This window comes from Lipophrys pholis (genome assembly GCF_963383615.2).
Source record: "Lipophrys pholis genome assembly, chromosome: 22".
Taxonomy (NCBI): domain Eukaryota; kingdom Metazoa; phylum Chordata; class Actinopteri; order Blenniiformes; family Blenniidae; genus Lipophrys; species Lipophrys pholis.
The window spans coordinates 462,599-590,000 of record NC_137644.1 but is presented as its reverse complement, the minus strand read 5'-3'; the positions used below and the strand labels follow the sequence as shown (position 1 = coordinate 590,000).

General features: G+C 46.3%; 4 protein-coding genes across 5 annotated transcripts in view; 1 reads left to right on the top strand and 3 right to left on the bottom strand.

Moving 5' to 3' along the window:
* The window catches only part of creb3l2 (cAMP responsive element binding protein 3-like 2), a 37,654-nt gene extending 36,951 nt beyond the window's left edge, over positions 1-703 (bottom strand). The window contains exon 1 of the mRNA XM_080492583.1: positions 245-703. Coding sequence (XP_080348709.1) covers positions 245-343 — 99 coding nt within the window. The 5' untranslated portion in view covers positions 344-703. The remainder of the gene's footprint in view (positions 1-244) is intronic.
* Positions 704-6,429: 5,726 nt separating this feature from the next.
* ssbp1 (single-stranded DNA binding protein 1) lies at positions 6,430-18,980 on the bottom strand. 2 transcript variants are annotated; one of them, XM_080492545.1, is made up of 7 exons: positions 18,935-18,980; positions 17,480-17,581; positions 16,141-16,198; positions 12,419-12,559; positions 7,923-8,010; positions 7,761-7,849; positions 6,430-7,077 (listed from the first exon to the last, which is right to left on the bottom strand). In XM_080492545.1, the coding sequence occupies exons 2-7, from the start codon at positions 17,501-17,503 to the stop codon at positions 7,034-7,036; spliced, it is 444 nt and encodes a 147-aa protein (XP_080348671.1). In that variant the 5' UTR covers positions 17,504-17,581; positions 18,935-18,980; the 3' UTR covers positions 6,430-7,033. The 2 variants fall into 2 exon arrangements, with proteins under 2 accessions (XP_080348671.1, XP_080348672.1); XM_080492546.1 differs by having other exon boundaries at positions 18,753-18,945.
* A 413-nt stretch (positions 18,981-19,393) lies between these two features.
* lamb1b (laminin, beta 1b) lies at positions 19,394-75,084 on the top strand. Its single transcript, XM_080492428.1, has 33 exons — positions 19,394-19,565; positions 20,730-20,905; positions 26,304-26,439; positions 29,312-29,385; positions 29,947-30,135; positions 30,446-30,509; positions 31,723-31,925; positions 32,863-32,983; positions 33,150-33,338; positions 34,049-34,225; positions 36,241-36,353; positions 36,570-36,649; positions 37,655-37,790; positions 37,866-38,024; positions 41,245-41,378; positions 41,451-41,571; positions 42,220-42,406; positions 42,505-42,648; positions 42,738-42,969; positions 43,222-43,385; positions 43,557-43,781; positions 43,906-44,123; positions 45,215-45,311; positions 55,326-55,695; positions 55,776-55,960; positions 56,189-56,430; positions 56,510-56,710; positions 56,785-56,929; positions 61,288-61,495; positions 62,194-62,335; positions 63,202-63,378; positions 63,482-63,641; positions 74,072-75,084. Exons 1-33 carry the CDS (start codon positions 19,529-19,531, stop codon positions 74,206-74,208), a joined length of 5,343 nt encoding a protein of 1,780 aa, XP_080348554.1. The 5' UTR covers positions 19,394-19,528; the 3' UTR covers positions 74,209-75,084.
* A 2,005-nt stretch (positions 75,085-77,089) lies between these two features.
* On the bottom strand, positions 77,090-90,969 carry eri1 (exoribonuclease 1). The gene is made up of 8 exons (XM_080491620.1): positions 90,777-90,969; positions 90,587-90,680; positions 88,203-88,384; positions 87,883-88,099; positions 87,556-87,639; positions 78,487-78,596; positions 78,289-78,403; positions 77,090-78,150 (listed from the first exon to the last, which is right to left on the bottom strand). Exons 2-8 carry the CDS (start codon positions 90,659-90,661, stop codon positions 77,908-77,910), a joined length of 1,026 nt encoding a protein of 341 aa, XP_080347746.1. The 5' UTR covers positions 90,662-90,680; positions 90,777-90,969; the 3' UTR covers positions 77,090-77,907.
* Positions 90,970-127,402: the final 36,433 nt, after the last annotated feature.

Here is a 127,402-nt window from a genome sequence, read left to right as displayed (position 1 = left end):
AAAAATAAAACCTCATGCAAATCTGCACTTTAGTGCAAATATTTAAACTTCTGCATCTTGGACCCCAAGGCTCCAGCAGTGAGTGGAGAGCAGGGCACACACACACACACACACACACACACACACACACACACACACACACACACACACACACACACACACACACACACACACACACACACACACACACACACACACACACACACACACACACACAGGAGCAGTGGTGTGATGGAGGACTCACATTGGTGTAGAGAGAACAGTCCATCTCTGCAGACTCACTCAGCTCACTCAGGTTTCTGTCCCAGTGCAGGAAAGACTCGGTGCTGTCCAGGATCTCCATGTCTGCTGCACACACACTCACTCTCACTCTCTCTCACTCTCTCTCACACTCTCTCACACTCTCTCACACACACACACTCTCTGTCCACACAGCAGGTCTTCTGGTCCACTCAGGCTGGAAAAGCTCGACGTTTGACTCCAACTCCTCAGGAAACGAAAAAAACTAAAGAAAAAAGTTTTAAAGTGGAATAAAAACAGACGTGGTTCAGTCGGAGAGCGAGGACTGAGAGTCGATCTGGGAACTAATGAGGTTATTGATCATCTCTCCTGGTTCAGGGTCCACACACACACACACACACACACAAACACACACACACAAATACAGTCGAACACTCCTGCAGACTGTTTCCCTTCTTCTTTCCCCTCACAGACCAGACACACAGGAATTCATGGGAGGAGCCAGAGCCAGAACACACACACACACACACACACACACACACACACACACACACACACACACACACACACACACACACACACACACACACACACACACACTATATATACATATATATAAATAAAATAATATAACGTATATAACACGTTTTTTACTTTCCCTAAATAATTTAACAGCTTTACAGCTACGAAGGAGCACATCCGGCCTATTTTATTCATAATAAAAGTGCATCATAAAAAAGTTATTATTTTTTAATAAGTATTAAAAAGTTTTTGTACTTTGAATCACGTTTAACAATAAGAAGGTTTATTTTCAGTTGTGGTTGTCATCCTAATAAAATATCTTATACCACATAATGTGAGTTCATCATTGTGTGTGTAGGCGTATGTTGTTTAGGAATGATTATACATTAATGTTGTTAATCTTTGTTTGAAACCCTAACCCTAAAGCTTTATTTGAAGAGTTTGAAAAGTATCACAAATATAATCTTTCTAGTGAAATATGGTACTAATCAGTCAAAGTTATGCGCTCCGAAGTGATTTAAAATCATAACTGCAGAACAAAGAAAAAAACCCAAAAAACTTCAATTTGAGTATGAAATTATACGCTTTTATGTTGAAGTTCTGCCCTTTCTGTTCCGGTTCTGACATCTTGACACAAACTCTTGGCCCCGCCTACACTCAACCTCCTGACCAGTCAGATTGCTCCTCTGTTTAAAGCCCTTTGATTGACACGTGATCAAACCAGACAGACAAGACTTGAGAAATCCGCCAATCACATCAGGCCAAGAATACTTTGGGTTTAGCCCCGCCCCCCGTTGCCAGGGTAATCAGGAAAGTCTCGCTTGTCTTAAAGAGCAATGACCAAACAATAAGAACAACTTAAAGACAAACCTGATTGAAATACATAATTCACAGTTTTGTTAAAGTATTCTTTAGGGTTTATTTCATTCTTTTCAGGCATGTCTGTTACAATTCATTCATTGTTTTCTACTTTTCAATCATTAAAACTATATGAAGTGAGAATAAAGTGCATGTAATATAATCCAAATATCATTTAAACATACATTTTCTAGACACTCGTAGTTATGACCTTAACCAAACTAACATTTCAAACATTTTTCACATTTGACCTGTGATAATTAGTCTCTAGCTAAAAGAAATGTGAAAAAGAAAATGATAACTTTATTGATCATTTTACACATCTACACCTCCCGCTGCCTCAGCAGAGCTACGAACATTATCAAGGACAGCTCCACCCTGGCTCGGACCTGTTTGACCTGCTGCCCTCAGGAAGGCGCTACAGGGTCATGAGATCTAGAACAAACAGATTCAAAAACAGTTTTTCCCCAGAGCCAGAACCACTGGGAACTCTCGTATGCACTGACTTTACAGATGACCTCATAATGTGCAATATAATTTTTATAGTTTTTATTTATTTCCTGTAAATACACTGTGTACCGTTCACAGGACTGGACCGTGCACCTTACCCCCTACACCCCCACCCTCCTTCTTGCACTATATTCTGCCCTTTTTAACTGCTGCACTGTCACTGGAGTTGTTTTTAATCTCACTGTACCTGTACAGACAATAAAAGGCATTCATTCATTCATTATACAGAATAAATTTTTCATTGAAATAAACGTATAATTATGAATCATGATAATGATAAAGAAAATGTCTGAAGTTAAGATGATTCAATTTAAACTCACGTGGCTGCATAAAGAAAAGGTTCGGTTGAGTTGAGCAGCTGGTCCATCTTCATTCTCCACATCTTCAACTCTTCCTTCTTAAGCTCCAGCATCACCCCGTCCCAGAGAAACCTGCCGTCACACGACTCAGTGACATAGACCCCTCGCCCTGACATCGGTGGTCATGAAGTCCTTGGGAGACTGGTGTTGAACCTCCTGAAGGACATCACAGGCCCTCTGCTGGACCAAACAGGTGGGTGGAGGATGCAGTCAACATGGGACTGAACTACAGGGACGTCTCACAAACTGAGAACATCATGGACATGTTGACTATTTGTTGTCAGTCATTTCAGAAAGTCAAACCCAGAGATGATGGAGGCTCAGGACACAGAGTGAAATAGTTCAAGCCTTTATTTCTTGAGATGATGATGATGATGTCCTACAGAGTGAAAACCCAAAATTCAGTTTCTCAGAAAATGAGAATCTTGTGTAAAAGTTGAGTTTTGTAAAGTCCTGGTGTCTCACCCTCATCAGCTGATGAAGTCCAAACCCCTGCAAAGGTTCCCTGAGCCTTTAAATGTCTCAGTCTGGGTCAGGAGGGGACACAATCATGGGGAAGACTGCTGACTGGACAGATGTCCAGAGGACAGTCATTGACACCGTCCACTGAAGGTCCTTGCTGAAGAAGCTGCTTGTTCACAGAGAGCTGGATCCATCATGTCCAGAGAAGGTGGAGTGGGAGGAAAAGGTGCAGCAGCAAAAGGGAGGAGCGCAGCCTGGAGAGGACTGTCCAGCAAAATACTGGACAAGGATGGACTGAGGCTGGAGTCAGTGCAGCCTGGAGAGGACTGTCCAGCAAAATACTGGACAAGGACGGACTGAGGCTGGAGTCAGCGCATCAAGAGCCTCTAGGGACAGACCAGTCCTAGACATGGGATCCTAATGTGTCTTCCTGGGGTCAAGACACTCCTGAACAAGAGACCAGGTCAGAAGAGTCTCACCTGGACTGTGGAGGACAAGAACTGGACTGTTGCTCAGTGGTCCAACGTCCTTTTGTCACAGGAAAGAACATTTTGATCTCATTTGGAACTCCAGGTCCCAGAGGGTGGAGGAAGAGTGAACTCCAGGTCCCAGAGGGTGGAGGAAGAGAGTGTGGAGGAAGAGTGAACTCCAGGTCCCAGAGGGTGGAGGAAGAGTGGACTCCAGGTCCCAGAGGGTGGAGGGAGAGTGAACTCCAGGTCCCAGTGGGTGGAGGAAGAGTGGACTCCAGGTCCCAGAGGGTGGAGGAAGAGTGGACTCCAGGTCCCAGAGAGTGGAGGAAGAGCGAACTCCAGGTTCCAGAGGGTGGAGGAAGAGTGAACTCCAGGTCCCAGAGAGTGTAGGAAGAGTGAACTCCAGGTCCCAGAGGGTGGAGGAAGAGTGGACTCCAGGTCCCAGAGGGTGGAGGAAGAGTGAACTCCAGGTCCCAGAGGGTGGAGGAAGAGTGGACTCCAGGTCCCAGAGGGTGGAGGAAGAGTGAACTCCAGGTCCCAGAGGGTGGAGGAAGAGTGGACTCCAGGTCCCAGAGGGTGGAGGAAGAGTGGAGAGGCTCAGAATCCACCTTGCTTGAGGTCCAGAGTGAAGTGTCCTCAGTCTGTGATGATTTGTGCTGCCATGTCCTCTGCTGCTGTCCCTCCACTGGGTCTTCTGAAGTCCACAGTCCAGGCAGCGTCCAGCAGGAACCTTTAGAGCTCTTCATGCTTCCTCCTGCTGACGAGCTTTATGGAGATGCTGAGTTCATGTTCCAGCAGGACTTGTTACCTGCCCACACTGCCAGAGGTACCAGAGGTACCAAAGGTACCAGAAGCTGCTTCAGTGACCCTGGTGGTACTGTGCTGGACTGGCCAGCAGAACCCCAGAGACAATCTCTGGCTATTGTCCAGAGGACGGTGAGAGACACCAGATGACCTGAAGGCTGCTATCAAAGCTACCTGGGCTTCAGTCCACCTGAGCAGTACCACAGGTTGATGGCCTCCAGGCCACGCCCCTAAGACACAGTACTTCATGGTAAAGGAGCAACCAGGTATAGAGGGAAGAGAGATGAACAGACTTTATCAAACCCTACAGTTTGGTTCAAATATCCTTTTTTCTTATCTTATGTAATATTCTCATTTTGGGTTTTCTCTCTCTGTAAGTCATCATCATCAACATTTCAAGAATTAAAGGCTGAAATATTTCACTGTCCTGAGCCTCCATCATCTCTGGGTTTGACTTTCTGAAATGACTGACAACAAATAGTCAACATTTTCACGATATTCTAATATTTTGAGATGTACCTGTAAACCCTGCAGGTGAGGCTGAGCAGCATCAGAACCAGCACCCGGTCAATGAGCATTAGCACCCCCCAGGGGTGTGTCCTCCCCCCACTGCTCTTCTCCCTCGACACCAACGACTGAACCTCAGGCAGTGAGCAGACGACACCACCGTCATCGGTCTCATGCAGCACAGTGACGAGTCAGCCTACAGACGAGATGTGGACCAGCTGGCTCTCTGGTGCAGTCAGAACCATCTGGAGCTGAACCCGATACAGACAGTGGAGATGACGATGGCCTTCAGGAGAACCCCCCCCCCCGTCCCCCCCATTCTGAATAGCAGAGTGTCCTGTGGAGTCCTTCAGGTTCCTGGGATCCACAATCTCTCTGGACCTGAAGTGGACCTCCCACATAGACACCATCATAAGGAAGGCCCAGCAGAGGAGGTCCTTCCTGCGTCAGCTCAAGAAGTTCAAGCTGCCCCAGGAGCTGCTGATCCTGTTCTACACCTCCATCATTCAGTCTGTTCTGTGCTCCTCCATCACTGTCTGCTTTGGATCTGCAACCACACTGGACAGACTCAGACGACAGAGGACAATCAGGACTGAGGAAAAGGTCATCAGTGTCTTCCTTCCCCCCATCCAGGACTTGTACCGGTCCAGGGTCAGGAAACAGGCAGGGGGCATCACTGCAGACCCCTCCCACCCCGGACACCTCTTCAAACCCCTCCCCTCCTCCAGGTGCTCCAGATCACTGAACAACCCGCCACAAGAAGAGTTTCTTCCCCCAGGCTGTCACTCTGATGAACACTACTCAGATCTAGTACACTACTACTAAATAACCTAGAACAACTGTTACTGTCCATGTACCTACATGTATATTATTTCATTTAAATGATCTACACACGCTCTATAATGTAAGTACTACCTCATGATACTTCATCCTTTTGCACTTTCACCACTGCACTGTCATCTTATTTAGTCTTGTACATATTAGTCTTTCGTTATTGTTTATATTATTTGTTTGTCATTATCTAATGTTTACATTTGTACAAAGAGCACAGTCTATCAAAGTTCAATTCTTTGTGAGTTAAACTTATCTGGCCAATAAAGCTGATTCTGATTAAAGCGTTAAAGACAGAGTGAAAGGTCCTTTTAGAGATCTTTGTCAAATACATGTAAAAAAACATGGAAGAATTACTTTGAATTAAAGTTGAAAAAAACCCAAAACTTTTCACGGTATTCTCGGAGCCACTGGAGAACAATGAACCGTCAGAATGTGACAGTCAGTTCAGGAAGGAAGTGAAAAGAAGATGTGTTGTAATAACAACTGATGAGACTAAACATGTAGAGCAGAGGACTGCCACGGCACTGAGACCGAGAACAGCAGAACGTTCTCAGGAGAACATGCCAGCTAAAGTCTGCAGAAACCACCGCTGAATGGATCTCAGACTGTTCAGTCAGGAGCCACAATCCATCTTTCTGGACTGAACCCAGTCAAAGGTGTCTTTGTCTTAGTGCAAAGAACTGTACGGGGACTACATTTTCAAAAAGTTCACTTTACAGTATATTTGATTAAATGTTGAAGTAGCAGGCAGGAACATAATGGAAAAGTTTCTTCATTTGCAGAAAAGTCATTGAAACCTTTGGGCTTTTTTCTTGTGTAAAACAGTAAAAAAAACCTTTTAAAGAAGAACTTTACAAATAATCCACATGGTTTTTCAGAACTTTATTTAGAAAATAAGATGTAGATTGTTTTAACCAATAAAGAAATACGTAAAATGGGCCTGGAAATGTTGGAAATAGTAATTTGACCATTTCTAGTTGCAGATTAAACTGAAGAAAGACATTTGATTTGCTCGAACGCAGCAGAGTGTCTCAAAGGGGGAACCTTTGTGAAGTGACACGATCAGATCAAACTGTGACGATTCGGTTCATGGTTCTCAAAACGAGCTGCTCTTGGAGCTCCAAACTTCAGCGTGGAATTCTACAAGATTAACAGGAAGGGTTTGAAACTGAAGTTTTTTAACCCTTTAACTCACTCTGGGAAAACCTGAACTCACAGAACACAGAGGAAGAAGTTCATATTGATAACGGCTGCGTCCGCACCGTGAGAACAGCGAGAACCGTGAGAACAGCGAGAACCGTGAGGGAATTCTTCCCGCTCCTCCTGTAGCCTCCTCATCCAACACCAGGAGGCGCTGCAGCAGAACCAGAACACATCGTCACAGATCTTCTTACTCGGTGTCCTCCACTTCTCATCTTTGTATGAATATAAGAGTCATGTTGGTGTTTTCTTTTGGGGGGAGGGGCTTCAGGTTCTGTCTCGCACGTTGTCACTCAGAAAGACGATGTTGTCTGTGGACAAAGCGAACGGAGGACGAAGGTAAAAAACAAAACAGAGTCGCTAGTGAAAATGTTGTTCCAGATCCTGACATTCCAACACACTGAGACACATCAGCTCGAGCTTCAGCTCCTCCACATGTTTCATATTAAAACACTGTGTGATGGCAGATGCCCTGTTTCTACGGCAACGGTCTCAAGTGAAAACACAAAACCTTTGTTGCACTTTAGGTTTCAGTTTCCTCAGTCACTGGAAACACAACTTTTTGAAAACGCTCCGACCGGTCCTGCACATGCTCAGTGTGTTTTTAAATCCAAACGGCTTCTAATGGCCAGCGGAGTGGTGACATTTGATCTTACTCTATTTCTTAGATGTACAGTTTAGTGCAGTTTTCTTACTGTTGATTTTCACGGTTTTACTGTATTTCTTTGCGGTCTATATTTTAAGTTACTGTGCTGCTTTAAAGCATTCTGGTCACCTGTTGAAAGGTTAATGTCAATAAAGTTTGATTGACTGATCGATTCTAGTATATTGTTCTCTGCAGCATGTGAATGATTTTATTATAAAAACCAACAGCACTCACTAGTGGCCCAATATGAAAACTACATTGTTTCTGCTGTTGCCGTGGAAACAGAGTTTTTAGAGGGTCATTGTGCAAAAGGGAAACTTTTCCTTGAAGTGTCCCATTCAAACTGACCTGCGATGATGGTGGTGGCCTGACGTCTCACTTGGTTCTTGTCTAAATATTCTCCATAGTCCAGTTTCCCCTCCACCAGAACTCGAGACCTGAAGCACACAGACGGATGATTGTCACTGATCCACTCGCCTGCTGCTCTTCCTCACAGCAGAGTCTTCATACCCTTTCTTGACGTACTGGTAGGCCACGTCTCTCAGCCCGGGCTTGAAGACGGACACGCGGTGCCACGTCGTCTTCTGGCTGATGTCTCCTGAAAACAAGCAGCCATGTTTCACTCACTGGGAAGAAATTCTCCTTGAAACGAAGGACGTCCTGATGTCCCCCAGGAAATATAAAGAGAATCCATGGGGAGTCATTAGAAACAGATTGAAGTGTTCCAGGTGTGGTTGACACTCAGCTGGAGAACGTGTGGATCATCACCAGGAACAACCCAGGGAAACGTTCCTCCACACAACCGCTGAGTAGCGAGCACCGCTGGGCAGGAACGCCTTACTGGAATCAATTTACTTTTCCAAGTGAAGTAAGGGATTACTTTTGTAAAAACAGTAATTAAATTACCGTTACTTTCCAGCAAGCAGGCCATGTTTCTGTGTTAACCATGAGTTTGTCTCGCGACAATGAGCGGCGACTTGTAAACAACAGAACGTGTAAACATCAGACCAGAGGCCTGTAATACGAAGCTGGATTTTCTCTTATCCAGGTAACTTCAGGATTAACTCTGGTTTTCTCTTATCTAGATAACTTCAGGATTAACTCTGGTTTTCTCTTATCTAGATAACTTCAGGATTAACTCTGGATTTCTCTTATCTAGATAACTTCAGGATTAACTCTGGTTTTCTCTTATCTAGATAACTTCAGGATTAACTCTGGTTTTCTCTTATCTAGATAACTTCAGGATTAACTCAGGGTTTCTGTACTACGACTCTCGCTCACTCCTCACCAGGATAAATCACCATGGTAACCGACGCTGAAAGTCTAACCTGCTCTGGAGCAGGATATGTTCTAGATAAGCGGTCAGAGCTCCGCCTCCTGACCAATCAGATCTCTTGGAAAACGCCCCGCCCATTCTTAAATGATGGTGATTGGTGGGTTCAGCTCTGAGCTGCAGCAGAGAGGAGATGATAAATTAATCCAGAACAATCTTTCTGACATAATAAAATAAATCCTGGTCTCTGAGGCTCTGAAGGAGGTTCTGGTTCTTGTTCTTGACTTGTTCCAGGTCTGTTTATCTCCACGAGGGTTGATCTGGAATAATGAGGTTCATGATCACACCTGACAGAACTGCAGAACCATGAATTTATGGAAGCAGAACTCCTCCTGTCGTCATGGTGATGAATTAATATTCCAGCAGGAAACACAAGAGAACCTCAGCCTCAGAACCAGTGATGGAGAACCTAAAGTAAAAGAAGAGCAGTGAGGAAGTTCTGCCTGGAACCGTTCTGCTGGAATAAAGTGGAACTGAGTGATCACAGTGCTGTTCCTTTATATCACTGATCAATTAATCTGCTCTAATCTCACCAAGTCAGGAAGGTTCTGGTTCTGGCTGCAGCAGCAGTGTTGCTTTGAGCTGCTGGATGGGTTTGAATTCTTCATAATCTCAGAGATTAACTGCTCCTTCAGTAATCTGGAAACTGCTCTGGAGGGTTTCTCTGTGTGTGATTGGTCAGACGCTGCAAGCTCCGCCCCTTCCACGTGAACGCTCACACCTGGTCTGGGTTGAACTAGTGAGTTGATAACCTGCTTGGTGGTAATGGTGATCAGGATCAGTCAACCAGGAAACAGAGAACCTGGATATGTTGATCAGGTTCCTAGTACAGGCCTCAGATATGTTGATCAGGTTCCTAGTACAGGCCTCTGATATGTTGATCAGGTTCCTAGTACAGGCCTCTGATATGTTGATCAGGTTCCTAGTACAGGCCTCTGATATGTTGATCAGGTTCCTAGTACAGGCCACATGTAAACAACAGTCAGCGTAAACAACAGAGGCCTGTACTACTAACCTTGACCAACATACCAGGATCTCTCTGATTCCTGGATTGACTGATCCAGACATGCGTGATCCTGATCACCGTTACTACCAAGCAGGTTCACTCGTGAACAAGACCCCAAGATACTTGAACTCCTCCACCTGGGACAAGGGCTCTCCACCGACCTGAAGGGGGCAAGCCACCATTTTCCGGTCGAGAACCATGGCTTCGGATTTAGGGGTGCTGATCCACATCCCAGTTGCTTCACATTCTGTGAACTGCGCCAGTGCACGCTGAAGGTCCAGGTTTGATGAAGCCACCAGGACCACATCGTCTGCAAAAAGCAGAGACGAGATCCTGTGGTCCCCAAACTGGACCCCCTCCGGTCCCTGGCTGTGCCTAGAAATTCTGTCCATAAAAGTTATGAACAGAACCGGTGACAAAGGACAGCCCTGCCGGAGGCTTACGGGCACTGGGAACAGGTCCGACTTACTGCCGGCAATGTGAACTTGTTCGGGAAGTAGAGTCTCTATTGTGTCTTCTTCAGGAAGCAGAGTCTCTGTTGAAGCAGAGTCCAGGGACCAGACAGTCCTTAGCAAAGGGTCCTGGACTCCATACTCCAGTAGAACCCCCCACAGGACGTCCCGAGGGACACGGTCGAATGCCTTCTCCAGGTCCACAAAACACATGTGGACTGGTTGGGCGAACTCCCATGAACCCTCAAGCCCCCGGTGGAGGGTATAGAGCTGGTCCAGTGTTCCACGCCCTGGACGAAAACCGCATTGTTCCTCTTGGATCCGAGGTTCGACTAACGGCCGGATCCTCCTCTCCAGTACCCTGGAATAAACTTTCCCAGGGAGGCTGAGGAGTGTGATCCCCCTGTAGTTGGAACACACCCTCCGATCCCCCTTCTTAAAAAGAGGGACCACCACCCTGGTCTGCCACTCCAGAGGTACTGTCCCCGACCGCCACGCAATGTTGCAGAGACGTGTCAGCCAGGACAGTCCCTGCACATCCAGAGACTTAACCCTAACCCTGAGAACCCAGCCTCTGCTTCCTCAGCGGAAGACGTGATGGTGGGATTGAAGAGATCCTCGAAGTATTCCTTCCACCGCCCGTCGACATCTCCAGTTGAGGTCAACAGCTCCCCCCGCCACTGTAAACAGTGTTGGTGGAAAAACTGTCCCCCCTCCTGAGGCGCCGGACGGTTTGCCAGAATTTCCTCGGGGCCGACCGATAGTCCTCCTCCATGGCCTCCCCGAACTCCTCCCAGACCAGAGTTTCTGCCTCCACCACGGCCCGGGCTGCGGCCCGCTTGGCCTGCCGGTACCTGTCAGCTGCCTCAGGAGTCCTATGAGCTAACAGCGCCCGATAGGACTCCTTCTTCAGCTTGACGGCATCCCTTACTTCCAGTAAAAAAAAAAAAGAGGTTTTAAAAAAAGGGACAGCTTCATCTGATTGAGTTTGATAAGATAAAATGTGTAGAACCAATAGAATGAGGCAGGAAGGTCTAAAGCTTCACAGCGTATTCAGGCTGTGCAGCATGTTTGTGAATAGTAACTGAAAGTATCTCAAGTAAAGTAATCAAATACTTTTTAAATTAAGTAATCAGTAAAGTAACCAGATTACTTTCTTGGGGAAGTAATCAGTCAGAAATGACTATTTCCAAGTAACTTGACGTCCTCCTCAGCTCAAAGTAAGACCTGAGCTGAAGAAGACCGTGCTCTCCTGTTAAAACACACTCAATCAATCAATCAATCAATCAATCAATCAATCAATCAATCAATCAATCAATCAATCAATCAATCAATCAATCACAAAACAGCTCAGAACAAGCAGACGACGGGGGGTTAGAGGACGACTGGAAGGTTACTCCCTAAAGAATCATCACACAGGTCCTGACAAACTAAAGTCCAGTTCAAAGAGAATCGACTGAAATATTCTAAACCTGCGACTTGTTTCATCCTGAAATCATCTCAGATCTTCTGTCATGTTCTGATCATCTGAACTCTCGGGAGCTTTTTGTTCCACAATTTACTGATTTAACTTTTTAATGCACCAAATATTTGGAACAAACTTCCTGTAAACTGCAGGACGACTCCATTTCATACCAGAACGGAGACCTTCCTGTGAAGACAGAATGATTTCATGTTGCTCAGCACTTTGAGCTGTGCAGCTCCTCTTCTCATCGTTTTCCTCTGAATTGACTTGATTTGGGATTTTATTGTGCTCGCGTTGATGCTCAGCACACGGAATGCTGCTGTTGCCTCGTCTGGATGAATCGGATGAAATATGCTTTGATGTAAGTAACATCCAGCTTTGATGTTGTTAAAGCCGCTGCTGGGAAACTTCCAGGGTTTTCTATCATCGCCCTGCAACGACTGTGAAGCTGCTCCGTCCAGGAGCGCTTCCTTCCATGTCCACAGAGACACTCCTTCTGGATTCAGGGTCTTCCTGTGTGTGTGTGTGTGTGTGTGTGTGTGTGTGTGTGTGTGTGTGTGTGTGTGTGTGTGTGTGTGTGTGTGTGTGTGTGTGTGTGTGTGTGTGTGGTGCGGTGGGTGCGTGCGACCTCGGGGAGCAAACACGCCGTTTTTTCAACCTGTGACCTCCAGCAAGTGGAAACTATGAGGAGCGTGAGGCGAAGATGAGTGTGACGACCTGCAGAAGCAGAGACCCTCCCTCCCAACTCACCTGTTGAGCTCGGCTCTCCCTCTCCAGAGCGCCACATCTCATTGGTCGCCAGCGAGAAGATGGTGACGGGGTTTCGACCCTCCACTTGTCTCATGACTGGGTCCTGACCCACTCGACCCAACAGCTGCACACGGTTAATGGCTGGAAAACACACACACACACACACACACACACACACACACACACACACACACACACACACACACACACACACACACACACACACACACACACACACACACACACACACACACACACACACACACACACACACACACACACACACACACACACACACACACACACACACACACACACACACACACACACACACACACACACACACACACACACACACACACACACAATCAATCAATCAATCAATCAATCAATGGACCCCCGAAAGGCTGCTGGACCTGACGGTGTAACTGGAAGCGTGCTGAGAGACCGTGCTGACCAACTGGCTGGGATTTTCACCAGCATCTTTAACCAGTCCCTCTGCCAGTGCTCCACCCTGCTTACAGTCCTCCACCACTATCCCTCTGCCAGTGCTCCACCCTGCTAAAAGTCCTCCACCACATCCCTCTGCCAGTGCACCACCCTGCTTACAGTCCTCCACCACCATCACTCTGCCAGTGCTCCACCCTGCTTAAAGTCCTCCAACACTATCCCTCTGCCAGTGCTCCACCCTGCTTAAAGTCCTCCAACACTATCCCTCTGCCAGTGCTCCACCCAGCTTAAAGTCCTCCACCACCACCCTCCACCAAAAAGAAGAGTACCAGCAGCCTCAGTGACTACCAGCCAGTAGCCTCCACCCCCATCATCATGAAGTGCTTTGAGAGTCCCATCATGCCTGCCACCCACACTGGACCCCCACCAGTTTACTTACAGAGCCAACCGGTCCACAGAGGACACCATCGCCACCGCTCTGCACACCACCCTGACCCACCTGGAACAGCGGGGGAGCTACGACAGGCTGCTCTTCCTGGACTTCAGCTGGGCTTTCAACACCATCACCCCGAGCAGACTGGTCAGCAAGGTGGGGGTCCTGGGTCTCCCCCACCACATCTGTACTGGGTTATGGACTTCCTGATGGACCGCTCCCAGAGGGTGAGAGGAGGACACCACCTGTCCTCAGCACTGAGCACCAGCACCGGTTCTCCACAGGGCTGTGTGCTCAGCCCCCTACTCTACACCCTCTACACCTACCACTGCACCCCCTCCCACCCGAGCAACACCATCATTAAGCTTGTGGATGATACCACGGTGGTGGGGCTCATCTCAGGAGGAGATGAGGCTGCTTACAGGGTGGAGGTGGAGAGTCTGTCAGGCTGGTGCACCACCAACAACCTCATCCTAAACACCTCCAACTTCAGAAGGTGTAAACCGGACATTCAGCCGATCACCAGAAATGGGGAAGGGGTGGAGATGGTGTCAGACTTTCTGTTCCTGGGCATCTACATCAGCTAGGACCTAACCTGGACTGTTAACTCCACAATCCTCTACATCCTCTACGCCCTAACTCCTAGTCCTCAAGAGACTCTACTTCCTGAAGAAGACACAACAGAGACTCTACTTTCTGAAGAAGACACAACAGAGACTCTACTTTCTGAAGAAGACACAACAGAGACTCTACTTTCTGAAGAAGACACAACAGAGACTCTATTTCCTGAAGAAGACACAACAGAGACTCTACTTCCTGAAGAAGGAACAACAGAGACTCTACTTTCTGAAGAAGACACAACAGAGACTCTACTTTCTGAAGAAGGAACAACAGAGACTCTACTTTCTGAAGAAGGCACAACAGAGACTCTACTTTCTGAAGAAGGAACAACAGAGACTCTACTTCCTGAAGAAGGAACAACAGAGACTCTACTTTCTGAAGAAGGCACAACAGAGACTCTACTTCCTGAAGAAGACACAACAGAGACTCTACTTCCCGAACAAGAGACAACAGAGACTCTGCTTCAACAGAGACTCTACTTCCTGAGGAAGACACACCAGAGACTCTACTTCCTGAGGACCCTCAGGAAGAACAACCTAAACCCGGAGCTCTTGTTGAGCTTCTCCCGCTGCTCGGTGGAGTCGGTGCTGAGCTACGTCGTCTGGCTGTGGTTCTCCAGCTGCACCACAGCAGACAGGAAGAGGCTCCAGAGGGTCGTCACCACCACCCAGAGCTGATTGGCTGTCCTCTTCCATCCCAACCCCCGCTGCCTCAGGAGAGCCCCCAACGTCCTCAGGGACTCCTCACACCCCGGTCATCACCTCTTCGAACTTCTGCCACCAGGGAGGCGTTTCAGGGCAATAAAGACAAAAACAAGCAGACTAAAAAACAGTTTCTACCCCAGAGCTGTTGTTGCCCTGAAGGGCTGCTTTATCCCCCCTGTCCTGTAAATCCCCCCTGGGGACCGTACAGTTTTTAAAAGTTTTTATTTCTGCACTATTCTATTTATTTTTTGCAGTTTTACAGATTTTTATTGTTTTTATGGCGTTTGCACTAATTATCTTTGCACTTTCTGTAGTTTGCACTGTTTCTGAGAGCTGCTGTTTTAATTTTGTTGTGCCTCCGAGGTACAATGACTATAAAGGAATTCTGATTCTGATCACAGATAAAACAGCTGATTGGTTATGAAGGCAGGAATCACCGTCGTCACTGTGGACTGCAGCTGGACAACATCACTGACGATCTGAACCATCTAGAGTTTTTTCTGTTTTTTAACGACGGACAGTTCTCGTTCTCTCGCTCTGAGGTCACATTTGTCTGCAGTTCTATTCAGGAGTGCTCCAGAAGAGAAAAACTTTGTTGATTCTATACGTTCCACTTCTACCATGTGAAACAATCTGAACTGTCAACTCAATTCAAATTTTTTTAATTTGTTAATCGGACAATTTCTTTGAATAAACTGCTTTTTTCTGACATATTCAATGTTCAGTGCATGGGGACATTCCACCGCCTTTCATTCATTCAGCTGCAGTGTTTGCTGCACATGTTGATGGTGTGAAAATAATAAATATCCAACATATTGAGAAGCTTCATGGTGAGTAGTGAAGCTCCTGGTATCTGAGCTCATCTAACTGAAACTTGTCAGAAATGGTCAGAAAACAGTCAGATATTACTTAAGTATTTTAAACATTGGGCCTGAAAATATTGTGTGTACTTCTGAAGTTTCTAATCTCAATCTTCAACAACTGTGCTGGATTTTAAAAGAGCTCTTTGCTCCCTGCACTGTGTCTTCAGGTTCAACAGAAATAGAACCCATGTGTGATGAATTTGCTTTGGTCAAATTAATGTAATCATGTTCATCAAGTATTTTCCAAACATGTTCTGAATTCATTTTCCTCATTTTGCACTCTACTAGTGCACAGCGCCATCTCCTGTCCTGCAGTGGGAGAAAAGAAAAAAGGAGCCCTCACATTAGAAGAACACGAACCAGAGAAATGTTAAGAACTGCATTCTGCAGGATGGGACGGAGAAGCAGTCATGTTCTACTTCCTATTTATTCTTATTCTCCAACTTCAGTTATCATTTTGCTATTCAACTGGAGCTGCTGACGGGCTTCAGCGGGTGGAGGTTACTCTGGAAACAGATGGTGGTGTGATGAGGGATCTGCTCACACTCCCCAAAGCCAAAAAGAAAAATACTGATTCAAGTGGCACATCTGGATAAAAAAATCAAAATGGAGAGAGAAATGTGGATGTTGGGAGTAGAAAGAGTTGCTCACATCTCTCCAGGATGAGGCTGCTGTCTGTACTCCTGCATCTCACCAGCTGCCGGAACATCTGGGGACAAATTCTACATCACTCACATTTACTCTTAAACGTCTCTGTTGAAATTCCAGTGTATTTAAAGACTCAATAACTTTACATATATGAACATTATTTTGTTAAATGCCAAAGCAACTTAATATTCTACATTTTCTAGACCTGAGGTGAGCTGCGGATCTCCAACAGCTCCCAAAACCAAGCATCTATTCAGGATTAGTAAATCCCATTATATAAGAAATGATTCCATTAAGCTTTAAAGCTTCGGTCTGGGAGAAACATTATGAATATTAAGCTCTGATCCTGAGCAAAGTCACACATATTTCACTATTTCTATCCTTAAAGTTCACTGAATGAGGTAAAAGTCTGATTGTATTCCTGTGAGAGTCATGAGAGGTACTGAGCCTCACAGTGCTGCGTTATGACGCAGCACTGTCAATCGATGGTCCAAATTAGACTTTTGAAAAGCATATGTGGGAAAACCTGCAGTAGTATCTGGCGTACAAAGTTGCTCAAACATGTTTCACATGTTCATCAGAATGATTGAATCTTGTTATACAGCTTGATTTGGTCAGAAATGTTTGAAAGGAGCAGGAAGAAAAGCAGAAGTGACCACATATGCTGACTTACACAACAATGGCTGAATAAAAGCCTCAAACGTAGTTTAATATGAGCACTTCTCTCTCAAATGAAAAAAATTACAAGATCTGTTTTATCCTTTGGGAAATTACAGAAGAGTTTTAGGCCCATTGAAGAAAAAAAAATATTCTGAGGCTAAAAAAAACAAAACAACCTTCATTCACTTCAGAAAAAGTCGCGATTTTTTTCACGGTGGAAAAAAAAGGTTTTTTTACATAGTGCGTCCCTCCTCATGCCAGCGTGTGACTGCTGCTACAAAAGATGCTTCAGGACAGAGTGTCGCTCATAAACAGTCATCAGTATCAGGACTATAGAGACAGAGCAGCCTTGTCCTGTCGCAGACGTTCCTGGAGTACCAAGGACAAAGACATGGATCCCAGGGTGCTTCTTTAAATGTTCTTATTAATCAAGCAAATCCAGTGTAAAATCACCCCCATAAGCAGTAAGCAACACTTTTTTTAGCCTCCGAATTTATTTTCCTTCAAATGGCCCGAATACTCTTCTGGAGGGAAAGAGACATTTTCTACAAATGTGTGAAAGATTTAATCAAGTCTGTTTTCTTTCTCAGATCTTTATACAGCGACTTCCTACAATAAACCTGACACACTGACTTTAATCTAATAAATACATGACATATTTTCTTTGTGGTTTCCTGCTCACCTGTGCGGAGGCGTTTCTCAACATCTCCTCTGTGCAGCACAAAGACAATCTGAATCCAGCCGAGGAAAGCTTCACACTGAAACACCAAACACTCAGTGGAGTCTGAAGGAAAGGAAACAAACATCGTTCACGCCTGAACAACCAGCATAAAAAGCTTCATCAATGGAGCCCCAATACCACCGGTCGCTATGGCAACAGACCCAAAACCCAGTTCTTTCACAGTAAAATAAAAAATAAAAAAGGGAGTTTAACTTCATTAACATTGATGTTGGCTATTAAATAAAAATATTATTAATTCAGTAGCTACTTCAAGTAGTTAATTAAACCCTGAACAAGATGTAGTTAGTTACTATCCTACTGAGTAGATTCACTCAATGTTGACACACTCTTATCAGTGGAGTCATTTCAAATGTCACCATGTGTACATCAACATTCAATACAATAATACATTTCTCCACACACACACACCTTTATTTACACCCCCCCCCCCAAAAAAAAAGATTAGTTATGTCAGTGCAAAGGGGATTTTCCTGCACACTATTGCTTTACCATCATTATGAAGAAAACTACCATTTTGCAAAACAACCTAATGTTGTGAATGAAACGCTCTGATGGAGGCTCAGCGTCAGTTCAGGAAGGAATCTCCCCCACACGGAACTAATACAGTGCAAAAGAAATTCAAAAATCTCATCTGGGCCAGAAGACTCTCATGACATGGGTTCCTCTCAACTTGTTTCTGGGAGCTTCCGGTGGGAGGAGTTTTTATAGAAGAAACTCAGGGTTTCTTCTATAAAACCTGCCAGCGAGCAAGTTCTGTTCAGAGTCTGTTACTGTGGTGACTTACTCAGAGCTTCATTCAGTCATCATTCTGGACTCAGAGTTTCTCTCATTTCAGAGTTAACGTACCCTGGGTTTTCACATAACCTGCTTTCTGGATTATCCCCGTTGTACACACGGATCAATAAATTGATCCCAATATCCCCAATAACCGTTTAAATAAAGACAGCATTAATATCGAATACAGAAATGACAATATTTCTAAATCATTCGCATTTCTCGTGTAAGAAAGAACGAACAGATGAGATTTTAAAATAAACTCAGAACATTTAAATAGTTTATCGCACAGCAGCTTTTCCATTAAATCGGCGAATGTAATAAACTGTTCGTGTTTAAAGTAAATTATCTGTGTGGTGATTTTTGTGTTGCCAGAGATAAAAAAAAAAACACCATTATAAAAGCTTCTTTAGTGAAGAATATTAGTGAGCAAACTCACATTTATCAGAATGTCGCTGGTTTCACGAAGAACTGAAATAAAACCTTAAACGTTCCGATAAAATCTCCTCGACCTTCAGCTGAACGTCTTTAAACCGACAACGAGCCGCAGCTCGTTCACAGAAAGCAGAGTTAGAAAACAGTTCTGAAGGCGAAAAGACGAGAAATGTTATAAAAACTTACCTCAGGTGCACACTGTAACCTCACGCTGCTTCCGGTCCGGCAGCAACACCACTCCGATGTTTTGCAAGACAAAGGTTCCGCTATGAAATAAAATGAAATAAAATAAAATGAAATAAAATGAAATAAAATGAAATAAAATGAAATAAAATAAAATAAAATGAAATAAAATGAAATAAAATGAAATATAATGAAATAAAATGATATTGAATCAAAAACAACTAAAAAAAAGCTCAATCAAATAAAATATCAAGGATTCGTATTCACATAATTGCAGTTGAACATAAATATACAGGTTACTTTGTGTTAAAGGGATTTTTGTCCCTTCCCGCCGTCTCTTCTCCGTGCTCATGTGGAATTGTTAGTTTTTCTCACTAAAAGTACTTTGAAATGAATACAGCGTAAATCCTGCCAGCAGAGGGAGCGCTTGTTTTGCTCAACTCGGGTAGCCGGGCTGCTGCTGACAGCGGGGTGGAGTTGGTGGGATGCGGACTTTCCGCCAAACAACTCCCTGCTGTCCTGACTTTAACTTCACCCTTCACTCACTTTGCTTCAGACATCAGCACCCATCAGGAGCAGCCGGAGCTCCAGTAGGAGATGATGATGATGTTACTCTTCCTCCTGGCCTCTCTGGGTGAGTTCACACTTTATTCTCAACATGTTGCTGGATTTTTCCTAAAAGACATTAAATCTCCTGCGTTCGTCTCACGCTTCTTCCTCTAATGAGAGCCATATGCAAACTGTTATTCTGTTTCTGCACCGACACACTCAAAGTTCCATGTGAATAAAGATTTGACAGTAAAAACCAGTTCATGTGATTCTCATCAGAAAAACACTAAAGCCTCCAGAGGAAACGGAGTTACTGTAAATTAAACTCAATCACAAAGAAAAGTACTGTTGTTCCAGTAAAAAGACAAATGTTCTCTCAGAGTACTCGGTGTACTTTAAACTGCCTTTAATAACATTATCAAGAGCAATTATCTTATTGAATACTTCCCTGAAAGAAAAGGCACAATTTTATTTTAGTATGAGTGAATTCTAATCATTTCAATACTCTAAGTACTGGTAGAATGTAAACTATTACAGCTGTATAGTCATTGAATATATTGAATTTACATTATTATATTTCTCTTGCATATTAATCATGAAAATCTAACTTTTAGTCGTTTTTAATTGTGGCTTTTAATAATGATTGTTTAGTGATGTTTTTGTGGCCTTCAAATAGTAAAGTACAGGTATCAGAAAAATACTACTTGAATCAGTCTAAATTGTTTATTGAACGATTTTAAAAATGTGTTGAGATGAAAACAGAGTAAAAATACACACAAACAATAAAAGTATAGTCAAACACTGCAGGAGAGCAATACTATTACAATACAGGAGCTATAAGAACTTCTTCCTGCAGTAATCTGATCTTATCTGAGTACTTTTCACACACACACACACACACATACACACACACACACACACACACACACACACACACACACACACACACACACACACACACACACACACACACACACACCCTTCTGACGAACCATTTCCTTCATATTTCATATCAGTGATGTATTCAGCTGCACGTCAAGACAAAATTTACAAAACCTAAAGTAACGTAACTTAAACTGGGCAAGAGTAAAGAGTCATTAAATACAAACTGAAATAGTTTGCTTCTATTAAATACAATGCAGTCATCAATAGTTTTTATCGTAGAGCAGAAGGTTTGTAACGTTTCTTTTGTGAGCTGTGAGCAGTTCTTCATCTCCTCCTCTTTCTCCTCTTCTTCCTCCTCCTCCAGCCGGGTGGTGTCCCGCAGGGTCGCAGCAGCAGCCGGAGTTTCCAGATGTTTGCACAGAGGGCAGCTGTTACCCGGCCACCGGCGACCTCCTGATTGGTCGAGCTCACAAGCTGTCAGCGTCGTCCACCTGCGGCCTGAAGCGTCCGCAGCGCTTCTGCATCGTGGGACATCTGGAGGTACGGAAACGTGGGAATGGCAGCAGCACACTGAGCCGGCAGAGTTTTCCAAAACAGCAGAGAATTTCAAACCTGAAGCGACGATGCTGTGACGTTACGCTGATTATACTTTACAGCTTCCAGCTGTACGCTCAGTGGAGTCCTGCCAAAATACCAATAATTGTGCAACAAAGAAAAGTAACACATCCAAGTCCTTGTTTTATTCATATCCCCTGCTTAGTGAGCAGAAGATGTCCTCAACGTGTTTTTACTAAATGTCTTCAAAATCCACAGAAAGATTTTTACTTTGTTTCAGAAACAAACTGTCGACTGTAATAACTCTAAACTCACTCTCACACCAGGTCCATCAGCAGCAGTGGGAGGGGTTAGTGGGAGGAGTGGGAGGGGCAGGATGGGTTAGTGGGAGGAGTTAGTGGGAGGGGTAGGAGGGGTTAGTGGGAGGGGTAGGAGGGGTAGGAGGGGTTAGTGGGAGGAGTGGGAGGGGCATGATGGGTTAGTGGGAGGAGTTAGTGGGAGGGGTAGGAGAGGTTAGTGGGAGGAATGGGAGGGGCATGATGGGTTAGTGGGAGGAGTTAGTGGGAGGGGTGGGAGGGGTTAGTGGGAGGAATGGGAGGGGTTAGTGGGAGGTCTGGGAGGGGTTAGTGTGAGGGGTATGAGGGGTTAGTGGGAGGAGTAGGAGGGGTTAGTGGGAGGAGTGGGAGGGGTTAGTGGGAGGTGGAGGAGGGGTTAGTGTGAGGGGTATGAGGGGTTAGTGGGAGGAGTAGGAGGGGTTAGTGGGAGGGGTAGGAGGGGTTAGTGGGAGGGGTAGAAGGGGTTAGTGGGAGGAGTAGGAGGGGTTAGTGGGAGGAGTGGGAGGGGTTAGTGGGAGGAGTAGGAGGTGTTAGTGGGAGGGGTAGAAGGGGTTAGTGGGAGGAGTAGGAGGGGTTAGTGGGAGGGGTGAGTGGGAGGGGTAGGAGGGGTTAGTGGGAGGAGTAGGAGGGGTTAGTGGGAGGGGTAGGAGGGGTTAGTGGGAGGAGTAGGAGGGGTTAGTGGGAGGAGTATGAGGGGTTAGTGGGAGGGGTAGAAGGGGTTAGTGGGAGGAGTAGGAGGGGTTAGTGGGAGGAGTAGGAGGGGTTAGTGGGAGGAGTGGGAGGGGTTAGTGGGTAGTAGATTGTAGTAGTTAGGGGTAGTAGATTGTTATTATAGTGACTGTCAAAATAAAACCACCAAGTTGGAGGGGTAGGAGGGGTTAGTGGGAGGAGTAGGGGGGCTAGTGGGAGGAGTGGGAGGAGTAGGAGGGGCTAGTGGGAGGGGTAGGAGGGGTTAGTGGGAGGAGTAGGAGAGGTTAGTGGGAGGAGTAGGAGGGGTTAGTGGGAGGAGTAGGAGGGGTTAGTGGGAGGGGTAGGAGGGGTTAGTGGGAGGAGTAGGAGGGGTTAGTGGGAGGAGTAGGAGGGGTTAGTGGGAGGGGTAGGAGGGGTTAGTGGGAGGGGTAGGAGGGGTTAGTGGGAGGAGTAGGAGGGGTTAGTGGGAGGAGTAGGAGGGGTTAGTGGGAGGAGTAGGAGGGGTTAGTGGGAGGGGTAGGAGGGGTTAGTGGGAGGGGTAGGAGGGGTTAGTGGGAGGAGTAGGAGGGGTTAGTGGGAGGAGTAGGAGGGGTTAGTGGGTACGTTTCAAATGAAAAAGCTTCATTTTAGTATTTATGATATGGAAAAGTTTCAAGTTTACACGGTAAAGTTTTGAAAAATGTAGTTTCCATGTTGAACCACTAGTTGGTGCTATTGGTTGTTTTAGTACTGAAACCCCCCCCCCCCCCCCCACACACACACACACACAGCAGAGACCAATAAGCTCTAAACATGAACACTGGGGGGACATTCTAGTGGACAAACCACCAAGTTGGATTGTTATTAAGGTGACTGTCAAAATAAAACCACCAAGTTGGATTGTTATTATGGTGACTGTCAAAATAAAACCACCAAGTTGGATTGTTATTATGGTGACTGTCAAAATAAAAGTACCAAGTCCAGAAGAATATGGACTGTGACGGTGACGGAACCAGAGTGTTTTCAAAATGTTGTGTTTTCAGTGGCTACGGCAGCTACAGTGTAAACAGGCACATTGTAAACAGACACAGTGTAAACAGACACAGTGTAAACAGGCACATTGTAAACAGACACAGTGTAAACAGACAGGTGTGTAAGCAGACACAGTGTAAACAGACACAGTGTAAACAGACAGCTGTGTAAACAGACACAGTGTAAACAGACAGGTGTGTAAGCAGACACAGTGTAAACAGACACAGTGTAAACAGACAGCTGTGTAAACAGACAGGTGTGTAAGCAGACACAGTGTAAGCAGACACAGTGTAAACAGACAGCTGTGTGAACAGACACAGTGTAAACAGACACAGTGTAAACAGACAGCTGTGTAAACAGACACAGTGTAAACAGACAGGTGTGTAAACAGACACAGTGTAAACAGACACAGTGTAAACAGACACAGTGTAAACAGACAGGTGTGTAAACAGACAGGTGTGTAAACAGACACAGTGTAAGCAGACAGGTGTGTAAGCAGACACAGTGTAAGCAGACACAGTGTAAACAGACACAGTGTAAACAGACAGCTGTGTAAACAGACACAGTGTAAACAGACAGGTGTGTAAGCAGACACAGTGTAAGCAGACACAGTGTAAACAGACACAGTGTAAACAGACAGGTGTGTAAGCAGACACAGTGTAAACAGACACAGTGTAAACAGACACAGTATAAACAGACACAGTGTAAGCAGACACAGTGTAAACAGACAGCTGTGTAAACAGACACAGTGTAAACAGACAGGTGTGTAAGCAGACACAGTGTAAACAGACACAGTGTAAACAGACACAGTGTAAACAGACAGGTGTGTAAACAGACACAGTGTAAGCAGACACATTGTAAACAGACACAGTGTAAACAGACAGGTGTGTAAACAGACACAGTGTAAGCAGACACAGTGTAAACAGACACAGTGTAAACAGACAGCTGTGTAAACAGACACAGTGTAAACAGACAGGTGTGTAAGCAGACACAGTGTAAGCAGACACAGTGTAAACAGACACAGTGTAAGCAGACACAGTGTAAACAGACAGGTGTGTAAACAGACACAGTGTAAGCAGACACAGTGTAAACAGACACAGTGTAAACAGACACATTGTAAACAGACACAGTGTAAACAGACAGGTGTGTAAACAGACAGCTGTGTAAACAGACAGTGTAAACAGACAGGTGTGTAAGCAGACACAGTGTAAACAGACACAGTGTAAGCAGACACAGTGTAAACAGACACAGTGTAAACAGACAGGTGTGTAAACAGACACAGTGTAAGCAGACACAGTGTAAACAGACACAGTGTAAACAGACACATTGTAAACAGACACAGTGTAAACAGACACACACAATGTAATTAAAGTTTTGCGTTTTCACGTGTGAACGAGGCCGAGGAAGAAGGATGGAACCATTTGAGTGGAAGTGGAGCTGCTCCACCAGCTGAGCCGCCACATGGTGGAGTGTTCGTCTGAGCAACAAAAAGACGTTTTAGACGTCATCTCAGACTTTGAGGGACGTTTACCGACACTTTCCTGATGTTTGAGAAACAAACCTGCTTCAGGACTGTGAGACATGTCAGACACACTGAATGAGAGCAGCAGGATCTAGCCATCCAGTGCGAGCTCCTCGGCGCTGCAGAGGACTGAAATCGGTCCTTTCTGCACAGAATTCATGAAAGTAATAAAACGTGGCAGCGGAGGCTTGAAGAAGAAGTTTTTATGAGCGTCATGAATTCGTGTAAGACATGAAGGACAAATGAGCGTTCATTAAATCTGAGATCAAATCTGAGATGGAGCAGAAAGTATTCGGTTGTGTGTGTGTGTGTGTGTGTGTGTGTGTGTGTGTGTGTGTGTGTGTGTGTGTGTGTGTGTGTGTGTGTCTCCAGTGTCTGCTCGCTGTCTTGTCAGATGGGAGTTCAGACTCTCTCCTCCACAATCGGAGCTCTGTGCTTCACAGTCGGCCAGTGTGTGTGGCGAGGGGGCGGAGCCAGGACTCTCCCTTATCAAGCAGAATGAATGGAGGTTCTGATGGAGGCGCTGTGGGTCACACTGTCTCACTGTGGTCCTTCCTGAGGACGAGCAGAGGCCTGAAGTATGAAGTGGAGCTACGAGACAGGAAGTCTCAGTGGAGACACTTTCCCTGACTCCACTCACGTTTCAGCACAGACACCCGGTGAGACGGAGGACCTCAGCTCATTTGTCCACACCGTGCCACGTGGTGAAAGAGTGTGAGCTAGAGTTGGACTTGTGTTCACCCAAAGCAGCAGGTGTGCAGAGCCTGGAGGCAGCATGACTGAACCGGAGGTCCAGGTCCACGGCGTCAACTCCTGCTTGAGCCAAAGGACGTGGACTCCCGCCAGCCACGGCAGCTTTGTAATGAGACGAAGGACGTTCAGGAGACAGTTGGACTGGAGGAAGTGGTCACTGACAGCAGAGGCTGGATGACGGTGGTGAAACAAAACTCCCCATATAAAGGCTGGATCTGGTTTCTGGACGCACACGTCGTGTTTCACAACTACAGTTCAACACATTTTTATCAGTTTGAGATTCTGATGAAATCCCTCGTTTTATTCCTCGTTCACACGTGTTTTTCAGTGAAAACACAAGCTCTCCGGACGTGTTGGGGTTCCGTTTACACAACGGCGCTCGGAGCCCCTGAAAACGTACCTTTCTGAAAAAAAGCTCTCAAGGCGGAACTTTTTGAAAACTGCAACTCAGTCTCCGTGGAAACGAGGGGAAGTGCAACTTTTTGAAAACGCTCAGGCTCCCTCTCTGCATAGACGGTGGAAACGCTGTTCCTGGTCCTGGTCCTGGTCCTGGTCCTGGTCCTTGTCCTCGTCCTGGTCACCACGGACCCAGTGAATAGTAGTTCTGCACATGCTCAGTAGAGCCAATCAGAACAAAGTTTCCTCCAGGGTGTCATGACTCCCAGTACATATTCTCCTGGACTTGCTACTTTTATTTTGACAGTCACCATAATAACAATCCCACTTGGTGGTTTTATTTTGACAGTCACAAAAATAACAATCCCACTTGGTGGTTTTATTTTGACAGTCACAAGAATAACGATCCAAGCTGGTCTGTCCACTTGAGTGTCTGTGTTCGCTCAGTGTTAATGTTTAGAACGTTTTACTTTTTAAATTTTCTCACGATTTTAATCATTTCAACCTTGAAATTTAGTTTGAAAAACCTTCAAGTCCCGCTCACAGGACTTCCTGCTGTTTGTAGGGCATATCAGGAACCTGCATTTCCGTATCAACCAAAGTGGAATTTAAATTTGGAGAAAAGCATGAGGGTGAGGGTTGAAGAGTGAGATGTGTGATGTTTTGTGTCCATCAGGAGGAGAAGAAGTGCTTCGTGTGCTCCTCCCAGACGATGTACGACGAGGAGAACAACCCCTTCAGCCACACCATCGAGAACGTGGTCACCACCTTCGCCCCAAACCGCCTCAAGACCTGGTGGCAGTCGGAGAACGGTGAGAACAACACGCCAGAGCTCGTTCTCGTGGGAAACTCAGAGTAATGACCCGGCAGGAGATCACAGAGGCTCGCTCTGCAGCCAATCACAGCAGGCCTGAGGGGGCGGGGCCAACAGGTGGGAAACAGATGTGAGGCGGGACAGAAGGAGGAGTGTAATTAGACAGTTTGGTCCTGAGAGGTTTTCCAGCTGTGGCAGGTGAAGCTGATCTTTATTAGAACACACACTCACACACTCATCTCAAAGCCATGCTTTCTCACTTTGGAAGGGAACTAGAGGAAATGCAGGCGTGCACAGGGAGAACATGCAGAAATAATAGAGCCAATAATGGAATAATTTGCCAATAGTGTGATAAATGAAGGAATGATTGATTATAATTGAAGCGTTACCATCTAGTCATCTAAACTAAATGAAAACCTTTTTGATTTTAACAAGAAATGCAGCCATATGTATGTATTATCACAGTATTTACTGCAGTTATTACTTTTTAAAAGATTCCTTCACATAACAGATGATCGTCAAAATGTTCTTATGATAATGGATCAAACATCCTTTATTAGAAACTTTTTACAATATTGGTTTATTCTCATTTAAAATGGCGTCAATAATAAATTACTGCTTTCATATGTATTAAAATGGTTAAAATAATTCCATTATTGGTTTTATTACATTTAAAATGGTTACAAATATTACATTGTTGGGTTTATTGTATTTTAAATGGCCAAAATGAGTCTATTATCGGCAGCATTACATTCTTGGCTGTTACAGCCACTAGGGGCCAGTAATTATTTTTAACCGTCGTTTCACAGTCCAGATAGAAATCATGGGACAGTTTCTAGTTCAAATAAAACAAATCAATTGCCTCCTTGTTTCTAGTACCAGAGTTTTAACCACGACACTAACGATCCACCCAGAGGTCACATGTTAACTGGCAAATTCTTTCATATTTGGGGGATAAATAAAATATGAAGTCAGAAGCATTAAAGTACTAAATCCTTTCCATGTATGAGAGGAACGGAAGATTTGTTGGCGTTCTGTGGCTCATTTATGACACACTGTGGAAAAAACCCTTTCTGCTTGTTTTGACTGAATATACATGTGTGGCTCTCTGGTTGTACTCTGCAGGACGTTAACCTTTTTTTTTAATCACTGGAAATGTCAGAGGCAGTGTGAACAAAGCCTCAGACGAAATCTTTCTACTGAGGCCCCGTTTCCATGACAACGTTTCACGTGACAACACCTCATCTGTTAAAACAAAGGAGGGTGTTTCCACTGCAGCAGTGGACACTGAGACAACGATGTAGTTAGTCTGCCGGGCCACTGGAGGGCGCTGGGGCTTGATTTTGTAATGAAACTACACAGACGTGTGCAGAGAACAAAACACTATAAAGGTGAAGAAAATAGAGAGAACCTGATCTGGAGGATAAAACTAGAATACGACTGCCAGTCAAACCACTGGGGGGTCGGCCATGTTGGTTTACCATGAATGAGCAGGAGGGAGGGGGAGATGTGCAGTAACAGGCTCTGTAGCCTCCATCAGTCTCTGCAGGAGGGAACAGAGACCGTGAAAGAATCTTTCCACCTTGAGAGCCGGATTAAAAACTTCATGGATACAGTGGATCAGAACACTGGTGCTGTGGAAACAGAACCCCCAAAGTGAAGAACGTTTTGCAGATACAGTCGTATTGGTTGTCGTGGAAACGGGGCGTGAGAGACTTTCATGCATACAACCTATAATGCAGATTTCTAACCACTAGGTTTGCTTTGCATCTGGAATACATGTCCACACACTGTAATCTCTAATAAATAACTAGATTTGCACAGATAAACTAGTTTATCATGTGGACCAGAGAATTCTTTCTCCAAGCTCAGATGCAAAAGAACCTAATGTTGATGTTTGAAATGATCCAATCAGCAGGAAGCAGGAAGTGACAAGGTGATGAGAGTTTATTCCCAGGAGAACAGTTACTTTAACTTTTCCAGTCTTTATCTTCCTGAAAAGGAAGAAAACCTCTTTGTTTAGTTCAACCTGGTGCTGCCCAGATAACTAATAGTCTGTAGGAACCTAACCTGGTTCACATGCAGCCCCTGCAGCCGGGTGTCCAGTTAAAACACAGAACCTGTGACTGAACTCTTCCAAACCAAGTGGAAGCAAGGAAATCTGAGCGTGTGTGAACTGGAGAGGAATCCTCTCCATGGCGTCACAAACCCTCATGAGCAGCTCGGCCCTCCTCCACCCACACATTCATGCACCGCTGCTCCCGCCGAGCGCTGGGAATCTGTCCGAGGCGTGAGTCGGTGTGTGAGCGGCGGCCCGCGGTGCCGATGGCTCTGGACCTGCAGGAAGCTGCAGACACAGCGGCTTCAGCAGGGATTTCCTGATTCCCACAGCAGCCTCACACTGGCGTCCTGCTGTCGTCCTCACCTTTAATCCCAGCTTCAAATTAGTAACTTGTCCTGAAGGTCCAACAATGGAAGACTTGGCCCCGTTCACACAACCTTTCAAGTGAAAATACCTTGTTTTTGTAGTTTTGTGTTTACCAGACGTGGCACCAAGTCACACATAAAGTCAAGTCCCGTCTTATTTTCATGTCTTGTTTTAACATATTTATTACGTTCACCAACTAAAGGTGGGGCGAAGGTTATTGTTTTGGCTTTGTGTATTTTTTTATCTAATGGTATGTAGGTATGTATGTATGTATGTATGTATGTATGTATGTATGTATGTATGTATGTATGTATGTATGTATGTATGTATGTATGTATGTATGTATGTATGTATGTATGTATGTATGTATGTATGTATGTATGTATGTATGTATGTATGTATGTATGTGTTAATCTCCTGCCTGGGCGTGTTTCTCCTGCAGGTGTGGAGAATGTGACCATCCAGCTGGACCTGGAGGCCGAGTTTCATTTCACACATCTCATCATGACCTTCAAGGTGCTTTTTTCACTCCTCTCTCTCTCACACACACACACACACACACACACACACACACACACACACACACACACACACACACACACACACACACACACACACGCAGCATGCCTCCTACAGGTCATACAAGCAGCAGCCAGCAGTTCCAGGCAGCGTGGGCCAGCTGTGCTGGAGCAGAATTGTTCTGCTCTCCTGAGAGTGGTGGGAAACTGAGGATGAAGGGGGGGGGGTGAAGATGAGTGTGTAAGCTTGCCTCTCATCGCCGTCATGCGCTGGGCTTTGATGGCGTCCAGCTGCGGCCGTGCCTCTCATCAGCTCTGTGTGGAAGTCCAAACAGACATTTAGTCAGCGTGCTTCCTGTCCCAGCCTGTTTTCAGCTTCCAGCAGGAAAACACCAGCAGTTCCCCGGAACGCCGGGACTCCAGATCACCTCTGCATGAGTTCAGCAATGCAGAGAGAATTGACCAGAAACATCCTTCAGTGCTTCCGTCAGATGAGATCCTGATGAGGTGCTCAGAGCTTTAATGTCAGAACTAACGTCTCCTCCCTGTTTGTCGGCAGACGTTTCGCCCGGGGGCCATGATGATCGAGCGCTCCATGGACTTCGGGAAAACGTGGCAGGTTTATCGTTACTTTGGGTACAACTGCAACACGTCCTTCCCGGGCGTTTCCGCCAGGCCCATGGCCAAAGTGGACGACATCATCTGCGACTCGCACTACTCTGACATCGAACCGTCCACCGAGGGAGAGGTGAGCTTGCCCACCGACCTGCACCCTTCATGTCTTCCATCAATCCTTCTATTAAACATACATTTCATCTATCCAGAGGATTTAACAACTTTTCTACTGATCAGTCATCCATGCTCGAGTCGCTTCACGTCACCATGACGACACATTGAAGAAACCTTTCTATGATATTTTCCCTGATTTTAGTTCTTGTCATTTTAAAAGACGATACAACGATTCTTTGAATTGAATTCTATACATTTCTATATTTCTATATTCTAAATCTTAAAAACATCTTGATTCAGACGCCTTTGAAGCATTTGTCTTTTTTCAGGTCATATTTCGAGTGTTGGACCCGGCCTTTGAGATTGAGGATCCCTACAGCCTGCGCATTCAGAGTAAGACTTAAAAATAAAGGTTTTTCACTGTTTTTCTAGTTATAGATCAGAAACTGTGTCTTTATGTGTTGGAGTTAAAAGTTAGTTTAAAAGAAAAAAGATTATTTTAGGTGAAATACTTGACTTTTAGGGTTCAAACTAAAAAAAAAATCTATATCTTTTATAATTAAATACATTTTGAAACCAGATTTAGTTTTTTTGGAATCTCAATGATCTGAATTGATTTATTATATGAATCTATATTGGCTAAATGTGCACGTCAACGTTCCTTTTATATGAATTGTTTATTAAACAATATCTTCTCCCAGATTAGACCAACACTGAATAGAAAATGTGTTGGAAATGAATCCTCACAGATCATCAAACACATCTTCTGGGATCACTTTCTCCTGGTTTGTGAGTTTAACGATAAAAAGTGAAGTAACTTTCAGCAGAGAAAAGAAAATAGTGGAAATATTTCCCATGTGGAAGCGACTGTGACCCTGAACATTCGCCTCCGTCCACACGGAGACGAGTCTCACATCACACACACACGCAAGAATGTGGCTCCAACCCACTTTGTTATGTGAAACGTCTGAATGAGTTTATTGTGAAGCTCCAGAAGTGTGTTAATGTGTCCCACTCAGTCAGAGACCATCACGGTCTCATCATGAGGCCTCGGGGAGGAAACTGTCTTTGACATTCTTTCTACCTGATCATTGACAAACAGCTCCCTGCACTTCCAGCAAAGCTCATCTGAACTACTTTAACTTACCGATAGTATAGACCGTAGGGGCCCGTCTCCAAATGTTGTGTTTTCAGTGGCTCCGAGCATCTAAATGCCAGTAAACGGGCCCTGTTCGTACAGCCGGGAACTTCCAAAGTCACCAGTTGTGAGTTGGGAAATTCCCAGTTTTGAGGTTAGATGGTTGACATTACAACAACCAACCAGTCAGGCAACACAAACATCTGATAAATAACAACTAACAATGTCACGTTGTGATCATTAAAACCCAATGAGCCTTAAAAAGTCAATAATATGGACAGTTGTAGACACATGGACAGACGGGAGTTTGTCAATGAGTCAATTCTGCTTCTTGGATCAATTACAAATATCCAGCTTCCACAGTGGGAACTTCTGAGTTCAAAGCAATCCAAAGAAGTTTCCCACTTCCCAGTTCCTTGTGAGTCCCCTGCAGTGTGAATGGACGTGTTTGATGGTTCCTCCCTGCAGACATGCTGAAGATCACCAACCTCAGGGTGAAGTTCCTGAAGCTCCACACGCTGGGCGACAACCTGCTGGACTCCCGCGACGAGGTGACGGAGAAGTACTACTACGCCCTCTTTGACATGGTCGTCCGTGGCAACTGCTTCTGCTACGGACACGCCTCCGAGTGCGCGCCGATCGATGGAGCGCCGAGAGGAGCCGAGGGCATGGTAGGACGGGGGGGCTGTGAGGAGACGGGGGGGCTGGGTCTACTGAAGGTCTGCACGTAGGACAACAGTAACAGAAAGGACATTTGTTTGTGAATATGGACGATCGAGCGTCTCCACCAGGTCGTGTGCTGCTGTTATTGGGCTGTGAGACATTTCTGCAGCTGGCCCTCCTCCACTTTTCTTTGCATCTGAAAAATTCTGATTTTTACACTTTTTTCCTCCAAGACTTTCCTTCTAACTCCACATTCTCCATCCAATCACTGCATATACACGTTAATGTTCAGAACATATTGATCTCTGAGCATGTGTGTGGTTTCATGACAGAAACAAACAACAGCACCAACTAGTGGATCTACATGAGAACTACATGGTTTTCAGCCTTCCTGCCATTTCCATGGCAACGAATCTCGTTTTCAAAACGTTGCTGTGGAAATGAAAACGCAAGAACGATGCGTTTTCACTTGAAATGTTGAGGACATCAGGCACCAAACCATCCACTCGGACCAATTTTAAATACTACTAGTTACACAAATACTCATTGTATCAGTTTGAACCTGTTTCATTGATGTTTTCATTCCAACTGTAAACCAACAACATTCACTGCCCCCTACTGGATGTATTGATCAACAACCACAACAACGTAAAAGACGCATGACAACGTCGAACACAATGTCACAACTTGTGTGTGAAGGAAGCATATTTAGGCCGTCACATGATATTTTCTTGTCTCGTATCAAAAGTGAGCTCTGGAGAAGCTCACTCCAGAGCTGTCAGGACTTCTACCAGGATCTGCCTTGGAGACCTGTTTGTCCGGTGCTTGTTTGTCCATGAAGCTCTTCAGCCTGCCAGGGCTGCTACATGAATCAAACTTAATCCCTACATTGCTGAATTGACACGTAAAACCACTTTGTCTGCTGACCACTGCCTGTGTGTGAAGGTCCACGGCCGCTGTGTGTGCAACCACAACACCGAGGGGCTGAACTGCGAGCGCTGTCAGGACTTCTACCAGGATCTGCCTTGGAGACCTGCAGAGGGGCGAAACACCCACGCCTGCAAGAGTGAGACATAAATCAGCTTGTTTGTCCGGTGCTGTGGTCTGTTAATGCTGAAGGACAAGGACTTCAATAAATATGCTGGACACAAGTTTAAAGACAGGAATTACAGAAGAGGTTTGCTGCTCTTTGAATGAAATGTATTATCATGTCTGACTCTGTTGTTCTTCAGAGTGCGAGTGCAACCACCACTCCTCGTCGTGCCACTTCGACCTCGCCGTGTACATGACGACGGGCAACGTGAGCGGTGGCGTGTGTGACGGCTGCCAGCACAACACGGAGGGCCGGCAGTGCGAGCAGTGTGCACCCTTCTTCTACCAGCACCCCAACAGAGACCTGCGGGACCCCAATGTCTGTGAACGTAGGTCACCCCGCCGCGACCTCTGACCCCAGCACAGGCACCATCTGGAGCTGCAGAGGCTTCGTAGTCCTGAAGCACAAAGTATGATTGTAATTACCCGCTAAGTGTTGGTTACTAATGGAAACCACACACTGTGGCTCTGCACTCTGCACCTTATCATCTCGTCTTTTAGCACAAAGGAGAGGAAGTTTTCAACACAGCAGGACGCCAGTGAGGAAGAATAAATAGAAACTGAGCTCAGTTATGGTGGCAGAGTTCATTCATTGCTTATTGAAGACAGTTTAAGGAAGACGTCAGTCCTCCCTCCTCCGACTTGTTCTTCAGTATCAATGTGTCCAAAAGTAAAGAAGAGCTTCTGTTTCAGGACGAACTCTTCTTCTCTCTCTGGCACCACAACAAAAAACAGACTGTGGCGATTGTACAAGAACAGAAGCTGAATAGGTCTCTGCTTCATCGTGTTGATGCCAAACAGTTTGTGAGTTAGTCAGACTTTTATGGGTTGATAGAATCTCTCCTGACCTTTTCTGTTCTTGGTAGAGAATCTGTGAACAAAACTTCTGTCCTGAACAATCAGGGAGATTTGGTTTCATTTTACCGCCAGCTCAGTCCAGCAGACATAAGAACTTCTAACCTGCAGTGTGATTCTGTGAACCCCCCGGCTCGGTCCTCCCTGTGACACTGGGAGTGTGTGACTTCCTGTTTCCCTGCAGCGTGCAGCTGTGACCCGGCCGGGTCTCTGCAGGGCGGACTGTGTGACCCCCGGACTGACGTGGTGGCCGGGCTGATCGCAGGTCAGTGTCGCTGTAAAGCCAACGTGGAGGGCGAGCGCTGCGACCACTGCAGACAGGGACACTTCGGACTGGGAGAAGGACCGGACGGCTGCCTGCGTGAGTCTGGGAAGGCCCTGATAGCCCTGATAGCTCTGATAGCTCTGATAGCTCTGATAGCCCTGATAGCCCTGATAGCTCTGATAGCGCTGATAGCCCTGACAGCCCTGATAGCTCTGATAGCTCTGATAGCGCTGATAGCCCTGATAGCCCTGATAGCCCTGATAGCTCTGATAGCCCTGATAGCCCTGATAGCCCTGATAGCTCTGATAGCCCTGATAGCTCTGATAGCCCTGATAGCTCTGATAGCCCTGATAGCCCTGATAGCTCTGATAGCTCTGATAGCCCTGATAGCCCTGATAGCCCTGATAGCCCTGATAGCTCTGATAGCCCTGATAGCCCTGATAGCCCTGATAGCTCTGATAGCCCTGATAGCTCTGATAGCCCTGATAGCCCTGATAGCTCTGATAGCCCTGATAGCCCTGATAGCCCTGATAGCTCTGATAGCCCTGATAGCTCTGATAGCCCTGATAGCCCTGATAGCTCTGATAGCTCTGATAGCCCTGATAGCCCTGATAGCCCTGATAGCTCTGATAGCCCTGATAGCCCTGATAGCTCTGATAGCCCTGATAGCCCTGATAGCCCTGATAGCTCTGATAGCCCTGATAGCCCTGATAGCTCTGATAGCTCTGATAGCCCTGATAGCCCTGATAGCTCTGATAGCTCTGATAGCTCTGATAGCCCTGATAGCTCTGATAGCTCTGATAGCCCTGATAGCTCTGATAGCCCTGATAGCCCTGATAGCCCTGATAGCCCTGATAGCCCTGATAGCTCTGATAGCTCTGATAGCCCTGATAGCTCTGATAGCTCTGATAGCCCTGATAGCTCTGATAGCCCTGATAGCTCTGATAGCTCTGATAGCCCTGATAGCTCTGATAGCCCCGATAGCCCTGATAGCTCTGATAGCTTCACCTTCATCATCTGCCTGCAACGCCTGTGTGTCATTTCATGTTACCTTACAGCATCTTACACCTCACTGAAGACTCTGGAACACACTCCAACATAAACAATCAGCCATGACATGACATTAGCATTAGCATTAACATTAGCATTAACATTACCATCAACATCAGTATTAACATTAGCACTAGCATTAGCATTGACATTAGCATTAATGTTAGCATTAACATTAGCATTTACATTAGTATTAACATTAACATTAGCATTAACATTAGCGTTAACATATCATCAGTGGTACTTTGAGGTAACTTCTGGTTTAACCTGGATGAGAACGTTTCAGTTCCAGGGAGAGAATCAAACAGCTAATTGGACGTTCTCCACACTGAAGCTGCAGAACCTGATGAGTTTAAGAAGAAAGACGCCAAAAGTTTCAACGTTTCTCCTTCCACCCAAAAACAAAACCAAAAATTGATTGTGTTTCACATAAAGTTAAGATAGGGCCATTATCTGCTGTCTCATTTACTACATAATTCAGATTCTGACTCAAACTAAAGATACAAGCTGAAAGATGATCACTGCTAATCATTAAGCTGCTGTAAATAAAGTCAGAATAAAACAAGAGCAATCAGATATTTCTTACGTCTGCCAACGGTTGACCTGGACTTTCTGGATCACCTCTAAAGTTTAATGGAATCTTCCAGGGCCTGATATCTATCCTGTGAAAGGTTAGACAGAATCCATACAGTCATTTTGCCATAATCCTGCTAACAGACATACAGATAAATATAAGCAGATGGTTTTATTAGGTGATTGGTGGACATTAAAATGTGTTCATGCTCTGGGTTCTGCTCTGTGTTCTGCTCTGGGTTCTGCTCTGGGCTCTCCTCTGGGTTCTGCTCTGGGTTCTGCTCTGGGCTCTCCTCTGGGTTCTGCTCTGGGTTCTGCTCTGGGCTCTGCTCTGGGCTCTCCTCTGGGTTCTGCTCTGTGTTCTGCTCTGGGTTCTGCTCTGGGCTCTCCTCTGGGTTCTGCTCTGGGTTCTGCTCTGGGTTCTGCTCTGGGCTCTGCTCTGGGCCCCACTTCACACCCTGCTGGATTGTTGCTGTGTGTTTTGGCAGCTTGTACCTGCAACCCGCTGGGGACGCTACCTGGAGGACGGACCTGCGACTCCCACACAGGAAGCTGCTTCTGCAAGCGGCTCGTCCACGGAGACCACTGTGATCAGTGTCTGGTACTCATCTGACACACACACACACACACACACACACACACACACACACACACACACACACACACACACACACAGCTCTGAGTAAACGCCCTCCTCTTCATTCTGTGTGTGTGTGTGTGTGTGTGTGTGTGTGTGTGTGTGTGTGTGTGTGTGTGTGTGTGTGTGTGTGTGTGTGTGTGTGTGTGTGTGTGTGTGTGTGTGTGTGTGGTGGTGCAGCCGGAGCACTGGGGTCTGTCCAACGACATGGACGGCTGCAGGTCATGTGACTGCGATCAGGGCGGGGCCATCGACAACAAGTAGGTCCAATTAAAACAACACAAACAGGTGTATTGTGTAACCATGGCAACAGGTTTGAGATCATGCAATGTTCAAAAAAATCACAAAGGGACTTCATGACAGAAAATGTCTCTGGATTTCTTTATTAAAGGAGTTGCTGTTTCTATCATAACAAAACTTAATCGGAACTGAAATTTGACTCTTTATTAAAACAATAATGAGGACGTTAACTGACGGATTTGAACCCTTGACTTCCCTGAAAAAGTGAGTCAAATGTGTTTTTGAGGTGCATATTTAATTCTGCCTGTAATTTTGCATTTCTCAGCATCAAATTAATGAAGTTTTGTAAAATCGTGAAATTACAAAATTTTAACCTAAAATTGACCGATTTGATCTTTTCTGACTTTCTTTCTACGCATAAATCAACAGTGGATAAATATTGTGATTTATTTATTTATTTATTACTAAACTTCATGAAGCTTGTGGCAAAGAAAAGAGAAATGATAGCTAAATGCCTTTTTTCATTACCGTTTTAGCAGATAGTGTCAGATAATGTAGTAATACTGGAAGTCTGTGGTTCTAATTCACAGTGACACATTTTGTAAAGAGTTTCTGAGGCTTAACCAGCTGGAAAGGTGTTTTTACATTAACTAGTTACAGTTTGTCTAAAAATGCTCATTAATTAAGGGCAGCGGTTAAAATCAATGTTGACATACAACGCCTTTCACATTTCTTAAATTGTACTCCGACAGAAATATTCTAAAGTGAAAGTAAAAAGTACTTATCTGTAAAACAAATAATCTTAATTGCATTATGAATTGAAAGCGTCTAACTCAGTTTACTTGTATAAAATAGAAAAAGGTTTAAAAGCTAATTTCTGAAGTTTATAAAAAAAAAGACGATTGTAAAGAACTGCAGAGAGAAATTTCCTTAAATTAAATAAAATAAGAGGCTTGAACAATTTGTATTAAAATGAGCCAAAGAAGAAGGTGAGCATTAAAGTAGGAGGTTCCTCCTGTGCACAGCTGCGACCCTCGCTCAGGACAGTGCCAGTGCAGAGAGCACATGTTCGGACGCCGCTGCGACCAGGTGGAGTCCGGCTTCTACGTCATGGCTCTGGATCACTACACCTACGAGGCCGAGGACGCCAAACTGGCACCCGTAAGAGTTCTTATTGAACGATCCAGTTTGGTTCCTTCATGCTGCAGCGCTGAGGCCATGCTCTCCTTCCTCCAGGGTGTGACGGTGGTCCAGAGGCCCTACCCTCCGGACCGCAGCCCCACCTGGACGGGGATGGGCTTCGTCAGCGTGCCGGAGGGAGCCTACCTGGAGTTCAATGTCAACAACGTCCCAGAGTCCATGGACTACGACATCCTGATACGCTACGAGCCGCAGGTAACACAGCAGGCCTCTCATTTGGGAGGGAACCTGAACGGCGAGGCCTCGGAAGGAGGCGTGGCCTCGGAAGGAGGCATGGCCTCGGAGGGAGGCGAGGCATTGGAGGGAGGCGTGGCCTCGGAGGGAGGCGTGGCCTGGAGGAAAGAACCCTGTGGTTTCTTTCTTCTGCTTCTCCTTACCTGTCAATCAACCCACATTTGCCCCTAAACACACTCAAAACTCACAGATTTGGCAGCCTCATCAAGACTGGAGAAAAATGTAAGAAAATGAAAAAATTCACCCCCAGAGTGTCATAATGAGCTCTCTAGCGCCACCTAGACACACTAACGAGCACCACAGCACGTGAGAATGTGATAGAAAGACCTGATTTGTTCTGCTCATCAAGGGTCAAACAGAAATGACTGTGGTGTTTTATAAATAAAGTTCAACCGAATTCAATCAGGACCTAAAAATAAAATGCTGATACCCCTGACCTAAATCCAACAGGAAGTCCACAATTTGCCTTTCAAAGTAAGATTTTCCCCAAATTGACCCTCACGCAAACACGACCTCCTCTGAAGGCGAAGATCCTATCAGCTTCAAAACCCCTTTAACTGACGGAGGAGGCGCTCCGGCTCAAAGGGTCTCGACACACTTTTCATTTCATTCAGATTTAATTGGATTTTATTTGCCATCAAAGCGCCAAACGCTAAATCCCCCCGCCTACCTCCTCTCATTCAAATACATTGAAAAAAGTAGGAATGTCAGGAATCCAGGGATTTTCTTCATCGTTTATTATAGAGTCATATGGGAGGAAAATTGTGCGTCTGTGTCAAACAGCGCCTCCTAGTGTCCAGAGTTTACGTCTGACTGCTTCCAAACCCACACCGACTGAAAGGCGACAAATTCTCCTCTCAAGAAATGATAATTTTATCTAAATATTTGTCAGAAAACTGTAGATTCTGAGGAGTTGTTTCCAAAATATGTGGATAAAATCTGTCCTCTCCCACTGTGATGACATCACTACCTGCTGCTGGTCAGACACTGTGACATCATTCACACCAGGATTACATCATACCATGTTGATCTAACTGACCACTTCACCAGAGGGTGAACCTGATCAACATATCAGAGGCCTGTACTAGGAACCTGATCAACATATCAGAGGCCTGTACTAGGAACCTGATCAACATATCAGAGGCCTGTACTAGGAACCTGATCAACATATCAGAGGCCTGTACTAGGAACCTGATCAACATATCCAGGTTCTCTGTTTCCTGGTTGACTGATCCTGATCACCATTACCACCAAGCAGGTTATCAACTCACTAGTTCAACCCAGACCAGGTGTGAGCGTTCATGTGAAAGGGGCGGAGCTTGCAGCGTCTGACCAATCACACACAGAGAAACCCTCCAGAGCAGTTTCCAGATTACTGAAGGAGCAGTTAATCTCTGAGATTATGAAGAATTCAAACCCATCCAGCAGCTCAAAGCAACACTGCTGCTGCAGCCAGAACCAGAACCTTCCTGACTTGGTGAGATTAGAGCAGATTAATGGATCAGTGATATAAAGGAACAGCACTGTGATCACTCAGTTCCACTTTATTCCAGCAGAACGGTTCCAGGCAGAACTTCCTCACTGCTCTTCTTTTACTTTAGGTTCTCCATCACTGGTTCTGAGGCGGAGGTTCTCTTGTGTTTCCTGTTGGAATATTAATTCATCACCATGACGACAGGAGGAGTTCTGGTTCCATAAATTCATGGTTCTGCAGTTCTGTCAGGTGTGATCATGAACCTCATTATTCCAGATCAACCCTCGTGGAGATAAACAGACCTGGAACAAGTCAAGAACAAGAACCAGAACCTCCTTCAGAGCCTCAGAGACCAGGATTTATTTTATTATGTCAGAAAGATTGTTCTGGATTAATTTATCATCTCCTCTCTGCTGCAGCACAGAGCTGAACCCACCAATCACCATCATTTAAGAATGGGCGGGGCGTTTTCCAAGAGATCTGATTGGTCAGGAGGCGGAGCTCTGACTGCTTATCTAGAACATATCCTGCTCCAGAGCAGGTTAGACTTTCAGCGTCGGTTACCATGGTGATTTATCCTGGTGAGGAGTGAGCGAGAGTCGTAGTACAGAAACCCTGAGTTAATCCTGAAGTTATCTAGATAAGAGAAAATCAGAGTTAATCCTGAAGTTATCTAGATAAGAGAAAACCAGAGTTAATCCTGAAGTTATCTAGATAAGAGAAAATCCAGCTTCGAAGTACAGGCCTCTGCATCCCCTGACTTTCCAAATCAAAGCCCTAAACTCCTTCAAACTAAAAGTCCCTGTTTAATAAAATTACAATGTGGACTTCAGACTTCAGACTTCAGGCCTCACAAGGACCTCACACTTATTAATATTATCATCATCATCATCATCATCATCATCATCATCATCATCATCATCATCATCATCATCATCATCATCATCATTATTATTATTATCCATCCATCCATCTACTATCTCGCTAATCCAGTTCAGGGTTGTGGGGTCCTGTAGCCGATCCCAGCCTACTGTGGACCAGGGGGTCCACCCTGGACAGGACGCCTGTACTTTTATTACTTTTTCAGTAACATTTTCAGGCCTTTTTCCACCTCTTCCAATAACCATTAAGTTACAATTGACCAGTACTCACATTATTAGTAATCTATCTGGCTATTTGTAGCTTCATGAGCATTTTCAGTCATATGTAATTTTACTCATACTCAACTTTGATATACACCGTTTAATTTTTTTATTAATTTAAATACATTTTTTTGACGGTAGTGTTATCTTTATTAACTGTATTAGTCTATTTGTGAGAAGTCTGTTTTAAACTAAAATATTCTGTACTGATCGCCTGCATTTGACAATGTAATTAAATGTAGGTGAAAATTAAGTAATCCAACAGTATTTTTACTTGTAATTAAGTACAATTTAAGAAACGTGTCAGCAGTTTTAGCAGAGTACAGAATTGCAGGACTCTTGGTTATGTTGTTATGGGCGCTACAGAAACAAACTTCAATTGAAGGTGATTTAGGTGCCTGATATTTACCTGCGTGTGTGTGTGTGTGTGTGTGTGTGTGTGTGTGTGTGTGTGTGTGTGTGTGTGTGTGTGTGTGTGTGTGTGTGTGTGTGTGTGTGTGTGTGTGTGTGTGTGTGTGTGTGTGTGTGTGTGTGTGTGTGTGTGTGTGTGTGTGTGTGTCTGCAGCTCCCTGAGCAGTGGGAGCAGGTGAACATCCGAGTGCAGCGTCCCGTATTCAACCCTCCCAACTACAACAGCCACTGCAGCAACTCCATCCAGAGCGGGGATGAGCAGTCCATCTCTCTTCCACCTGGATCCAGGTAACGCACCACTGTCTGTACACACACACACACACACACACACACTCTCTCTGACCATGTGTTGTGTTGCAGGCATGTGCTGCTGGTCAGGCCGGTGTGTTTTGAAAAAGCTCTGAACTACACGATCCGACTCACTCTGCCTCTGTACTCGTCAGCCAGCGACGTCCAGAGCCCGTACACACTCATCGACTCTGTATGTCACACACACACACACACACACACACACACACACACACACACACACACACACACACACACACACACACACACACACACACACACACACACACACACACACACACACACACACACACACACACACTCTCCCTCTACTCTCAGTGTGTGGGCCTCACTGTGCCTGCAGTACCTCCTTCAATAGCTCAGTTGGTAGAGCGGAGGACTGCAGAGGCATTCAATCAGGCATCCTTAGGTCTCCGGTTCGAAGGAAAGCTTTTATGACATCATTGACTTTAGGTGCATTGAAGCGGGACATGTCTAAAACACTGACAACCAGAGGCCTTTATAACTTAGATATCTAAAGATATTTCAACAGTACGTCTCCCTTCAATAGCTCAGTTGGTAGAGTGGAGTACTGTAGAGGCAAACACACAGGCATCCTTAGGTCGCTGGTTCAAATCTGGTTCGAAGCAGAACTTTTAAAGGATAAAACTGATTCTCTCTGAACAGCTTCGTCTCGTAGTGAGACTTTATTTCCTGAAAGCTTTGCTTGTATGTTTATCAGATTGAGCTCCACTGTGAAGTATGTCTGACCTTTGAGCAAGTCAGACGGTGGTAAGTCAGATGGTTTCCATCCCCGTCTGACCCTGAGCCTTGGTTGTAGCTGGTGCTGATGCCCCGGGTCAGGGAGCTGGACATGTTTCATGGGACGGATGGTGACGGAGCGTGGGACACGTTCCAGCGCTACAGGTGTCTGGAGACCAGCCAGAGTGTGGTCAAAAGCCCCATGACGGACATCTGCAACGATTACATCTTCAGTGTCTCCGCTCTGCTGCACAAAGGAGCCATGGGTACGCAACGCACTGTGTGTGTGTGAATAGTGCCTGCATCAAAACAGGCAGCCAGTGTGGTGAGATTTCTAAACAACATCATTATACCTCTTTCCCAGCGTGCGAGTGCGACCCTCAGGGCTCGCTCAGTGCCGTGTGTGAGCCCAGCGGAGGCCAGTGCCGATGTCGGCCCAATGTTGGAGGCAGAAACTGTGACCACTGCGCTCCGGCGACCTTCCTGTTCGGCCCCGCCGGCTGCAGACGTGAGCATCGCCAAACGCTGACTGAAGCACCTCCGTTCCCGCTGACTTCTTCATGTTTTTCTTCTCTGTCGACCTGCGTTTACCTCCAGCCTGCAACTGCGACCCTCAAGGCTCCTTCTCCGTCTTCTGCCACGAGGCCGGCGGCCAGTGTGACTGCGTGACGGGCGCGACAGGCCGCCAGTGTTCCCACTGCCTGCCAGGCTTCTGGGGCTTCCCTCACTGCAGACCCTGCCACTGCAACGACCACAGCGAGTACTGCCACCTGCAGACTGGAGAGTGTCAGGGCTGCAGGGACTTCACCACTGGACACCACTGTGAGAGGTGAGACATCGTCACACCGTGTGAGTGTGTGTGTGTGTGTGTGTGTGTGTGTGTGTGTGTGTGTGTGTGTGTGTGTGTGTGTGTGTGTGTGTGTGTGTGTGTGTCAGTGAGACGTCTCCTGTTTATTATTTTGGCCAAAATATATTTCAAAGAGTTCTGCCTCCCTGACACTGGTGTGGTCGTTGATATTCTAATAGTGCTCCTGCCTGCAGCTCTTCTGAGAAAACAAGGACCATTTCTTGTCCCTCTCAGGTGTCTGGACGGGTACCACGGAGACCCTGAGCTGGGCTCCGGCGGCCACTGCCGGCCGTGCATGTGTCCAGACGGGCCGCGCAGCGGCCGCCAGTTTGCTGACAGCTGTTACACGGTGGATCACACCAACCAGCTGACCTGTGTGTGCAGCCAAGGCTACAAAGGTACGAAAACACCAAACATATAGACACCATATAGACACCATATAGACACCATATAGACACCATATAGACACCATATAGACACATGTGACACGTGGAGAACTTCAGTCGCCCTGTCCTCAACACAAGGTGAAAGCATCCCCTGAACTGTTTCCTGTTTCATCACCCCTCAAGGTGTGAGATGTGACGAGTGTGCATCCGGGTACTTCGGGAACCCCCTGGTGCCCGGCGGGCGCTGCTCGGCCTGCCAGTGCAACAACAACATCGACATGCAGGACCCGGGGTCCTGCGACGCTCGCACGGGCGTCTGCCTCAAGTGCCTGTACCACACGCAGGGCCACGGCTGCCAGCACTGCAAACTAGGTTACTACGGCAACGCTGCCACACAGAGCTGCAGGAGTGAGTACCCCACGCTCTGGTCCTCAAACAGAAACAATGAATGAATGGATAAAAGTGGGTCGTACGATAAAAATCCTGCTCATTGTGCATCATCATTGTAAGGATGTGTGATGTTTGTGTGCAGAGTGCATGTGTTACTCTGTGGGCACCGTCCACCAGGCGTGTTCCGCCCCCGATGACTGTCAGTGTGACCAGCGTGGCGGTCAGTGTCCCTGCCAGCCCAACGTGGTCGGTCAGAACTGCGACCGCTGCGCCGCAGACACCTGGAACATCGCCAGCGGGACGGGCTGCCAGCGCTGCGACTGCGACCCGGTCCACTCCGCCGGATCGTCCTGCAACGAGGTGGGTCAGACAGGGACACTGACTGGGACAGGACGTGGTCCACCTCAGTCCAGTTTCAATCTGGAACCACAAACAATGTAGGGACTGCTCCAGGAGACCAGGAGACCAGGAGGAATCAGGCCTTTACCATGTGGCTCTTCAGCTTCTCTGTTGTGTCTCCATGATGCAAGACAATCATATTTAAATCATAATTTCCTCATAGAATTTTCATTTTACTTCCATGTGCTTTTCAGCATTTCTGCTGTTTCCCTGTTGGGAAATGTTGTTTTCAAATCGTTAAACCTTTCTGAAAGGAAAACACAAAAATGATGTGTTTTCACCTGAATCGTTGTCGTGGAATCGACTTAGTTCATTTGAATAAATCAGCAGCTGTGATCCCCATGAATCCTTGTGGTGGACGTATGGAAGGGACATTCCAGACCAAAAATTGGGAGAAATAATGAGTGACTGAGTGACTGAGTGACTGAGTGACGTCTGGAGCTGAATCCAACAACAACATCGACACAGATCCAGTCGAGCAACAGAAGTTGGTTCTCATGATGCGTTCAGGTTTTTTTCTCTTGTTTCTCATCAGACAAAGTTGAAGAGAAACTCTTGGACGGGCAGAACATCTGTCTGAATTAGCCTCGTGAGCAGCTGCTGCCTGAGCCTGTCCACCAAACTCTCGTCTCTCTGTCGGCTGCTGTTTGCAAAGTGTTCTGACACAAAGTGCAGCCCAGACGAGAAACCTTGACCAACACGGGCAGTGAAGTGGTGAGACTGGGACTGTGGTCATCCTGTCTCATCACAGGTTTTGAACTCCAGCTGTTTGGGACTGGATTATCTCTCTGGTTTCTCTCCAACACACCAACTGGCATGTGAATGTGAAGCACTCAGAAATTGCACACACACATCCAAACATTCTGGTCTCTGTGTTTACTGGCTGCTTTCCATGTAAGGAAGGAAGTCTAAGAATACTCCGTGGAATAACAGAGGAGACTTTTCTACAAACACTACAAAGGTTCATTGTGTCTGCATGAGAAACAAAAAGCTTTGAAACACCCACACAGGTTTCCTCCAGCTGCATTTACAATAATATTCTGTGTTTGCAGATCACAGGACAGTGCCTTTGCAAAGCTGGTTTTGGAGGCAGGACATGCCGGGAGTGCAGAGAGCTTTACTGGGGGGATCCAGAGGTCAAATGTCACGGTAGGATCTCACCACCACCACTCAAACAGAACGGAACGAATCACTGAGATTTAAACATCCACTCACAGACTCTAGAGGCAAACATGTGGTCAAAACGGGCCCGCCAGAGTCCAATCTGTCCCAGGGGACGACGGCACTAACAGTAAAATCAGTAGAACCAGACAGAGGCAGGATCTGCTGAGCTCTGCTGCCCCCACGTCGCCATGAAACTCTGCTGGGAACCTCCAACTTAAAAGGTTTTTAAAAAGTTGAGCCTTCCGAGGTTATGAGCACCGTTGTTATGGCAACGGGGACTAACTCCACACTTACATACTTAACTGGGAAATGGGAAAAGTCTCATGTTGTAGTGGGAAAAATGCATGTTCACTTGGTCAGAGTGGGAACTTCCCACCGGGTAAAGTGGGCGGTTTTGGAAAGCCTTCTGAAACAAAAGTATGACTGCACTTTTAGTAGAAGATAAGAAAGGTACAAAGATTATATATATATATAATCTATAGTGTGTATATATATATGTACACTACCGTTCAAAAGTTTGGGGTCACTTAGAAATGTCATTATTTTTGAAAGAAAAGCAGTTTTTTTTTCAATGAAGAAACTTTAAACTAATCAGAAATACACTCTATACATTGTTACTGTAGTAAATAACTATTCTAGCAGCAAATGTCTGGTTGTTGGTTCAATATCTACAGAGGTGTATAGAGGCCTGTCCCTCCAGTGTTCTAATGCTCCAATGTGTTGCTCGTTGTGTCAGAAGGCTGATGGACGATTAGAAAACCCTTGAGCAATCATGTCAGCACAGCTGAAAACAGTTTAGCTGCTGAGAGAAGCTATAGAACTGAGCTTCCTCTGAGCAGCTGGAGGATCTGGAGCATCACATGTGTGGGTGGATTCAGGCTCCAAATGGCCAGAAAAAGAACTTTCATGTGAAACTCGACAGTCTGTTCTGGTTCTTAGAACTGAAGGCTATTCCATCACCAAGAAAGTGAAGATTTCCTCCAACGGTGTGTCCTAGTCCCTCCAGAGAACAGCAGTAACAGGCTCTAACCAGAGCAGGAAGAGAAGTGGGAGCAGGAAGAGAAGTACATTAGAGTCTCTAGTTTGAGAAATAGACGCCTCACAGGTCCTCAACTAGCAGCTTCATTAAATAGAACCGGCTAAACGCCAGAGTCTACCTCTCCAGTGAAGAGGCCACTCCGGGATGCCGGCCTTCAGGGCAGAGTGGCAAAGAAAGAGCCAAATCTGAGACTGGATAATAAAAGAAAAGATTAATCTGGACAAAGAACAGAGACATTGGACAGAGGAGGACTGGACAGAAGTGTTATGGACGGACGAATGGGAGTTTGAGGTGTTTGGATCACACAGAAGAACATTAGTGAGACGCAGAACAACTGAAAAGATGCTGGAAGAGTGTCTGACTCCACCTGTCAAGCAAGGTGGGGTAAGGTGATGGTGTGGGGTTGCTGTGGTGCTGGTAAGGTGGGGTAAGGTGATGGTGTGGGGTTGCTGTGGTGCTGGTAAGGTGGTGTAAGGTGATGGTGTGGGGTTGCTGTGGTGCTGGTAAGGTGGGGTAAGGTGATGGTTTGGGGTTGCTGTGGTGCTGGTAAGGTGGGGTAAGGTGATGGTGTAGGGTTGCTGTGGTGCTGGTAAGGTGGGGTAAGGTGATGGTGTGGGGTTGCTGTGGTGCTGGTAAGGTGGGGTAAGGTGATGGTGTGGGGTTGCTGTGGTGCTGGTAAGGTGGGGTAAGGTGATGGTGTGGGGTTGCTGTGGTGCTGGTAAGGTGGTGTAAGGTGATGGTGTGGGGTTGCTGTGGTGCTGGTAAGGTGGGGTAAGGTGATGGTGTGGGGTTGCTGTGATGCTGATAAGGTGGGGTAAGGTGATGGTGTGGGGTTGCTGTGGTGCTGGTAAGGTGGGGTAAGGTGATGGTGTGGGGTTGCTGTGGTGCTGGTAAGGTGGTGTAAGGTGATGGTGTGGGGTTGCTGTGGTGCTGGTAAGGTGGGGTAAGGTGATGGTGTGGGGTTGCTGTGGTGCTGGTAAGGTGGGAGGTTTGTTCAGGGGAAAAGGATTTTGAATAAGGAAGGCTATCCCTCCATGTTCCAGCGCCATGCCGTCCCCTGAGGACAGCGCTTGGTTGGAGCCAGTTTCATCCTCCAGCAGGACAATGAGCCAGAGCACCTCCAGAGGGTGGAGGAGTATTTAGAGGAGAAGCAGGCAGCTGGTATTCTATCTGGAATGGAGTGGCCAGCACCGTCACCACATCTAAACCCCATTGAGCTGCTGTGGGAGCAGCTTGACCGTATGGGACGCAGGAAGTGTCCGTCCAGCCAGTCCAACTTGTGGGAGGAGCTTCTAGAAGTGTCGGGTGACATTCCTCCAGATTACCTCAACAAATTGACAGCTGGAATGCCAAAGTACTGCAATGCTGGGATTACTGCAGATGGAGGATTCTTTGACCAAAGCAAAGTTTGAAGGAAAAAATTATTATTTCAAATAAATATGATTATTTCTAACCTTGTCAACGTCTGGACTATAGTTTCTATTTATTTTACAACTGGTGTGGTAAATAAAAGTGTGACTTTTCATGGAAAACACAAAATTGTCTGGGTGACCCCAAACCTTTGAACGGTAGTGTAAATATATATATATATATATCATGTTCTTCCCAGCACTCATAAGCATTTTTGTTATTGTGCTGTGAACACTGCGAACACAAGGAATATAACCGTTACGAAGGACTACCCACAAAATATTTGGCACGCTGGAAAAAGACGCCCCCTGGTGTCCATTGTTGGAAATGTCCGCAATTTGACAAGTTTCATAGAAGAAGGTGTTTTTTGTTTTTTTTAAACTTCATTTACAGTTTTTCTGTTTAATATACATACATATCATGCCAACCAGTGCCACACAAACGGATCCAATTATGCATATAAACACGTACCGTCAAACTTAGAACACCCCCCCCCCTAAAAACAAAAAAATAAATAAATAAAATGGATAAAATAAACCAAAAAGCTGCAGTAAATGCAGTCATGTAAAGTCAGACATCAGCAAATGACAACTTCTCCACAAATTCAATAAAAGATGACCATGTTTTGTGATATTTACTTAGAGACCCTTGTATACTGTATCTTAAGTACTCCATCTGTTGGTAGAACATTACTTGTTGGGGGAGGGGGGTTGGGGTTCCCACGTGTTCATCCACTCATTAGATCCAGATGTTTTCTCCAGAAATCTCAGGCATCTCATTTTGGTCATGGACCGACAGCTGGAGGACCCAGGAATCCTGACTTATTCCCTCAGGGTGCTTTAAGCTGTTAAAGCAGCTGGACTTGGCTTCCTATCTGCACAGAAGATGTAGTACAGCTCCAGTTCATGGGAACTCCAGACCACCTCAGTGAGAAATGTGTGGGAGACATCTCCACGTCCATATGGAGACGAGCACTGATAATAAAGCCTCATACAGATGAAGAATTCAGTTAAACCTGCAGATGAAGCTGTTTTCAGCAGTTTAATGTCAGCGGTGATTTCAATGGTTTTCCTTGTTTTGGTTAAAAGCTGATAATCCCAACGTACATACAGACGTGACAACAGACAGGTGTGACGTTTCACTGTGAGAGAACCAGGATCTGCAGCTCCTGCTCCACAAATGAATGCCACAGTGCGGACAGTGGGACACTGAGGGGCCTGAATTCCTTCGTTCTGACTCATACGAGACGCCTCTGTGGTTTTTAGGGAGGTACCGTCCTGCAGAGGGACTGACGTGACCTCCAAGGTCACATTCATGTCTCTGTTTACTGGAGTTAATGGGCTTGAATGAAAGTGGGACGACATCAAAACTTTAAAAAAAATTTTTTAATAATTTTATTTATGTAATATGAATCACAGACATCATTGTATCCAAAAGTGTGCAATTTTTTCTTTACATTTTGAACAATTTGGACCAAAGACTTGAACCCTCCCCTCACCCCAACCCCCCCGAGCCTCTTGAATGATTAAAGTGCAAGTATTATGACAAAATAGAGATAATAGAAATATATATATGTACAGAAATATATATATATATATATGTACAGAAATATATATATATATATATATATATATATATATATATATATATATATATATATATATATATATATATATAAGGGGGAAAGAAAAATAATGAAATAAATAATATGTACATACATCTGCATAGTACATACCCTCATATAAAGACACGTCTACACACATACCTATATGTACTCGTACAGCTTCACATCCAAACATATGAACCATGTATATACTCGGACACATCCGTATACCTGCTTGAATAGCTGTCATTGGCAGTGCAGAGTAGATATCGATGGCTGTGAATACTTTGTGGGGGGGGGTCATCTGCTGCTGGTGGACTGACATAGAGGGATGTAGAGCTCATATATGCCCCCACACTGGGTGCTTACTGAAAGAGCTCCTGAGCAGTGGTCTACAGTGGGAGTCCAACCTGTTAGGTGAACCTCTAAGTGAGAACGGGATCTTTTCCAGTTTAAGAAGAGAGAGAATGTCATGAAGCCAAACTTTGATTAAAGGTTGTTGGGGAGATTTCCAGAACCAGAGGGTTCTTCTACGGGCAGTAAGGGAGGTAAAGGCTATGACATTACTTTGAATGTTTGTAGTACGAAGGTCGTCTGGAGGTTTGCTGAAGACGGCGATATGTGGAGTTGGAATTATATTTATGTCCAAAACATTTGAAATAGTTTTGAAGCATTGTTGCCAAACTTTGGACAGTTTGGGACATGACCAAAACATATGAGTAAGATTGCACGGGGTTTGTGAGCACCTATTGCAATTCTGATCAACTGTGTCTGGATAGAGCTTCGAGAGTCTCTCCTGGCTTTAGTGTCCTCTGTGCAGGACCTGACATTGTATGAGACAGTCTGACACCGCTGGATGACCAGTTAACGGCCATTAAGGCGCCCTCCCAGAGGTCCTCAGAGAAATTTAGTTGGAGTCCTGACTCCCAGTGTACCTTGGTTTTTTTAACAATAGAGTCATTCATAGGAGAGAGTACTTTATAGAAGGAGGTGTGGCCTTTTGTTAAGGTTTTAGCCTTAAGAACCACGTCTATTCCGCTGGGTGTTGGAGTCTGTGGGAAGGGCAGAGTGTGCGTTTCTGCAAAGTTCCACAGGTGAAAGTACCTGAAGAAGTCTGATTTATGAAGGTTAAAAGTAGAGATTAATTGATCAAACTTGCAAACACACCATCCATGTACAGGTCTCCCAAAGTACTGAGCCCCTTTTTGTTTCAGGTAGTGAACCGTGGGTCTTTACTGGAGTAAATAAAGGATTATTGTAAATAGGAGACGCTAGAGGGACAGTGAGCCGTCCAAAATGATGTCTTACTTGTGCCCAAATTTTAGGAGTTCCAACAACAACTGGATTAGAAGTAAAATTTGAGGGGGTGAGGGGCAAGGTACTGCAAGGTGAAGCCAGCCGTGATGAGGAGCATGAGGCTCACTTTGGCACCACTTGAGGTGAGGAGTAGTAACCCATGCTGTAATCTTGGTCGTGGTGGCTGCCCAATAGCAACCAATAAGGTTTGGTAACCCCAGCCCCCCCCACTGATCTGTCCCTGCAGAGCAGTGTCCAGCTTGTCCTGGGACGTTTGTTAGCCCAGATGAATAATGAGATAATATTACTTATAGTTGTGAAAAATAACTTTCATTTTAATAATTTGTATCCTACCTGCTAAAGATAAATGTAGATAATTCCATTTTTGTAAATCTGATTTAACTGCCGTTGTTAATGAGGTCAGACTCTGCTCACGCATAGTTTGCATAGATTATGTTATTGTTATGCCAAGATATTTCAATCCTGTGTTGGCTGGTTTAAAAGGGATGGATGAGGGTGGTATGTCTTTGGCTGATTGGTTTATTGGGAAATATTCACTTTAACAATGTTAAGTTTATATCCAGCTATACTGCCGAAAGAGTGTAATAGTGCCAGGAGGATTTTTAACATAAAGAAGCAGGTCATCTGCATATAATGAAACCCGATGCCCCATCTTTCTATCCCCTCAATCCCGCCTCCCTTTTTAGAGCAGCTGACAATGGCTCAATGGCCAGTGCAAACAGCAGTGGAGATAACGGGCACCACTGTCCGGTGCCCCGAAAAAGTGAGCGCTGATTATTTGTGCACACTGAAGCACAGGGAGAGGAGTAGAGTACTTTGATCCATGAGATAAGGTTGCTATTAAACCCAAACTGTCGCAGGGTAAAAGAAAAGAAATGCCCACTCCACCCTGTCCAACACCTTCTCGGCATGAGAGACAAAATGTTCTCTGGGACATTTGAGGGAGACGGTGAGAGGAGGACATTGAGGAGTGTTCTTATGTTGGCGTATGAGTGTCTTCCTCTTATAAATCCTGTCTGGTCATCTGAGATGGTCAGGGACACGACGGACTCAAATCGACGAGCTAGTAGTTTTCCAAGTATTTTAACATCTACTGGGAGGAGTGATACTGGGCGGTAGGATGCACAGTTTAGTGGGTCTTCACTCTTCTGGTGAATGAAGGTGATGGAAGCTTGCATTAGTGTGGCGGCAGGGTGCCCTGAAGAAATGAATGCTTGAACATGTCAAGTAGGAGTGGAGCTCACTGGTCTGAGAATCCTGGTGAAGAATTCCACCGGGTATCCGGGGCCTGGGGATTTGTTCATTGACCATATTGCTTCCTGGATTTCAGACAGAGTGAGGACAGTGTCCAGTTTAAATGGTTTTCGGGTGAGACCTCGGGCAGGTCTGGTTTTTCAAACAAATAATTTAATTGACTTTCGTCTGTATGAGATTCTGAGGTGTGCAGCTGGGAGAAGAATGATTTAAATCCACTATTTATTTTGTCTGGGTCAAAGGTTATGGAGGCTGATTCTTCTACTATCTGGATCATTTGGTCCGATGCTGTTCTTGCTTTCAGCTGGTTTGCTAATAGGCGTCCAGCTTTGTCACCGTGTTCATATACGAGTCCTCCAGAGCGAAGGAGGAGCTGTTCAGCTTCAGAGGTAAGGAGGACATCGAGTTCGGTCTGGAGTCTTATTCTTTCTTTGTACAAGTCTGGTGTGCCGGCAGTTGAGAGGTTATCCAAGTCTCCGATGGATTCCTCTAATTCTTTCTGACGAGACCTCAGCAATTGAGGTGAAAGAAATAATTCTACCCCTTAGATAGGCTTTGAGAGTGTCCCATAATATAGACGGGGAGGTTTCATTATTCATATTAGTTTCACAGAAGGATGTAATGGAGTCAGAGACGTACTTACTTAAGACTTACTAGCATCTGCTAGTAAAAGAGGGTTCAGACTCCAATGTCCCTTTGGTTTCGTACTAAACTGGAAGTCTAATAGTACCGTGGAGTGGTCCGACACTGTGATGGGCAAATACTGGGTGGAGACAATTGCAGAAGAAAGTTTTTTATCTATCAGGAAATGGTCTATGCTCGAGAAGGAACGGTGTGCATGAGAAACAAGGGAGTATTGTTTAGTGGAGGGGTGTAGAGGTGGCCAGGGGTCAACAAGTCCATATTGTGCTATAAATGTGGACAAGGCCTGGGACATTTTCGTCGATGTGGCAGATCGTGTGACAGACCTGTCCAGGTCTGTTTAATTTTCTGTGATCAGAGTTACATCGGTGAGTCTCTTGAAGAAACATGACGTCTGCATTTAGGTGTTTGATATGTGTCATCATTTTTGTACGATTGATTATAGTGTTGAGCCCACCAGTGTTTAGTGAAATGATCCTCACAGCCCGTCCACCACCAGCGGCACCCCTGTTGGTTAAAGCCATGATCCAGCATGCAGTAGGAGGTTGGTAGGTCAGTACCAAGGAGCAAGCAGCCAGATGTGATGTGAACCTCTGCACAGAGACAGCGCAACAGGAGTGTGGCAGTAGAGCATGCCACCGTCGGGTTCCCCCACAGAGGCGCAGAGTCAAGAGTTCCCATAATCATAGTTCTTTTAATTAAAGTCGCACCAAAACGTTCCCAAACCAATTCTGCACAAGGCTTTTCAGTCTCTGTGCTCCCGCCTGTCACACCCTTGTGTCTGGTGGCTCCTCCTTTATGCCACAATGAGATAAACACAAACATAATACAAATTCAAAATAAGCAGCAATCCCATTAATCAGAACTATATCCAACTCTTCATACTTCCCTTTCTGGGTCATCTTTCCTCTTCTTCTCTGTCTCGGCTTTGAGCTTCTTTATACTATTTGAAACCCCCAGAGTCATGAGTGTGAAACTTGAACATGTTCATGACTGAAATACAGTGGATGAGCTACTTAGAAATGAAAATTAAATGGTAAATTATAGAAAGAATTCACTCTCCATTATAAAAAGAGTGTCTAACTATACTCTTGTGCAATGTATGTATAGATATGAGAGAGGTATTGAATACTTGAAGCAATTCAATTGTCACAACAGAGTGAAACAATGAGTACAACTGAAATACAGTGCATTAGACACTTGGGTTGAAAATGAAATGGTTACTTGTGGTGATAATTCCTTCTCCATCAGCTTATGAACTTGTCTGTTGCTTGATTATCAAACTATCCATCAGAAGAGTGAAGCGGTGAGGCTCCAGCCCTCTGCTCCAGGCCTCTGCTCTGCTCCAGGCCTCTGCTCTGCTCCAGGCCTCTGCTCTGCTCCAGGCCACTGCTCCAGGCCTCTGCTCTGCTCCAGGCCTCTGCTCTGCTCCAGGCCTCTGCTCCAGGCCTCTGCTCTGCTCCAGGCCTCTGCTCCAGTCCAACACCACTTTTAGCTTATTTGAAGGCAAACAGAGGAACCAGGTATATTGTCCAAGTAAAGTAAGATATATGACTGGTGCTAAGGCATAAAAGGTTCCTGTTTGAAACAAGCTTATCGATGTGTAATGTTAATGCCGCCTCCTCTGTAAGGTTACCTAGCACCAAGGCTAATTAGGCCTCTGGGTTTGTTGATATTCATTCTTCATTCATATTTCTGCGGCTGCGTCCCTCCAGGTCAATAGCCTTCGCTGTTAGCTTGGTGTTGCTGGTCTGAAGTGCTACACACCTCTCTTCCAGTGTCTTGCAGCTCGACATGGGATTCCAAAGAGTCCACACGTTGACCATGTTCTGTCATCGTTGACTGTATTTTGTCAAGTCTCACTTCTAAGGCTGCGAATGAGGCTTTACCGTCGGCTACGAGGCTCAGTGGGCCTCAAGCATGGCGGCTATGCTAGTTAGCGCTGTGTCACTATTAGTCACAGAGGCGTCCGTTTCTGTCTTTATTGTCGACTTTGTCTACTTTGACATGTGTTTGGGCTGGCTGAGGTTCAAATCTTAGTTACTGCACTCGTAGCAGATTGGGGTTTGGGGAAAAAGTGGATTTTTAAAGTTATAGCTGCAGGAGACTGAGATGGTGCTCCCTATCCCATGTTCAAAAAAACTTTAAAACTATTGTACTCTATGAAGATCTCACCTAACTTACATAGATATTTATATTGGAGGATTTCTGGATATATTAAATATATAGTTTTTCTTCTTCTTTTGGGTTCAACAGCAGTTTGCATCCATAAAGTTGCACTACCATCATCTGCTGGTTTTACCAATCTACATTGTTTCCCACTGCTCTCGTTGTCCCTGAGGACTGTTTCTTCTTCTTCTTCTTCTTCTTCTTCTTCTTCTTCTTCTTCTTCTTCTTCTTCTTCTTCTTCTTCTTCTTCTTCTTCTTCTTCTTCCTCACTTGGGTTCAACAGCAGTTGGCATTTGTGAAGTTGCCCTGCTGCCATCTGCTGGTTCCAATTAGTCCATACCATCCCCCCCCCCCCCCCCCCCCACACACAAAAAAAAACAGGAAGAAAGAAAGAAAGAAAGAAAGAAAGAAAGAAAGACACTAAATGTACAAAATCAGCACTTGAAACTATTTTTGAGCTTCATTTGAACATTTTTTGCAAAACACTTGCCTTCAGCACATTGTCAGTTTCAGGTGTAGATGGTTTGATGGTTCTGTTTCTCGCCTGCTCCTACGTCTCGTCCAGCTTGTGACTGCGACCTTCAGGGAATCTCCAGCCCGCAGTGTCACCGCACCACAGGTCAGTGTGCCTGTCTGGACGGATTTTCAGGCCCCAAGTGTGACAAGTGTGCCAGGGGCTACTTTGGAGAGTTCCCCCGCTGTGAGCGCTGCCACGAGTGCTTCGCCGTGTGGGACGTCGTGGTCGGCGAGCTCACCAACCAAACCCACCGCCTGCAGGCTCACGTCGCTGAGCTCCAGACCAGCGGGGTGACGGCGCCATACAAGGAGTTAGTCAGCAGCCTGGAGAAAAACGCCCAGGCTGTTCGGGATATAATCGAGAAGGACCCTGCAGCCGTGAAGCTGGAGAAGGTTGAGGAGCTGATGCAGCAGATCACGTACGTAATCCAACAAAACAAAGACTTGCTTGGGTTGACACTCAACGCCTCGTCACTCTGTGTCCTGTGTTTGTCCTCAGTGGTGTGATGTCGTACCTCAACGGGAAGCTGAACACGACCGAGCAGACGCTGAACCAGATCAACAGTGACGCTAACACGACCGAGGTCAGCCTGGACTCGCTGACCGACGAGGCCGCGTGGCTGGAGCATAGAGTCCAGGACATGGTTCAGCAGGTCCACGACATCAAGAACGCCAACATCCACGGTGAGACTGACCTGCAGGGAAACAAGCACATCGTCAGCATATCGGTTCACATCTGTAGCTGCAAACACAAAACCACTGTTTAGTAAAACTAAACTTCCTTGTTTTCAATATTAAAGTCAGAGACATTATTGACTTCAATATTCTCAGTCGGGTGATTATGTTGCATGTAGTTCTATACTTCTGTTGTGTTGTAAATGATTCAGTCTGGATTTTTTTGGCTGTTTCAAGGTGCGATGGGAACCATCTCCGAGGCGCACTCACAGTCCACCGCCGCAGAGCTGCGTGCCAACGCCACCACCAGCGACCCTGGGAGCACGCTGGAGCACTCGGCCGCGCTACGCAAAGCCGCTGAGGACAAAATGAGCCACTCTCAGAAGGAGTTTGACCGAAGGAACCAGAGACACACGCAGAAGCTGGACAAGCTGTCCAAAGAGATGGACAAGCAGGACCTGAGTCCTCTCAGTGTGAAGGTGAGGACGATAAAACACGGCTCTGAAAACTCTGGTCTCCTTCCTGAACAGAGACGAACTTCATGTGCTTCCTGTGCAGTTGTGTGGAGGCGCAGCTGAAGGCGACTCCTGTCCAGACTGCGGTGGGTTGGGTTGCATCGACAGCGACGGAGCTCCTCTCTGTGGAGGAGAAGACTGTGGAAGAATCATCACAACCTCCAAAAGCGCTTTGAAGTCCGCCGGCGACCTGGAGCAGGACATCCTGGCAGCCATGCAGGAGGTGGACAAGCTCTCCAGGATGGTGAGAGCAGCTCTCAGCTGCTTTTCAAAGAGTGTGAGTGGCTGTGAGCAAACCTCTGGTCTGGCTCTGTACAGGTGTGGGAGGCCAACAACCGTGCCAACGAGGCCAAGGCCAACGCTCTGGAGGTCCTGATCAAGTCCAACCGCAGCCGGGAGCGAGTGGAGCAGAGCAACGAGCAGCTGCGCAACCTCATCAAGGAGATCCGAGACCTGCTCACCAGTGAGAGCAACGCAGTCCACACAGGGTTAACCTGCATCCTCACTCACACGTAACCTGCGTCCTCACTCACACGTCCACACAGAGTTAACCTGCATCCTCACTCACACGTCCACAGAGTTAACCTGTGTCCTCACTCACACGTCCACACAGAGTTAACCTGCATCCTCACTCACACGTCCACAGAGTTAACCTGTGTCCTCACTCACACGTCCACACAGAGTTAACCTGCGTCCTCACTCACACGTCCACAGGGTTAACCTGCGTCCTCACTCACACGTCCACACAGGGTTAACTTGCGTCCTCACTCACACGTCCATACAGGGTTAACTTGCGTCCTCACTCACACGTCCACAGGGTTAACCTGAGTCCTCACTCACACGTCCACACAGGGTTAACTTGCGTCCTCACTCACACGTCCACACAGGGTTAACCTGCGTCCTCACTCACACGTCCACACAGAGTTAACCTGCGTCCTCACTCACAAGTCCACAGAGTTAACCTGCATCCTCACTCACACGTCCACACAGGTAACCTGCGTCCTCACTCACACGTCCACAGAGTTAACCTGCGTCCTCACTCACACGTCCACACAGAGTTAACCTCCGTCCTCACTCACACGTCCACAGGGTTAACTTGCGTCCTCACTCACACATCCACACAGAGTTAACCTGCGTCCTCACTCACACATCCACACAGAGTTAACCTGCGTCCTCACTCACACGTCCACAGAGTTAACCTGCATCCTCACTCACATGTCCACAGAGTTAACCTGCATCCTCACTCACACGTCCACACAGAGTTAACCTGCATCCTCACTCACACGTCCACACAGGTAACCTGCGTCCTCACTCACACGTCCACAGAGTTAACCTGCGTCCTCACTCACACGTCCACAGAGTTAACCTGCGTCCTCACTCACACGTCCACACAGGGTTAACCTGCATCCTCACTCACACGTTCACACAGAGTTAACCTGCGTCCTCACTCACACGTTCACACAGAGTTAACCTGCGTCCTCACTCACACGTCCACAGAGTTAACCTGCATCCTCACTCACATGTCCACAGAGTTAACCTGCATCCTCACTCACACGTCCACAGAGTTAACCTGCATCCTCACTCACACGTAACCTGCGTCCTCACTCACACGTCCACACAGAGTTAACCTGCATCCTCACTCACACGTCCACAGAGTTAACCTGCGTCCTCACTCACACGTCCACACAGGTAACCTGCATCCTCACTCACACGTCCACACAGGTAACCTGCGTCCTCACTCACACGTCCACAGGGTTAACCTGCGTCCTCACTCACACGTCCACACAGAGTTAACCTGCATCCTCACTCACACGTCCACACAGGTAACCTGCGTCCTCACTCACACGTCCACAGAGTTAACCTGCGTCCTCACTCACATGTCCACAGAGTTAACCTGCATCCTCACTCACACGTCCACACAGAGTTAACCTGCATCCTCACTCACACGTCCACACAGGTAACCTGCGTCCTCACTCACACGTCCACAGAGTTAACCTGCGTCCTCACTCACACGTCCACAGAGTTAACCTGCGTCCTCACTCACACGTCCACACAGGGTTAACCTGCATCCTCACTCACACGTTCACACAGAGTTAACCTGCGTCCTCACTCACACGTTCACACAGAGTTAACCTGCGTCCTCACTCACACGTCCACAGAGTTAACCTGCATCCTCACTCACATGTCCACAGAGTTAACCTGCATCCTCACTCACACGTCCACAGAGTTAACCTGCATCCTCACTCACACGTAACCTGCGTCCTCACTCACACGTCCACACAGAGTTAACCTGCATCCTCACTCACACGTCCACAGAGTTAACCTGCGTCCTCACTCACACGTCCACACAGGTAACCTGCGTCCTCACTCACACGTCCACAGAGTTAACCTGCATCCTCACTCACACGTCCACACAGGTAACCTGCGTCCTCACTCACACGTCCACAGGGTTAACCTGCGTCCTCACTCACACGTCCACACAGAGTTAACCTGCGTCCTCACTCACACGTCCACAGGGTTAACCTGCGTCCTCACTCACACGTCCACACAGGGTTAACTTGCGTCCTCACTCACACGTCCACACAGGGTTAACCTGCGTCCTCACTCACACGTCCACACAGGGTTAACCTGCGTCCTCACTCACACGTCCACACAGAGTTAACCTGCGTCCTCACTCACACGTCCACACAGAGTTAACCTGCGTCCTCACTCACAAGTCCACAGAGTTAACCTGCATCCTCACTCACACGTCCACACAGGTAACCTGCGTCCTCACTCACACGTCCACAGAGTTAACCTGCGTCCTCACTCACACATCCACACAGAGTTAACCTGCGTCCTCACTCACACGTTCACAGAGTTAACCTGCGTCCTCACTCACACATCCACACAGAGTTAACCTGCGTCCTCACTCACACGTCCACAGAGTTAACCTGCATCCTCACTCACATGTCCACAGAGTTAACCTGCATCCTCACTCACACGTAACCTGCGTCCTCACTCACACGTCCACACAGAGTTAACCTGCATCCTCACTCACACGTAACCTGCGTCCTCACTCACACGTCCACACAGGTAACCTGCATCCTCACTCACACGTCCACAGAATTAACCTGCGTCCTCACTCACACGTCCACAGAGTTAACCTGCGTCCTCACTCACACGTCCACACATGGTTAACCTGCATCCTCACTCACACGTTCACACAGAGTTAACCTGCGTCCTCACTCACACGTTCACACAGAGTTAACCTGCGTCCTCACTCACACGTCCACAGAGTTAACCTGCATCCTCACTCACACGTCCACAGAGTTAACCTGCATCCTCACTCACACGTCCACAGAGTTAACCTGCGTCCTCACTCACACGTCCACACAGAGTTAACCTGCATCCTCACTCACACGTCCACACAGGTAACCTGCGTCCTCACTCACACGTCCACACAGGTAACCTGCGTCCTCACTCACACGTCCACAGAGTTAACCTGCGTCCTCACTCACACGTCCACAGAGTTAACCTGCGCCCTCACTCACACGTCCACACAGGTAACCTGCGTCCTCACTCACACGTCCACAGAGTTAACCTGCATCCTCACTCACACGTCCACACAGGTAACCTGCGTCCTCACTCACACGTCCACAGGGTTAACCTGCGTCCTCACTCACACGTCCACACACAGTTAACCTGCGTCCTCACTCACACGTCCACACAGAGTTAACCTGCGTCCTCACTCACACGTCCACACAGGTAACCTGCATCCTCACTCACACGTCCACAGAGTTAACCTGCGTCCTCACTCACACGTCCACAGGGTTAACCTGCGTCCTCACTCACACGTCCACACACAGTTAACCTGCGTCCTCACTCACACGTCCACACAGAGTTAACCTGCGTCCTCACTCACACGTCCACACAGGTAACCTGCATCCTCACTCACACGTCCACAGAGTTAACCTGCGTCCTCACTCACACGTCTACACAGGGTTAACCTGCGTCCTCACTCACACGTCCACACAGGGTTAACTTGCGTCCTCACTCACACGTCCACACAGGTAACCTGCATCCTCACTCACACGTCCACACAGGTAACCTGCGTCCTCACTCACACGTCCACAGAGTTAACCTGCGTCCTCACTCACACGTCCACACAGAGTTAACCTGCGTCCTCACTCACACGTCCACAGGGTTAACCTGCGTCCTCACTCACACGTCCACAGGGTTAACTTGCGTCCTCACTCACACATCCACACAGAGTTAACTTGCGTCCTCACTCACACATCCACACAGAGTTAACCTGCGTCCTCACTCACACGTCCACACAGGGTTAACCTGCGTCCTCACTCACACGTCCACAGGGTTAACCTGCGTCCTCACTCACACATCCACACAGAGTTAACCTGCGTCCTCACTCACACGTCCACAGGGTTAACCTGCGTCCTCACTCACACGTCCACACAGAGTTAACCTGCGTCCTCACTCACACGTCCACAGAGTTAACCTGCGTCCTCACTCACACGTCCACAGAGTTAATCTGCGTCCTCACTCACACATCCACACAGAGTTAACCTGCGTCCTCACTCACACGTCCACACAGAGTTAACCTGCGTCCTCACTCACACGTCCACAGGGTTAACTTGCGTCCCCTCACTCACACGTCTGACGTGTCATACACCAAAACTGTCATTTCCACCAGAGCAGCGTAATAATTCCTACAGAGAATGCTAAAAACGATGGATGAAACCTGAGCTGACTTCGTTGTAGCCTCTCTAATAAAGTAAAACTCAGTGGATTCACTCTAAACTCACACAATGTGTGTTCCAGACGAGAAGGCCGACGTGTCTGTGATCGAGGCTGTGGCCAACGAGGTTCTGGCCCTGGAGATGCCGACCTCGACCGAGAAGCTGCAAGAGCTGACGAAGGAGATCAAGGAGAAGGTGGGCGCTCTGACCAGCGTGGAGTCCATCCTCAGCCGGAGCGCCGAGGACATCAAGAAGGCTGAAGAGCTGCTAAAGCAGGCCAAGGCTTCCAGGTAACCATAGAAAGGAACAACGAGGAGGTTCCTTTCAGTGAATCACAAACTGATCTGATGATTCACTGTTCATGTAAATGGCTCATTAGATTTAGTGACTACTATTAGGTTTACGACAAACATCTGGAGCTCTGAAGTTTCCCCTCCAGTAGAGCTGTGAAAGATGAGTACTCGATGGAGAAAGTATCAGGATGGTGAATGGTCACGCTTTACATCATTAGTCACATTCACCCATTCACACACGTTCACACACCAATGGAAGCAGCCGCCATGCAAGGCAGTTTGGGGTTCAGTGTCTTGCTCAAGGAAACTTCGACATGTGAACCTGCAACCTTCCAACGACTGCTCTACCAACCGAGCCACAGCCGCCCAATCAGCAGATCGCAGAAACTCAGATTGTGATCGGGACTGTATTACTAACATTTCTTTGTTCTGTGTCGGGACTGTAAACAACAGTAGAACTCATGCAGACGACCCACCGAACACTTCATGTCACCAGACGTCCTCATTTCATGACCTGTCTCTGCCTTTCTTTGTTTGTTTGCTTTCTCTAAAATTTGCGAGAATGATTGATTTCGATCAATATTTGACGCATGTATTTAAATTGTCTGGCTCTTTGTACATGACTGGTGTCATAGCACCTTCAACAGAGTAATCATACCCTTTCTGTCCACCCATGGACACTTCCTGTCCCCCAGCGAGCAGGCGTCCAACATGAAGAAGATGGCCGACGTGGTGAAGGCGGCACTGGAGGAGGCTGAGCGCGCTCAGAGCCTCGCCGTGGACGCCATTCAACTGGCTCAGAACAACACCAGAGGAACCCTGGACCTGCTGCTGTCGGTCAGCGAGCGCCACCGCCGACCGTCTCGCTTCAATCACCACCATCACAAACACACACGAGGAAAAGCTCCCGACAGAAAAGATTCACTTACTCTTCTGTCTCAGCTCTGGGACGGAAAATTAATTTCTTTTTCAAGATTTTTCATATTTCAGCAGAGTCGAGAGACAGAAATCTAATTAAGTCTAGAAACAAGTCAAAACGTAGTCTGAAACAATCAGAGATTTCTGATGTCCGCCAAAAGTTGCATCTATTAGTAGTGAATATCTGTCAAGTCAAAGTCCTTTATTTGTCACAAACAACAATTACATTACACAAACACATTAGTAGAATGTGCAGTGAAATGTTGAAGTACCTGTTCCGCACCAAAACACTCGTTCTTATCAGATGGAAGAAGAGAAAATAGCTCACCATGACATTTATTCACTATAAAAAAATAAGAAAATGCAGACACATTAAAAAAACCTCATCCAAAACAGTTTTGTCATGTAGTTTTGACGTAATCCTTAAAAGCCTATGAACTGAAATCCTGATCCAGAATCCAGATCCCGGTCACCTCCAAAATGTGTTGGACTCTTCCATGGCCTAAAATGTATCTGTGGAGAAAAGTTTGAGAAAAGCTGTGCAGTAATCTTGACGTAATCTTGCTGACAGACATACAAAATATACACTGAGGATTTTATTATGTCTTTGGCGAACATAACAAGTTCAAACTTAGAAACAACCAAACTTAGTCTAGAACAGGTGCAAAGGTGTCAGTGACAGCAGGAATAAAGGACTTGGTGAGTCTATGAACTCTGTTTGAACCTGGGATTGCTCCTTGTCTCCTCTCCTGGTGACCCCGTGACCCCGGCGGCCGGCGCTCCAGGTGGAGTCAGAGACGGCCACGTCGGAGCTGAAGCTGGGGAACACTACGGGCCGCCTGGTGCAGCTGGAGCGGGAGGTGGGCCTGCTGAGACAGAACAACCTGGTGGTGAACCAGCTGGTGGAGACGGCCGAGTGGATGACGGAGCGGGCCAAGATCAACGCCGAGGAGGCGCAGGAGGTCTTCCTCTCCTTCACTCCTGTCGCAGTGGCTTTGGCCTTTAAGTTGACGTTCAGAAGTGTTTTACAACAGAAACTTGATGGAGCGTTCTCTCTGTGAGCAGGAGTTGGACGAGGTGGTGAAGGGTCGGTTGGAGGCGGTGGAGGAGCAGGTGGAGGACCGAGGCGAGGGGGTGCTGCAGGCCAGGCGGCGGGCGGACCAGCTGCAGCAGGAAGCCCGAGAGCTGCTGGCTCAGAGCAGCAGCAAGCTGCAGAGACTCGGAGGTCGGTGCTTCGCTCTCACTTCCTGCTGGCTGGAAGCTCGAAATGCTCCACCCATGACGGAGCTCATGACCGTCGTTCGCAGCAGATCCAAATAAATAGAACAAATAAGAGTAGTTTTCCTCACAGCTAGAATTTGAAAGAAACTAGTTTCACATCCTTCCTCTAACTGCGTAAGCTTCCCGTCAGCCTCCAGCTGAGGCTTTGGTAGAAGTACGCTGTCATATCGGTATTATGTTGGTATCAGTACTGGAGTTGTATCCGAATAGCTTCTAATTGGTATCATGTCGTCATAATATCAGTATCAGATTGGGATTATATCGGTATTGTATTGGTACCATTACTATAATGGTATCAGAGTGGCATTGTATCGGTATCATATTGGTACCACAACTTGTATTGGTATACTATTGGTATCATATCAATTCAATTCAATTCAATTCAATTTTATTTGTAAAGCGCTAAATCACATCAACAAACATCTCAAAGCCTCTTACAATGATAGAGAACAACAGAACCCAACTAAACCTTCCAGAACCTCTTACAATGATAGAGAACAACAGAACCCAACTAAACCTTCCAGAACCTCTTACAATGATAGAGAACAACAGAACCCAACTAAACCTTCCAGAGCCTCTTACAATGATAGAGAACAACAGAACCCAACTAAACCTTCCAGAACCTCTTACAATGATAGAGAACAACAGAACCCAACTAAACCTTCCAGAACCTCTTACAATGATAGAGAACAACAGAACCCAACTAAACCTTCCAAAGCAGCAGATGGAACAAGCAACAGAGGAAACCAGGAAGAACTCCCTCTCAGGAAGAACAGTTCATAAGAAGTCCCTCTTCAGGAAGAAAGGGGGCGGAGCCTAGACTCTGGAGGGGGGGGGGGGGGGGGGGCATCCACCTTGACCGGTTGGGGGGAGAAGTACATGGGATAGGACAGGGAGAGAGAGGAATAGAAGAGAGAGAGAGAGAGAGGAATAGAAGAGAGAGAGAGAGAGGAATAGAAGAGGGAGAGAGAGGAATAGAAGAGGGAGAGAGAGAGAGGAATAGAAGAGAGAGAGAGAGAGGAATAGAAGAGGGAGAGAGAGGAATAGAAGAGAGAGAGAGAGAGGAATAGAAGAGGGAGAGAGAGAGAGGAATAGAAGAGGGAGAGAGAGAGAGAGAGAGAGAGAGGCAGACAGGCCAGAGAAGTACAAATACTAAGAAAAGTCTATGATGAGCGTTGGTCTGATGATGAACCAATCTCAGTCTGGAGTTTAAGGGCCGTGCCGTTGTGGGGGGGTCCCGGTGCTGTGGGGGGGTCCCGGTGCTGTGGGGGGGTTCCGGTGATGTGGGGGGGTCCCGGTGCTGTGGGGGGGTCCCGGTGCTGTGGTGGGGTCCCGGTGCTGTGGGGGGGTCCCGGTGCTGTGGGGGTGTCCCGGTGCTGTGGTGGGGTTCCGGTGCTGTGGGGGGGTCCCGGTGCTGTGGGGGGGTCCCGGTGCTGTGGGGGGGTCGGGTAGTAGGACCGTGGTAACTCCACTCTGGGAGTCTTGGGTCTGATCCCCTGGATCCTGCTCCCCTCCTGTCAGGATCTGGTGGCTCCAGTAATGTTGTTACACAGAGAGAAAGAAAGAAAGACAAGAAACAGAAGCTCCAAATGTAGAGTTCCTCCCTTTAACGGGAGAGAGGAAATCCCCTCAGCAGTCTAGGCCTAGAGCAGCTCAACTTAGTGCTCCTATTTTATTCCTAATGAGAAGCTCTATCAAAGAGGAAGCTTTTTAGTCTCCTCTTAAATAAACTAATGGTGTGGGCCCTTCGGACCGAGGCTGCTAGTTGATTCCAGAGTAAAGGAGCCATATGGCTGAAACTCCTGCCTCCTCTTTTACTTTGAAGGACTTTAGGGATTACCAACAGTCCTGCATCCTCAGAGCCAAGGGCTCGTGGAGGGTGAGACCCTTCTAGAAGTTTCTCCATATAGGACGGAGCCTGGTGATGAAGAGTTTTAGATGTGATCAGAAGGATGTTGAATTCTATTCTAGATTTGATGTGAAGCCAGTGTAAGGATGCTAAGACTGGGGAGATGTGCTCTCTTCTTCCAGTTCTGGTTAGTAAACCTGCAGCAGCGTTCTGCTCTAGCTGGAAGATCCTAACAGAGGAGTTTGGACATCCTGACATTAGGGAGTTACAATCATCTCATCTTCAAGTCACAAAGGCAGGAAGCATTTGTTCTGCATCTTTGAAGGACAAGAAGTTTCTCATTTTTGCAATATTCCTTAGATGGAAGAAGGCTGTCCTGGAGACATGTTTAACATGGGACATAAAGGACAGATCCTGATCAGAAATAACACCCAGGTTCCTAATATCACTGTTAGAGGTTAAGGTAATTGTGAGAAGGTGATATTCCCTTCTCCCTTTAAAATAAAGACTAGAACTCACCGCACGCACTTCCTGCAATGCCCGTCAGACTTTCCCTCAGCGGAGCGCGCGCTGCTGGAGGAGCTGTATTTCAGCCGTCAGACGGCAGCTGGCCCAGTCCACTGGGTGTAGGAGTGCATTGTTTGTAGATGTATGTGTAAATATGTATAGTGGGAAATTGGTGATGGGTTAAAATAGTGTATTGTAGGTAGGTGTAATGTTATAATGGTTTTCTGATGGCTCAGCTACTTTATTATTATAATTTTTCAGTCATGTTAATTTCGGGTGGTTTAAACACCCCTTGGACATTTGTTTTATTCCGGCCTGTCCTGATTGGCTGAATTAAGGGTGGGGCGGGCCTTATTTAAGGAGGCACACCTTCAGTGTGTGGGGCCTGGCAGCTGAGAGAGTAAGTCTGTGGCAGCCAGCCTGCTGTGAGGCTGGAAACAAATGTTTGTGTCAACTTTTGGAACAAGAACATTTAAAATAAAACTGATTTCATTTTTGAAACGCCGACTGCCACCTCATCCTTTCCTCATCCTCGCTACCACCACCAGGCCGAACACATCCCGAGTCAGGGTGACCGCCTCGGTCCCTCACATTTGGTGGCAGTGGTGGGATGTGTATCGTCATCTGAGAAGCTGGAGAGGAGAGGAAGAAAAAGGGGAGGTGCCGGGCGTGCACCCAGAGAGGAAGAAGGTCAGACCTGGTGGGGAATGACAGACCCCAGACTGGCCAGAGGGGACCAGATGGAGCCACCTGAGGACCCAGAAGTCCTGGAGGGAGCCGCCCTCCAGTCCAAGTGCGAGAGCCCACCTCGGGTGAGTGAGATGGCGGCCCTACGGCAACTCCTGGAGAAGACGCTGAGAACTCAGGAGGAGGAGGCCTACAGGCAGGACCAGCGCTGGAGGAATATCCAGACACAGCTGAACCAGCTTCGCGAGGGTGCAGAGACAGAGCGGAGGTCTTCACCAACCGCACCTGCAACAGTGACGGCTCCAGCGGCGGCTCCAGCGGAGACTCCAGCGGCGGCAGTCGCATCCATGGCAGGGCACCGAGGTAGCATCCCCAGGCTCGAGGAAGGGGATGATGTCGAACAGTACCTCACCACGTTCGAGCGGCTGGCAACGGCCTACCGCTGGACCAGGGACGAGTGGGCTGTTCTCCTGGTGCCCTATCTCACGGGGAAGGCCCGCAGCGCCTATTCAATTCAATTCAATTCAATTCAATTTTATTTGTAAAGCGCTAAATCACATCAACAAACATCTCAAAGCGCTCTTACAATGATAGAGTACAACAGGACCCAACTAAACCTTTCCAAAGCAAGCAGGTGTAACAAGCAACAGTGGCCAGGAAAAACTCCCTCGCATGGAGAGAAGTTCAAGAACTCCCTCTTCAGGAAGAAACCGTGGGGCGGACCCTAGACTCTGGAAGGACGGCCATCCGCCTTGACCGGTTGGGGGGAGAAGTACATGGGATAGGACAGGGAGAGAGAGGAAAAGAGGGAGAGAGAGAGTGGCAGACAGGCCAGATAAGTACAAATACTAAGAAAAGTCTATGATGAGCGTTGGTCTGATGATGAGCCAATCTCAGTCTGGAGTTTAAGGGCCGTGCCGTTGCGGTGGGGTCCCGGTGCTGTGGTGGGGTCGGGTAGTAGGACCGTTGTAACTCCACTCTGTGAGTCTTGGGTCTGATCCCCTGGATCCTGCTCTCCTCCTGTCAGGGATAAAAAAGACGGCGGCAGTGTCTGGTGGCTCCAGTAATGTTGTTACACAGAGAGAAAGAAAGAAAGACAAGAAACAGAACCTCCAAATGTAGAGTTCCTCCCTTTAACGGGAGAGAAAAAATCCCCTCAGCAGTCTAGGCCTATAGCAGCTCAACTTAGTGCTCCTATTTTATTCCTATTTTATTCCTAAGGATAAGCTTTATCAAATAGGAATGTTTTTAGTCTACTCTTAAATAAACTAATGGTGTCGGCCTTTCGGACCGAGGCTGGTAGTTGATTCCAGAGTAAAGGAGCCATATGGCTGAAACTCCTGCCTCCTGTTTTACTTTTATGGACTTTAGGGATTACCAACAGTCCTGCATCCTCAGAGCGAAGGGCTCGTGGAGGGTGATAAACTTCTAGAAGTTTCTCGATATAGGACGGAGCCTTCTGATGAAGAGTTTTATATGTGATCAGAAGGATCTTGAATTCTATTCTAGATTTAATTGGAAGCCAGTGTAAGGATGCTAAGACTGGGGAGATGTGCTCTCTTCTTCCAGTTCTGGTTAGTAAACGTGCAGCAGCGTTCTGCACTAGCTGTAAGGTCCTAACAGAGGAGTTTGGACATCCTGACATTAGGGAGTTACAATAATCTAATCTTGAAGTCACAAAGGCATGAATAATTTTTTCTGCATCTTTGAAGGACAAGAAGTTTCTAATTTTTGCAATAATTTTGCCACCGTGTCCATCGCCTATGTGGCGATGGACACGGTGGCAGCCCTGGACTACAACCGGGTGAAGGAAGCGATCCTTCATAAATACGAAATCAATGAGGAGGTGTACCGCAGGAGGTTCCGAGAACCTGATGTCCAGCCTGGGGAAACCCCCCGGGAGCTGTACACACGCCTCAAGGACATGTTCTGTAAATGGATCCGGCCAGCTGGGAAGTCGGTCGAAGAAATCTGCGAGGTTCTGATCACCGAGCAGTTTCTTCGTGTCCTCGCCCCAGACGTCCGAGTGTGGGTCAAAGAACATGGACCAGCAGATGGCCCGAGGGCGGCAGAGCTGGTAGAGACTTTCATGTCTGCACGGCAGCACAGAAACTTCCGGTGGGAGTCAAGACCGACAACCAGAGGTAGGTCTGAGGGGTTCGGTAATGTGAGTGGTTTCAAGTCTGCTGAGCCCAATAAGATGCCTGCGAGGAACCCAGTTACCCCAGTCAAGTCGAGGGATAGCTCCAAGCAGAAGATCGCAGGGAAAGTAGTGTGCTATCATTGCCTCGAGGAAGGTCACATTAAACCAAACTGCCCTCAGCTGAAGTTAGAACACTCTGGTAATAGTTGTATTCCTAAACCAGAAGACAAAAATATAAGTTTTCTTGGCCGACTGCAAACGATCCCTGTCTTAATTAATGGAAAGCCTGCTTCTGCCTTGTTAGACTCGGGAAGTACCCAGACTTTGGTGCAGCCCAACTTAGTGGATCAAAGGGACTTCATACAGGGTAGGAATTTGAAGGTGCTTTGTGTTAACGGGGATGAGCATGAATACAGCACAGCAGAGGTCTACTTAAAAGTGAAAAGTCAGACGTATCAGATGATTGTGGGGGTCGTGGAGAAGCTGAGTCACCCAGTGGTCATAGGACAGGATATTGTGGTGCTACCAGAATTGCTCCGGTCTTGTACGCCAGTTAATGTGGTGGTCACGCGTTCTCAGAGCCAGTTTCAGACCCCTGAGAAGGAAAAGATTGATCTCAGTGAGCCCAATAGCTTAAAGGAGTTGGCGTTTGCTGAAGCAGAAATTACTACCCCTGGCAGGGTAAAAACTAGGAAGACCTGCATGCAGCGCAGACAGGCCAAGCTCGTGGGTACGGTTGAGGAAGAGCTACTGAGTATGCAGCCAGATGATGTTTGGGGTGATGTTCCAGATGACATTGAGCAGTTGCAGAAGGAAGATGCCACACTGAAGGGAGCATATGATAGAGTCACACATATGGAGGAGGTTCCGACTGGGGTGAGTAAGACCTTGTCTGGAGAGGGCTTCAGTGTGAGAGAGGGTTTGCTATACCATCAGCCAGGTGAGGGCAGAGCAGAGCAACTGGTGGTGCCTAGGCAGCTCAGGGAAAAGGTGCTCGTTTTAGGCCATGAGATCCCATGGTCAGGACATCTGAGCAATGCAAAGACCTATGAGAGGATAGCCGCCAGGTTTTTTTGGCCAGGTCTCTATAGGGAAGTGCAGGAATTTTGTAAAAGTTGCCCTAAGTGCCAGCTGACTAGCAAGAAACAGGCTAGACCTTATCCCCTGCAGCCGCTGCCCATTATTGAGACCCCCTTCTCTCGCATAGCTATGGACTTGGTAGGCCCCCTGGAGAGATCTCAAAATGGGTATAGATATATTTTGGTTATATGTGACTATGCCACCCGCTACCCGGAGACTTTTCCTCTGCGTAGGATTTCAGCTCGCCCCATAGCTCAGGCCCTGTTGCAGTTGTTTTCCAGGGTAGGCATCCCAGAGGAAATCCTGACTGATCAGGGTACTGCTTTCCTGTCTAAAACCCTCAAACAGGTGTACAACTGGTTAGGCATCAAGGGCATCCGAACCACTCCTTACCACCCTCAGACTGATGGCCTTGTGGAAAGATATAATCAAACATTGAAAAGCATGTTACGGAAGTTTGTGGCAGCCAATGGAAAAGACTGGGACCGCTGGCTGCCCTACCTACTGTTTGCTTACCGAGAGGTTCCTCAGGCTTCCACTGGCTTCTCACCGTTCGAACTGCTCTATGGAAGACAGGTGAGGGGTCCTCTGGATGTGCTGAGAGAAGCCTGGGAGGGACCGAAGACCCCCACGATGCGCAGCATTCTGGCCCATGTCCTTAAGATGAGGGACAAGATGGAGGAAATGACGGAGCTGGTGCAGGCAAATTTGAAGCAGGCCCAGTTGCAACAAAAGACCTGGTACGACAAGGCTGCCAGGCAACGCAACCTCCAGCCAGGCCAGAAAGTCCTGCTTCTGCTGCCCACTTCAGAAAACAAGCTCCTGGCCAAGTGGCAGGGACCATTTGAGGTGGTGCGGAAGATGGGTCCGGCTACATACGAGGTGCACATGCCGGGAAAGAGGAAACCTCGACAGACCTTCCACGTCAACCTTTTGAAAGAGTGGCATGAGAGGAAGCCAGGTCTCCAGCTCCGGGTGCAGGCTGTGGCAGAAGAGGAGGAGTGTCCGGGGCAGTTTTTCCCAATCCACCAGCAGACAGCGACCATGGACTTGTCCCATCTTTCCGCCCGCCAGCAGAAGGAGCTGGCAGCGATCATCTCTCCTGGACTTTTCAAGGAGACACCAGGTTACACCACGGTGGTGGAGCATACCATCCCTCTCAAGGACACAACCCCTGTGCGCCAGCGGATGTACCGGGTGCCAGAACGTCTCCTGCTACACCTGAAGGCAGAGGTGGAGGAGATGTTGGCACTGGGGGTGATTGAGAGGTCTGCAAGTGAATGGAGTAACCCGGTGGTGTTGGTGCCGAAGAAAGATGGGACCATGCGCTTTTGTATTGACTTTCGCCGGGTGAATGCCCAATCCCACTTTGACGCGTATCCCATGCCTCGGCTCGAGGACTTAATCGAGAGGTTGGGAAAAGCGTCCTATATTACCACACTGGACTTGTGCAAAGGTTACTGGCAGGTACCCCTGGCCAAGGAGGCCAGGCCGTACACAGCCTTCCGTACACCCCAGGGACTTTTTCAGTTCGTGGTCATGCCCTTTGGCCTTCAGGGTGCACCAGCCAGTTTCCAAAGGTTAATGGACATTGTTTTGGCTGGCACTGACTCCTTCGCCGCTGCATACCTGGATGACATCGTAGTGTACAGCACCACCTGGGAGGACCACCTGCGTCACCTAGGTGAAGTACTGCACCGCATCCAGCAGGCGGGGCTGACCATCCACCCGCTCAAGTGTGCTCTGGCCAAGGAGGAAGTGCAGTACCTTGGTCATGTTTTAGGCCGGGGTACGATCCGGCCACAAAAAGACAAAGTGCAGGCAGTACTGGACTGCCCAAGGCCCCACACCCAGAGGGAGGTTCGATCTTTCCTGGGCCTGGCGGGCTGGTATCGTCGGTTTATACCAGACTTTGCCCGGAGAGCAGCTCCCTTGTCTGACCTGACTCGGAAGTCGGGCACCTCCCAGATCCAGTGGGGGGAGGAACAAGAGTGGGCGTTCAAATATCTGAAGGCAGCGCTCTGTAAAGATCCAGTGCTGCAGAGCCCGGACTTCGAACAGCCCTTCACTGTCCAGACCGATGCCTCTGGGGTTGGTCTTGGGGCAGTGCTTCTCCAGGGGAAGGGGGAGGACCAGCAACCAGTGGCATATATCAGCCGGAAATTATTCCCCAGAGAAACGAGGTATGCGGCAGTGGAACTGGAGTGCCTAGCGGTCAAGTGGGCACTCGACAGTTTCAAATATTACTTGCTGGGCAGAGACTTCACCCTAGAGACGGATCACCGAGCCTTGCAGTGGCTAGGGCGCATGAAGGACTCCAATGCCCGCATCACCCGCTGGTTCTTGGCTCTGCAACCGTACCGTTTCACGGTGCAGTACAGAGCGGGGAAACAGAACATTGTTGCCGACTTCTTGTCTCGCCACCCGGTTGGCGAGACTCCAGAAGGGGTGGGAAATGTGAGAAGGTGATATTCCCTTCTCCCTTTAAAATAAAGACTAGAACTCACCGCACGCACTTCCTGCAATGCCCGTCAGACTTTCCCTCAGCGGAGCGCGCGCTGCTGGAGGAGCTGTATTTCAGCCGTCAGACGGCAGCTGGCCCAGTCCACTGGGTGTAGGAGTGCATTGTTTGTAGATGTATGTGTAAATATGTATAGTGGGAAATTGGTGACGGGTTAAAATAGTGTATTGTAGGTAGGTGTAATGTTATAATGGTTTTCTGATGGCTCAGCTACTTTATTATTATAATTTTTCAGTCATGTTAATTTCGGGTGGTTTAAACACCCCTTGGACATTTGTTTTATTCCGGCCTGTCCTGATTAGCTGAATTAAGGGTGGGGCGGGCCTTATTTAAGGAGGCACACCTTCAGTGTGTGGGGCCTGGCAGCTGAGAGAGTAAGTCTGTGGCAGCCAGCCTGCTGTGAGGCTGGAAACAAATGTTTGTGTCAACTTTTGGAACAAGAACATTTAAAATAAACCTGATTTCATTTTTGAAACGCCGACTGCCACCTCATCCTTTCCTCATCCTCGCTACCACCACCAGGCCGAACACATCCCGAGTCAGGGTGACCGCCTCGGTCCCTCACAGTAATATTATCTAAGGTAATCAGACTATCTGAAAAGTAATCCCTGAGCTTTTTAGGACCTAGGATTAGAACCTCAGTCCTGGATGTGTTGAGCATTAAGAAGTTGATAGACATCCAGGACTTAACGTCCCTGAGGCAGGACTCTAGTTTAACAAGTTGGTCGGCCTGATTGGCTTTAACTGATAAATAGAGCTGAGTATCATCTGCATAACAATGAAAGTTAATGTTGTGTTTCCTAATAATATTTCCGAGTGGTAACATCTAGAGATTAAACAATATGGGTCCGAGGACGGAGCTTTGTGGTACTCCACACAGGACCCGTTCATGTATTGAAGATTTGTTATTTACATGAACAAATTGAAACCGGTCAGATAAATATGATTTAAACCAGTTTAAGGCTAAGTTTTTAATGCTGACGGCATCTTCTAATCTCCTTAAGAGTATATTATGATGGACAGTATCAAATGCGGCACTAAGGTCGATCAGTATCAGTATTGTATCGGTAATTAATTGACATTGTATAATAATTGTATAGGTATTGTATTGTCATTGAATTGGTATCACATCCTTATAGTATCTATATAATATCAATATCGTATTGGCATGTTATTAATATTTCATAGGTTTCATTTTGGTATTATATCACTATCGTATCGGTATCGTATCATATTGGTACATATCAATATCGTATCACGATCATATTGGCTTCATATTGTTATTAACTATACAGCAGGGTTCTCCATCCCGGTCCTGGAGGGCCGGTGTCCTGCATGTGTTCGGTTCCTCCCAGGGGTAACACACCTGAACCCAATAAGGCCTCCTTACTTGGCTTTTTTACAAGCTGGACGATGACATCATCGTCAGACTGAGGTGTGCTGAAGCTGGGAGAGCGAGAACTGGGAGGCCTGGGATTGAGGAACCCTGATATACCGGCTTTCATTTCACGTGTCATCAGATTAGACAGAAGATACGATAGTACATCAACATCTGGAGGTAGTAACTCTCGTTTCTGATGTTTCCAGAGTTGGAGAACTCGTACGAGGCCAACCAGGCCATCCTGGAGGCCAGAGCGGCCGAGCTGGCCGAGCTGGAGCGGACGGCGCGTCGCATGCTGGACGAGATCAGCTACAAAGTGACGCTGTACAGCACGTGTGTGTGAGGAACGCTGCTGCAGCAAGGTGCTCCCACCTGAAGCTCCGCACACAAGATCACTGTGTTCACTGCCTGACGCCTGAACACAGCCCAAACTCCATGCAAGTGTTGAGCTCCAAAGACAAACCACTGAAAGCCAGCATGACCTCCCAACCTTAATCTGGAGAAACCTATTTAGCTGTATATCATTATAATCTGTATTTCTAACTAAAGTACACACAGAAAGTACAGCAATGTCTTTCTTTGTAGTCACAATATTTCTTGGCAATCAATCTGCTCCCATTGGAAAAGCCCTTTATCAAATGGTGCCACATTTGTAAGGAACAAGCATTCGTGGGATGAGCAGCAGAGTGTGTGTTGGTGCCAGATCTTCTCTGCTATAGTGTTTGGTCATTGTTGTTTTAAGCCTCTGGTGCCTGATCGCCTCCTATTCTGCTGCTTATCCTCCAAATGCATTTCTGGGAAATAAACTTTGCAGTGAATTAATATTTATTGTCCAGACTCTAACTATCAGCGAAACACACATTTTCCTTCTCTTTGTGTTCATTGTATCTGACCTAACATATTAATTATTAAAGTTTTAATTAAGATTTCATCTTTTAATGGTGCTGCCACTAACAACTATTATTAATTACATGTTGGATTAACTTGTCTTGTGTTGTTGTTGACGGTAAACATTTGGTTTTAAAGACAAGTTTCTGTTTCATTTTGGATTAAAAGACTGTAATGTTAAATTGGTTAATTAAGCCAAAATGAAAATAAAAAAAGTATTTCCCAGATTATTTGTAGATGTTTTACAGCATGCTGATTGTCATTCACCTCGTGGATGTCCATTAGGGGAAATAATTAAATAAATCCTTATTCTTATTCTTACAATTAGGGGAAATTCAAGTATTATAATTTTTTGTGTTATGAGATATGAGTTATCAGAAGCTTTGTATGACGCTTCATCCCATGCTTGCAGAATTATAAGCCTTAAAATATGTATAGTACTAGAGCTACACCCGGTAGAGCGCAGAACTTCACCAGTTGTTTGTGGAACCCAGTTAGCATCACTAGCATGATAGCCATTAGCTCATACCAATGCTAACTAGCTCGTCAGGTAGCTACATCACTGTGAAACAGGTGAGCAGGGAGCGTTTCCATGGTAACAGACGCTGATCTCCTTGGATCTCCTTCATGAGGCGCCTCTCATCCACTTTGTATGGGACAGTATTTGGATGTATTTTTTTACTGTTTTTTAGGATTTCTTCTGAAACTTTTGGCCGTTAACCTCTTAAAGTCTAATCGATTGGTCTTTGGATGATGACAAATCATCCCTGAAAATTTCATGCAATATGGGTGAGTAGTTTTTGTGAAATGTTGGTAAAATACATACTGTACATACAAATGAATCAATCAATACATTTAGATGAAAACAAAACCTTCTAACAAATAGTTCAAAGGTCAATATTTCAAAGCAGGAGGTATGTAGAACAGTCAAACACAGATCAAGACCTTCCAGAGGACGGGTTTGGTTTAGTCTTTTGACATGACTTTACTTTTCACCTGGTGTCAGGTTACACCCTTCAGGGAGCAAACAAACTAATGGAGAGATTTTTTTGATACAAACGGCAAATTATTCTGCTAAAATTTAAAAGTTTTGACTTTTTGGAAACCAGTTCTTTAGCAGTGAGTGTTTCAGCTGTGTGAACCTAGTTAGCTTGCTGGGCTAACGTTAGCAGTGACATCATCATAACGTCTCGTCCCTCACGAGAAAAGGAATAACTCCTCCGGGAAACCCTTTTCTCTACGGAAGAGTATTCGGGCCACTGAAGAAAAAACATTCAGAGGCCCAAAAAACCCAAAAACCTCATGCGCTTCAGAAAAAAGTTGAAAGTCAAAGTGAAGATTTTTATTTCACGGAGAGACGTCTGTCCATCCTGTTTGCAATGGACATGAAGAAGGACAGACACTGGTACCACGTTCAGTGGTGTATTGTAGAAGTGCTGGAGAACCGGTTCCTGAATGCGGGTCGGGGGAAACAACCACAGCCTGAACAAGAGGATTACCGATGGCATCGATCTACCTGGACCCCTCACACGTCCCTCATCATCTGTCCGTCCCTCTGAGATGTGAAATCACATTAAATCACTTAATTGTGACTATATAATGTTGCTTACTGCTTATGGACGTGATTTTACACTGGATTTACTTGATTAGTAAGAACATATTTTAGAAGCACGCGGGATGCGTGCCTTTGTCCTTCGTACTCCAGGAACGTCTGCGATGTCTTATAGTCCTGATAGTCCAGTATATAATACTGAGTATATAACACTGAGTATACTGCACTGTGTTTCTGAGCTGATGCATCGTTTCACCACTTCATTAAACCGCCTGCGATGCCTTTTGAAGCAGGCACATGATGGACGGACTCTGAAAAACAAATGTTCTCCATTGATTTTCAACTTTTTTCAAAGTGCATGACGATTTCTTTTCTTCGGTGACTAAAAAAATCTTGACTTTAATTTTCGACTTTTTATCTGAAGTGCTTGAGGTTTTTTATTTTAAGCCTCCAAATATTTTTCTTTTTCAGTGGCCCTAATACTTTTGCGTATTTCTGTTTAAGAGACACGTGACTTTTCCCAGCTGATCGAGGATTTGTTTCCACCTGAAGTCTCCTCACGCAGAGAGAGGACGTCTCTGGAGGACTGGAAGGTCTCACCTGTCGCTCAGTGGACGTCAGGCGTGTCAAGGTTCCACATACAAACCAATTTCATCCTAAGTGGCTCAGACAAGGAAATAAAAGCCAAAATTCCCTTAGAGAAAAAGTTTAAGGGTGAAATTCAGTTTACTCTCTGCAGAGTATACGTGATGAAAATGTCTATTTTTACAAAACCAAACAATTAGTACAGAAAGTGACTCCAGTCTCAACATGAAGCCAATTTTAATGAAACATTCTGATGCAGTGGAATATTCAGTAAACTTCTCTTGCTGTTGCATTCTGGATGTTTTTACAAACTCCGCCTGACAGCGGTTTGATAGCAACATATTTTCAAAGTAAAAAGTTAAAAATCTTGCATTATGTTTTCTGACAGGTCAACACATTTCAGGATGAGAACTTTAATTTTACTGTCAGATATAAAACAGGTTTCTAAGTGTTAGAACTGTATTCGTTAGGAGTAATAATGAAATATATATAAAGTCCTTTTTCAAGTCGGATATTGATCAAAAACTTGTATCTTCCACCTGATCTACTTGAAACAAACTTCCATTTTTACTGATCAGTCAAAGATTCAGTGCAGGAGAACCACATGTAAACAAAGACAACAGACAAATAGAGAGAACATTTTATTTGCTAGAATTAGCCTGAATGATAATCTGTGTTCCTGCTAAAATAGAGCATTCTCCACCACACCTTACAAAAGATGGCACTAAACTACGACACAGGCGGAGCTGAAACAGACGGAGTCTAACTTCAGTCTGAAGCTCCAGCAGAACCAGGAGAAGTTGGGGCTGTGAGACAGCAGCGTCTTGTGTTTGGACAGAAGCTGCAGACCAGAACATTGATCAGTCAACAGTATTTAAAGACGGTAGAATCGGCAGCTTCATAAGGCAACAGGGAAATGCTCCACCGCTCGCTCCAATGATCTGGTCTGAACCATCTGGAACCAGAGTGCAGAGCTCCAGACTCCACTGAGCAGGTGTGCTCTGCTCCAGTCCGCCTCTAGTTCCTGCTTCCCGGGTTGTGGGGGGCGGGGGCTCCCTCCATGGGGGCGGAGCTCGGCACCGACAGCAGCTGGCCGGCGTGCATGCGCTCGTTGACACGCAGCTGGCAGCCGTCCTGCAGCATGCGCAGGGCGATCCGGGCGATGTTGCGCGAGTCGTCCAGGCCGGAGTGAGGACGGCCTTCGTACTTCAGGCCCAGCTTCTCCAGCATGGTGCTGAGCTTCGTCTGCGTACGGGGAACCTGCAGGACGAACGGGAGGAAAACCCCCACAGCTCCAGTCACTAAAAACCCAGACATGGATTAAAACATTCATGGAAGCCTGCTCGTGTGAAGCGTCTCCTTGTTGGATATCAAAGAAGACATAATATTTCATTGTACCTTGTAGAAGTTCCCGTAGGATTTCCTGATGTTGATCCACTTCTTGGCGAACTGGGGGTACCTGATGCGGCTGATCCGACACTGGATGTTGAGGAACTTGCTCATGTCCCAGGCCCTGCGCAACATGTGGACATGCTTTTAGGTCAAGTGGGGAAAAGGAAGCAGCGAGACTCTGCAGCAGCGTGAGGACAAACGCACCCGTCGGTCAGAATGGCGTATTTGTATTTGGTTCCCAGCTCTCGCTCCTGGAGCCAGGCCACCACTCTCTGCAGGACGGCCGGGAATGGCTCCGCCTCCTCCACCATTTTCTACAATTCAACAACAAACAGCGTCACACTCCAGGGGGATTCCAGAAAGAGGGATTTGTGAAAACTCAGAGCATGTTAACCCTGAAATGAGGGAAACTCTGAGTTTTCTGTTGCAGAAAGAGCTGCGTAAAGCTCAGGGCCTGTCACCATGGTAACAGACTGAACAGAACCTACTGGCTGTCACCATGGTAACAGACTGAACAGAACCTACTGGCTGTCACCATGGTAACAGACTGAACAGAACCTACTGGCTGTCACCATGGTAACAGACTGTGAACAGAACCTGTTTGCCGGCAGGTTTTGTAGAAGAAACCCTGAGTTTCTACTGACTCCTCCCACCTGAAGCAGCTACTAGAAATAGATCGTTCATTAATTTCAAACACAATCGACATCGAGGCAGAAATAATTTGAGATAACTTGTTTCACCAGTCTTCAGATTAGAAGTTTGTTTTTTTACTGTATTAATTTCTTCACAAATCGAATGGTACCTCCATCAGAGCACATTGTAAGCACAGCATTGTGTTTTTTTGTGAAACGGTAGTTTTCTTTATAATATTGGGAAAGCAACAGTGTGTAGAGCGGTTAGAGAATCACCCGACTTACATTTTATTTGGGGGTGTTATATAAATAAAGAGGTGCCTGTGCCTGTGTGTGGTATTTTATCAATTTATTGAGTGTTGATGTAAACATGGTCATATTTTAAATGACTCCACTTTAATAATGTTTAAACACACTATTAGCAGAGGACAAGTTCAAACAACATTTTACTAATGGTTTAAATTACTACTTGAAGTAGCTACTGAATAATACTTATTTTTTTATCTAAAAGCCGACATTTTTAAATCATCCTGTTAAACGAAGGAGAGTCTTTTCGCACCTAAACCATCTCAAGGACAAAATTGCCTTTTGACAGGAAACCCATGTATGTGAGTGGGACTCAAGTGGCTTGTTGCTTTGGTCTGGACAGTGTCACTCTTCATTCCAGAACAAACCTTGAGGAGTTTCAATATTGATTGATCATGATGTTCCATTGGAACCACATGATGTAGCATCTGGAAACTCTGGTTGGTATGGAAATGTCTCAGGCAAATTGTACAACATCCTGGTGTTCCTGGTTAATATGGATGATGCAAACTTCCATATGGGCCCACTCCCCACGATCATAACCTTTCAGTTTACATCGTGGTACTCGTCAAGGGTGTCCCCTAAGCCCTTTGCTCTTCAATTTAGCTATAGAACCTCTTGCTATTGCTCTTCGCACTTGGAAGGGTTTGTCTGGTATTCGGAGAGGAGGGGAGGAGCACAGGGTTTCCCTTTATGCGGATGACCTTCCGCTCTACATTTCTGCCCCAACTCAGTCACTTCCTACTGCTTTAACACTGCTAAGTCACTTTGGTAATCATTCTGGCTATAAATTGAATATCAGCAAGCGTGAGCTATCAATGATAAGGCAAGGGCTTTGCATCTTTCTAACCTAAACTTTAAGAATGAATACAGTAAGAAGGAGTATCTTGGAGTTATAATTACGAAAAAATACAAAGATCTGTTAAAAGAAAACCTGGTTGACCTTTTGAACCAGACAAAGCAACTGATATCATTATGGTCACCCTTATCAATGTCCTTAGTGGGCCGGGTCAATTCTGTTAAAACGGTCATTCTCCTTATTTTTTTTAAATCTCTTTCAAACATTTCCAATTTTTATTCCTTGTGCTTTCTTTCAAAAAGCTGGACTTGATCATATCCTCCTCCTTATGTCGAGGCAAGTAGCCACGTTTAAACAAAACCCATCTTAAAGTCCAAACTTAATGGGGGTCTTACTTTGCCAAACTTCCGTTATTATTACTGGGCGGCTAATGTGAGGGGTCTGGTTCAGTAGTCCTTCTACTACGAACAGCCCGAGCGCCCTGACTGGGTTGGGTTGGAGCTCCCTTCTCACAACCTTTACCTTCTGTTAACTCATTCGACAATCCTATGATTAAACATTCTCTGAAAACCTGGGGTCAATTTAGGAAACAGTTTGGCCTGGTCAGCTTTTCCACCTGGAGCCTCATTCTAAATCCACCTTTTAAACCGTCTTCAATGGATACAGGCTTTCAGAGATGGCATCGGGAAGGTGTCACTCGTTTGGTGCCATCTTTGAGCAAATGTTTCATACTATCTTTTTCAGAACCGACAGAGAAATTCAAGCTCTCGAAATCAGATTTTTTCCTCTATCTCCAGATTCGACATTTTCTGTCATTACAACTGTCTGAATGTTCAACTTCGTCCCAAGCTATAATTGATAAAATCCTTTCACTAAAGCCAGCCAAAGGCCTGATTTCAAAACCATAAAATATTATGTCTGAACTTATAAGCCCCTCTGTGGACAAATTCAAAAAGGCCTAGGAGGAGGACCTGGGTGTCAGTATAACAGAAGATGGCTGGGCTGGCGCACTTGGACTGGTCCACTCATCTTCTCTGTGTGCCCGTCATCTTTTCATTCTTGTGCCTGCCTCAACGAGGCAAGGCGCAAAGATTACTGTTACTTTGGAATTCAACGAATTTTCCACAATTGTTCTGGCAGTTCTTTCGGCTAGTCCTGCACCGTTTGGAGCAGGTACATCAAAAAGCACATCAAAACATGCGGAAAAATCGGGAATAGTGTGCTATGACTTTTATGAGCGCCACGGCTAACGGTTTCCAAAGAACGCATAAAGAAACAGCAAAAAATTCCCATTCAAAGCAGATGGGAGGAAAAAGCCAACAAAAAACCTTTTTCATTTGATTGCAAAACGTTGCTGCGTATGTCTTCTATTCAGATGTGAAAACATCTTTTTCATATCTAACACCAATTTATTCTGTGAGCCTTTAAGTTGGATAAAGTTCTCAACCCATGTTAAACTGCAAAAATGGCTGTGTGTGGTGAGCCAGAGTGACGAATAATTCATTTAGAGTGTGACCGGCTGCAGACTTCACAAAAAAAAGAAAAAAGACTTTAACTCGTCTTCATGGCCACATTTCCTCCTTAATGTCAACAAATTATACATGAAAACGCAGCTATAGGTCTTGTGCTTTTAATGAGGGGCCACTTGTCTCTGTTAAATCAACGGTTCTCTCTTAAAAAGTCTTAATGTGCAGCAAGTAACAGACTTTCTCCCAAAGACTCCACCATAAATTCTGGAGACTTTTTATTGCAGGCTCCCTGTTCAGAGGGGGAGGTGTGAGCGTGAGCGCCCAACCAACCAACCAACCAACCAACCAACCACCCAACCACCCAACCATCCACCCATCCATTCAGGATAGGTGCCATGCTTTTCAATGTCATTTAATGCTACTGCTAGGTTAGTTTGCTTTGAAAATTAGCATGTGAGATAAGCCAAGATTCTAGGTCAGGGACACCTGGGGAGTCACCTGTGTAATTTTCAGGGAGATAGCAGGGTTAGCATGTGAGTTGGCATGCTAACAAAGTTTGTTCAATTGAGCTGATATTTGGGACGTGACCTAAAGGGGGGGCTAGGGTTACAGATCACTAGCTAATTAGCTGGGTCACGCCGACTTTTGACCCCCACCCTCGGGTTAGGGTTCCAGGACCAACCCTTGCTGAATGTGGCTAATGTGTATTATGTTGGCAAGCTAACATGCCAACTTGTGCTGTATGAACATGCTAATGTGTGCTGTAACATCGGTCGGCGGCGGGAGGCTGGCACAAGAAATTGTCTCCGGAATTTTCTAGTAAATAGTACACAGGGCACACATCTCTAAGGCCAAACTGTCTTCTAACCCTGAAATCAGTCCACTGTGTGCCAGATGTAACCTGATGTTTTGATCCTGCCCTCACTTGGCCAGATAGGGATAGATCTGAATTTTTTCCCCACTCGTCGAGCGGACTAGTGAGCCATGGGTTGCACCCAGTGAAATATATTTTGTTAAACAAAAACACTTTCATGTTATATTAAAATCATGATCAGAGAAATAACAATAGCTATTTTGTTAATGCTCCATTGTGTTGCAGGTACATCATCTTAAGAATTTTCTTCTCTTATGGTACACGGCAACAAACTAGAAAAACTAAACTCAAAATGTGGTCACCCCCTGCCTGGAATGCCTGTTCACTACAATCTCTTCATTATTCAATGTTTCCAGGGCTTCACATTAAGGATTTTGACAACTTTTTACTTGCCCGGAGTTTAAGCTTGGGTAAAGTATGAATTCGACCAATAAATACTTTGTAATATGTTTCTGAAATAGTTTTTTTTAATAAACTTGAGGTTATTTGACTCTAATTTAAAGTGACTAGACAAACATAATAGGATTTTACAAATTATTTTTACAGTTTAACTTCTTGTCATGAGAGTATCCATGCAGACTCTGACATAGTACTGAAACATTTAGCCTATCACAGTTCATTTACATATTTAATTTATTTACACATTAATACAGTCATTTCAATTACCTTAGAAGAGTTGAAAACACTGTCTGTATTATATACAAGTACTGCATTAATGATTTAAAGGGAAGAATTAAATTCTTGTGCCTACGAGAGAATTAATGACTAGTTTTAGACAAGAAATAAATTGCAGTATCATACATTAACTGATAGTATTCAGTGAGTAGAGTACACCAATAAAAAAACACAAACTGATGCATGACAGAGTGCAGTACTGTAGAACACAAACTGACTAAATGTGGATCCAGTTTGTCACTAAAATATTTTGAAAACACGTACTTAAGCACAATTCCTGAACATTGAAATGTTCTTATTTCAGGATTCTGATGGAGGGACAGCTTCAGGAACTTGCTCATCTACACTGCAGTAGGGAAGCACCCATCCACCTTTTTTCACTTCTGATCTGATCCTGATACCTGAATTTGTATATCTGCTGATACTATTCTGATACCAGAGTTCTGTTTGCTTTATTATTATTATTATTGATTTTATATGAGGCTGTAATAAACTCCTCTCTACAGTAAAGTATGAAATGTACTAATGTATACATGTATTCTCTCTAAACACAACTTGAGGTTAGTATCAGGTCAGAAAAGGAAGCAGTACATAGTATTTTTGTTCCATGTGGACAATGTGGGGGTCTGCGTGACGTCATCATCTCATAATAAACTAGTTCTATCTTTAGAACCTCAGAATGACTTTATTAATTTCTGGGGAAACTCTTGAGCAAGGCAGCAGCAACACAATGTTTCCAGCTCTAACGCAGCTCCAACCATTGGGACTATTTTCAGGGAGTTTAGCGTGGAGTAGGACGCAGCTTCACGAGGTGTGAATCGCCTGCTACTACAGAAGACTTTTAGGCCCATTGAAAAAAAAAAAATATTCTGAGGCTAAAAAACAAAAACCTTCATGCACTTCAGAAAAAGTCGAGATTTTGTTTTTCAGTGGGAAAAAAAGTTTTTTGTACAAAGTGCGTCCCTCTTCATGCCAGCGGTGTGACTGCTTCCTGCCTCGCATGCTGTTTAAGGAAGTGGTGAAAAGATGCTTCAGGACAGAGTGTCGCCATAAACAGTCATCAGTATCAGGACTAGAAGAGACAGAGCAGCCTGCAGCCTTGTCCTGTCGCAGACGTTCCTGGAGTACCAAGGACAAAGACATGGATCCCAGGGTGCTGATTTAAATGTTCTTATTAATCAAGCAAATCCAGTGTAAAATCACATACATAAGCAGTAAGCAACACTATATAGTCACAATTAAGTGATTTAATGTGATTTTACATCTAAGAGCAAACGATGAGGGACGGACAGACGATGAGGGACGGACAGACGATGAGGGACGGACAGATGATGAGGGACGGACAGACGATGAGGGACGGACAGACGATGAGGGACGGACAGATGATGAGGGACTGACAGACGTCTCTGCGAAAAAAAAATCTTGACTTTGCTTATAGACTTTTTCTGAAGCTCATGAAGGTTTTTGTTTTTTAGCCTCCAAATTCTTTTTGCTGTGTTGCTTTGCAAAGATTGCACGTTGCTGCGATGCTTTGCTAACATCCACGTTGCTGCGTTGCTTTGCTAACATCCACGTTGCTGCGATGCTTTGCTAACATCCACGTTGCTGCGTTGCTTTGCTAACATCCACGTTGCTGCGATGCTTTGCTAACATCCACGTTGCTGTGTTGCTCTGCTAACATCCACGTTGCTGTGTTGCTTTGCTAACATCCACGTTGCTGTGTTGCTCTGCTAACATCCACGTTGCTGTGTTGCTTTGCCAACATCCACGTTGCTGTGTTGCTTTGCTAACATCCACGTTGCTACGTTGCTTTGCCAACATCCACGTTGCTGCGTTGCTTTGCTGACATCCACGTTGCTATGTTGCTTTGCTAACATCCACGTTGCTGTGTTGCTTTGCCAACATCCACGTTGCTGCGTTGCTTTGCCAACATCCACGTTGCTGTGTTGCTTTGTGGTGTTCTGAGTGTGAAATGCGTCCAAACAGCAACATGTTGCCATGAAAAGTTGGATAGCACAGTGCTACTTCCCTAGCCTGCTCGCTGGCTGCAAACTGTGGACTGGATTTCCTGCCTCATTCCTCCTGGTCTCATTGAGACCCGCCTCCCTTCAGGAAATCCAGTCCACAGTTTGCAGCCAGCGAGCAGAGCAGCAGCAGGGAAACACTGGGGATCATTTCAGCACCATGAAGCAGACCAGGATCATGGATCAGGAACCTCTGCACTAGTGCCATGGACTGGCAATGTGTAGTAGTCCCTAGAAATATGTACTAGTTTCGGACTGGCGTTAAGATCGACCCCTGCTTGGGAAACTTCAACACACGATCTCGAATGCTGAATCTCAGATTTGAACCAAACCCAATTGTAGCCCTCTTTGGGGTTCTCGAAGATCAAGTATGTCTCAGTACTACTAAAATACAGGTCTTAGCCTTTGCCGTACTTGTGGCATGCTGTGCCATTCCACTGAGGTGGAAGGATGCCTCCCCACCCTCAAACACACAGTGGCTGCAGGATGTCATGTCATGTTTAAAAGTAGAAAAGATAAGATGCTCACTAAAACAAACTCCTGCTGCTTTTGAAGATATGTGGGGTTCCTTCTTGTTATTCTTTCCAGCTCTCTCAATCATTATTGCAGCCTAGCTGCATGTGATAACTAAATTTAGGTCCTGGTGTGAATGCATCGTTCTGGCAGTGACGGGGTGGCTGGGATGTTTGTTTTACATTAATTCATCTTACAAACAATTGCGCGAATACTTTTACTTGTCGTGACTGTAAAGACTCACATTACCACTGCTAATTCATTGTAAACCAACAATTTCTGAGAGAACCAGCACTTTGTACAAAATATTTGTTTATATTTCCGTTAATAATCAATAAAAATATTGATTTAAAAATGCCTACATTAATTTAAATGATGAAGTTAAACTCAAAATGATGTACAGTCAGAGCATCTAAGCCTTTCCATTCTGAAAGATGTTTTGCTTCCAAGTTGCCGTCCTACTGTTGGATTGTACCTCAATGAAATTCAGATTTTACACTATTTATTATTTCTACCTGTCTGCTGCCATCTTAAGTTAAATGTTAAGTCAATCGATTAGATCAATCAAAGTTCAGTGTTGCCTCTGGCAGCAGTTTTCTCCCAGTCGTCTCTCCTCTGCTGCAGCGCCGGACTTTTACTGTGAAATAACTGGGGTTTGGGTCTGTTGCCATAGCGACCCGTGATGAAGCTTTTTATGCTGGATGTTCAGGCGCTGAACTCAAAGTTCACACACAGAGAGTTGATTTGTTTTGGCTGCTGGTGATTACTGGACACTCGCTGATTAGTGACCGTTGCTGTAAAAAAGGTTTCCGCCGACCGAGAAATGATTTTAGTCCTGATGTAACAAACATTCTGCCTCCAGAGCCAGAATCAGTAAAACAACAAGGTTTGAGTACATTATGTAACATCTACATTTAATTTGAAATCTCTTCACTAAGTTGGAAAAGCTGAAATTCACAAAGAACAATGTGAAATTCAAACATTCTGCCTTTAGGTTTTTAAACAGCCTCCAGCTCAGATACACTTTTATCTGCTCCATTTTGGAAACGAACCTCTGAGGTCTTGTTTCCACTTTCAAGTAAAAAACTTTTATTTTTGTTTCAAAAAAGTTTCGCATTTACACAGCAACATACTGAAAACATGACCGTTTCCACGGCAATGGCAGAAACACTAAAGCAATGTAGTTAGCATGTTGGGCCACTAGTGGGTGTTTGTTTTTGTAATGAAACCACATAAACACACTCAGCAGAGGACAATATGCTATAAGAAGTTCGCATTTTAACTAATATCTATTAATATATTCTGAAATATAAAATAAAGTTCTCCTATTCTCCTCCTCCTGTTCACCTCCTCCTCCTGTTCTCCTCCTCCTCCTCCTGTTCTCCTCCTCCTCCTCCTCCTCCTCCTCCTCCTGGTCTGGTCGGTCCAGAAACCTTCAGTATTCTAAGTTTCTAGCTCCTCCTTGATTTTCTTCATTTGAATATTGGATCATAGGAGCTACATTCAGAATCTGCTGTGTCTGTGTGAGCTGGACTGGCTCCGCCCACACATGCCCATCTTGGGAAGAGGGGGAGGTACTTCCTCTCGTGGTGCCATGTGCCAGAGCAGAGCTGCCTAATTGTGGGAGGAGACAAAGGGAGGGCCTACCTTGATTGGGATTGGCTAAACCCCCGATGACACTATATAGGGTTTGATTTCTGATTGGCTGATTGGAGCAACACACTTTTTAAAACCTGGAACAAGCCAGGGACAGAGAGGACAGACTGTCTTCACTTCTGGGACGTCAGTCCAGGTATGGGGACGAGTAGTACTGCTGGAGAACCTTCAGGAAGTGGATTTAGTAGAATATGAGCTTTTAACTTGAAAGATCCATCACCCCCCCCCCCCCCCCCCCCCACAGTTCAACACCTGGAATGATTCTATTCCATAATGATTGGATTCTATCTTCCATGGAAGTGACAGAAGAAAGAAGGAAGCTGACCTGAGTGATTCCTGTTAACTTGACACAGAAGTCTGAAAGCTGCGGGTTCACTTCTGGTTTCACGTACTCCTGAAACGAGTCCACCTGCACAGAGAACACACACGGAACTGAGAATGACACACACACACACACACACACACACACACACACACACACACACACACACACACACACACACACACACACACACACACACACACACACACACACACACACACACACACACACACACACACACACACACACACACACACACACACACACACACACACACACACACACACACACACACACACACACACACACACACACACAGGCTAAACTCACGATCTCCAGGGTGTGTGTGTTGATGAGCACCATGGGGAACTCGATGATTTCGTGGAGGAAGTCTGACGGGTTGTCCTCCTCGCACGTGGCCTCAAAGTCCACCACGCAGATGTAGTCATAGTACGTGTCAGTCTGTCCTCCCTCTGCTGCCGTCTGCATCAGCTTCTGCTTCTTATAGTGACTCTTCAGCCTCTTCTTCATCACGTCCTTCACTCCTCTGCGCACACACACGCACACACACACACACACACACCTCCACTTGAAGAACCTTCTGGAGAACCGTTCACTGTACAACCCAACACAGCCGGTGTGACGCTCACCGCGTGTCGAGCTTCAGCTCAGCTAACTTGACCCGCAGCTCGTCCTTGGTCATGCGGTTGATGTGTCCGTTGGCCAGAGCGATTTCTTTGTACACCGGGTGACTGAAGTCCCCACCAGACGGAGACGTGGAGTCCTGGGGAGCCGATTCTGCGTCGGGACATAACCTGCTGCACGGCTTCGCCTGAGGACAAACCAGATTGTTCACAAATTGGACCTGTAAGCAGATTCTGCATCAAGGTGACCATTAGGCTTTACGTTGGATGTCCTTCATGATGCAGCCTGAGCTGACAGGGCTGAAGGACGTCTGTAACTCCTGTCACCTTCCCAATAAAAAGGTCCACTTTTCCTGTTTCTAGCTAAAGAAAAGTGAAGGTGATGTTTTGTTGCTCCTGACAAAAAAGAAACCACTTATATAATCTATTGGTGTCAAACACATTTTGGTTCAGGGGCCACAAACAGCCCGATGTCATCCTGAGTGGGCCAGACTGGGAGAGCTGCGCCACAACAAAGTTTAAATTTAAAGGTTATTATGGTACTGAGCATACGTGATGAAAGAGTCTCTATTTTTAAAAATGACTCTGATCTCAACATGAAGCCATTATGAAACCTAATCTGGAGCAAAATACAGTGAAATGCTCATAACTCATCTCCTATAGCTGTTGCATTCTGCATGTTTTCACAAGCTGACCCTGACAGCACGGCTTTGAAGCTGGTTTGATAGCAACCAGGTAGTCGATTAATATTTTAACTTCTATGCTATTTATTGTGTGTGAAGCTGTGTTACTAGAATTTCCCTCTGGGATCAACAAAGTACTCTGCTCTAATCCAGCAAGCCTTCGTGGCAGCATCACTGATATCTCACCTCAGGCCTCAGTGTTGTGTTGTGTCCACTACTCTCAAGAAATGTGTAAATAAATAAATAATGAAGTCTGGCACTGGAGCCTCTTGCAGGTCTTCTGTTTGACACCAATGAGCTGGATCAGGGCTGGGAGGTTATGATTAGATCAAATCTTTTGTGGATTATTGTCTCAAACCAAACCAGACCAGACCAGAGCGAAGCAGACCAGAACAAACCAAACCAGACCAGAAAAAAACAAACCAAACCAGACCAGACTAGACCAGAGCGAAGCAAAGCAATCCAGACCAGAACAAACAAAACAAAACCAGACCAGACCAGACCAAACGAAACCAGACCAGACCAGAAAAAAACAAACCAAACCAGACCAGACCAGAGCGAAGCAAAGCAAAGCAATCCAGACCGAAGCAAACCAGAACGAAACCAGACGAGAAGAAACGAAACCAGACCACACGAAATCAAACCAGACCAGACCAAATCAAACCAAACCAGACCAGACCAAATCAAATCAGACCAGACCAAATCAAACCAAATCAAACCAGACCAGACCAAATCAAACCAGACGAAACCAGACCAGACGAAACCAGATCAGACCAAATCAAACCAGACCAGACCAAATCAAACCAGACCAGACGAAATCAAATCAAACCAGACCAGACCAGACCAGATCAAACCAGACCAGCCCAAATCAAACCAGACCAGACGAAATCAAACCAGACCAGACCAGACCAAATCAAACCAGACCAGACCAAATCAAACCAGACGAAATCAAATCAAACCAGACCAGACCAAATCAAACCAGACCAGACCAGACCAAATCAAACCAGATCAGACCAAATCAAACCAGACCAGACCAAATCAAACCAGACCAGACCAGACCAAATCAAACCAGATCAGACCAAATCAAACCAGACCAGACCAAATCAAACCAGACCAGATGAAATCAAACCAGACGAAATCAAATCAAACCAGACCAGACCAAATCAAACCAGACCAGATCAGACCAGACTAGACCAGACCAAATCAAACCAGACCAGACCAGACGAAACCAGATCAGACCAAATCAAACCAGACCAGACCAAATCAAACCAGACCAGACCAGCCCAAATCAAACCAGACCAGACCAAACTAACCCCCAGGGTTGACTTCAGGATGAATCCTCTTCCAGCAGCAGAGAAACAGCCTCGTGCTTCTTCCCAGTGTATTTAAGTCTGCAGACCTGGAAGGACGGTCATCCTGAGGATCCATTTGATCGTGTCGTTCCTTCCGGATGAATCCAAGCAGAATGTGAACTTTATTTACTTTAGTCTTTGTGTATTTTAGTTATTATTCCGAAGTGGAAGGCCTCGCATTACATTACATCTATTTGCTGAAGAGATGGAATCAATCACTGATCCTTGTTCCTGTTTTTACTCAGTTTTGTTGTCAAATGAAAAGTTGGTACAAATTAAAGCACATCTTGGTATTTTTCAGTGAGAATATTCGTGAATGAGTCACTTTAATTAAAGTCTGAAAATCTTCACCGACCTGCTCGTCCTCTCTGCTTTTAGACATCTTCACATTGGCGTCTTTCCCGTGAATGTTCTCCTTGTGTTCATCCATTTAAAGCTGAAACACAAATCTGTCGGTAATGTAAGAAAAACAACGTTAGCTCTTAGCATCAGCTGCTAACGTGAAGCTGCGCGGATTCGTGAAGGTTGACGGCGCGAAGTCGGACCTTTACAAGTTTGGTAGTTTAAGATGTTGAAAATAAAACCCAACTAAAAGACTGAACAATAACGCTTTGCATTAAAATCCGGCGATAAATCCCCCGCGTTGGCATCAAAGTTGACTCTTTTTTTCAAGCTGGACAGTTGTGACGGTTTCCGCTGTGCGCCAAAACAACTGCAGCGCTTCGCGCAGCGCCCCCTGCTGCGCCGGAAGGTAACTGCACCAGAAACTAACTGGACCAGGGGAATTGATATTGAATAAAACCCAGAGAATGAAACATTAATTTTGAGTCAATTAAAGTTGAGTTAGACCTTCCTTTGTCTTTATTCGGAGGTTAAATAAAAAAATATCGACTTTGATTTTCGACTTTTTATGAAGTGCATGAAGTTTTTTTTGTTTTTTTAAGCCACTCAATTTTTTTTTCCTTCAGTGGCCCTCAACCACAACTCAAGTGGTCCAGTGAGACCACAACTCAACAATTTGAGTTCCAGCAGCTCAGTAGGAGAGGAGCAGCACACAGAGGATAACAAAGATCAGTTACAGAAAAAGGTACAAAGTATAATACAAAGTCTTAACTAACCTTAACTTAACTAGATATAGAAATGGTAAACAGAATCAGCCTCTAACAGAATCTAGGAGTGAAAGTGACCGAAGGTTAAACTGCTCAGTGGTTACAGACACTATTATTAACCAGGAGGATCATCTGCAGTGAAGACACCATTAGATGTTACACAGTTTTGCATTATGGGATGTGAGATAGAGGATGAGGTGGATGGAGGCTACTGCTCCTTCCCTTCTGTCCTCTGTCTAGTTTTTATTATTGTATTATAATTACTGGATTCCTATATTATTATTGATATTATTATTATAACCATTACTACGGCTGAGTATAGCCAGTAACCTGTTTGCCCACGATAACAGTATTATCACAATACAGTGATTCTGCTCAGTTTATCGCTGGAAGTTTAGTCCTCGATATATTACGACATCTGTCTCACTGAAGAAACTCACAATTTATTGACTGAACCCATTTCACATGAATTACAGCGCAGTACAACACATTAACACACTGAACAAAGTGTGTACTGCACATTAACACACTGAACAAAGTGTATACTGCACATTAACACACTAAACACAGTGTGTACTGCACATTAACACACTAAACACAGTGTGTACTGCACATTAACACACTAAACACAGTGTGTACTGCACATTAACACACTAAACACAGTGTGTACTGCACATTAACACACTAAACAAAGTGTATACTGCACATTAACACACTGAACAAAATGTGTATACTGCACATTAACACACTAAACAAAGTGTGTACTGCACATTAACACAGACTAAACAAAGTGTGTACTGCACATTAACACACTGAACAAAGTGTATACTGCACATTAACACACTAAACAAAGTGTATACTGCACATTAACACACTAAACAAAGTGTATACTGCACATTAACACACTAAACAAAGTGTGTACTGCACATTAACACACTAAACAAAGTGTATACTGCACATGAACACACACTAAACAAAGTGTATACTGCACATTAACACACTAAACAAAGTGTGTACTGCACATTAACACACTAAACAAAGTGTATACTGCACATTAACACACTAAACAAAGTGTATACTGCACATTAACACACACTAAACAAAGTGTATACTGCACAGTAACACACTAAACAAAGTGTATACTGCACATTAACACACACTAAACAAAGTGTGTACTGCACATTAACACACTAAACAAAGTGTATACTGCACATTAACACACACTAAACAAAGTGTGTACTGCACATTAACACACTAAACAAAGTGAATACTGCACATTAACACACACTAAACAAAGTGTGTACTGCACATTAACACACTGAACAAAGTGTGTACTGCACATTAACAGACTGAACAAAGTGTGTACTGCACATTAACAAACACTAAACAAAGTGTGTACTGCACATTAACACACTGAACAAAGTGTGTACTGCACATTAACACACTAAACACAGTGTGTACTGCACATTAACACACTAAACAAAGTGTATACTGCACATTAACACACTAAACAAAGTGTATACTGCACATTAACACACTAAACAAAGTGTACACTGCACATTAACACACACTAAACAAAGTGTGTACTGCACATTAACACACTAAACAAAGTGTATACTGCACATTAACACACTAAACAAAGTGTATACTGCACATTAACACACACTAAACAAAGTGTGTACTGCACATTAACACACTGAACAAAGTGTGTACTGCACATTAAGAAAACACTAAACAAAGTGTGTACTGCACATTAACACACTGAACAAAGTGTGTACTGCACATTAACAAACACTAAACAAAGTATGTACTGCACATTAACACACTAAACAAAGTATGTACTGCACATTAACACACTAAACAAAGTGTGTACTGCACATGACGGTTTTAAAAAAATCAAACAGTTTCGAAATCGGTTCAAAATTCAACTTATAATTCTACTAAGAGATTGAGGAGTACCTCTTTCCATTGTCGCCGCCACCACCACCTGTCCAAGATGGTGGCGCTGTTGAGGTGTCCCTCCCAGTCAATGAGGCTGCTACTCTTTATTATGTCTATGGTTTATGTGTTTAACTGCTGGTGTTTACTTCTAAATTTCTGTGTTTTTGTTGTGTTTGGTGACTCACAGCGCCCCTAAAGGCCTGGCATGTGTGAGTGGCGTGTGCATTGCATGAGTGTAGCTCGCCCCTCTCTCACCATGCAGTGTGTATTGCATTAGTGTAGCTCGCCTCTCTCTCACCATGCAGTGTGTATTGCATGAGTGTAGCTCGCCCCTCTCTCACCATGCAGTGTGTATTGCTTGAGTGTAGCTCGCCCCTCTCTCACCATGCAGTGTGTATTGCTTTAGTGTAGCTCGCATCTCTCTCACCATGCAGTGTGTATTGCATGAGTGTAGCTCGCCTCTCTCTCACCATGCAGTGTGTATTGCATTAGTGTAGCTCGCCCCTCTCTCACCATGCAGTGTGTATTACATTAGTGTAGCTCGCCCCTCTCTCATCATGCAGTGTGTATTACATTAGTGTAGCTTGCCACTTGGTCACCATGCAGTGTGTATTACATTAGTGTAGCTTGCCCCTCTCTCACCATGCAGTGTGTATTACATTAGTGTAGCTTGCCACTTGGTCACCATGCAGTGTGTATTACATTAGTGTAGCTCGCCCCTCTCTCACCATGCAGTGTGTATTACATTAGTGTAGCTCGCCCCTCTCTCACCATGCAGTGTGTATTGCTTGAGTGTAGCTCGCCCCTCTCTCACCATGCAGTGTGTATTGCTTGAGTGTAGCTCGCCCCTCACTTACCATGCAGTGTGTATTGCTTGAGTGTAGCTCGCCCCTCACTTACCATGCAGTGTGTATTACATTAGAGTAGCGCGCCCCTCAATTATCATGCAGTGTGTATTACATTAGTGTAGCTCGCCCATAACTTACCATGCAGTGTGTATTACATTAGTGTAGCTCGCCCCTCTCTCACCATGCAGTGTGTATTACATTAGTGTAACTCGGCCCTCTCTCACCATGCAGTATGCATTACATGAGTGTAGCTCACCTCTCTCTCACCATGCAGTGTGTATTACATTATAGCTCGCCTCTCTATCACAATGCAGTGTGTATTACATTAGTGTAGCTCGCCCCTCTCTCACCATGCAGTGTGTATTACATTAGTGTAGCTCGCCCTTCTCTCACCATGCAGTGTGTATTACATTAGTGTAGCTCGCCCCTCTCTCACCATGCAGTGTGTATTACATTAGTGTAACTCGCCCTTCTCTCACCATGCAGTGTGTATTACATTAGTGTAGCTCGCCCCTCTCTCACCATGCAGTGTGTATTAAATTAGTGTAGCTCGCCCCTCTCTCACCATGCAGTGTGTATTGCTTTAATGTAGCTCGCCCCTCCCTCGCCATGCAGTGTGTATTAAATTAGTGTAGCTCGCCCCTCTCTCACCATGCAGTGTGTATTGCTTTAATGTAGCTCGCCCCTCTCTCGCCATGCAGTGTGTATTACATTAGTGTAGCTCGCCCCTCTCTCACCATGCAGTGTGCATTGCATTAGTGTAGTTCGCCCCTCTCTCACCATGCAGTGTGTATTACATTAGTGTAGCTTGCCTCTCTCTGACCATGCAGTGTGTATTACATTAGTGTAGCTCGCCCATCTCTCACCATAGAGTGTGTATTACATTAGTGTAGCTCGCCTCTCTCTCACCATGCAGTGTGTACTACATTAGTGTAACTCGCCCCTCTCTCACCATGCAGTGTGTATAAAAGTGTAGCTCTCCTCTCTCTCACCATGCAGTGTGTATTACATTAGTGTAGCTCGCCCCTCTCTCAACATGCAGTGTGTATTACATTATAGCTCACCTCTCTCTCACCATGCAGTGTGTATAACATTTGTGTAGCTCGCCCCTCTCTCACCATGCAGTGTGTATTACATTAGTGTAACTCGCCCCTCTCTCACCATGCAGTGTGTATTATATTAGTGTAACTCGCCCCTCTCTCACCATGCAGTGTGTATGACATTAGTGTAACTCGCCCCTCTCTCACCATGCAGTGTGTATAACAGTATAGTTCGCCACTCTCTCACCATGCAGTGTGTATTACATCAGTGTAGCTCGCCCCTCTCTCACCATGCAGTGTGTATTGCTTGAGTGTAGCTCGCCCCTCTCTCACCATGCAGTGTGTATTGCATTAGTGTAGCTCGCCTCTCTCTCACCATGCAGTGTGTATTGCATGAGTGTAGCTCGCCTCTCTCTCACGATGCAGTGTGTATTGCATTAGTGTAGCTCGCCCCTCTCTCACCATGCAGTGTGTATTACATTAGTGTAGCTCGCCCCTCACTTACCATGCAGTGTGTATTACATTAGTGTAGCTCGCCCCTCTCTCATCATGCAGTGTGTATTACATTAGTGTAGCTTGCCACTTGGTCACCATGCAGTGTGTATTACATTAGTGTAGCTTGCCCCTCTCTCACCATGCAGTGTGTATTACATTAGTGTAGCTTGCCACTTGGTCACCATGCAGTGTGTATTACATTAGTGTAGCTCGCCCCTCTCTCACCATGCAGTGTGTATTACATTAGTGTAGCTCGCCCCTCTCTCACCATGCAGTGTGTATTGCTTGAGTGTAGCTCGCCCCTCTCTCACCATGCAGTGTGTATTACATTAGTGTAGCTCGCCCCTCACTTACCATGCAGTGTGTATTACATTAGAGTAGCGCGCCCCTCAATTACCATGCAGTGTGTATTACATTAGTGTAGCTCGCCCCTCACTTACCATGCAGTGTGTATTACATTACTGTAGCTCGCCCCTCTCTCACCATGCAGTGTGTATTACATTAGTGTAACTCGGCCCTCTCTCACCATGCAGTATGCATTACATGAGTGTAGCTCACCTCTCTCTCACCATGCAGTGTGTATTACATTATAGCTCGCCTCTCTATCACAATGCAGTGTGTATTACATTAGTGTAGCTCGCCCCTCTCTCACCATGCAGTGTGTATTACATTAGTGTAGCTCGCCCTTCTCTCACCATGCAGTGTGTATTACATTAGTGTAGCTCGCCCCTCTCTCACCATGCAGTGTGTATTACATTAGTGTAGCTCGCCCTTCTCTCACCATGCAGTGTGTATTACATTAGTGTAGCTCGCCCCTCTCTCACCATGCAGTGTGTATTAAATTAGTGTAGCTCGCCCCTCTCTCACCATGCAGTGTGTATTGCTTTAATGTAGCTCGCCCCTCTCTCGCCATGCAGTGTGTATTAAATTAGTGTAGCTCGCCCCTCTCTCACCATGCAGTGTGTATTGCTTTAATGTAGCTCGCCCCTCTCTCGCCATGCAGTGTGTATTACATTAGTGTAGCTCGCCCCTCTCTCACCATGCAGTGTATATTGCATTAGTGTAGTTCGCCCCTCTCTCACCATGCAGTGTGTATTACATTAGTGTAGCTTGCTTCTCTCTGACCATGCAGTGTGTATTACATTAGTGTAGCTCGCCTCTCTCTCACCATGCAGTGTGTACTACATTAGTGTAACTCGCCCCTCTCTCACCATGCAGTGTGTATAAAAGTGTAGCTCTCCTCTCTCTCACCATGCAGTGTGTATTACATTAGTGTAGCTCGCCCCTCTCTCACCATGCAGTGTGTATTACATTATAGCTCACCTCTCTCTCACCATGCAGTGTGTATAACATTTGTGTAGCTCGCCCCTCTCTCACCATGCAGTGTGTATTACATTAGTGTAACTCGCCCCTCTCTCACCATGCAGTGTGTATTATATTAGTGTAACTCGCCCCTCTCTCACCATGCAGTGTGTATGAAATTAGTGTAACTCGCCCCTCTCTCACCATGCAGTGTGTATAACAGTATAGTTCGCCACTCTCTCACCATGCAGTGTGTATTACATCAGTGTAGCTCGCCCCTCTCTCACCATGCAGTGTGTATTACATTAGTGTAACTCGGCCCTCTCTCAACATGCAGTGTGCATTGCATTACTGTAGCTCACCTCTCTCTCACCATGCAGTGTGTATTACATTATAGCTCGCCTCTCTCTCACCATGCAGTGTGTATTACATTAGTGTAGCTCGGCCCTCTCTCACCATGCAGTGTGTATTGCTTTAGTGTAGCTCGCCCCTCTCTCACCATGCAGTGTGTATTAAATTAGTTTAGCTCGCCCCTCTCTCACCATGCAGTGTGTATTGCTTTAATGTAGCTCGCCCCTCTCTCACCATGCAGTGTGTATTACATTAGTGTAGCTGGCCTTTCTCTCACCATGAAGTGTGTATTACATGATAGCTCGCCTCTCTCTCACCATGCAGTGTGGACTACATTAGTGTAGCTCGCCCCTCTCTAACCATGCAGTGTGTATTACATTATAGCTCGCCTCTCTCTCGCCATGCAGTGTGTATTACATTTGTGTAGCTCGCCCCTCTCTCACCATGCAGTGTGTATTACTTTAGTGTTACTCGCCCCTCTCTCACCATGCAGTGTGTATTAAATTAGTGTAACTCGCCCTTCTCTCACCATGCAGTGTGTATTACATGAGTGTAACTCGCCCTTCTCTCACCATGCAGTGTGTATTACATTAGTGTAACTCGCCCCTCTCTCACCATGCAGTGTGTATAACAGTATAGTTCGCCTCTCTCTCACCATGCAGTGTGTATTACATTAGTGTAACTCGGCCCTCTCTCACCATGCAGTGTGTATTGCTTTAATGTAGCTCGCCCCTCTCTCGCCATGCAGTGTGTATTAAATTAGTGTAGCTCGCCCCTCTCTCACCATGCAGTGTGTATTGCTTTAATGTAGCTCGCCCCTCTCTTGCCATGCAGTGTGTATTACATTAGTGTAGCTCGCCCCTCTCTCACCATGCAGTGTGCATTGCATTAGTGTAGTTCGCCCCTCTCTCACCATGCAGTGTGTATTACATTAGTGTAGCTTGCCTCTCTGTGACCATGCAGTGTGTATTACATTAGTGTAGCTCGCCCCTCTCTCACCATGCAGTGTGTATTACATTAGTGTAGCTCGCCTCTCTCTCACCATGCAGTGTGTACTACATTAGTGTAACTCGCCCCTCTCTCACCATGCAGTGTGTATAAAAGTGTAGCTCTCCTCTCTCTCACCATGCAGTGTGTATTACATTAGTGTAGCTCGCCCTCTCTCACAATGCAGTGTGTATTACATTATAGCTCGCCTCTCTCTCACCATGCAGTGTGTATTACATTTGTGTAGCTCGCCCCTCTCTCACCATGCAGTGTGTATTACATTAGTGTAACTCGCCCCTCTCTCACCATGCAGTGTGTATTATATTAGTGTAACTCGCCCCTCTCTCACCATGCAGTGTGTATGACATTAGTGTAACTCGCCCCTCTCTCACCATGCAGTGTGTATAACAGTATAGTTCGCCACTCTCTCACCATGCAGTGTGTATTACATCAGTGTAGCTCGCCCCTCTCTCACCATGCAGTGTGTATTACATTAGTGTAACTCGGCCCTCTCTCACCATGCAGTGTGCATTGCATTACTGTAGCTCACCTCTCTCTCACCATGCAGTGTGTATTACATTATAGCTCGCCTCTCTCTCACCATGCAGTGTGTATTACATTAGTGTAGCTCGGCCCTCTCTCACCATGCAGTGTGTATTGCTTTAGTGTAGCTCGCCCCTCTCTCACCATGCAGTGTGTATTAAATTAGTTTAGCTCGCCCCTCTCTCACCATGCAGTGTGTATTGCTTTAATATAGCTCGCCCATCTCTCACCATGCAGTGTGTATTACATTAGTGTAGCTGGCCTTTCTCTCACCATGAAGTGTGTATTACATGATAGCTCGCCTCTCTCTCACCATGCAGTGTGGACTACATTAGTGTAGCTCGCCCCTCTCTCACCATGCAGTGTGTATTACATTAGTGTTACTCGCCCCTCTCTCACCATGCAGTGTGTATTATATTAGTGTAACTCACCCTTCTCTCACCATGCAGTGTGTATTACATGAGTGTAACTCGCCCTTCTCTCACCATGCAGTGTGTATTACATGAGTGTAACTCGCCCTTCTCTCACCATGCAGTGTGTATTACATTAGTGTAACTCGCCCCTCTCTCACCATTCAGTGTGTATAACAGTATAGTTCGCCTCTCTCTCACCATGCAGTGTGTATTACATCAGTGTAGCTCGCCCCTCTCTCACCATGCAGTGTGTATTACATGAGTGTAACTCGCCCCTCTCTCACAATGCAGTGTGTAATAAATTAGTGTAGCTCGCCTCTCTCTCACCATGCAGTGTGTATTACATTTGTGTAGCTCGCCTCTCTCTCACCATGCAGTGTGTATAACAGTATAGCTCGCCCCTCTCTCACCATGCAGTGTGTATTACATTAGTGTAGCTCGCCCCTCTCTCACCATGCAGTGTGTATTACATTAGTGTAACTCGCCCCTCTCTCACCATGCAGTGTGTAAAACAATGTAGCTCGCCTCTCTTTCACCATGCAGTGTGAATTGTATTAGTGTAGCTCGCCTCTCTCTCAACATGCAGTGTGTATTACATTATAGCTCACCTGTGTCTCATAATGCAGTGTGTATTACATTAGTGTAGCTCAACCCTCTCTCACCATGCAGTGTGTATTACATGAGTGTAACTCGCCCCTCTCTCACAATGCAGTGTGTAATAAATTAGTGTAGCTCGCCTCTCTCTCACCATGCAGTGTGTATTACATTTGTGTAGCTCGCCTCTCTCTCACCATGCAGTGTGTATAACAGTATAGCTCGCCCCTCTCTCACCATGCAGTGTGTATTACATTAGTGTAGCTCGCCCCTCTCTCACCATGCAGTGTGTATTACATTAGTGTAACTCGCCCCTCTCTCACCATGCAGTGTGTAAAACAATGTAGCTCGCCTCTCTTTCACCATGCAGTGTGAATTGTATTAGTGTAGCTCGCCTCTCTCTCACCATGCAGTGTGTATTACATTATAGCTCACCTGTGTCTCATAATGCAGTGTGTATTACATTAGTGTAGCTCGCCACTTGGTCACCATGCAGTGTGTATTACATTAGTGTAGCTCGCCACTTGGTCACCATGCAGTGTGTATTACATTAGTTTAACTCGCCCCTCTCTCACCATGCAGTGTGTATAACAATGTAGCTCGCCTCTCTTTCACCATGCAGTGTGCATTGCATTAGTGTAGCTCGCCTCTCTCTCACCATGCAGTGTCTATTACATTATAGCTCGCCTCTGTCTCACAATGCAGTGTGTATTGCATCAGTGTAGCTCGCCTCTCTCTCACCATGCAGTGTGTATTACATTAGTGTAACTCGCCCCTCTCTCACCATGCAGTGTGTATTGCAGTAGTGTAGCGCGCCCCTCTCTCATCACGCAGTGTGTATCACATTATAGCTCACCTCTGTCTCACCATGCAGTGTGTATTGCATCAGTGTAGCTCGCCTCTCTCTCACCATGCAGTGTGTATTAAATTAGTGTAGCTCACCCCTCTCTCACCATGCAGTGTGTATTAAATTAGTGTAGCTCGCCTCTCTCTCACCATGCAGTGTTTATTGCTTTAATGTAGCTCGCCCCTCTCTCACCGTGCAGTGTGTATTACATTAGTGTAGTTCGCCTCTCTCTCACCATGCAGTGTGTATAACAGTGTAGCTCGCCCCTCTCTCACCATGCAGTGTGTATTACATTAGTTTAGCTCGACCCTCTCTCACCATGCAGTGTGTATTACATTAGTGTAACTCGCCCCTCTCTCACCATGCAGTGTGTATTACATTAGTGTAGCTCGCCCCTCTCTCACCATGCAGTGTTTTTTTGCATTAGTGTAGCTCGCCCCTCTCTCACCATGCAGTGTGTATTAAATTAGTGTAGCTCGCCCGTCTCTCACCATGCAGTGTGTATTGCTTTAATGTAGCTTGCCCCTCTCTCACCATGCAGTGTGTATTACATTAGTGTAGCTCGCCCCTCTCTCACCATGCAGTGTTCATTGCAATAGTGTAGCTCGCCCCTCTCTCACCATGCAGTGTGTATTGCATTAGTGTAGCTCGCCCCTCTCTCACCATGCAGTGTGTAAAATTACTGTAGCTCGCCCCTCTCTCACCATGCAGTGTGTATTGCTTTAATGTAGCTCGCCCCTCTCTCGCCATGCAGTGTGTATTAAATTAGTGTAGCTCGCCCCTCTCTCACCATGCAGTGTGTATTGCTTTAATGTAGCTTGTCCCTCTCTCGCCATGCAGTATGTATTACATTAGTGTAGCTCGCCTCTCTTTCACCATATAGTGTGTATTACATTAGTGTAGTTCGCCCCTCTCTCACCATGCAGTGTGGATTACATTAATGTAGCTCGCCCCTCTCTCACCATGCAGTGTGTATTACATTAGTGTAACTCGCACCTCTCTCACCATGCAGTGTGTATTGCATTAGTGTAGCTCGCCCCTCTCTCACCATGCAGTGTGTATTACATGAGTGTAACTCGCCCCTCTCTCACTATGCAGTGTGTATTACATTAGTGTAGCTCGCCTCTCTCTCACCATGCAGTGTGTATTAAATTTGTGTAGCTCGCCTCTCTCTCACCATGCAGTGTGTATAACAGTGCAGCACGCGCCTCTCTCACCATGCAGTGTGTAAAAGAATGTAGCTCGCCTCTCTTTCACCATGCAGTGTGCATTGTATTGGTGTAGCTCGCCTCTCTCTCACCATGCAGTGTGTATTACATTAGTGTAGCTCGACCCTCTCTCACCATGCAGTGTTTATTGCTTTAATGTAGCTCGCCCCTCTCTCACCGTGCAGCGTGTCTTACATTAGTGTAGCTCGCCTCTCTCTCACCATGCAGTGTGTATAACAGTGTAGCTCGCCCCTCTCTCACCATGCAGTGTGTATTACATTAGTGTAGCTCGCCCCTCTCTCACCATGCAGTGTGTATTACATTAGTGTAGCTCGGCCCTCTCTCACCATGCAGTGTGTATTGCTTTAGTGTAGCTCGCCCCTCTCTCACCATGCAGTGTGTATTAAATTGGTTTAGCTCGCCCCTCTCTCACCATGCAGTGTGTATTGCTTTAATGTAGCTCGCCCCTCTCTCACCATGCAGTGTGTATTACATTAGTGTAGCTCGCCTCTCTCTCATCATGCAGTGTGTATAACAGTGTAGCTCGCCCCTCTCTCACCATGCAGTGTGTATTACATCAGTGTAGCTCGCCCCTCTCTCACCATGCAGTGTGTATTACATTAGTGTAACTCGGCCCTCTCTCACCATGCAGTGTGTATTGCTTTAATGTAGCTCGCCCCTCTCTCGCCATGCAGTGTGTATTACATTAGTGTAGCTCGCCCCTCTCTCACCATGCAGTGTGCATTGCATTAGTGTAGTTCGCCCCTCTCTAACCATGCAGTGTGTATTACATTAGTGTAGCTTGCCTCTCTCTGACCATGCAGTGTGTATTACATTAGTGTAGCTCGCCCCTCTCTCACCATGCAGTGTGTATTACATTAGTGTAGCTCGCCTCTCTCTCACCATGCAGTGTGTACTACATTAGTGTAACTCGCCCCTCTCTCACCATGCAGTGTGTATATAAGTGTAGCTCTCCTCTCTCTCACCATGCAGTGTGTATTACATTAGTGTAGCTCGCCCTCTCTCACCATGCAGTGTGTATTACATTATAGCTCGCCTCTCTCTCACCATGCAGTGTGTATTACATTTGTGTAGCTCGCCCCTCTCTCACCATGCAGTGTGTATTACATTAGTGTAACTCGCCCCTCTCTCACCATGCAGTGTGTATTATATTAGTGTAACTCGCCCCTCTCTCACCATGCAGTGTGTATGACATTAGTGTAACTCGCCCCTCTCTCACCATGCAGTGTGTATAACAGTATAGTTCGCCACTCTCTCACCATGCAGTGTGTATTACATCAGTGTAGCTCGCCCCTCTCTCACCATGCAGTGTGTATTACATTAGTGTAACTCGGCCCTCTCTCACCATGCAGTGTGCATTGCATTACTGTAGCTCACCTCTCTCTCACCATGCAGTGTGTATTACATTAGTGTAGCTCGGCCCTCTCTCACCATGCAGTGTGTATTGCTTTAGTGTAGCTCGCCCCTCTCTCACCATGCAGTGTGTATTAAATTAGTTTAGCTCGCCCCTCTCTCACCATGCAGTGTGTATTGCTTTAATGTAGCTCGCCCATCTCTCACCATGCAGTGTGTATTACATTAGTGTAGCTGGCCTTTCTCTCACCATGCAGTGTGTATTACATTAGTGTAGCTCGCCACTTGGTCACCATGCAGTGTGTATTACATTAGTTTAACTCGCCCCTCTCTCACCATGCAGTGTGTATAACAATGTAGCTCGCCTCTCTTTCACCATGCAGTGTGCATTGCATTAGTGTAGCTCGCCTCTCTCTCACAATGCAGTGTCTATTACATTATAGCTCGCCTCTGTCTCACAATGCAGTGTGTATTACATTAGTGTAGCTCGCCCCTCTCTCACCATGCAGTGTGGATTACATTAGTGTAGCTCGCCCCTCTCTCACCATGCAGTGTGTATTACATTAGTGTAACTCGCCCCTCTCTCACCATGCAGTGTGTATTGCAGTAGTGTAGCTCGCCCCTCTCTCATCACGCAGTGTGTATCACATTATAGCTCACCTCTGTCTCACCATGCAGTGTGTATTGCATCAGTGTAGCTCGCCTCTCTCTCACCATGCAGTGTGTATTAAATTAGTGTAGCTCGCCCCTCTCTCACCATGCAGTGTGTATTAAATTAGTGTAGCTCACCCCTCTCTCACCATGCAGTGTTTATTGCTTTAATGTAGCTCGCCCCTCTCTCACCGTGCAGTGTGTATTACATTAGTGTAGTTCGCCTCTCTCTCACCATGCAGTGTGTATAACAGTGTAGCTCGCCCCTCTCTCACCATGCAGTGTGTATTACATTAGTTTAGCTCGACCCTCTCTCACCATGCAGTGTGTATTACATTAGTGTAACTCGCCCCTCTCTCACCATGCAGTGTGTATTACATTAGTGTAGCTCGCCCCTCTCTCACCATGCAGTGTGTATTACATTAGTCTAACTCGCCCCTCTCTCACCATGCAGTGTGTATTGCTTTAATGTAGCTCGCCCCTCTCTCGCCATGCAGTGTGTATTACATTAGTGTAGCTCGCCCCTCTCTCACCATGCAGTGTGCATTGCATTAGTGTAGTTCGCCCCTCTCTCACCATGCAGTGTGTATTAAATTAGTGTAGCTTGCCTCTCTCTGACCATGCAGTGTGTATTACATTAGTGTAGCTCGCCCCTCTCTCACCATGCAGTGTGTATTACATTAGTGTAGCTTGCCTCTCTCTCACCATGCAGTGTGTACTACATTAGTGTAACTCGCCCCTCTCTCACCATGCAGTGTGTATATAAGTGTAGCTCTCCTCTCTCTCACCATGCAGTGTGTATTACATTAGTGTAGCTCGCCCTCTCTCACCATGCAGTGTGTATTACATTATAGCTCGCCTCTCTCTCACCATGCAGTGTGTATTACATTTGTGTAGCTCGCCCCTCTCTCACCATGCAGTGTGTATTACATTAGTGTAACTCGCCGCTCTCTCACCATGCAGTGTGTATTATATTAGTGTAACTCGCCCCTCTCTCACCATGCAGTGTGTATGACATTAGTGTAACTCGCCCCTCTCTCACCATGCAGTGTGTATAACAGTATAGTTCGCCACTCTCTCACCATGCAGTGTGTATTACATCAGTGTAGCTCGCCCCTCTCTCACCATGCAGTGTGTATTACATTAGTGTAACTCGGCCCTCTCTCACCATGCAGTGTGCATTGCATTACTGTAGCTCACCTCTCTCTCACCATGCAGTGTGTATTACATTAGTGTAGCTCGGCCCTCTCTCACCATGCAGTGTGTATTGCTTTAGTGTAGCTCGCCCCTCTCTCACCATGCAGTGTGTATTAAATTAGTTTAGCTCGCCCCTCTCTCACCATGCAGTGTGTATTGCTTTAATGTAGCTCGCCCATCTCTCACCATGCAGTGTGTATTACATTAGTGTAGCTGGCCTTTCTCTCACCATGCAGTGTGTATTACATTAGTGTAGCTCGCCACTTGGTCACCATGCAGTGTGTATTACATTAGTTTAACTCGCCCCTCTCTCACCATGCAGTGTGTATAACAATGTAGCTCGCCTCTCTTTCACCATGCAGTGTGCATTGCATTAGTGTAGCTCGCCTCTCTCTCACCATGCAGTGTCTATTACATTATAGCTCGCCTCTGTCTCACAATGCAGTGTGTATTACATTAGTGTAGCTCGCCCCTCTCTCACCATGCAGTGTGGATTACATTAGTGTAGCTCGCCCCTCTCTCACCATGCAGTGTGTATTACATTAGTGTAACTCGCCCCTCTCTCACCATGCAGTGTGTATTGCAGTAGTGTAGCTCGCCCCTCTCTCATCACGCAGTGTGTATCACATTATAGCTCACCTCTGTCTCACCATGCAGTGTGTATTGCATCAGTGTAGCTCGCCTCTCTCTCACCATGCAGTGTGTATTAAATTAGTGTAGCTCGCCCCTCTCTCACCATGCAGTGTGTATTAAATTAGTGTAGCTCACCCCTCTCTCACCATGCAGTGTTTATTGCTTTAATGTAGCTCGCCCCTCTCTCACCGTGCAGTGTGTATTACATTAGTGTAGTTCGCCTCTCTCTCACCATGCAGTGTGTATAACAGTGTAGCTCGCCCCTCTCTCACCATGCAGTGTGTATTACATTAGTTTAGCTCGACCCTCTCTCAATATGCAGTGTGTATTACATTAGTGTAACTCGCCCCTCTCTCACCATGCAGTGTGTATTACATTAGTGTAGCTCGCCCCTCTCTCACCATGCAGTGTGTATTGCATTAGTGTAGCTCGCCCCTCTCTCACCATGCAGTGTGTATTAAATTAGTGTAGCTCGCCCGTCTCTCACCATGCAGTGTGTATTGCTTTAATGTAGCTCGCCCCTCTCTCACCATGCAGTGTGTATTACATTAGTGTAGCTCGCCCCTCTCTCACCATGCAGTGTTCATTGCAATAGTGTAGCTCGCCCCTCTCTCACCATGCAGTGTGTATTGCATTAGTGTAGCTCGCCCCTCTCTCACCATGCAGTGTGTAAAATTACTGTAGCTCGCCCCTCTCTCACCATGCAGTGTGTATTGCTTTAATGTAGCTCGCCCCTCTCTCGCCATGCAGTGTGTATTAAATTAGTGTAGCTCGCCCCTCTCTCACCATGCAGTGTGTATTGCTTTAATGTAGCTTGTCCCTCTCTCGCCATGCATAATGTATTACATTAGTGTAGCTCGCCTCTCTTTCACCATATAGTGTGTATTACATTAGTGTAGTTCGCCCCTCTCTCACCATGCAGTGTGGATTACATTAATGTAGCTCGCCCCTCTCTCACCATGCAGTGTGTATTACATTAGTGTAACTCGCCCCTCTCTCACCATGCAGTGTGTATTGCATTAGTGTAGCTCGCCCCTCTCTCACCATGCAGTGTGTATTACATGAGTGTAACTCGCCCCTCTCTCACCATGCAGTGTGTATTACATTAGTGTAGCTCGCCTCTCTCTCACCATGCAGTGTGTATTAAATTTGTGTAGCTCGCCTCTCTCTCACCATGCAGTGTGTATAACATTGCAGCCCGCGCCTCTCTCACCATGCAGTGTGTAAAACAATGTAGCTCGCCTCTCTTTCACCATGCAGTGTGCATTGTATTGGTGTAGCTCGCCTCTCTCTCACCATGCAGTGTGTATTACATTAGTGTAGCTCGACCCTCTCTCACCATGCAGTGTTTATTGCTTTAATGTAGCTCGCCCCTCTCTCACCGTGCAGCGTGTATTACATTAGTGTAGCTCGCCTCTCTCTCACCATGCAGTGTGTATAACAGTGTAGCTCGCCCCTCTCTCACCATGCAGTGTGTATTACATTAGTTTAGCCCGACCCTCTCTCACCATGCAGTGTGTATTACATTAGTGTAACTCGCCCCTCTCTCACCATGCAGTGTGTATTACATGAGTGTAACTCGCCCCTCTCTCACAATGCAGTGTGTAATAAATTAGTGTAGCTCGCCTCTCTCTCACCATGCAGTGTGTATTACATTTGTGTAGCTCGCCTCTCTCTCACCATGCAGTGTGTATTGCAGTAGTTTAGCTCGCCCCTCTCTCATCACGCAGTGTGTATTACATTTTTGTAGCTCACCCCTCACTGACCATGCAGTGTGTATTACATTAGTGTAGCTCGACCCTCTCTCACCATGCAGTGTGTATTACATTAGTGTAACTCGCCCCTCTCTCACCATGCAGTGTGTAAAACAATGTAGCTCGCCTCTCTTTCACCATGCAGTGTGAATTGTATTAGTGTAGCTCGCCTCTCTCTCACCATGCAGTGTGTATTACATTATAGCTCACCTGTGTCTCATAATGCAGTGTGTATTACATTAGTGTAGCTCAACCCTCTCTCACCATGCAGTGTGTATTACATTAGTGTAGCTCGCCACTTGGTCACCATGCAGTGTGTATTACATTAGTTTAACTCGCCCCTCTCTCACCATGCAGTGTGTATAACAATGTAGCTCGCCCCTCTCTCACCATGCAGTGTGTATTACATTAGTGTAGCTCGCCCCTCTCTCACCATGCAGTGTGTATTGCTTTAATGTAGCTCGCCCCTCTCTCACCATGCAGTTTGTATTACATTAGTGTAGCTCGCCCCTCTCTCACCATGCAGTGTGCATTGCATTAGTGTAGCTTGCCCCTCTCTCACCATGCAGTGTGCATTGCATTACTGTAGCTCACCTCTCTCTCACCATGCAGTGTGTATTACATTATAGCTCGCCTCTCTCTCACCATGCAGTGTGTATTACATTAGTGTAGCTCGGCCCTCTCTCACCATGCAGTGTGTATTGCTTTAGTGTAGCTCGCCCCTCTCTCACCATGCAGTGTGTATTAAGTTGGTTTAGCTCGCCCCTCTCTCACCATGCAGTGTGTATTGCTTTAATGTAGCTCGCCCCTCTCTCACCATGCAGTGTGTATTACATTAGTGTAGCTCGCCTCTCTCTCATCATGCAGTGTGTATAACAGTGTAGCTCGCCCCTCTCTCACCATGCAGTGTGTATTACAATAGTGTAGCTCGCCCCTCTTTCACCATATAGTGTGTATTACATTAGTGTAGTTCGCCCCTCTCTCACCATGCAGTGTGGATTACATTAGTGGAGCTCGCCCCTCTCTCACCATGCAGTGTGTATTACATTAGTGTAACTCGCCCCTCTCTCACCATGCAGTGTGTATTACATGAGTGTAACTCGCCCCTCTCTCACAATGCAGTGTGTAATAAATTAGTGTAGCTCGCCTCTCTCTCACCATGCAGTGTGTATTACATTTGTGTAGCTCGCCTCTCTCTCACCATGCAGTGTGTATAACAGTGTAGCTCGCCCCTCTCTCACCATGCAGTGTGTATTACATTAGTGTAGCTCGCCCCTCTCTCACCATGCAGTGTGTATTACATTAGTGTAACTCGCCCCTCTCTCATCATGCAGTGTGTATTGCAGTAGTTTAGCTCGCCCCTCTCTCATCACGCAGTGTGTATTACATTTTTGTAGCTCACCCCTCACTGACCATGCAGTGTGTATTACATTAGTGTAGCTCGACCCTCTCTCACCATGCAGTGTGTATTACATTAGTGTAACTCGCCCCTCTCTCACCATGCAGTGTGTAAAACAATGTAGCTCGCCTCTCTTTCACCATGCAGTGTGAATTGTATTAGTGTAGCTCGCCTCTCTCTCACCATGCAGTGTGTATTACATTATAGCTCACCTGTGTCTCATAATGCAGTGTGTATTACATTAGTGTAGCTCAACCCTCTCTCACCATGCAGTGTGTATTACATTAGTGTAGCTCGCCACTTGGTCACCATGCAGTGTGTATTACATTAGTTTAACTCGCCCCTCTCTCACCATGCAGTGTGTATAACAATGTAGCTCGCCTCTCTTTCACCATGCAGTGTGCATTGCATTAGTGTAGCTCGCCTCTCTCTCACCATGCAGTGTCTATTACATTATAGCTCGCCTCTGTCTAACAATGCAGTGTGTATTACATTAGTGTAGCTCGCCCCTCTCTCACCATGCAGTGTGGATTACATTAGTGTAGCTCGCCCCTCTCTCACCATGCAGTGTGTATTACATTAGTCTAACTCGCCCCTCTCTCACCATGCAGTGTGTATTGCAGTAGTGTAGCTCGCCCCTCTCTCATCACGCAGTGTGTATCACATTATAGCTCACCTCTGTCTCACCATGCAGTGTGTATTGCATCAGTGTAGCTCGCCTCTCTCTCACCATGCAGTGTGTATTAAATTAGTGTAGCTCGCCCCTCTCTCACCATGCAGTGTGTATTAAATTAGTGTAGCTCGCCCCTCTCTCACCATGCAGTGTTTATTGCTTTAATGTAGCTCGCCCCTCTCTCACCGTGCAGTGTGTATTACATTAGTGTAGTTCGCCTCTCTCTCACCATGCAGTGTGTATAACAGTGTAGCTCGCCCCTCTCTCACCATGCAGTGTGTATTACATTAGTTTAGCTCGACCCTCTCTCACCATGCAGTGTGTATTACATTAGTGTAACTCGCCCCTCTCTCACCATGCAGTGTGTATTGCATTAGTGTAGCTCGCCCCTCTCTCACTATGCAGTGTGTAAAATTACTGTAGCTAGCCCCTCTCTCACCATGCAGTGTGTATTGCTTTAATGTAGCTCGCCCCTCTCTCGCCATGCAGTGTGTATTAAATTAGTGTAGCTCGCCCCTCTCTCACCATGCAGTGTGTATTGCTTTAATGTAGCTTGTCCCTCTCTCGCCATGCAGTATGTATTACATTAGTGTAGCTCGCCTCTCTTTCACCATATAGTGTGTATTACATTAGTGTAGTTCGCCCCTCTCTCACCATGCAGTGTGGATTACATTAATGTACCTCGCCCCTCTCTCACCATGCAGTGTGTATTACATTAGTGTAACTCGCCCCTCTCTCACCATGCAGTGTGTATTGCATTAGTGTAGCTCGCCCCTCTCTCACCATGCAGTGTGTATTACATGAGTGTAACTCGCCCCTCTCTCACCATGCAGTGTGTATTACATTAGTGTAGCTCGCCTCTCTCTCACCATGCAGTGTGTATTAAATTTGTGTAGCTCGCCTCTCTCTCACCATGCAGTGTGTATAACAGTGCAGCCCGCGCCTCTCTCACCATGCAGTGTGTAAAACAATGTAGCTCGCCTCTCTTTCACCATGCAGTGTGCATTGTATTGGTGTAGCTCGCCTCTCTCTCACCATGCAGTGTGTATTACATTAGTGTAGCTCGACCCTCTCTCACCATGCAGTGTTTATTGCTTTAATGTAGCTCGCCCCTCTCTCACCGTGCAGTGTGTATTACATTAGTGTAGCTCGCCTCTCTCTCACCATGCAGTGTGTATAACAGTGTAGCTCGCCCCTCTCTCACCATGCAGTGTGTATTACATTAGTTTAGCCCGACCCTCTCTCACCATGCAGTGTGTATTACATTAGTGTAACTCGCCCCTCTCTCACCATGCAGTGTGTATTACATGAGTGTAACTCGCCCCTCTCTCACAATGCAGTGTGTAATAAATTAGTGTAGCTCGCCTCTCTCTCACCATGCAGTGTGTATTACATTTGTGTAGCTCGCCTCTCTCTCACCATGCAGTGTGTATTGCAGTAGTTTAGCTCGCCCCTCTCTCATCACGCAGTGTGTATTACATTTTTGTAGCTCACCCCTCACTGACCATGCAGTGTGTATTACATTAGTGTAGCTCGACCCTCTCTCACCATGCAGTGTGTATTACATTAGTGTAACTCGCCCCTCTCTCACCATGCAGTGTGTAAAACAATGTAGCTCGCCTCTCTTTCACCATGCAGTGTGAATTGTATTAGTGTAGCTCGCCTCTCTCTCACCATGCAGTGTGTATTACATTATAGCTCACCTGTGTCTCATAATGCAGTGTGTATTACATTAGTGTAGCTCAACCCTCTCTCACCATGCAGTGTGTATTACATTAGTGTAGCTCGCCACTTGGTCACCATGCAGTGTGTATTACATTAGTTTAACTCGCCCCTCTCTCACCATGCAGTGTGTATAACAATGTAGCTCGCCCCTCTCTCACCATGCAGTGTGTATTGCTTTAATGTAGCTTGCCCCTCTCTCGCCATGCAGTATGTATTACATTAGTGTAGCTCGCCCCTCTCTCACCATGCAGTGTGCATTGCATTAGTGTAGCTCGCCCCTCTCTCACCATGCAGTGTGCATTGCATTACTGTAGCTCACCTCTCTCTCACCATGCAGTGTGTATTACATTATAGCTCGCCTCTCTCTCACCATGCAGTGTGTATTACATTAGTGTAGCTCGGCCCTCTCTCACCATGCAGTGTGTATTGCTTTAGTGTAGCTCGCCCCTCTCTCACCATGCAGTGTGTATTAAGTTGGTTTAGCTCGCCCCTCTCTCACCATGCAGTGTGTATTGCTTTAATGTAGCTCGCCCCTCTCTCACCATGCAGTGTGTATTACATTAGTGTAGCTCGCCTCTCTCTCATCATGCAGTGTGTATAACAGTGTAGCTCGCCCCTCTCTCACCATGCAGTGTGTATTACAATAGTGTAGCTCGCCCCTCTTTCACCATATAGTGTGTATTACATTAGTGTAGTTCGCCCCTCTCTCACCATGCAGTGTGGATTACATTAGTGGAGCTCGCCCCTCTCTCACCATGCAGTGTGTATTACATTAGTGTAACTCGCCCCTCTCTCACCATGCAGTGTGTATTACATGAGTGTAACTCGCCCCTCTCTCACAATGCAGTGTGTAATAAATTAGTGTAGCTCGCCTCTCTCTCACCATGCAGTGTGTATTACATTTGTGTAGCTCGCCTCTCTCTCACCATGCAGTGTGTATAACAGTGTAGCTCGCCCCTCTCTCACCATGCAGTGTGTATTACATTAGTGTAGCTCGCCCCTCTCTCACCATGCAGTGTGTATTACATTAGTGTAACTCGCCCCTCTCTCATCATGCAGTGTGTATTGCAGTAGTTTAGCTCGCCCCTCTCTCATCACGCAGTGTGTATTACATTTTTGTAGCTCACCCCTCACTGACCATGCAGTGTGTATTACATTAGTGTAGCTCGACCCTCTCTCACCATGCAGTGTGTATTACATTAGTGTAACTCGCCCCTCTCTCACCATGCAGTGTGTAAAACAATGTAGCTCGCCTCTCTTTCACCATGCAGTGTGAATTGTATTAGTGTAGCTCGCCTCTCTCTCACCATGCAGTGTGTATTACATTATAGCTCACCTGTGTCTCATAATGCAGTGTGTATTACATTAGTGTAGCTCAACCCTCTCTCACCATGCAGTGTGTATTACATTAGTGTAGCTCGCCACTTGGTCACCATGCAGTGTGTATTACATTAGTTTAACTCGCCCCTCTCTCACCATGCAGTGTGTATAACAATGTAGCTCGCCTCTCTTTCACCATGCAGTGTGCATTGCATTAGTGTAGCTCGCCTCTCTCTCACCATGCAGTGTCTATTACATTATAGCTCGCCTCTGTCTAACAATGCAGTGTGTATTACATTAGTGTAGCTCGCCCCTCTCTCACCATGCAGTGTGGATTACATTAGTGTAGCTCGCCCCTCTCTCACCATGCAGTGTGTATTACATTAGTCTAACTCGCCCCTCTCTCACCATGCAGTGTGTATTGCAGTAGTGTAGCTCGCCCCTCTCTCATCACGCAGTGTGTATCACATTATAGCTCACCTCTGTCTCACCATGCAGTGTGTATTGCATCAGTGTAGCTCGCCTCTCTCTCACCATGCAGTGTGTATTAAATTAGTGTAGCTCGCCCCTCTCTCACCATGCAGTGTGTATTAAATTAGTGTAGCTCGCCCCTCTCTCACCATGCAGTGTTTATTGCTTTAATGTAGCTCGCCCCTCTCTCACCGTGCAGTGTGTATTACATTAGTGTAGTTCGCCTCTCTCTCACCATGCAGTGTGTATAACAGTGTAGCTCGCCCCTCTCTCACCATGCAGTGTGTATTACATTAGTTTAGCTCGACCCTCTCTCACCATGCAGTGTGTATTACATTAGTGTAACTCGCCCCTCTCTCACCATGCAGTGTGTATTGCATTAGTGTAGCTCGCCCCTCTCTCACTATGCAGTGTGTAAAATTACTGTAGCTAGCCCCTCTCTCACCATGCAGTGTGTATTGCTTTAATGTAGCTCGCCCCTCTCTCGCCATGCAGTGTGTATTAAATTAGTGTAGCTCGCCCCTCTCTCACCATGCAGTGTGTATTGCTTTAATGTAGCTTGTCCCTCTCTCGCCATGCAGTATGTATTACATTAGTGTAGCTCGCCTCTCTTTCACCATATAGTGTGTATTACATTAGTGTAGTTCGCCCCTCTCTCACCATGCAGTGTGGATTACATTAATGTACCTCGCCCCTCTCTCACCATGCAGTGTGTATTACATTAGTGTAACTCGCCCCTCTCTCACCATGCAGTGTGTATTGCATTAGTGTAGCTCGCCCCTCTCTCACCATGCAGTGTGTATTACATGAGTGTAACTCGCCCCTCTCTCACCATGCAGTGTGTATTACATTAGTGTAGCTCGCCTCTCTCTCACCATGCAGTGTGTATTAAATTTGTGTAGCTCGCCTCTCTCTCACCATGCAGTGTGTATAACAGTGCAGCCCGCGCCTCTCTCACCATGCAGTGTGTAAAACAATGTAGCTCGCCTCTCTTTCACCATGCAGTGTGCATTGTATTGGTGTAGCTCGCCTCTCTCTCACCATGCAGTGTGTATTACATTAGTGTAGCTCGACCCTCTCTCACCATGCAGTGTTTATTGCTTTAATGTAGCTCGCCCCTCTCTCACCGTGCAGTGTGTATTACATTAGTGTAGCTCGCCTCTCTCTCACCATGCAGTGTGTATAACAGTGTAGCTCGCCCCTCTCTCACCATGCAGTGTGTATTACATTAGTTTAGCCCGACCCTCTCTCACCATGCAGTGTGTATTACATTAGTGTAACTCGCCCCTCTCTCACCATGCAGTGTGTATTACATTAGTGTAGCTCGCCCCTCTCTCACCATGCAGTGTGTATTGCATTAGTGTAGCTCGCCCCTCTCTCACCATGCAGTGTGTATTAAATTAGTGTAGCTCGCCCCTCTCTCACCATGCAGTGTGTATTGCTTTAATGTAGCTCGCCCCTCTCTCACCATGCAGTGTGTATTACATTAGTGTAACTCGCCCCTCTCTCACCATGCAGTGTGTATTACATTAGTGTAGCTCGCCCCTCTCTCACCATGCAGTGTGTATTGCATTAGTGTAGCTCGCCCCTCTCTCACCATGCAGTGTGTATTAAATTAGTGTAGCTCGCCCCTCTCTCACCATGCAGTGTGTATTGCTTTAATGTAGCTCGCCCCTCTCTCGCCATGCAGTATGTATTACATTAGTGTTGCTCGCCCCTCTCTCACCATGCAGTGTGTATTGCTTTAATGTAGCTCGCCCCTCTCTCACCATGCAGTTTGTATTACATTAGTGTAGCTCGCCCCTCTCTCACCATGCAGTGTGCATTGCATTAGTGTAGCTCGCCCCTCTCTCACCATGCAGTGTGCATTGCATTACTGTAGCTCACCTCTCTCTCACCATGCAGTGTGTATTACATTATAGCTCGCCTCTCTCTCACCATGCAGTGTGTATTACATTAGTGTAGCTCGGCCCTCTCTCACCATGCAGTGTGTATTGCTTTAGTGTAGCTCGCCCCTCTCTCACCATGCAGTGTGTATTAAATTGGTTTAGCTCGCCCCTCTCTCACCATGCAGTGTGTATTGCTTTAATGTAGCTCGCCCCTCTCTCACCATGCAGTGTGTATTACATTAGTGTAGCTCGCCTCTCTCATCATGCAGTGTGTATAACAGTGTAGCTCGCCCCTCTCTCACCATGCAGTGTGTATTACAATAGTGTAGCTCGCCCCTCTTTCACCATATAGTGTGTATTACATTAGTGTAGTTCGCCCCTCTCTCACCATGCAGTGTGGATTACATTAGTGTAGCTCGCCCCTCTCTCACCATGCAGTGTGTATTACATTAGTGTAACTCGCCCCTCTCTCACCATGCAGTGTGTATTACATGAGTGTAACTCGCCCCTCTCTCACAATGCAGTGTGTAATAAATTAGTGTAGCTCGCCTCTCTCTCACCATGCAGTGTGTATTACATTTGTGTAGTTCGCCTCTCTCTCACCATGCAGTGTGTATAACAGTGTAGCTCGCCCCTCTCTCACCATGCAGTGTGTATTACATTAGTGTTGCTCGCCCCTCTCTCACCATGCAGTGTGTATTACATTAGTGTAACTCGCCCCTCTCTCACCATGCAGTGTGTATTGCAGTAGTTTAGCTCGCCCCTCTCTCATCACGCAGTGTGTATTACATTTTTGTAGCTCACCCCTCACTGACCATGCAGTGTGTATTACATTAGTGTAGCTCGACCCTCTCTCACCATGCAGTGTGTATTACATTAGTGTAACTCGCCCCTCTCTCACCATGCAGTGTGTAAAACAATGTAGCTCGCCTCTCTTTCACCATGCAGTGTGAATTGTATTAGTGTAGCTCGCCTCTCTCTCACCATGCAGTGTGTATTACATTATAGCTCACCTGTGTCTCATAATGCAGTGTGTATTACATTAGTGTAGCTCAACCCTCTCTCACCATGCAGTGTGTATTACATTAGTGTAGCTCGCCACTTGGTCACCATGCAGTGTGTATTACATTAGTTTAACTCGCCCCTCTCTCACCATGCAGTGTGTATAACAATGTAGCTCGCCTCTCTTTCACCATGCAGTGTGCATTGCATTAGTGTAGCTCGCCTCTCTCTCACCATGCAGTGTCTATTACATTATAGCTCGCCTCTGTCTCACAATGCAGTGTGTATTATATTAGTGTAGCTCGCCCCTCTCTCACCATGCAGTGTGGATTACATTAGTGTAGCTCGCCCCTCTCTCACCATGCAGTGTGGATTACATTAGTATAGCTCGCCCCTCTCTCACCATGCAGTGTGTATTACATTAGTGTAACTCGCCCCTCTCTCACCATGCAGTGTGTATTGCAGTAGTGTAGCTCGCCCCTCTCTCATCACGCAGTGTGTATTGCAGTAGTGTAGCTCGCCCCTCTCTCATCACGCAGTGTGTATCACATTATAGCTCACCTCTGTCTCACCATGCAGTGTGTATTGCATCAGTGTAGCTCGCCTCTCTCTCACCATGCAGTGTGTATTAAATTAGTGTAGCTCGCCCCTCTCTCACCATGCAGTGTGTATTAAATTAGTGTAGCTCGCCCCTCTCTCACCATGCAGTGTTTATTGCTTTAATGTAGCTCGCCCCTCTCTCACCGTGCAGTGTGTATTACATTAGTGTAGTTCGCCTCTCTCTCACCATGCAGTGTGTATAACAGTGTAGCTCGCCCCTCTCTCACCATGCAGTGTGTATTACATTAGTTTAGCTCGACCCTCTCTCACCATGCAGTGTGTATTACATTAGTGTAACTCGCCCCTCTCTCACCATGCAGTGTGTATTACATTAGTGTAGCTCGCCCCTCTCTCACCATGCAGTGTGTATTGCATTAGTGTAGCTCGCCCCTCTCTCACCATGCAGTGTGTATTAAATTAGTGTAGCTCGCCCCTCTCTCACCATGCAGTGTGTATTGCTTTAATGTAGCTCGCCCCTCTCTCACCATGCAGTGTGTATTACATTAGTGTAGCTCGCCCCTCTCTCACCATGCAGTGTTCATTGCAATAGTGTAGCTCGCCCCTCTCTCACCATGCAGTGTGTATTGCATTAGTGTAGCTCGCCCCTCTCTCACCATGCAGTGTGTAAAATTACTGTAGCTCGCCCCTCTCTCACCATGCAGTGTGTATTGCTTTAATGTAGCTCGCCCCTCTCTCGCCATGCAGTGTGTATTAAATTAGTGTAGCTCGCCCCTCTCTCACCATGCAGTGTGTATTGCTTTAATGTAGCTCGCCCCTCTCTCACCATGCAGTGTGTATTACATGAGTGTAACTCGCTCCTCTCTCACCATGCAGTGTGTATTACATTAGTGTAGCTCGCCTCTCTCTCACCATGCAGTGTTTCTTAAATTTGTGTAGCTCGCCTCTCTCTCACCATGCAGTGTGTATAACAGTGCAGCCCGCCCCTCTCTCACCATGCAGTGTGTAAAACAATGTAGCTCGCCTCTCTTTCACCATGCAGTGTGCATTGTATTGGTGTAGCTCGCGTCTCTCTCACCATGCAGTGTGTATTACATTAGTGTAGCTCGACCCTCTCTCACCATGCAGTGTTTATTGCTTTAATGTAGCTCGCCCCTCTCTCACCGTGCAGCGTGTATTACATTAGTGTAGCTCGCCTCTCTCTCATCATGCAGTGTGTATTACAATAGTGTAGCTCGCCCCTCTTTCACCATATAGTGTGTATTACATTAGTGTAGTTCGCCCCTCTCTCACCATGTAGTGTGGATTACATTAGTGTAGCTCGCCCCTCTTTCACCATATAGTGTGTATTACATGAGTGTAACTCGCCCCTCTCTCACAATGCAGTGTGTAATAAATTAGTGTAGCTCGCCTCTCTCTCACCATGCAGTGTGTATTACATTTGTGTAGCTCGCCTCTCTCTCACCATGCAGTGTGTATAACAGTGTAGCTCGCCCCTCTCTCACCATGCAGTGTGTATTACATTAGTGTAGCTCGCCCCTCTCTCACCATGCAGTGTGTATTACATTAGTGTAACTCGCCCCTCTCTCACCATGCAGTGTGTATTGCAGTAGTTTAGCTCGCCCCTCTCTCATCACGCAGTGTGTATTACATTTTTGTAGCTCACCCCTCACTGACCATGCAGTGTGTATTACATTAGTGTAGCTCGACCCTCTCTCACCATGCAGTGTGTATTACATTAGTGTAACTCGCCCCTCTCTCACCATGCAGTGTGTAAAACAATGTAGCTCGCCTCTCTTTCACCATGCAGTGTGCATTGCATTAGTGTAGCTCGCCTCTCTCTCACCATGCAGTGTCTATTACATTATAGCTCGCCTCTGTCTCACAATGCAGTGTGTATTACATTAGTGTAGCTCGCCCCTCTCTCACCATGCAGTGTGGATTACATTAGTGTAGCTCGCCCCTCTCTCACCATGCAGTGTGTATTACATTAGTGTAACTCGCCCCTCTCTCACCATGCAGTGTGTATTGCAGTAGTGTAGCTCGCCCCTCTCTCATCACGCAGTGTGTATCACATTATAGCTCACCTCTGTCTCACCATGCAGTGTGTATTGCATCAGTGTAGCTCGCCTCTCTCTCACCATGCAGTGTGTATTAAATTAGTGTAGCTCGCCCCTCTCTCACCATGCAGTGTGTATTAAATTAGTGTAGCTCGCCCCTCTCTCACCATGCAGTGTTTATTGCTTTAATGTAGCTCGCCCCTCTCTCACCGTGCAGTGTGTATTACATTAGTGTAGTTCGCCTCTCTCTCACCATGCAGTGTGTATAACAGTGTAGCTCGCCCCTCTCTCACCATGCAGTGTGTATTACATTAGTTTAGCTCGACCCTCTCTCACCATGCAGTGTGTATTACATTAGTGTAGCTCGCCCCTCTCTCACCATGCAGTGTGTATTGCATTAGTGTAGCTCGCCCCTCTCTCACCATGCAGTGTGTATTAAATTAGTGTAGCTCGCCCCTCTCTCACCATGCAGTGTGTATTGCTTTAATGTAGCTCGCCCCTCTCTCACCATGCAGTGTGTATTACATTAGTGTAGCTCGCCCCTCTCTCACCATGCAGTGTTCATTGCAATAGTGTAGCTCGCCCCTCTCTCACCATGCAGTGTGTATTGCATTAGTGTAGCTCGCCCCTCTCTCACCATGCAGTGTGTATTGCTTTAATGTAGCTAGCCATGCAGTGTGTATTAAATTAGTGTAGCTCGCCCCTCTCTCACCATGCAGTGTGTATTGCTTTAATGTAGCTTGTCCCTCTCTCACCATGCAGTGTGTATTGCATTAGTGTAGCTCGCCCCTTTCTCACCATGCAGTGTGTATTACATGAGTGTAACTCGCCCCTCTCTCACCATGCAGTGTGTATTACATTAGTGTAGCTCGCCTCTCTCTCACCATGCAGTGTGTATTAAATTTGTGTAGCTCGCCTCTCTCTCACCATGCAGTGTGTATAACAGTGCAGCCCACGCCTCTCTCACCATGCAGTGTGTAAAACAATGTAGCTCGCCTCTCTTTCACCATGCAGTGTGCATTGTATTGGTGTAGCTCGCCTCTCTCTCACCATGCAGTGTGTATTACATTAGTGTAGCTCGACCCTCTCTCACCATGCAGTGTTTATTGCTTTAATGTAGCTCGCCCCTCTCTCACCGTGCAGTGTGTATTACATTAGTGTAGCTCGCCTCTCTCTCACCATGCAGTGTGTATAACAGTGTAGCTCGCCCCTCTCTCACCATGCAGTGTGTATTACATTAGTGTAGCTCGCCCCTCTCTCACCATGCAGTGTGTATTGCTTTAATGTAGCTCGCCCCTCTCTCACCATGCAGTGTGTATTACATTAGTGTAGCTCGCCCCTCTCTCACCATGCAGTGTTCATTGCAATAGTGTAGCTCGCCCCTCTCTCACCATGCAGTGTGTATTGCATTAGTGTAGCTCGCCCCTCTCTCACCATGCAGTGTGTATTGCTTTAATATAGCTAGCCATGCAGTGTGTATTAAATTAGTGTAGCTCGCCCCTCTCTCACCATGCAGTGTGTATTGCTTTAATGTAGCTTGTCCCTCTCTCACCATGCAGTGTGTATTGCATTAGTGTAGCTCGCCCCTCTCTCACCATGCAGTGTGTATTACATGAGTGTAACTCGCCCCTCTCTCACCATGCAGTGTGTATTACATTAGTGTAGCTCGCCTCTCTCTCACCATGCAGTGTGTATTAAATTTGTGTAGCTCGCCTCTCTCTCACCATGCAGTGTGTATAACAGTGCAGCCCACGCCTCTCTCACCATGCAGTGTGTAAAACAATGTAGCTCGCCTCTCTTTCACCATGCAGTGTGCATTGTATTTGTGTAGCTCGCCTCTCTCTCACCATGCAGTGTGTATTACATTAGTGTAGCTCGACCCTCTCTCACCATGCAGTGTTTATTGCTTTAATGTAGCTCGCCCCTCTCTCACCGTGCAGTGTGTATTACATTAGTGTAGCTCGCCTCTCTCTCACCATGCAGTGTGTATAACAGTGTAGCTCGCCCCTCTCTCACCATGCAGTGTGTATTACATTAGTTTAGCCCGACCCTCTCTCACCATGCAGTGTGTATTACATTAGTGTAACTCGCCCCTCTCTCACCATGCAGTGTGTATTACATTAGTGTAGCTCGCCCCTCTCTCACCATGCAGTGTGTATTAAATTAGTGTAGCTCGCCCCTCTCTCACCATGCAGTGTGTATTGCTTTAATGTAGCTCGCCCCTCTCTCACCATGCAGTGTGTATTACATTAGTGTAGCTCGCCCCTCTCTCACCATGCAGTGTTCATTGCAATAGTGTAGCTCGCCCCTCTCTCACCATGCAGTTTGTATTACATTAGTGTAGCTCGCCCCTCTCTCACCATGCAGTGTGTATTGCATTAGTGTAGCTCGCCCCTCTCTCACCATGCAGAGTGTATTAAATTAGTGTAGCTCGCCCCTCTCTCACCATGTAGTGTGTATTGCTTTAATGGAGCTCGCCCCTCTCTCACCATGCAGTTTGTATTACATTAGTGTAGCTCGCCCCTCTCTCACCATGCAGTGTGCATTGCATTAGTGTAGCTCGCCCCTCTCTCACCATGCAGTGTGCATTGCATTACTGTAGCTCACCTCTCTATCACCATGCAGTGTGTATTACATTATAGCTCGCCTCTCACTCACCATGCAGTGTGTATTACATTAGTGTAGCTCGGCCCTCTCTCACCATGCAGTGTGTATTGCTTTAGTGTAGCTCGCCCCTCTCTCAACATGCAGTGTGTATTAAATTGGTTTAGCTCGCCCCTCTCTCACCATGCAGTGTGTATTGCTTTAATGTAGCTCGCCCCTCTCTCACCATACAGTGTGTATTACATTAGTGTAGCTCGCCTCTCTCTCACCATGCAGTGTGTATAACAGTGTAGCTCGCCCCTCTCTCACCATGCAGTGTGTATTACATTAGTGTAACTCGCCCCTCTCTCACCATGCAGTGTGTATTATATGAGTGTAACTCGCCCCTCTCTCACCAAGCAGTGTGTATAACAGTGTAGCTCGCCTCTCTCTCACCATGCAGTGTGTATTACATTAGTGCAGCTCGCCCCTCTATCACCATGCAGTGAGTATTACATTAGTGTAACTTGCCCCTCTCTCACCATGCAGTGTGTATTACATTAGTATAACTCGCCCCTCTCTCAGCAGTCAGTGTGTATTGCATTAGTGTAGCTCGCCCCTCTCTCACCATGCAGTGTGTATTACATGAGTGTAACTCGCCCCTCTCTCACCATGCAGTGTGTATTACATTAGTGTAGCTCGCCTCTCTCTCACCATGCAGTGTGTATTAAATTTGTGTAGCTCGCCTCTCTCTCACCATGCAGTGTGTATAACAGTGCAGCCCACGCCTCTCTCACCATGCAGTGTGTATTAAATTAGTGTAACTCGCCCCTCTCTCACCATGCAGTGTGTATTATATGAGTGTAACTCGCCCCTCTCTCACCATGCAGTGTGTATAACAGTGTAGCTCGCCTCTCTCTCACCATGCAGTGTGTATTACATTAGTGTAACTCGCCCCTCTCTCACCATGCAGTGTGTATTATATGAGTGTAACTCGCCCCTCTCTCACCATGCAGTGTGTATAACAGTGTAGCTCGCCTCTCTCTCACCATGCAGTGTGTATTACATTAGTGCAGCTCGCCCCTCTATCACCATGCAGTGAGTATTACATTAGTGTAACTTGCCCCTCTCTCACCATGCAGTGTGTATTACATTAGTATAACTCGCCCCTCTCTCAGCAGTCAGTGTGTATTGCATTAGTGTAGCTCGCCCCTCTCTCACCATGCAGTGTGTATTACATGAGTGTAACTCGCCCCTCTCTCACCATGCAGTGTGTATTACATTAGTGTAGCTCGCCTCTCTCTCACCATGCAGTGTGTATTAAATTTGTGTATTTCGCCTCTCTCTCACCATGCAGTGTGTATAACAGTGCAGCCCACGCCTCTCTCACCATGCAGTGTGTAAAACAATGTAGCTCGCCCCTCTCTCACCATGCAGTGTGTATTAAATTAGTGTAACTCGCCCCTCTCTCACCATGCAGTGTGTATTGCAGTAGTGTAGCTCGCCCCTCTCTCATCACGCAGTGTGTATCACATTATAGCTCACCTCTGTCTCACCATGCAGTGTGTATTGCATCAGTGTAGCTCGCCTCTCTCTCACCATGCAGTGTGTATTAAATTAGTGTAGCTCGCCCCTCTCTCACCATGCAGTGTGTATTAAATTAGTGTAGCTCGCCCCTCTCTCACCATGCAGTGTTTATTGCTTTAATGTAGCTCGCCCCTCTCTCACCGTGCAGTGTGTATTACATTAGTGTAGTTCGCCTCTCTCTCACCATGCAGTGTGTATAACAGTGTAGCTCGCCCCTCTCTCACCATGCAGTGTGTATTACATTAGTTTAGCTCGACCCTCTCTCACCATGCAGTGTGTATTACATTAGTGTAGCTCGCCCCTCTCTCACCATGCAGTGTGTATTGCATTAGTGTAGCTCGCCCCTCTCTCACCATGCAGTGTGTATTAAATTAGTGTAGCTCGCCCCTCTCTCACCATGCAGTGTGTATTGCTTTAATGTAGCTCGCCCCTCTCTCACCATGCAGTGTGTATTACATTAGTGTAGCTCGCCCCTCTCTCACCATGCAGTGTTCATTGCAATAGTGTAGCTCGCCCCTCTCTCACCATGCAGTGTGTATTGCATTAGTGTAGCTCGCCCCTCTCTCACCATGCAGTGTGTATTGCTTTAATGTAGCTAGCCATGCAGTGTGTATTAAATTAGTGTAGCTCGCCCCTCTCTCACCATGCAGTGTGTATTGCTTTAATGTAGCTTGTCCCTCTCTCACCATGCAGTGTGTATTGCATTAGTGTAGCTCGCCCCTCTCTCACCATGCAGTGTGTATTACATGAGTGTAACTCGCCCCTCTCTCACCATGCAGTGTGTATTACATTAGTGTAGCTCGCCTCTCTCTCACCATGCAGTGTGTATTAAATTTGTGTAGCTCGCCTCTCTCTCACCATGCAGTGTGTATAACAGTGCAGCCCACGCCTCTCTCACCATGCAGTGTGTAAAACAATGTAGCTCGCCTCTCTTTCACCATGCAGTGTGCATTGTATTGGTGTAGCTCGCCTCTCTCTCACCATGCAGTGTGTATTACATTAGTGTAGCTCGACCCTCTCTCACCATGCAGTGTTTATTGCTTTAATGTAGCTCGCCCCTCTCTCACCGTGCAGTGTGTATTACATTAGTGTAGCTCGCCTCTCTCTCACCATGCAGTGTGTATAACAGTGTAGCTCGCCCCTCTCTCACCATGCAGTGTGTATTACATTAGTTTAGCCCGACCCTCTCTCACCATGCAGTGTGTATTACATTAGTGTAACTCGCCCCTCTCTCACCATGCAGTGTGTATTACATTAGTGTAGCTCGCCCCTCTCTCACCATGCAGTGTGTATTAAATTAGTGTAGCGCGCCCCTCTCTCACCATGCAGTGTGTATTGCTTTAATGTAGCTCGCCCCTCTCTCACCATGCAGTGTGTATTACATTAGTGTAGCTCGCCCCTCTCTCACCATGCAGTGTTCATTGCAATAGTGTAGCTCGCCCCTCTCTCACCATGCAGTGTGTATTGCATTAGTGTAGCTCGCCCCTCTCTCACCATGCAGTGTGTAAAATTACTGTAGCTAGCCCCTCTCTCACCATGCAGTGTGTATTGCATTAGTGTAGCTCGCCCCTCTCTCACCATGCAGAGTGTATTAAATTAGTGTAGCTCGCCCCTCTCTCACCATGCAGTGTGCATTGCATTACTGTAGCTCACCTCTCTATCACCATGCAGTGTGTATTACATTATAGCTCGCCTCTCTCTCACCATGCAGTGTGTATTACATTAGTGTAGCTCGGCCCTCTCTCACCATGCAGTGTGTATTGCTTTAGTGTAGCTCGCCCCTCTCTCAACATGCAGTGTGTATTAAATTGGTTTAGCTCGCCCCTCTCTCACCATGCAGTGTGTATTGCTTTAATGTAGCTCGCCCCTCTCTCACCATACAGTGTGTATTACATTAGTGTAGCTCGCCTCTCTCTCACCATGCAGTGTGTATAACAGTGTAGCTCGCCCCTCTCTCACCATGCAGTGTGTATTACATTAGTGTAACTCGCCCCTCTCTCACCATGCAGTGTGTATTATATGAGTGTAACTCGCCCCTCTCTCACCATGCAGTGTGTATAACAGTGTAGCTCGCCTCTCTCTCACCATGCAGTGTGTATTACATTAGTGCAGCTCGCCCCTCTATCACCATGCAGTGAGTATTACATTAGTGTAACTTGCCCCTCTCTCACCATGCAGTGTGTATTACATTAGTATAACTCGCCCCTCTCTCAGCAGTCAGTGTGTATTGCATTAGTGTAGCTCGCCCCTCTCTCACCATGCAGTGTGTATTACATGAGTGTAACTCGCCCCTCTCTCACCATGCAGTGTGTATAACAGTGTAGCTCGCCCCTCTCTCACCATGCAGTGTGTATTACATTAGTTTAGCCCGACCCTCTCTCACCATGCAGTGTGTATTACATTAGTGTAACTCGCCCCTCTCTCACCATGCAGTGTGTATTACATTAGTGTAGCTCGCCCCTCTCTCACCATGCAGTGTGTATTAAATTAGTGTAGCGCGCCCCTCTCTCACCATGCAGTGTGTATTGCTTTAATGTAGCTCGCCCCTCTCTCACCATGCAGTGTGTATTACATTAGTGTAGCTCGCCCCTCTCTCACCATGCAGTGTTCATTGCAATAGTGTAGCTCGCCCCTCTCTCACCATGCAGTGTGTATTGCATTAGTGTAGCTCGCCCCTCTCTCACCATGCAGTGTGTAAAATTACTGTAGCTAGCCCCTCTCTCACCATGCAGTGTGTATTGCATTAGTGTAGCTCGCCCCTCTCTCACCATGCAGAGTGTATTAAATTAGTGTAGCTCGCCCCTCTCTCACCATGCAGTGTGCATTGCATTACTGTAGCTCACCTCTCTATCACCATGCAGTGTGTATTACATTATAGCTCGCCTCTCTCTCACCATGCAGTGTGTATTACATTAGTGTAGCTCGGCCCTCTCTCACCATGCAGTGTGTATTGCTTTAGTGTAGCTCGCCCCTCTCTCAACATGCAGTGTGTATTAAATTGGTTTAGCTCGCCCCTCTCTCACCATGCAGTGTGTATTGCTTTAATGTAGCTCGCCCCTCTCTCACCATACAGTGTGTATTACATTAGTGTAGCTCGCCTCTCTCTCACCATGCAGTGTGTATAACAGTGTAGCTCGCCCCTCTCTCACCATGCAGTGTGTATTACATTAGTGTAACTCGCCCCTCTCTCACCATGCAGTGTGTATTATATGAGTGTAACTCGCCCCTCTCTCACCATGCAGTGTGTATAACAGTGTAGCTCGCCTCTCTCTCACCATGCAGTGTGTATTACATTAGTGCAGCTCGCCCCTCTATCACCATGCAGTGAGTATTACATTAGTGTAACTTGCCCCTCTCTCACCATGCAGTGTGTATTACATTAGTATAACTCGCCCCTCTCTCAGCAGTCAGTGTGTATTGCATTAGTGTAGCTCGCCCCTCTCTCACCATGCAGTGTGTATTACATGAGTGTAACTCGCCCCTCTCTCACCATGCAGTGTGTATTACATTAGTGTAGCTCGCCTCTCTCTCACCATGCAGTGTGTATTAAATTTGTGTAGCTCGCCTCTCTCTCACCATGCAGTGTGTATAACAGTGCAGCCCACGCCTCTCTCACCATGCAGTGTGTAAAACAATGTAGCTCGCCTCTCTTTCACCATGCAGTGTGCATTGTATTGGTGTAGCTCGCCTCTCTCTCACCATGCAGTGTGTATTACATTAGTGTAGCTCGACCCTCTCTCACCATGCAGTGTTTATTGCTTTAATGTAGCTCGCCCCTCTCTCACCGTGCAGTGTGTATTACATTAGTGTAGCTCGCCTCTCTCTCACCATGCAGTGTGTATAACAGTGTAGCTCGCCCCTCTCTCACCATGCAGTGTGTATTACATTAGTTTAGCCCGACCCTCTCTCACCATGCAGTGTGTATTACATTAGTGTAACTCGCCCCTCTCTCACCATGCAGTGTGTATTACATTAGTGTAGCTCGCCCCTCTCTCACCATGCAGTGTTTATTGCTTTAATGTAGCTCGCCCCTCTCTCACCGTGCAGTGTGTATTACATTAGTGTAGTTCGCCTCTCTCTCACCATGCAGTGTGTATAACAGTGTAGCTCGCCCCTCTCTCACCATGCAGTGTGTATTACATTAGTTTAGCTCGACCCTCTCTCACCATGCAGTGTGTATTACATTAGTGTAACTCGCCCCTCTCTCACCATGCAGTGTGTAAAACAATGTAGCTCATCTCTCTTTCACCATGCAGTGTGAATTGTATTAGTGTAGCTCGCCTCTCTCTCACCATGCAGTGTGTATTACATTATAGCTCACCTGTGTCTCATAATGCAGTGTGTATTACATTAGTGTAGCTCAACCCTCTCTCACCATGCAGTGTGTATTACATTAGTGTAGCTCGCCACTTGGTCACCATGCAGTGTGTATTACATTAGTTTAAGTCGCCCCTCTCTCACCATGCAGTGTGTATAACAATGTAGCTCGCCTCTCTTTCACCATGCAGTGTGCATTGCATTAGTGTAGCTCGCCTCTCTCTCACCATGCAGTGTCTATTACATTATAGCTCGCCTCTGTCTCACAATGCAGTGTGTATTACATTAGTGTAGCTCGCC

Coding starts and splice junctions, on each gene's coding strand:
- eri1 (XM_080491620.1), bottom strand. CDS start 90,661: ATGGATGAACACAAGGAGAACATTCACGGGAAAGACGCCAATGTGAAG. Junction 88,100..88,202: donor GAGCTGAAGCTCGACACGCG/GTGAGCGTCACA, acceptor GTGTGTGCGCAG/AGGAGTGAAGGACGTGATGA. Junction 78,404..78,486: donor TACGCCATTCTGACCGACGG/GTGCGTTTGTCC, acceptor CATGTTGCGCAG/GGCCTGGGACATGAGCAAGT.
- ssbp1 (XM_080492545.1), bottom strand. CDS start 17,503: ATGTTGAGAAACGCCTCCGCACAG. Junction 8,011..12,418: donor GGGAGAGCCGAGCTCAACAG/GTGAGTTGGGAG, acceptor GCTTGTTTTCAG/GAGACATCAGCCAGAAGACG. Junction 7,078..7,760: donor GGCCACCACCATCATCGCAG/GTCAGTTTGAAT, acceptor CTTTGTCCACAG/ACAACATCGTCTTTCTGAGT.
- lamb1b (XM_080492428.1), top strand. CDS start 19,529: ATGATGATGATGTTACTCTTCCTCCTGGCCTCTCTGG. Junction 42,649..42,737: donor CGGCCCCGCCGGCTGCAGAC/GTGAGCATCGCC, acceptor GTTTACCTCCAG/CCTGCAACTGCGACCCTCAA. Junction 42,970..43,221: donor ACTGGACACCACTGTGAGAG/GTGAGACATCGT, acceptor TGTCCCTCTCAG/GTGTCTGGACGGGTACCACG.